Source organism: Thamnophis sirtalis, unplaced genomic scaffold, assembly GCF_051295495.1.
Source record: "Thamnophis sirtalis isolate CommonGarterSnake01/CBP01778 unplaced genomic scaffold, rThaSir2_p1.2 scaffold_14, whole genome shotgun sequence".
NCBI classification, from domain to species: domain Eukaryota; kingdom Metazoa; phylum Chordata; class Lepidosauria; order Squamata; family Natricidae; genus Thamnophis; species Thamnophis sirtalis.
Genome location: NW_028261394.1, coordinates 4,273,882 through 4,386,167, shown reverse-complemented (window position 1 = coordinate 4,386,167; position 112,286 = coordinate 4,273,882). Strand labels below are relative to the sequence as shown.

Genomic DNA, 112,286 nt, shown 5'->3' with positions numbered 1-112,286 from the left:
CCAGTAGTGGGATTCAGCCGGTTCGCACCTATTCGGGAGAACCGGTTGTTAACTTTCTAAGCAGTTCGGAGAACCGGTTGTTGAAAATCTCATTTGGTGTTTTTTTTTCCACTTTGCAGGGATAATTCTGTAAGGAAGGCAGGAAGGAAACATTCTGGTGTTGTTTCTAGCCTAATCTTTATTGCTCTCCTTACAGAAACTGTCTCTCCAATTAACCTTCATTACACTGTAACAGCTAAGATGAAGCGCCCATCGACCTGAGTGACATTGACTTGGCCACGCCCACCCGGTCACATGACCACCGAGCCAAGCCTACCCAGTTCGTCATTAGGGCAGAGAACCGGTTGTTAAATTATTTGAATCCCATCACTGCTATAAACCGAGATGACGAAATGAGAATGACTCAGGAGGGTTACTGCCACTTTAAGAAGCCGTCTATATAAGGGAGGCCTTATGAGGGCAGTTTCTCTCTCCGTGTGTGCTTCTGTGTTATAGTTGAAGATAGATGGATTGCCTGGTTTTGCCTAGTATGTGTATGTATATATCTATGCCTTGTAGATAAACCACTGTTTGAAAAACCTCCGTCTACTGCATTTTGCTCCTGGGTTGTCTCCAGTGGTGGGTTGCTGCGGGTATAGACATACCGGTAGTGGCCAGAAGCAGCTGAGGGGTATACCGGTACGGTGGCTCATTTGGCCCACCCTCTATAGGCTGTTTTTATGCCAAAAGGCACACTGCTCACGCACGAACAGTGTGCGATTCCTCCGCGCGCCCCAACAAGCAGCTGGATGTCGCAGGGACGGTGAATTGCACATGCGTGCACTGTGCACATCCCGCGCATGCACAGCGCACGTCAGACTTGTGCATGGACAGACCGTGATCAGCGTACCGGTAGAGATGGTAAGAGCAACCCACCACTGGTTGTCTCAAAATAGTAGCCACTCAGTGCGCACTGTCAGAATGTTGAGTAGAACTTGACTTTGAGTAGAACTTGACTTTCACCCCCATTTCTTGGGGTTGGGAAAGCTGGTGGCCCTCCAAATATTCCTCAACCCCACTTCCTTGGCTATCAAGGACCACGGTGAGTGATATTGGAGATACTTTGTCTCTCTTGGTTTCATTCATTGCAACCTGTGGTGGGTTGTAGGCGGTAGGCCCCGGTACGGGTGTACCGGGGCCTGCTGGGAGCACCGAGTATCCTTCCGGTACGATGCTCCGGAGGGCTCGGCTGCCTGCCTGCCCTCCTTACTTGTATTTGAGCTCTTCGGCGCTTCCGTGCATGGAGCGTACGGCGCCTGCAGCCGAGGAGCTGGAGAGTCGAGGAAGCGTCGCAGGAGGTAAGGTTGCATACACATGCTGTGCGCATTGATATGGTGGACGCCGGAATTCCGTTGCACTGTATTGGTTGTACCAGGATCTGGAACCCACCACTGATTGCAACCCACCTGGAGATCCGTTGTGATTAAACAGAGCTGGACAAAATGATTGAGGAGATCTCTGCTGTCCAAGGAACAATTTTATGGGCCACCAGCTGGACCACGAATGGTCCTACAAGGCAAACCCTCTTTTTTCTCCTTTGTGGACATCCAGCCAAAGAGAAATCCCTCCTCAGTTGAACGGAACTATTTCCCAGGGCCAGGAGAGGTTGAGTTGGATGAAGGCTGGACAATTCCTCAGCTGGTTGACCTTGAGTAGTCTTTCTTGCTTCTCCTTCTTCCCCCTCCTCCTTGCCTGAAGCTTCCTCCCAAAGGGAAAAGAGAGAGAGAGCAAACAAACCATGTTCTGGATGCCTTCCATGTTTTCCGTCCTATCTCAGTTCCCAGGCTGATAGCGCAGCGAAGAAGGTCAAGGGAAGGGAATGAAATTCCACCGAAAATTCATCTCCAGTCAGTGGATTCAATCCAATCCCTTCCCACCCCCCACCCCCAAAAGTAGAAAGCCAGCATGACATGTAATGTATGTAATGGATGAGAATTTTTTTAAATGTTTTTTATGTTTAAAAATAAAAAAAAATTGCAAAAGAAAAAAGAAAGCCAGCATGTCAGGAAGAAGAAAGCTTGAGCAATCCTGAGCTATAGCAATAGCAGTTAGACTTATATACCGCTTCCTAGGGCTTTCAGCCCTCTCTAAGCGGTTTACAGAGTCAGCATATTGCCCCCAACAACAATCCAGGTCCTCATTTCACCCACCTCGGAAGGATGGAAGGCTAAGTCAACCTTGAGCCGGTGAGATTTGAACAGCTGAACTGCAGATAACAGTCAGCTGAAGTGGCCTGCAGTAGCAGTTAGCAATAGCAGTTAGACATATACCGCTTCATAGAGCTTTCAGCCCTCTCTAAGCGGTTTACAGAGTCAGCATATCGCCCCCAACAACAATCCGCATCCTCATTTTACCCACTTGGAAGGATGGAAGGCTGAGTCAACCTTGAGCCGGTGAGATTTGAACCGCTGAACTGCAGATAACAGTCAGCTGAAGTGGCCTGCAGTACTGCACCCTAACCACTGCGCCACCTCGGCTCTCAATATAGATATTCTCTTCTATTGGAATGTCATTTCATTGGATTCTTCCCCCCCGATTTGGTACTCCCCACTCAATAATTTCCCATTCTCCCAAGCCATTACAAAGAGATTTCCAGTTCAATCTTTCTCTTTGAGTTCCAATTTTAAAAAAGGATGCTATAATGAACCCCATTAAATGGGCTTTGATAAGGAATTGCTCCCTTCCTCTTTTGAAGGAGTGAGTGAGTGAGAGTGAGGGAGGGAGGGAGGAAGGAAGGACAGAAGGAAAGGGAGGGAGGAATAAAAGAGAAAGAAAGGGAGGGAGGACAGAATGATAGAGGGGCGAGAGGAATAAGAGAGAGGGGGGAGGGAGAGAGGGAGGGAGGAAAGTAGGTAGGTAGGTAAGTTAGTCAACACTGGAGCTTTTAAAGAAGACAACAGACAGTCCAAAATGGCCCAGGGTCTTCTGCTTGAGCAGGGGGCTGGACTGGAGGACCTTGAAGGTCCCTTCCAACACCGTTAATCAGAAGGGAGGGATGTGGAGTGGATGGAGGAAGGGAGGAAGAAAGGAAAGAAGATAGGGAGGGAGGGAGGAGAGAGGAAGGTAGATGGGATGGAGGAAGGGAGGAAGAATGATACGGAATTGTTCCCTTCCTCTTTTGAAGGACTGACTGACTGAGGAAGAAGGAAGGAAGGAAGGAAGGAAGGAAGGAAGGAAGGAAGGAAGGAAGGAAGGAAGGAAGGAAGGAAGGAAGGAAGGAAGGAAGGAAGGAAGGGAAGGACGGAGGACAGAGAGGTGGATGGATAAGAGAGAGAAGAGAGAGGGAGGGAGTTTCTGAGTTGAGCTGGACTGATCCAGAAAGCCAGTGCTTTCCGAAATCTCCACATAGGGGTCGTGTCTTTTCTCTTTCTCAGGATCTAAGGAATCCCTCTTCTCCTTGACCATCACAGCCAGTGAGGAAGCCATGACGGTTCTGGAGGAAGTCATCATGTACACCTTTCAGCAGTGCGTTTACTACATCTCCAAGGTACATCAATCCAAACCTGGCTCCCGGGAGCAAGGAGAAATGGGGATTTTTTTCACCAAATCCTCCTTCCCAGCTAAATCGTTAGCTAAAACAGGAAGGGGGAGGAGATACCAAGTCCATGTTGAGACTACCTTTCTCCCTAAAGTGTCGAACCAGATGCTCATTTTGCACCTGGTTCGCCGAACCGGTGCTTACAAGGACTGGACTGGCTGGCCTCGCCCCTCCCTCCCCTCCAGGAGTCTCCACACAGCCCGTTCATCATGCCGGGTTAAGTGCAGGCCCTCACAGAGGGTCTGGGAGGGCGAAAAGATGGGCCTCCAAGAAGTTCCAGAAACGGGGGCCATTTGAGGAGCCCTGATTTAGTGCAATATAAAAAAATGCAATTAATTTTCCCGCGGACCACCAAAATTTCCCCCCCGGACTGCCAACGAACCCCCCCAGTTGCTGCCTTGGAGAACAGGGCTGTTGGGAAAAGGGACATTGTATACCCGAAGGAAAGAAGGGAGGGAAGGGAGACTAAGGCCTTGGCAAAAGGAGGAACATCTGGGCCGCTTTCCAAGCTGGGGGAGGCTCCCGTCTCCCCACCCACCCGCCATGCTGGGAGTCAATCCCTGAAATGGTTCGAGTTCCTTCTTGGTGGTGGTGGGGAAACGTCACCCTGTCCTTCAGACAGCTGTTTCCTTTCTTCCCCCCTTGCACACAGCCTCTTCTGTTTGGGGTTTTCTTCCTCCCCCCCCTTCTTCCGAGGGAGGCCGGAGATTCCGTCCTTCTGCTGATGGGGGGGGAGGGGGGGCAGGGAGAGAGAGGGCAGCGCAGAGTTGCGAGCACATTCTGACACGCTCTGGAAGGGCCTCCGACCAACATTTTTTGCCGCATAGCAGGAATGCAAAGCGAGAGACGGGACGGGGGGAAAGGGCCCTCTCCGAGGAATTTGCAATCCAGATGTTAGCCGGGAGTTGGTCAGTTTGAAGAGAGCAGGGGAGAGGAGCCAACTGCTCCATTAAACAACAACAACAACAAGGCTTAAATGTGTTTTTCCTCCGTGCAGAAACAAATAAGATCAGGAGACGTGTGTCTGTGTGTGTGTGTGTGTATGTGTGTGTGGCTGTGTGTGTCTGTGTGTGGCTTAGAGCAAGACCCAGATGGGAAAACTCAGCTGCTGCCCACCTGGAACTCAGGAAGGGTGTCTCCTCAGGGTCCACCTTGGCATATACCTGAATAGAGCTGGAAAGGGACCTTGGAGGTCTTCTAGTCCAGCCCCCTGCTCAAGCAGGGGACCCTATAACCATTTCAGACAAGTGGCTGTCCAGTCTCTTCTTAAAAAAACCTCCGTTGATGGAGCACCCACAACTTCTGGAGACAAGCTGATTAATTGTCCTCACCCTTAGGAAGTTTCTCCTTAGTTCTAAGTTGCTTCTCTCCTTGATCAGTTTCCCCCCATTGCTTCTTGTCCTGCCCTCAGGTGCCTTGGAGAATAGCTTGACTCCCTCTTCTTTGGGGCAGCCCCTCAAATACTGGAAGACTGCTACCATGTTACCCCTGGTCCTTCTTTTCATTAAACTAGTCATGCCCAGTTCCTGCAATCTTTCTTCATATGTTTTAGTCTCCCCATCCAGTTCAACGCCTCCTGTTTCTCGTTCTTCTTCTTCTTCTTCTTCTTCTTCTTCTTCTTCTTCTTCTTCTTCTTCTTCTTCTTCTTCTTCTTCTTCTTCTTCTTCTTCTTCTTCTTCCTCCTCCTCCTCCTCCTCCTCCTCCTCCTCTCCTCCTCCTTCTCCTTCTTCTCTCTGTCCTTCTTTCACAGTCTCTCTATGTGGCTCTGCCCCCGTTGTTGGAGTGCAACCCCTTCCAAAGTGAAGGCCGCGACGGTTGGCTCTCCTCGCCCCCGTTGCCCGAGGAAATCCACAAAGTGGTGTCGATTTACCAAGCCGCCCTAGATCTTCTCCATCAGTACGACGTCCACCCTGAAGTCGCCTCCCAGATGTTCGCCTACCTCTTCTTCTTCTCCAACACCCTCCTCTTCAACCAGCTCATGGAAAAAGGTGAGCGGCTTTCCCCCAAGGCGGGGACAGTTGGTTTATCCTGGCGTGGGGGACTCACTAAACCATGGGGCGCTGCCTGTCTCCCCTGCAATGAAAGATCTCTTTTCCCTCCTGCAAAGATGGAAGGACTCTAGAAATACGTCAGCCAGATGTGGATGATCCACTCCTGTCCTTGCTCTCTCGTGTCCAGGTTCCTCTCTGGGCTGTTTCCACTGGTCAAAAGGGGTCAGGATAAGGGCCGCCGTGCGTCTCCTTCTGGAGTGGGCCCAGAGCGTGGGCCTGGGGCCTCTAGCAGACCAGTTCTTCGCCAAACTCTGCAGCGTGGCCAGCCTGTTAGCCATGCCCAATTCTCAGCTGCTGCAGGTGAGTCTACAGGAGGCACCGGGGTGAGTTTTGCATGGCGGATTTGGAAGGCCCGGATCAGCTCACGACCGAGAAGCTGCTGAAGATAGTGGAGGTTTACAGAGTCAGCATATCGCCCCCACAGTCTGGGTCCTCATTTCACCCACCTCGGAAGGATGGAAGGCTGAGTCAACCCTGAGCCGGTGAGATTAGAACTGCTGAAGCCGAGGTGGCGCAGTGGTTAAATGCAGCACTGCAGGCTACTGCTAGATCAGCAGTTCAGCGGTTCAAATCTCACCGGCTCAGGGTTGACTCAGCCTTCCATCCTTTCGAGGTGGGTAAAATGAGGACCCGGATTGTTGTTGGGGCCGATATGCTGACTCTCTGTAAACCGCTTAGAGAGGGCTGAAAGGCCTATGAAGCGGTATATAAGTCTACTGCTATTGCTATTGAACTGCTGATAACAGTCAGCTGAAGTGGCCTGCAGTGCTGCACCCTAACCACTGCGCCAAAAAAAAAATCTTTCTACTGGGAATAATCAAAGGGAAATATATACAAAGAAAATTAAGTACATATTAACACATATCTGCTAACTACAGCTAGAATAGCATTTGCCCAATGCTGGAAACAAAATAATATCCCCTCGGATGAATTAGTGATAAAAAAACTGGATTGTGCAGAGATGGACAAATTAACACTGAAATTAAAAGATAAGAGTCAGAATATTATGAAATTTGGAACTATTGGTGCACATGGCTGCAAAACAGGAATAAAATTAATTAAGCCAAAGAAACAATATATATATAAATATATATAGAACTGTGTATAAAGGTGTGTAAATATAGAAGCGAAATATTATATACATGTACAGGTATGACATAACAATGTTGATGTAGTGACTGTAAGGTGTTGTAGAAAGGGGAAAAATAATTTTAAAAAATCTGCAAAAAAAGAAGAAGAAATAAATAGAGTTTTATTTATTTTAAAAAGAGAGCATACTTGAGTCTTCCTTTCTTCGCTCAGATGTCCTGGCCCGTCTTGAGAAGCGAGTTCCCTGCCTTGAACCCGGCGCAGCTCAGTCACATCTTGACCCAATACCAGACGTCTTCTTCTGCCATGGGGTGTGTCCCTGCTTGGCAGCCTGGCAACGGCGATGCTCTGGCAGCTGTGAGGACAGGTGAGGCTTCCGATGTTCTGCGTCTGGCCTGGGAAAAAAAACCCCACAGAAACTGGAACAAAGGTGTTTTTTTTCAAGCGGCCACCAGATTTCCTGTTTCTTGCATTTGTATTTTGTATGCGTTAGTTTGTGAAATGTGTACAAGATAGCAGGTGTAAATATAAACGACGTGAACGCAGGACATGGGTACGAATAAAGGGGGACCGTAGGACAGCGGTGTTGAGTTGGCCACGCCCACCCAGTCACGTGACCACCAAGCCACGCCTACCCAGCGGGTCATTAGGGCAGAGATCCGGTGGTTAAATCATTTAACCACCGCCTTCAGAAAAGCTGTAAAAACCTGGCTGTTCTGGCAAGCCTGGGGCTGTTGACCTCATTGTTGAGGTCCAGCCCCGGTTAGAATTTTATTTATTTATTTATTTATTAAATCGATTTATAGGCCGCCCAATCCCGGAGGACTCCGGGCGGTTTACATCGAAATGCATGTAGTTTTGTGATTTTATCTTTTTTTATTTTTTTTTATTTCTCTTTTTCTTCTTTTCTACATAGATAGTTTTATTTTCCATTTTCTTACAGTCACATATATACTGTGCAGAACCGGGGCCATATAACATTAAACAATAAACACAGCCATTCCTCTTGTCAATAATACCCCCCAAAATAAAAACCCAATGTACTTCTTCGACCCTCCATATACCCTTTCTTTCGCCCCCCTCCAACTTTCCATCTTCCCTCCATCATTCCCCTCTACCCTACTTCCCCTCCCCCTCTACCACACCTCTTTTTCTTCTTTTGTAAGCCGCCCGGAGTCCTTCGGGATTGGGCAGCATATAAATTTTAATAATAAACAAATAAATAATAAATAAATAAATTTGAATCCCACTACTGGTTTTACCCCGCGTAATCCAGGAAGAATGTGGATCCAAGCACAGATTGAAACTAAATGGTTGGATATGGGGGGGTGGGGTGGGGTCTCCCTTGCAGATGACATTCTGGAATCTTTTGATAACCATCCCCCCATCATGCTGCCCACCGGTGGGTTCAAGGTGGACCTGGAGACCGATCATCTCGATGACAACGTCTACCGGCATCTTCTGTACATCCGCCATTTCCTGTGGAGCCTACGCAGCAAAAGCCCGCACTCCAGCGACTCTCTGGAAGCAGAGACCCCAAAGGTATCCCCCCCCCCAATCCCACCCTTTAAAAACGGGATGCATTCCAAAAATCCTGGCTTGGTTTGTCTGCAGAGTTCACCACAGTGCGGGTCAGTTTTATATCCGAGTGTGGTTTCCTTTTGAGTTAAGCTGGGTTGAAGGATAATGTGGGACGTGTCCTAACGTGGGATGGAAAACATCACGTTATCTTTTCAAAGGGGAAGAATATTTTTTTGGGGTGGTGGTGGAATGTGGATCTGGATTCCCAGGAGGGAAAGGCTGTATGTTCTGACCCAGGCTTCCTCAAAAAGCAAGAAGCAGAGTCTTGGTCCAAGCGAAACCCCTTTTATTTACACGACTGTGAATTCCTTTCCTTCACAGTCAGCAAGGCTTTAGCAAACAGTCTTTCCGAGGAATATTTATCCACACGAACCTTATCTCGCTCGGAGAACTGCCAGATAACTAGTTTTTAAATGCAGGGCAAGGCAACACTTGGCACAGAGTCTCTTATAGTCAGAAACAGAACTTTCCACTCTTGAAACGACCAAAGGAATGAATTGTTTCCTGCGAAAGCCCCCTCCACATTCGCTCCTCTTTTGTTTCCTACGGGAGGGGCCAATCTCCTCCAAGGTGTGGCTTTACTCCCAAGTCAACTCTGCTTTCTTAGTTGTTCTTGTCTTTAGGCAGCTCTGCGCATTCACACACTAGGAACAGGCTCCAGCTGCTCCTCTGCCTCACTGCTGTCTAGCTCCCTCTCTGCCTCCGACGCAGAGCCCTTGTCTGAGCTTTCCTCAGCCCCCAGGACTGCCCCCTGTTCCTCCCCAACCTCCTCACTGTCCGACTCTGCGGGCCACAACACTGTATTCCAGAGGGATAAGAGACAGTGGAGTTTAGATAGTTTGGTTGGGAGGAAGAGAGTTAAGGCGGCTCCTCTTTAGAGGTTCTCATCACCTTTATTGATGCAAATGCTTGCTTCACTCTGGCAAGATTCTGTCTATAGGTGAGGAACAATAAAGGGAACTGCTTGGAAGAGCCTCAACGTGTCGTTCTTGGTTTCTGGAACCTGATATTTTTCTTTGCTTTCTTACTTTCTTCTTAAAGACTGAAACGGTCAGCTGCCAAGCGACACCCCCAGCGGAGTCTGAGACAATAGTTGGGTCGGTTGAGAGCGCCTTTGACTGGACAAATGCCAGGAGGACGATGAACGGTGAGAAGCCGAAGAGGGAGGAGAACGTCTCCCAGGTGACTGGTACCAACATGTCCACCTCAAATTATGGGACTTGTGAGACGCAGCTACCCAACACTCTCCAACAGCAGCAACTTGAGAGACCGAAGGGGAAGAATGGGACCAAGCCAGTCACGGTGTCTGCGGACTCCTCCTGTTTGTTGACTCCGCCTAACACACCTCTGATCTTTGACTCCATCGGCCTGGAATTGTCCCCAGAAGCTACACCTGGGAAGGACATCCCAGAGTCTCGGAGAAACGGACTCAACGGCGCCAAAACCCCAACCCAGGAAGGTACGAAGGAGGATTGTTAATCAGGGTTGGAAGGCGAACGGTTTGACCTTCCAGATGAGGAAACGGTTGAAAGGAAACCAATAACGGAGAACATTTGGTTGAAATGAAGGGTCCTTGGTGCTCTCTGAGCTTGGTTGTTTTCTTGCAGATGTTTCAACTAGGTATCATCATCAGTGTTAGAAGGGAGGTGGGTTTGTGGAGAGGAGGAGGAGGACTGTGGAGTCCTTGGTGCTCTCTGAGCTTGTTTTCTTGCAATAGCCATAGCAGTTAGACTTATATACTGCTTCATAGGGCTTTCAGCCCTCTCTAAGCGGTTTACAGAGTCAGATATTGCCCCCAACAACAATCCGGGTCCTCATTTTACCCACCTCGGAAGGATGGAAGGCTGAGTCAACCCTGAGCCGGTGAGATTTGAACAGCTGAACTGCAGAACTGCAGTCAGCTGAAGTTGCCTGCTGTGCTGCATTTAACCACTGCGCCACCTTGGCTCTATGCAGATGTTTCATGACCCAACTAGGTAACATCATCAGTGCTGGAAGGGAGTAGGGTTTGCAGAGAGGAGGAGGAGGAGGACGACGACGACGACCGTGGGGTCCTTGGTGCTCTCTGAGCTTGGTTGTCTTCTTGCAGATGTTTCAACTAGGTATCATCACCAGTGTTAGAAGGGAGTGGGGTTTGTGGAGAGGAGGAGGAGGACTGTGGAGTCCTTGGTGCTCTCTGAGCTTGTTTTCTTGCAGATGTTTCATGACCCAACTAGGTAACATCATCAGTGCTGGAAGGGAGTGGGATTTGCAGAAAGGAGGAGGACTGGGGTCCTTGCTGCTCTCTGAGCGTCATTGTTTTCTTGCAGACGTTTCATTACCCAACTAGGTAACATCATCAGTGCTGGAACAGAGTAGGGTTTGCAGAGAGGAGGAGGAGGAGGAGGAGGAGGAGGAGGAGGACTGTGGGGTCCTTGGTGCTCTCTGATCTTGGTTGTTTACTTGCAGATGTTTCATGACCCAACCAGGTAACCTCATCAGAGGTTAGATAATGGATCACCTGCAAGAAAACAACCAGCATTTTTAACGCTTTTCCAGCAATGTGGCAAGATTGTGATGCTTTGGGGGAGCAAGCAAATATGGTTTAATTTAGGCATGCTTTCTTTCTGGCATTATTACAGGGGTGATAATTGCCTGCTGCTGGCTTTTATAAAAATTGCTGGGCTGATGTTTCTTTAGCGCTTTGGGCCACTTTAAGCGGGGGTTGGGGGTTGGGGGAGGCGTTGTACTCTGTATCCCACTGTGCTAATTGCGCCTGAAGCAGCCGGATCCATCATGGTAGGACAAAAGTGGGGGGACTAGAAACGTTAAAAAAGAAATGCTAAGAATTGAACGCGACTCTCTCCAACCCTCCGGGGGCGTTGGAGCAAAATCCCAACATTCCCAGCGATGATTATGCAGGTTGGAAAACCCAGCGAGATCCAGCTTGGGGAGGAATGGTTGACGGAAGGAGAAGGCAGTGACGAACAGCGTGCGATGTTGAAAAAAGTACAATCGGGTTGTGTGTGATTTTTTCCCCCCCTCTCCTTGGCCTCAGGATCGTCTCCCGCGCCCTACGACTTTCCCACTCCGGCTTCTTCGAATCGCAGCTCGGCCACCGACGATTTTTGCTACGTCTTCGTGGTGGAGCTGGAAAAGGGGCCCATCGGTTTGGGGATGGGACTGATTGATGGTTTGGTGAGTAGGTCTTCTGGGGCAGGGGTCCCCAACCTTTCGGACCTCGGGGGCTACTAAACTCATTGTTTTAAATCCCGCGTATCCATTGCACGTATCTGTCCCAGGGGCCATAGTTTGAGGACCCCCTGATTCAGTGCAATATAAAAAAATTGCAAATAATTTTTCTCCAGACCGCCAAAATTTTCTTGCGGACCACTAGTGATCCACGGACCACCAGTAGGTGACCACTGTTCTGGGAGATGTGGTATGAAGCCTCTTTCGTAATCAAGACGGCAAAGAGTAGCTTTCAGGAGTTGAGTTGAGTTTGAGTTTATTGGTCTTGTATGCCGCCCACTCCCGAAGGACTCCGGGCGGCTTACAATAAACAAGGGAAGGGGATAAATAAACAAAACAACACTTTAAAATACACAACATTCACAGTTACCGTGGGGCTGGATATTTCACAAGCCCCCCGGCCTGCTGGAGCCAAGGTTGATATGCTCCTGTTTTGACCCCCTCCTCCGTCCAGTAACAAAAGCCAAGACAAGCTTAATTAGAATGTCCTTTAATAACAAGACCAGAATCTCAGTGGCTGAAAGCCAAGCAAACAAACAGATAAGGACTTTGGCAGCAAGTCCGACAAACCTTGGCAGCAATCCAGCCTGCCAAGTTAGTTACGTTGACTAAACCAGGGTTTGGATGACTGAGAATCTCCATAGACATCTGGATTGAGGAAGGACTCCAAAAACATCTGTTTTAGGAAACAAGGATGGTGTGAAGTTTCCAAAAGATGCCCTGATTAAATCATGAGCCTCGAGACAAAAGTTCAAAAGAAATCCAGTCATTTATTAGGAGCAACATTTTGTCATTTTTTGTTGCGGAGCCGAAACTGATTTCCGTTTAATGGCGTCTGAACTTTATCCCTGTTTTCTCCCCTCCCCTCAGTCTGTGTCATAAATCACATCCACCACCGAGGTGCTGCAGCAGGCTGTGAACTTTCTCGCCTCACACGCCTGTTGTAGAAATCTGATATCCGAAGGTATGCATGGAATTCTCCCTCCCCTCAGCGTCAACTTGATAAGGGGCACAGAAACACTTTACAAGTTGACAGCTGGATCTGGAACTTTTCAACAATGAACTCCTGAGGTTTCTCTCTCTCTCTTCGCTACTCTGCTTGTGGTTCACCTACTATACCAGGATTCACCCATCTTCTTCTTGCTCTTCTTCTTCTTGCCTTGTAGCATACCCCTTTAAGTTCTCCCGGGATCTACATTCGGACTTTGATCCAAGACAGTCCAGCGGCAACCGATGGCAGACTCTCGATTGGGGACCGCATCCTTGCCGTCAACGGCACGAGCCTCGTTGGCTCTCATTACCAGAGGTATGGGCAAAGTCAGGCCAATGGGTTTTATAGTACAAAGGAGCCCATTGGCGACAATGACTTCTCTGAGGCGGCTTTCGACGGAGAATTCTGGGAATTGTAGTTGGGACATCTTTGGAGGCCATCCAATTTAGAATTTTAGAATTTTGAATTTATTTGTTATTTATAGGCCACCCTTTTCCCTGAGGGGACTCAGGGCGGCTTACAGTTCATGGGAAGGGGGGTGCAAGATAAAACACAAGACAGTGCGTAAATAAAAAATAAAACAATAAAACACAACTTTCATTCAGCATTCGGGTGGGGCGGATTAGAATCTTATCCCAAGGCCTGACGGGATAGCCAGTTCTTAAGGGCTGTGCGAAAGGTCTGGACGGTGGTGAGGGTGCGAATCTCCACGGGGAGATCGTTTCAAAGGGTCGGAGCTGCTACTGAGAAGGCTCTCCTCCGCGTAGTCGCCAGTCGGCACTGACTGGCGGATGGAACTCGGAGGAGGCCTAATCTGTGCGATCTGATCGGTCAAAAGGAGGTAATCGGCAGGAGGCGGTCTCTCAAGTACTCAGATCCACTACCATGGAGAGATTTATGGATGGTAAGTAGCACCTTGAAGCGCACCTGGAGATCAACAGGTAGCCAGCGCAGCTCGCGGAGGATAGGTGCTATGTGGGCGAACCGCGGTGCGCCCACAATCACTCGCGCGGCCGCATTCTGGACTAGCTGAAGTCGCCGGATGCTCTTCAAGGGCAGCGCGCTATCCCAGGTCCGCCCTTGCTACAGGATGTTGGTTTTAACTTCCTTTCCCTCCAGTAGAACTATTGAACGCCTTACAAATCTCAGATTTGGGGGTGTGATTTCTTATTTCCTGGGCTAAACGTGAAGAAAATCAAAATCTGTATATGGAAGATCCACACACAGCATAATTCAATTTTCATAATGCACCTTACAGATAGAGTATCTTCCTATTTCAGGCAGAACTTGCAGATTTCTGGAGCATTTATTTGGTGCGATTCCATCCTACATTCAGATAACAGAATGGCAGAGTTGGAAGGGACCTTGGAGGTCTTCTAGTCCAACCCCTACCCCCTGCTCAAGCAGGAAACCCTATGCCATTTCAGACAAATGGTTGTCCAATCTCTTCTTAAAAACCTCCAGTGTTGGAGCGTTCACAGGTACCGGTCACGAATGTTGAAAGAGTAGTGGGAGAAGATCAATCAATCAAGATCAAGGGAGGTACCAAGACCAGTCTATAAAGGCTTAGTAAGACCACACCTAGAAATACTGCATCCAGTTTTGGTCACCCCACTATAAAAAGGATGTGGAGACTCTAGAAGGAGTGCAGAGAAGAGCAACCAGGATGATTAGGGGACTGGAGGCTAAAACATAACGATGAACGGTTGCAGGAACTGGGCATGGCTAGTATAATGAAAAGAAGGACTCGGGATGACATGATAGCAGTGTCCCAATATCTCAGAGGTTGCCACAAAGAAGAGGGAGTCAAGCTATTCTCCAAAACACCTGAGGGCAGGAGAAGGAATAATGGATGGAAACTGAACAAGGAGAGATTCAACCTAGAAATAAGGACAATTTTTCTGACAATGAGAACAATCAATCCATGGAGCAAAAGTTACCTCTGGAAGTTGTGGGAGCTTCATCCCAGGAGGCTTTCAAGAAGAGACTAGACTGCCAGAAGTGGTGTAGGGTCTCCTAATTGGGTGGAGGGTTGTACTAGATAACCTACAAGGTCCTTTCCAACTCTGTTATCCTGTAAATTAATTAAGTAGTTCATGGTTTATAACCTTTTAAGCTGTTTTTCCTTTCTTTCTTTCAGCGCTGTAGACCTCATTCGATCTGGCGGGAAGAAGCTGCGTTTCCTGGTGGCCAAGTCTGATCTGGAAGTTGCCAAGAAGATCAGCTATAGTTCTTCACCTTCCCCATAAAAGCTGGTCCAATTACCTTCTGCAATTCACCTACCGTTGAAGGTGCTCCAAGGGTAGCAAAGTAAGCTTGGTTGGATCCATCAGCAGATGACACCCCTGGGACGTTCCGAAGGCTGCCTGGAGTTGCAATGGGTCAATTTGTGTGTCTGTTTGGGGAGGGGGAGACACAGTGCCATGCTACTCTTTTGAGACCCAGAGGTTTTCCACCAAGTGCCCCAAGATTGACCACAAAGCATTTTCCAAGAGGACATGTCAAATTGACCTTCTAGCAGCTCAAAAGTACTGGGATTTGGGGCAAATTATGTCCATCTCTACTTTGCTTTACAGTAGGGAATTCCATCTGGGCCACACAATCCCTTCCAATACTCCAAAAGTTGCAAGGCTCCCAAGCTGGTTATTTGGGACCTTCTCCTCCTTAAGGACTTCACCGGTTGCAGGTATCTTGGCTTGCCCCCTGGGCCAACTGGCTTTTGCTGCAATGACGATGGGTCAAGTGAATGGACTCGAAGGGTAGAGTATTGAGTTCCATCCTGCTCTGACTCGGTGGGCCCTGAAGCTTTCAACTCTGCTTTTGGCCCTCACGGTTCTTTCTATTCAGCTCAGGATGGTGTGGAACCAGCTGCCTGCTCTGGGGTGTGGAAAGTCAAAATTAGGGCATTTGTAACGAGGTTTTGGGAAATGATACTTGCATGCCAGGAACCAAAGATGGATGCTTTATATATAAAAAAAAACACCCTCCAGTTAAGTCGGAAGGGAAGGTTGCTATGCACGCAAGGGAAAATGGGCTATTTAAACAAAAATAGAATGGGCCGTTCTCTCTTGCAAATATTTTTATTTATTTGCATACGGGATTCCTGTCTTTAGATCGTCCGTGAGACAAACCGAAAGCAATAACAGGTTGCAGCTCTCAAAAGCAACATGCCGGGAACTCTGGGTTGGGATCAGGGAGTCTGATGAATCCCCTTTCCTGCTGATCTTTCTTCGCTTAGCCCAGAGGTGGCAAACCTTTTTGGCACTTACATGGAAACATCATGCACGCATGTGTGTATGTGCTCGTCGGGGCCGCGCTCTGGAAAAGCCAAGCTTCCCGATTCTAGCACACATGCGCACCTGACAATCAGCTAACTGGCACGCATGCTCGGGCTGGTTTTTGGCACCGCCATGTGCACAAAGGGATCACACTCCAGAAAAGCCAAACTTCCAGGTTCTGGAATGCACGCACACTCGACAACCAGCTAGCCAGCATGGGTTTCGGCACCGCTGTGCGCGCAAAAGATGGCTGATCACCGTGCGGGCATGCGTGCCAGAAACCCAGAAGACAAATAGGCAAGGCTGTGGGTGCCGGGCGACATGGCTTCGTGTGCCACTTTGGGCACAGGTTCCATAGATTTGCCGAGGTGGTGCAGTGGGTAGAGTGCAGTACTGCAGGCCACTTCAGCTGACTGTTATCTGCAGTTCAGCGGTTCAAATCTCACTGGCTCAGGGTTGACTCAGCCTTCCATCCTTCCGAGGTGGGTGAAATGAGGACCCGGATTGTGGGGGACTCTGTAAACCGCTTAGAGAGGCCTGAAAGGCCTATGAAGCGGTATATAAGTCTAATTGCTATTGCTATCATGGGCTTAGCCTATCTCATGGGGTTTTCCAGTAAGGCTGCCATATCTGACGATGCGCATTGCTACGCAGAGTCCTTTGAGATGGGCGGAAGAAAAAAAGGAAGGAAAGGAAGGCAAAAGAAAGAGATAGAAAGAAAGAAAGATAGCAAGAACACTTAGAGTTATATACCGCTTCAAGGTGCTTTTGCCGCCCTCTCTAAGCGGTTTACAGAGTCAGCCTCTTGCCCCCAACAATCTGGGTCCCCATTTTACTCACCTCGGAAGGATGGGAGGCTGAGTCAATCTGGAAACAGATCGAACTCCTGGCAGTGGGCAGAGGTAGCCTGCAATGCTGCATTCTAAGCACTGGTAGGGGGAAAGAAGGAAGGAATGTGGACAGGTAGGCAGGCAATAGCACTAAGACTTATATATACCGCTTCATAGTGCTTTTACTGCCCCCTCTAAGTGGTTTACAGAGTCAGCCTCTTGCCCCCAACAATCTGGGTCCTCATTTAACCAACCTCAAAAGGACGTAAGGCTGAGTCAACCGTGAGCCAATGAGGACCGAACTGTTGGCAGTGAGCAGAGTCAGCCTGCACTACTGCAATCTAATCCCTGTGCCACCACAGCTCTACGTGGTAAGATAGAAAATTTGGGCTGCAGTAATCAAGATCACCACTAGAGAGCAGCAGATACACACACAGAGAAACACACACAAATAGACTAAATCTCTGCTGCCCTCTAGTGGCTGTCCAGAGATGCAACGTGTAGGAAAATAATCTGTACAGCACCAGAAGGCTGCCTTCTAAATGACCAGCTTTGATGAGGCCATTCTGTTTGGGGGCTTCTCAGCTAGAACTCACTTTATGAGTTTTCGCCAGCGCCTGAAAGGCCAACGGCCAGCGCCTGGCGGGTGATGACATTCACCTATGACTAGACCCAAATTCAAATATTTTCCTCTCAGGAGCCTCAGATGGTTCGAATTGCTGAGGACCAACAACAGCCAAGAGCATTGCTCAGCTCTTCCGACCATCGGTGGCTGCCAAGACCAACAGCTGGCCAGCTGCCCCTTTGGCGAGGCCGTGCTGCCCCCTGCTGGCCGGCCGAGTCCCTCCGCAATCCGAAAGGGAGGCCGGGCTGAGCTTCCAACCCAGACAAAAAGAGAGACAGGATTCGTGGCCAGTGGCGACCCTGCGGAAAAATAATTCCTGAAATAAAGTGGAATTTAATTGCTTAGATACCTACTATTTTCTGGGCTGTTCGCCAAGGACTGCAGGGAAGTAGAAAATTAAGATTGTGGCATTGAAAAGGTCAGCATTCCCCAGCCGTGATGCTTGCTTTCAGATGCTGGTTTGAAGGTGCCAAATTTTTCAAGGTGTGGCGGGGGGAATCAATGCTACCTGGGGGCTTGGTGATCCATCTCAAGCAGCTGGGGAGGATAGGTTGGGGAACGCTGGAAGAATATAAAGTGTGATATGATAGGCAGGAAGTGGAGGAAACCAGAGTTGGCTGAGAGATGTTTCTCAAGACATTGAATCCATCAGCTCTGCTAGCTTCTAGTCTATTCTCTTTTCTTCTCTTATTGTATTCTATTTCTACTCTATCTTTGTTATATTCTAAACTCCTATTCATTCCATTGTTCTGTTCTGTTCTAAACTCCTATTCTATTCTTCATTCCATTGTTCTGTTCTATTCTAATTCTACTCGACTCTAAACTCCTATTTTATTCTTCATTTCATTGTTCTGTTCTATTCTAATTCTATTCGATTCTAAACTCCTATTTTATTCTTCATTCCATTGTTCTGTTCTATTCTAATTCTATTCTATACTCCTATTTTATTCTTCATTTCATTGTTGTTCTATTCTAATTCTATTTGATTCTAAACTCCTATTCTATTCTTCATTTCATTGTTCTGTTCTATTCTAATTCTATTCTAAAGTCCTATTTTATTCTTCATTTCATTGTTGTTCTATTCTAATTCTATTCGATACTCCTATTTATTTCATTGCTCTGTTCTATTCTAATTCTATTCTAAAGTCCTATTTTATTCTTCATTTCATTGTTGTTCTATTCTAATTCTATTCGATTCTAAACTCCTATTCTATTTATTCCATTGTTCTGTTCTAATTCTATTCTAAACTCCTATTCTATTCATTCCATTGTTCTATTCTAATTCTATTCTACTCCTATTTTATTCTTCATTCCATTGTTCTGTTCTATTCTAATTCTATTCTATTCTAAACTGCTATTCTTCATTCCATTGTTCTGTTCTATTCGAATTCTATTCTAAACTCCTATTCATTCCATTGTTCTATTCTAATTCTATTCTATTCTAAACTATTTTATTCTTCATTCCATTGTTCTGTTCTATTCTAAACTCCTATTTTATTCTTCATTCCATTGTTCTGTTCTATTCTAATTCTATTCGATTCTAAACTCCTATTTTATTCTTCATTCCATTGTTCTGTTCTATTCTAATTCGATTCGATTCTAAACTCCTATTCTATTCTTCATTCCATTGTTCTGTTCTATTCTAATTCTATTCTAAACTTCTATTCTATTCTTCATTCCATTGTTCTGTTCTATTCTAATTCTATTCTATTCTAAACTCCTATTCTCTTCTTCATTCCATTGTTCTTTTCTGTTCTATTTAGGATCTCCAAACTTGGCGACTTGGGAGACTTCAACTCCCAGAATTCCTGGCTGGCTGAGGAATTCTGGGAGTTGAAGTCCACAAGTCTCCAAGGTGGGAGACCCTTGCCACAAACCATTTAATGGCTCTGTCCAGGCAAACTCCACCACCAATTCCTGAAAGTTGAGGTGTGGAAATGGAGGTTGTCACTCCTTTTTCCAGAGAATGTGAAATCTCTGACTTGGAAGAATGAAGGAAGAAACCCACCTTCTCGTTTCGTATTTCTTAATCAGCTCTGCGTTTTGAGGGTGGGTGGGGAAATGTATATATAATTCTAATATGGCAAAGGACTATTTAGGAGGGGAGGATTCAAACCTGCTCCCTTCTGTGCCGAAGGATGAGATGAAGTAAAATAAGAACAAAATGGATTCTTGTGTTTTGAGTCTCTGCTTCAAAACTTGTGTAAGTGTTGTGGGCCGCCAGCGGAGCTGGGGGCAGATTCAAAGTGAGGAGGTTGGAGAGGAACCTGGGCCAGTCCTGGAGTCTGGGAAAAGCTCTGAGGAGGGCTCTGTGTCGGAGGCAGAGAGGGGGCCAGGGCCGTATGCCAGTTATCAGCTGCCTTCAGAGTCAGACATCAGTGGGGCAGAGGAACAGCTGGAGCCTGTTCCCAGTGTGCACATGCCCAGAGTTGCCAGATGAAGGGAACAGCTAAAGAACGAGGATTGACAGATGGACAGTGAATGGCCCCTCCCAGAGGAGATAAAAGAGGAGCAAAAGGGTGAGTGGAGTTTGCAGGAGACAAATTAGTTTGCTTAATTGGTTCGTTACTCCTTGCCAAGTTTTGCAGAGATCGGCCTGGCAGCTCTCCAAGCCAGAGAAGGTCTGTGACCATAAATCCTCCCTCGAAAGACTGGAGGTGAATGAGCAGAATTCACAGTCAATTAATAAAAGGGGTTTTTGTCGGGACAAGGAGTTTTCTTCCTGCTCTCGGGAAGTCTCAGTTGGAACAATGATGAAGAAGCTGGAGTCACCATTCCATGAAAGACTCTGACCTTTGCTGAACTCAAGTAGAACTGGAGAAGACGACGTAGACCATGAATGTTTTTAATAAACCGAGATGTGAGACGTTCTCATGAACATTTGCCATCAACGGCAAAGACACCCCGGGGTGCTGGGAAACGGTGAAGAAGGACCTCAAGAAGCCCTCAGAAATGGAGAAGGCGCCAGGGAAGTTCTAACCCATCACCAGGAAGCGACCTCAGGTTGGCCCAGAGGGCTCCTTCATCCAGGAACGGAGCCGGTTCCTCCTTCCAAAAGTTGGCTGGTCATCTTCATGGCCAGCAACAGAGGGAGGTGGGTCTCCTGGTGACTTAAGTCCTCGGAGGACGGCCTTAGCACGAACTGAGCCACGCTGGGCATTTTCAGTAAGTTCATCAGCTCCGTGGCCCGGGTGAGGATGGCCTCTGCTTCTTCGTCGCAGTAGACGGCGGAAACGGCCGGGCTCTGGATGAATATCTTCATCTTCGAGAGAAACAGACAAACTCTGCAAAATAAAATAATAAATAATAAAATAATAATAAACTTGCAAGCAGCAGCAAGGTTTGATAGAACCAATACAGGCACCGTATTTTTCGGACTATAAGGCGCACCATGATTTTGAAGAAGCAAATTTAAAAAAAAAGTTTTTGCACTTTGCAGACCTCCCAAAAATAGCCCATTTTTTTTGCGAAAACAAAGTCTGTTTTTTAAAAGGCACGAATAGCCTTTAGGAGGCTTGTAGAGTGCTCCTGGGGGATGGGGGCCCAAAAACGAGCAAAAAACGGGCTGTCTTTTGTGAAAATGGGCCGTCTTTTGTGAAAATGGGCCATCTTTTGTGAAAACGGGCCCATTTTTGTTAAAAAAAGGACATGCGTAGCCTTTAGGAGGCTTATAGAGTGCTCCTGGGGGCTGGGGGTGTGTGTGCAGAATTGAGCAAAAAACAGCCCATTTTTCACTCATTTCTGCCCTCCCCAGCCCCCAGGAGCACTCTGAAAGCTTCCTACAGGCTCTGCAGGGCCATTTTGGTGAAGGAGGGGAGGGGTTTCGGGAGGCCAAAAATGCTGTATTCAGTGTATAAGACGCTCCCAGATTTTCAGCCTCTTTTGAGGGAAAAAGGTGCGTCTTATACTCTGAAAAATACAGTAAATTTTAAAAAAAGTTCTTGCACTCTGCATGCCTCCCAAACCCTCTGCACAGCTCGTTTTTTTGCAAAAGAATAGAATAGAATAGAATAGAATAGAATAGAATAGAATTTTATTATTTGTATGCCGCCCTTCTCCGGGAGGACTCAGCGCGGGGAACAATTCAAGGGGGAAAAAAGGGGAACATAAAAAACAAAATACAAATAATAAAAGTAAACAACAGTCGCACAACCATACATGTCGAGAGGGGAGGGAACTCATCACCCCCAGGCCTGTCGGCAAAGCCAGGTTTTGACGGCTTTTCGGAAGGCCTGGAGAGAGGTGAGGGTCCAAATCCCTGCGGGGAGTTCATTCCAGAGGGCTGGAGCTGCCACAGAGAAAAAGAAAAAAAAGGCGGGGGGGGGGAAGGGTTTGCATAGGCTTTGGGAGGCTTTGTAGAGTGCTCCTGGGGGCTAAGAGTGATGGGGGGGAAGGGCAATTCGAACCTGGGGATGAGATCCTGGCTGCGAGATGCTAGCTTGGTCAACGCGGTCATGAGGACGGCGATGACGCGAGGCGAGGACTTGGGGATGCTGGCCGAAGGTCGCAGCTGGGTGATCTCGAAGAGCATGGCTTCCAGGACGTCGAAGAAAGTGTTGATCTGCTCCGCCGTGCAACGTTTATCATGCGTCACCGATGCGTATTCGCCAATGGCCCAGACCTAGAAGAAGATACGAACAACAAAAGACACATCCCCTTTCACACTTGAAGGGCAACTACGGGGTCGGCCTTAACTTACAACAGTCCGTTTCCTGATCATCCCGACGTGACAACGGCCCTGGGAAACAGTGAGTTATGACCCCTTTTCACACTTAAAACCCTCGTGGCCTCCACATGTTCTCGTGAGCAAAATTCAGACCCTTGGCAATGGATTCCTGTTTACGACGGTCGCAATGTCCTGGGGTCATGTGGTTCCCCCTTTTGCGAATCTTGAGTCCACGGGAAAGCCACTTTGCAACCCTGTTCCTAACTTAACAACTGCAGTGATTCGCTTAACAACCAGGGGGGAAGAAAGGTCATAAAACAGAGCAAATCTCACTTAGCATGCCTTGCTTAGCAACGTAAATGTTGGGTGGGGGGGTCTATTGTGGTCGTAAGTCAAGGACTGCCTGTACTCATCAGGTTCACCAGCTTTGGCTGAATTGCAACTGTTCCATTGGACCATCTCAGTAGGATATCCGTTGAAAATCATCTTTAGTGCCACATCTCCTAGTGGCACAACCGACAAGAGAGGAACATGTAGTCTAGCCAGGTCCGGGGTGGGGGGGGGGAATCACTGAATTCAAGAATGATTTTAGGTTTCGTGATGGAAAAGGGGCAGGGGATGATTGGTGTGTGTGTGTGTGTGATGATCTAGGCTTCCCCATAAAGCAGGAGGCAGATTCCTGGTCCTGACAAAACCCCTTTTATGAAACGAATGTGAATTCCTCTCGTTCACATCCAGCAAAGCCCTGGCAAACAGTCTTTCAAAGGAGTATTTATGACCACAGACCTTATCTAGCTTGGAAAGCTGCCATATAAATAGTTTCCAAATTCGGTGCTGTGCAAGGGAAGACTGGGCACAGAGTCTCTGGGATTCAGGGACAGATCTTCACACTCCTGAAACGAATCTAACAAATAAATTGTTTCCTGCAAAAGCCCCCTCCCCTTTCGCTCCTCTTATTTCCTCTGGGAGGGGCCATTCGTCGTCCACCTGTGGCCTTACTCCCAAGTTGACCCCTGTTCTTTAGCTCTTCCCTTTGTCTGGCAACTCTGCCCATGGGCACACTGGGAACAGGCTCCAGCTGTTCTTCTGCCCCAGTGATGTCTGCCTCTGAAAGCAGCTGATAACTGTCAGATGGCCCTGGCCCCCTGTCTGCCTCTGACGCAGAGTCCTCCTCAGAGCCTTCCCCAGACTCCAGGACTGGCCCAGGTTCCTCCCCAACCTCCTCACTGTCCGAATCTCCTGCCAGATGGGCCACAACGAGGAAGGAGGGGGGGGAAAGGCAGTCTCTGGGACATGCAGGCCTCTCCTTACCACGTGAATGAAGAGGTCCTCCTTGGTCTGAATGTTGGACACTGTCCCCGAAAACTCCAGAAGCGGCTTGGACAGATCCACCACCAAGGATGGGTGCTGCTTGCACAAGACTTGCAGCTGGGAACTCATCACTCTGCCGGGGGGGAGAGAAGAGTCTGAGAAAGTGAGGACGCTCCCCAAAGAAGAGGCAGGGAGGTGACCCCAAACCAAGGTTCTAGCCGAGGACCGGAATCAACCCCCGTTTCTGAAAGAGGTTCACAGCAGAAGTCACTCTGGGCTGATCCATCTCGAGCCCCCTGTTAAGTCTATTCCCGTTAGGAGGCTAGAGTTCTGCAGCAGAAGTTAGTAACGAATAAGTTGCTGAATAGTCACTCACAGCCAGTGACGTGCGGTGAGGTTTATGGCTGGTGAGGCAGTCCTTTCCCCCCCGACATCCCAATGTCTAAAGCGCTTTCTTTCTTTCGCCCGAGGTCAGGCTGGGCTAGTTGCTGCCAGAGTCTCCAATGGATGACTCTGCTTAACTGTTTAAAAAAGCCTCTAAAAAATAACGCCCTCTACAGGAGGAGGCGAGAGAACCACGTGCCTTATCTACATAAGGAATTTTTCGGCTTTTAACCCTTGCTGAACTCTGCTCGAGTGATCATAAAGTCAGACTAGATGAGGCACGTCATTCTCCCGCCTCCTCCTGTAGAGGGCGCTTTTTAGAGGCTTTTTTAAACAGTTCAGCACTAAGCAGAGTCATCCACGGTGACTCTGGCAGCAACTAGCTCAGCCTTTTTCCTTTTTCCTTTTCCTTTTCTTTTCATGATGACAGTGGTGAGGCTCTGCCTCCCCTGTCACAGCCACCGAAAGTAAAACAAAGAATAGCTTTATTGGGTCACAAAAATAGGATAAATCAGGGGTAGTCAACCTTTTTATACATACCGCCCACTTTTGGATCTCTGTTAGTAGTAAAATTTTCCAACCACCCACCGGTTCCACAGTAATGGTGATTTTATGAAAGCCTAATGAAAATGTTTTTAAATAATGCTATGAAAATTGTTTTTAAAGTCAATTAAATTTTTTTTAAAAAGGAAAGTGCTTCAGTATCGGACAAAACCCCTACCGCCCACCATGAAAACTGGAACGCCCGCTAGTGGGCCGTAGGGACCAGGTTGACTACCACTGGGATAAAATAAGTCTCCAAACAGACTATAAGAAATCTTGAAGTATATACACAGTTCTATTTACAATACGTTGAAGTTACAGTTGCTCAACTCACAATTCACCATCGAGGTTCATTTCGAAGTTCATTTTATTTATATGCCGCCCTACTCCCAGCGGGACTCAGGGTGGCGCACAAACCCAAAGGAGGGGAAGGGAAACACAAAAACTACAACAAAAAGTACAGGGCATTTAAAACAACCAACAGCCACACAATTCGAGAGGGGAAGGGAACTCATCGTTCCCAGGCCTGTCGACACAGCCAGGTTTTAACAGCTTTTCGGAAGGCCTGGAGAGAGGTGAGGGTCCGAATCTCTGCGGGGAGCTCGTTCCATGTAGACAGGTTAACGATTCACCCACAAAAGGGCGATCAATAAAAGCGCGCCCAACTAAACCGCGATAACAAAACTGCAAGTTCTAAACCGCGCCGACGAATGAGCGCTGAAGCGCGCCGACAACAGCGCACTGACAGAAGCGCGCTCTAAACCTAATCCTAACCCTAACCTTAAATCGCGCTTCTGTCGGCGCGCTGTTGTCGGCGCGTTGATGACGTCGTGGTTTTGTCACTGCGGTTTTGTCGGCGCGCTTTCATCGTGCGCGCATTTGTCGGGTCACGCGGGTTAACTACTATACAGACTAGCCACCATCCAATACACGGTCTTCTCTCCAAATACTAAGCTCATACAGTAACAAGTCGGTAACTATCAGGAACAACAATTCTGTAGAAGCTGTTGAATCAGTAACACTCAGGAAACGTCAGGAGCATCAAGGACAACTCCGTAATAGTTCCTTCCTCCTTGTTTTTTTTTTTTGTTTTGTTTTATTGGACATTTATAGGCCGCCCTTTTCCCTGAGGGGACTCAGGGCGGCTTACAATCAAAAAGGAAAGGGAGTGTAGGACAATACAAAAGAAATGTGAACAAAAGTAAATTAAACAGTAAAACTCAACATTCACTCAACATTCGGGAGGGGCGAGAGTAAAGTCTTATCCCCAGGCCTGACGGGCGAGCCAGTTCTTGAGGGCTGTGCGGAAGGCCTGGACGGTGGTGAGGGTACGAATCTCCACGGGGAGATTGTTCCATAGTGTCGGAGCCGCAACAGAGAAGGCTCTCCTCCGAGGAGTCGCCAGTCGGCACTGACTGGCGGATGGAATACGGAGGAGGCCAACTCTATGCGATCTGATGGGACGCAGGGAGGTAATTGGCAGAAGGCGGTCTCTCAAATAGCCAGATCCACTCCTTTTATGGCTGCTTAAAGCAATGGCATCCAATTACCCCTCTCTTGCATTTAAAGGAACAGATACATTTGTGACAATCATGGCTTACGCTTATACATATACATTGCCAAGCCAAGACTAGGGTTACATCCCTGTTCTGACCCCCAACCTCGTCCATTCAGAAATGAAAGCCAAACAGAACGTTCAAAGGAATGTTTTTTATCAGTCCCAGCTCTTGCTGGCTGTGAGCCCAAAATAAACACAGATAAATGCTCTGGCAAAAGTCCTCACTCATAAACTACTACAAAATAGGATTATATAAATCAAATCACTTATCCAAGTGCTTTTTCTCGATGGTTACACACAAACGGAGAACTTGACTAGAACAGAAACGGAACGTTGGCTTCTGCAACCAGGGCGTGGCACCATCAGTCTCTTTTATCCTCAGGAGTAGATCCTAACGAGCCACAGCTGCTCGTTATCATCTCCTGTGAGTCCTCAATTGTTCCTTATGTCGGTCAGCCCTTCTCCTGCGTGCATCCCGAAACAACTTGAGACCGCCTGCTGCCAATTACCTCCCAAAGACCCATTAGATCACACAGGGTTGGCCTCCTCCGGGTTCTGTCTACCAGCCAATGCCATCTGGCTACTACCCGGGGGAGGGCCTTCTCTGTGGCAGCGCCGGCCCTTTGGAATGAACTCCCCGCCGAGATTCGGACCCTCACCTCTCTCTAGGCCTTCCGAAAAGCCGTTAAAACCTGGCTATGTCGGCAGGCCTGGGGTTGATGAGTTCCCTTCCCCTCTCGATTGTGTGTCTGTTGGTTATTTTAAATGCTTGTATTTGTAGTTCTTTGTTTCCCTTCCCCTCTTGGGTTTGTGAGCCGCCCTGAGTCCCGCTAGGAATAGGGCGGCATATAAATAAAACGAAACCTGAAACTCACAGGAGGTTTCTGTGTCAGCCTCTCTCACTACTCCAAGGCTCAGTCATTACCTGGGGACCGACTAGTCTCTCTGAGCCCTGTTCGGAGTCAGAACCCTGTCCAGGGCCCTCCGCCACCTCCAGGCCTGACTCATAGGGCGCCTCGCTGTCAGAGTCTGATAGCAGCTCCAAAGGCTCCGGCTGAGCCACAACACATCCCTAACACACACACACACACCCGATTTAGGAAACCCTCTACCCACCTGAACACCTCGGCCTTGAACCTGGGGATCTCGTACAGGTGATCACTCCTCTCCAGAGCTGCCAAGGTCAGCTTCTTGGCAAGAGTTTCATCTGCAAACTGGAGAAGTTTATTTTGTTTCACTTTATCTGTTTTGTCAAACATGTACAAGATAGCAGGTATAAATATAAACATGGACAAAGGAAATGAGTACAGATAAATGGGGGCGGTAGGCACGCCTGGTGCGCTTATGCACGCCCCCTTTACGGACCTCTGAGGAATGGGGTGAGATCAGGAACGGCGGGAGGAGTGTGCATGAAGCTGAGCTGGGTTGACAGTTTGTGTGTCCACAGAGAGGGGGTTGTGTGCCACCTCGGGCATGCATGCCGTAAGTTTGCCAACACAGGACTAGGGAGTGACATGATAGCAGTGATCCGAGGGGCAGCCACAAAGAAGAGGCAGCCAAGCTATTCTCCAAAGCACCTGAAGGCAGGACAAGAAGCAATGGATGGAGATTAACCAAGCTGGAAATAAGGAGACATTTCCTGACAATTAATCGGCGGAACAACTTGCCTCCAGAAGTTGAGAATGCTCCTGTTGTGGCCCAGCAGGAGCCGTTGGAGCTGCCACCAGACTCCGACAGAGAGGGGCCCTATGAGTCGGCTCTGGAGGATGTGGAGGACCCTGGACAGGGTTCCGACTCCGAGCAGGGCGCAGAGAGGCTGGTTGGCCACCAGGAGGCGCCTGAGCCTTGGACCAGTGGGGAGGAGACAAGGGAGAGTGATCCTGACATCAGCAGTGAGTTGTTCCTGGATGCCCAGCACCGGAGAGCTAATAGGTGTCAGGAACAGTTGCGCAGTTACAGGAGGTAATTGCACTCAGTTGGTGGTCATTAGGCTCCTCTCCAGACTATAAAAGGACTGCTTGTGCACATTCCCCTCTTGCAGAAGTCAATGCAGGAACGAATGTTGGAGAACATTTTTGTGAGCTTGGCAGGCTGGACTGCTGCCAAGGACCTGTCTGTCTGTTAATAAATTGCGTAAAGTATCTTTGGCTCAGAGTGTGCTTTGGTGTGCAACGAGGGGGGTCAGAACAGCTCCATCCCTGGAGGTTTTTAAGAAGAGACTGGACATCCATTTGTCCGAAATGGTAGAGAGGCTCCTGCTTGAGCAGGGGGTTGGAATAGCAGACCTCCCCCTCCCAAGGTCCCTTCCAACATGGTTATGTTGCATTTTTTTAAAACAAATGTGAATGCCTTGGCTGAAGAGCTGCCTCAACACATCCCAGCGATAACCTTTTTGGCACGTGGGGCGATGGGAACCTTACCTTGGACACCAACCTGAAGAAGAGCTGCAGCAAGGCTGGGACACTCTTGGCACATTGGACAACCCGAGGGTGACTGGCCAGGGACCCCAAAAGCTGCCGGAGAGGAGTCAGCCTGCGGACAATCAAACAACACAAGCCGCAATTCAGCACACAAGGCTGGGTAAACTGGCCACAGGGGGGGAGGGAGGAGGAAGCTTAATCTGGACAATTTACCTGCTAGGGTCACCTGGAATGGACTCAACCCTCAGGAGATAATGGAAGAGGCCCCTATATTGAGGGTGGCGGAGGGCTTCCAGGCAGGTAGCAGGCTTTGAAGCTGCATCTAGGGTGGACCTCTCGGACAGGGGGGTCAAGACAGACCTAGGGAGAAGCCATAGGAAGAACGGTTGCAGGAACTGGGTAGGTCTAGTTTAATGAAAAGAAGGACTAGGGGAGACATGATAGCAGTCTTCCAATATCTCAGGGGTTGCCCCAAAGAAGAGGGAGTCAAGCTATTCTCCAAAGCACCAGAGGGCAGGAGAAAGAAGCAATGGGTGGAAACTAATCAAGGAGAGAAGCAACTTAGAAATGAGAAATTTCCGGATAGTGAGAACAATTGATCAGTGGAACAACTTGCCTTCAGAAGTTGTGAATGCTCCAACACTGGTAGTTTTTAAGAGGAGGTTGGATAACCCTTTGTCTGAAATGGTGTAGGGTTTCCTGCCTAAGCAGGGGGTTGGACTAGAAGACCTCCAAGGTCCCTTCCAACTCTTTTATTCTATTCTATCCTATCCTAAACTCTTATTCTATTCTAAACTCTTATTCTATTCTAAACTCTTATTCTATTCTAAACTCTTATTCTATTCTAAACTCTTATTCTATTCTAAACTCTTATTCTATTCTAAACTCTTATTCTATTCTATTTTATTCTAAACTCTTATTCTATTCTAAACTCTTATTCTATTCTAAACTCTTATTCTATTCTAAACTCTTATTCTATTCTATTCTATTCTAAACTTATTCTATTCTAAACTCTTATTCTATTCTAAACTCTTATTCTATTCTAAACTCTTATTCTATTCTAAACTCTTATTCTATTCTATTCTATTCTAAACTTATTCTATTCTAAACTCTTATTCTATTCTAAACTCTTATTCTATTCTAAACTCTTATTCTATTCTAAACTCTTATTCTATTCTAAACTCTTATTCTATTCTAAACTCTTATTCTATTCTAAACTCTCATTCTATTCTATTCTATTCTATTCTATTACCTGTTGGTATTGTATATTTATTCCTCTATTCTTATGCATATAAAGAAGTTAATGAATCCAGCTGCATCCGTTATCTGTTTCTGCTTCTGGATTTGAATTTATGCAAAAAACTCTTGACACGATTCCTTCATCCTTTCTGGGCATCTTGGTCTGCCCCTTCTCCTAAAAAGCTTTGCCCCCTACCCAATACATCAGGACCTAGACCTAAATGATGAGAAACCTCTTTGGACTTTTTCCACCACAAGAACCGGAACTTGTCTTTTTACAAGTTGATCGGCAACATTCAAAGTACCTGAGCTGGGTGTCCAGTGCAGCGGTCAAACATGGAAGGTCGAGCAGCAAGTGGAACATCTCCAAGGCATTCTCTGGACTGAGCAGGGCTGGCAAAAGATCTGTGTAGTCGATGGTCAGGGCTGGGCTATTCCAAGCTAGGAACTGCAAAGGGAAGGGAAATGAAGAGCCATGAACGGGATCCATTTCTGGTAAGATCTCAAGAGATCTAGGTTCTGAGAAAAAAAGCAGAGTGGATCCAGAGAAAGAAATTCCCAAAAGGACATCCTCTGCCCCCCTCACCCCCACGTTGTTTATAGCTGTATTGCTTCCTGAGGGCAGGACAAGAAGCAACAGATGGAAACTAATCAAGGAGAGAAGCAATTTAGAACTAAGGAGAAATTTCCTGACAATGAGAACAATAAATCAGTGGAACAACTTGCCTGCAGGAGTTGTAAATGCGCCAACACTGGATGTTTTTAAGATGTTGGACAACTCTTTGTCTGAAGTGATGTAGGGTTTCCTGCCTAAGCAGGGGGTTGGACTAGAAGACCTCCAAGGTCCCTTCCAACTCTGTGATTCTATTCTAGCTTCTGCTTCTCCTTGAGTTTGCAAGCTTTTTAAAAACTCAGTTAAGGCACTTAAAACCAATTTCGTTGTATTTAAGTACAATGACAATAAAGGTTATACTTATATTTAAAAGCTCGGCTAATGTTTGAGTGCGTTTCCCGGGACAAAATCACAGTAAGCCATGCTGCCATGTTTTGGCAACTTTTCGGGGGTTCTTGCAGAAATCTGGAAGTTATGGGAACTTAGATGGTGGCAAAGGCATCCCCAGGACACGTGTGTGTGTGTGTGTGTGTGTGTGTGTGTGTGTGTGTGTGTGTGTGTGAAAATTGGCAAATGCCTCCTGCAGCCATTCCTATATCAGGAGGTGGAATTCAGCAGGTTCTGACCAGTTCTGGAGAACCGGTAGCGGAGATTTTGAGTAGTTCGCAGAACTGGTAAATACCAACTCTGGCTGGCCACGCCCGCATCTATTCTCTGCCTCCCGAGTCCCAGCTGATCCGGAGGGAATGGGGATTTTGCAGTATCCTTCCCCTGGAGTGAGGAGGGAATGGGGATTTTTGCAATATCCTTCCCTTGGAGTGGAGAGGGAATGGGGATTTTGCAGTATCCTTCCCCTGGAGTGGGGAGGGAATGGGGATTTTGCAGTATCCTTCCCCTGGAGTGGGGAGGGAATGGGGATTTTGCAGTATCCTTCCCCTGGAGTGAGGAGGGAATGGGGATTTTGCAGTATCCTTCCCTTGGAGTGGGGAGTGAAGGGATTTTGCAGTATCCTTCCCCAGGAGTGGGGAGGGAATGGGGATTTTACGGTATCCTTCCCCAGCCACACCCACCAAGCCACGCCCACAGAACCGGTAGCGGGGAAAAAAATTGAATCCCACCACTGTCCTATAGGGAAGCGAAAAGTTCGGAAGAACGAAGGAGCCCGGGGTCTGCTACCTTGAAGAGATTTGGGGTGCTCTGTCGGAAGATGCCAAGGTTCTCGGTAAAGAATCCAACATTCTGCCGGCAGAACTGGAGAAATTCGTAAGCCAGCATGAGGTTGTGGAAAAGCTGGGCAGGGACTTTGGTGAAGAGATGGTGGTAAACGGCTTCAGAGTCCACAGCTGCCGTCTCACCTGGTTGACGGAGAAATGGTTTAAACACCTACGCGGTTCGAGGCTGAATTGCAAAGAAGAGCAACTAAGACGATTAAAGGCCTGGAGCCAAAAAATATATATATATGAAGAATGGCTGCAGGGATTTGATTATGCCCTGTATAATGAAAAGAAGGACTAGGGGAGACAGGATAGCAGTCTTCCAATATCTCAGGGGCTGCCCCAAAGAAGAGGGAGTCAAGCTATTCTCCAAAGCACCTGAGGGCAGGACAAGAAGCAATGGGTGGAAACTAATCAAGGAGAGAAGCAACTTAGAAATGAGAAATTTCCAGATAGTGAGAACAATTGATCAATGGAACAACTTGCCTCCAGAGTTGTGAACGCTCCATCGCTGGACGTTTTTAAAAGGAGATTGGATAACCCTTTGTCTGAAGTGGTGTAGGGTTTCCTGCCTAAGCAGGAGGTTGGACTAGAAGACCTCCAAGGTCCCTTCCAACTCTGTTATTCTATTCTATTCTATTCCATTCTATTCTAAACTCTTATTCTATTCTATTCTAAACTCTTATTCTATTCTATTCTAAATTCATTCTATTCTATTCTATTCTAAACTCTTATTCTATTCTATTCTAAACCCTTATTCTATTCTATTCTAAACTCTTATTCTATTCTATTCTAAATTCATTCTATTCCCTCCTGCGCCACCAAGGCTCTTTAAGAAGACACTGACAGCCATTTGTCGGAAATATTATAGGAGCTTCTGGTTTGAGCAGGGGGTTGGACTAGAAGACCTCCAAGGTCCCTCCCAACTCGATCCTGATTGAAATTGAACCCACAAGCACCTGCCAAAGCTGATTGCCAGGCGGGGGTGACCTGAAAGTCACCCCCTCTCTTCTTCTTCGCAGCACACGCCCCTCCCCTCCCCTGGAAAAGTATTAAATCGCACGTGGAATTTTTAAACCCCCGTTATAAGAACTGAACCATTACAAAAAAAAAAAAAGAGAGAGAAAGAGGTCAAATATTTTTGCGAGAAAATATTTTAAGAAGGAAGTCCCCTGACCGCAAACATCCCACCTTCCTGACTCACTGTGATTTAGGAAAAACTGGGCGATGGGAATCAGCAGGCGGGCACCGGAAGGATCCCCGCTGATGCGTCCGTGGAGGTTTTTCAGGCAGGAGAGGGAGCGGTAAACGTAAGAAGAGTCTTGCTGGCAGATGATGTCCATAATGGTGATCGCTTCGACGAGACACTGGAGGGGAAAAGAGCTCGAAAGTCCCTGCTTTGTCCAGTTCTTGGCTCCTGCTAAAACCAGAGTTCCATTCCTTTGCGATACTTACAGCTTTCTGTAGCTCCCCATCTGTTTTCTTCAGAGCCCCTGAGGGACAAAATAAATGAACTGTGTTCAGACTCCTAGCTGGAATGGGGGGGAGGGGGGTGTTGTGGCCTGTCGGCCGCTAGGCCCTCCATATGGGGAGGGGGCGTGGGAGTCAGGGTCAGCATCAAGGCAACCTGAGAGCTCCGAGGCGGAAGGAGGAATGGAGCTGGAAGAGAGAGAGGGGGAGCCTGGGCTGTCCGTCAGCCCTCGGGTGGAGAGTGAACAGCCCCCAGGTCTGGAGGTGGCTGGGGCCACTGCCAGATGCACAGAAGGCAGAGAAGAGGAGAGCAGTGGAAATCTATGGGCTGGTCCTTGGGAAGGAAGAGGCACCGCTGTTAGCGAAGCCCCCACACCCTTTTTCTGGGGATAAAAGGCAGGGGGCGGAGATGAATAGGTGTGCAGAAGACAGAGGGGAGAGGAGAGCAGTGGAAATCTATGGGCTGGTCCTTGGGACGGAAGAACCACCGCTGCTAGCAAAGCCCCACCCTAGCTCTGGGGATAAAGGCAGGGGGGGGGGGGCAAGAGGAATAGGAGTGGCAGAAAATCAGCTGGCTGGTGGGAGGTGCACACCCATGCGAGGTGGAACTGAGCTGGGTGATGGCTTGCGTGCCCCACAGAGAGGCCTGTGGCACACATGCCACAGGTTCACCATCACGGGCCTGGGACAAGGGCTACACTCACGGCGATTGCTCTGCTCCAGAAGCCGCTGGCAGTACTCAAAAGCCTTTTCTCTCAAGCGTTCCCTTGGAGAAAGGAGGCGACTTGAGGTGGATGTGACAGAGACCATCGACACGAGAGAGCCATCCACCTCCGACTTGTCGTCTGTAAGGAAAGAGACGAGTGTCAACCCTGAAGCTGACCTGACCGAAGCCATCTTGGGAGCTTCAGTGTTGCCACACTGGAGAAGAGGGACAGGGAGAGGGGAGGGGGAGGATTTGCGATAGTTGGGACTTTGTAGCCAAAACAAAATACTTTTCTCTTGGGAACCAAGGACATGAGGCGAGGTGGCGCAGTGGTCAGAGTGCGGTACTGCAGGCTACTTCAGCTGACTGCTAGCTGCAGTTCGGCAGATCAAATCTCACCAAGTCAAGGTGGACTCAACCTCCCATCCTTCCGAGGTGGGTAAAATGAGGAGCCAGACTGTTGGGGGCAAAAGGCTGACTCCGTAAACCGCTTAGAGAGGGCTGTAAAAGCACTGTGAAGTGATATGTAAGTTGTGACATGCCTTGGGAATTGCAAATACATTTTTGGCTACTTTAATATCATTTAGATGTGTTTGGTAAGTAACTACGCAAATATCATCACTTTTTAACCTTTTGTTTCATGTCCAGTCTCTTCTTAAAAACCTCCAGTGTTTTTAAGATAAGCCAGAGGGATTTTGTCTTTCAATTCCCAGAAATTTTGCCAGACAGCCAGCCTTTCAATAGGAAGGCCCATCATTTCTTGTAACCCAAGAGCCCAAAAATGCTTCCATGGATTTGGAAATTCCAATTTCTCTTCCACACAAAGAAAAAAAAAAACTCACCTGAATTTGGATTGCTTGTTGTGTCACTCCTGTAACACAAGAGCCACTTCCTCAGCATGGAAAAAGCCTGCATGTTGAGCCATTGGTCCTCTGTGTAATTCTGGCCCACCGACAGCACGGTGAAAAAGTCGGTGGCCACTGTGCCATCCACCTCGGTGATGGGGCCAGGCTGGGAGAAAAGACAAAAGGCAGAATAAATGGTAAGAATTGGGGGGAGGGGGACGGAAAAGTAACTCCAGATTTACCCGTGAGGGGTCCCGATGATTTATCAAAGGGGCAGTGGTGGGTTTCAAAAATTGTTCGAACCTACTCTGTGGGGTGTGTGGCCTCCTTTGTGGGAGTGGCTTGCCGCCCATGTGACCGGATATGAAGATGCCGACTCGTCCACCACCCTAACTTGGCAACTTTAACTCTGATGGACTTCAACTCCCAGCATTCCTAAGCCAGCCATGCCGGATCCTGCAATCCTGGGAGTTGAAGTCCACAGGCCATAAAGCGTGGGGCCGAATACCTGTTTTCCTCTTGGATTGAAAAAGCCACCTGATGCCGGGGTGGCTCCTTGCTGAAGGCTGGCGTACCTCAGCCAATCCACCATCCTTTTGCTGATCAGGTTGATCTGGTCTAGAGATGCAAAAGAAAGACTCAAGTAAAAAGACTGCAGGTGGTATTTGCAACACTAATGTGTTGGGTTGTTGTTGTTTTTTTTTTGAATCAGATACCGTATTTTTCAGACCGGTGTATAAGACGCACCAAGATTTTGAAGAGGTAAGTAAGTAAAAAACGTTTTTGCCCTCTCCGGCCCACAGGAGCACTCTGCAGGTTTCAGCAGGGCTGGGGGAAGGCAAAAATGCCCCCGTTTTTTGCAGAAAATGGCCCGTTTTTCACAAAAGCGGAGGCGTTTTTGCCTTCCCCCAGCCCTGCTGAAGCCTGCAGAGTGCTCCTGGAGGCTGGGGGAAGGAAGAAATGGCTTCATTTTTGCCCCAAACAGCCCATTTTCTGCAAAAATAGGACGCAGGGGAGCTTTGGGAGGCCAAAAAGGGCTGTATTCGGTATATAAGATGCAGCAACATTTCCACGCTTTTTTAGGAGGAGGGGGAATGTGCGTCTTATACTCCGAAAAATACGGTAATTCTTAGCCCAAGCATCCCAGTCAATAGCAGTTAGATTTATATACCGCTTCATAGGGCTTTCAGCCCTCTCTAAGCGGTTTTACAGAGTCAGCATATCGCCCCCAACAGTCTGGGTCCTCATTTCACCCACCTCGGAAGGATGGAAGGCTGAGTCAACCTTGAGCCGGTGAGATTTGAACCGCTGAACTGCAGATAGCAGCCATTCAACAAAAAACCGACTGAAGGGGGGTTAAGAAGTTGCCTGACAATTGCAGAGTTCAAATATTCACCTTCGTTCAGGCTCAGCGGCGCAGAACCGATGACTTTCGACAGGATGGGGAGGAGAGGACGTGCGCTCTGATCTTCCGGCAGTCTGCCTTCCAGAATTTTCACCACCTGCTGCCCCATTTCTTCAACCGTCGTCCTTTGATCGCCCTTTGGATAAAGCAAGGATTCGAGATTCGATAGTAGACTTGAGTGGGGTCAATCCAGAAAGCTACCTGAATTCTGGAGAGGTATCTTAGGGGTTCGCGTGCCAATGAAGAACCCCAATGCAAAAAAAGAGAGGCTCTGTTAGGGTTTTGTGTGTGTGTGTGGATTTCCAGAATTTGAAAAATATCCATTTTCACCACACGGGGGAGCTTAAAGAAAGCATTAAAAACATTCATTCTGCATCTGTGTGTATCCTGTCTAACATTGGGGGGGGGGGGGGGACAGAAGTCAAATGCAAAACAATTGCCAAAACAGCTTTTTTTTTTTTTTTTTAAAGGACATAGCCATTTTACTATGCAATATTATTATTAGCTATTACTCTATTGCATACGATAGGAGTGAAAGCTATGAAGAGTTAGTGGACAACTGGAGCAGTTGATTGATTATGTACTGTTTAACTGTTTATTTCATTTGTATGCCGCCCTTTTCCCCCGAGGGGGACTCAGGGCGGCTCACAACTCAAAACAAGGGAAGGGGGGATACAAACAATTTAACAAAGGGCACAAAACAATACATAATTTAAAACACACGACAGTCATACCATTCGAGACGGGGGCAACAGCTCTTTAGCCCCAGGCCTGTCGGAACAGCCAGGTTTTAAGGGCTTTGCGGAAGGCCTGGAGGGTGGTGAGGGTTCGAATATCCACGGGGAGTTCGTTCCAGAGGTCGGAGCAGCCACAGAGAAGGCTCTCCTCCGGGTAGTCGCCAGTCGGCACTGGCCGGCGGATGGAATTCGGAGGAGGCCTAATCTGTGGGATCTAATCGGTCTAGTGCAGGCGGTCTCTCAAGTACCCAGGTCCAATACCATGAAGGGCTTTATAAGTGACGACTAGCGCCTTGAAGCGTATCCGGAGACCAACAGGCAGCCAGTGCAGCTCGCGGAGGATAGGTGTTACGTGGGTGAACCGAGGTGCACCCACAATCGCTCGCGCGGCTGCATTCTGGACAAGCTGAAGTCGCCGAATGCTCTTCAAGGGCAGCCCCATGTAGAGTACCATCAAGTTGGTTTTTTTTTTAATCCTAGCAACCAGATAGAATCAATTGAAAAAATAAAGTAAATTAGAAAATAATAATAACAACAGACAGACCATCATTTGGAACACAGCATGCCAGGTATTACAGTTGTTGAAAACTGAAGCGTGCAATTTATTATTGCAGTACCAGGAGATGCCAGAATCGAAGAAAAAGAACTGGAAAAAATAATGAAATATCGCGACCTGGCCATCCCAGCATTGCAGCAATAATACCAGCAAAACTGCAAAAAACTGCATTACTCGGAACATTTTAAAAAGGTACTTGGTTGATACCTAGGATGCTGGCAGCAACCTGTATCAACCATTAGCACCAGTCAGTGGTATTTGTGATGCATTTTTGAATGTTCAGTTGGCCGAGTTCCATGTTTAATGAATAAAGTAAATATTAATAATAATAATACGCCTTGCTTACTTGGGATTGTACGATGGAGAAAGCTAAACTCAACAGCCTGGTGTCCCGGAACTTATCCCAAGGCAGAGATAAATGATTGCAAAATGACACTTCTCTCAATATGGCACAGCAAAGTATCTGGATTTGCTTAGGAGACTTTGGAAGGAATAGGGTGGTTTGCAGAAGCTGAACAAGTTTGTCCTCCAATCTACAAGAAAAGTCATGGAAAGGAACAAAAATAAGTTTCCTGCCCGGAAACACAAAGATATTGGACAAAAATTTGGAAATGGGTGCAAGAAATTACAGGAGAACAGATAAAATACAAAACCGAAATCTTTCTACTGGGAATAATCAAAGGGAAATATACAAAGAAAATTAAGTACATATTAAGTACTACAGCTAGAATAGCATTTGCCCAATGCTGGAAACAAAATAATACCCCCTCGGACGAATTAGTGATAAAAAAACTTTGGATTGTGCAGAGATGGACAAATTAACACTGAGATTAAAAGATAAAGAAGAGTCGGAATATTATGAAATTTGGAATAATTGGTACAAAGGGCTGCAAAACAAGAATAAAATTAATTAAGCCCAAAAACAATATATATAAATATATATGGAACTGTGTATAAAAGTGTGTAAATATAGAAGCAAAATATTATATACATGTACAGGTATGATGACATAACAATGTTGATGAAATCAAGGTGTTGTAGAAGGGAAAAAATAATTAAAAAATCTAATAATAATAATAATAATTATTATTATTATTACAAGTGATGCAAACAGTTGAAGAAGAAAAAAATGCACTGGCTGATTATTTAAAAGAAAGTGAAGAACATCTATTAATCGAAGTAAAGAACAAAAATCTACTGAAGGCCCAACAGATGAAACAAGAATACAGAAAAGATGTGATAAAATCAAGAATGGAGAGTTGGCAGAACAAATCACTGCATGGCCAATTTCTGGAAAAAATAATAAATACCAGGACTTAAAAATCGTAATTCAACGATTATGGCACAAACCAGCAGTGGTAATTCCAGTGGTAATCGGCACACTGGGTGCTATTCCAAAAGCACTGGAATTACATTTAAAACAGTTAAAAATTGACAAAATCACCATCAGTCAAATGCAAAAAGCCGCACTGCTTGGATCTGCACGCATATTACGAAAATACGTTACGACGTCCTAGGCCCCTGGGTGGGGCCCGACTAGTAACCAATGCCAAATCCGGCGAAACAACTGGCCGCTGTGATACAATTGTATAATAATAATAATAATAAACTAGTAGTTTAAAGTAATAGAAATGCCTGAACAATGTACCATCTTCCAGAATAAAAGGTGTATCTGAATGTAACTACAATGGCAGTCCCTTCATTGTATTTTCTGGATTCGCCCCCTTTGTTTTCAGCCACAAATTCCTGATTTCAGATTCTTGCCTTAATTCATTTTTTTTTTAAAAAGAATGTTGGATAGATATTGAAAAAAAGGCTACTTTCTTACCCACCCATCCCCCCCAAAAAAAGACTCAATCAGCAAATCTGAACAGAAAAATAAATCCCACCAAGTTCAGTACATGTTATATGCAGTGCTGCTTCTCACTCACTTCTGACTGTATTTGGTGGTTGAGACAATAAGAAATAGTCTTCGTAAGCAATCCACCGTTTCATTTCCAAAGTCTTGATTTTGAAGGAAGCCTGAGATCCGAGAAGTGAATTTCTTAAATTCATCCTCCTGGATCTCTCTAACAGGAAAGAGGAATCGACAAGTTAAGAAATGCCGTATTTGATGCAATTTGAAGCCAATTTTGGTCAAACAAGCAATTATTATTGGTAGTCCCTCAACTTGCAAGCATGATGTACCTTTCTCCTAGGAAGGGAAAAGCCTAATTATTTCTGAAAATCTTGCCAAGAAAACTGCAAGGACTTGTCCAGGCAGTTGCAGGCAATCAATGTTGACTCAAAAGTGCCCGTGCGCACACATTCCCCTAGCACAAATATTATAACTATAGAAACCAGGAAGTGATACCAGCAACCGGGCACCAGCACAGGAAGCCGAACAGAAAAACACAACGAGATAGGAACACTATAATGGGAATTATTTCAAAACGGCTGTTCTCCCTCACTGGAGGATGCAATGGATAATCTCCAGGGCAGCCCCCAATGACTGCCAGCATCGAAAGGCCATCCTGCAACCTTTTAGTTAATTTATTAATAAATAATTTGCTTATTAGTTTCTTTACTTTTAATTAGTTTCTTTATTTATGAGATTTGTTTTCTGCCCATCTTGTTGCAATGAGGCTAAGGCCCATCGCCTTCCAGAATAGTGGTCTCCAGAGGGACGTTTCCCCAGCTTGAAATTCTGGGTTTGCACAGCAATTTTTTTTTCATATTAAACCATCCTATTTGCCCCACAAAATAGGGCATTTTCCTGCTGGCAGAAGCTGCCTGGCCAGCTTGCCATGTGAGGGCTGCGTCCCCACTGACCGTGCTGGGAAGACAGTCACCCCTGTCCTAACTTGGAGGCTGACCATGGCTGGCTGTTGCCTGGCTTAGCTACCTGGGCAAACTCTCTCTCCTTCTCTTCTAACATTGATGTTACGTAGTTGCAAGAAAATAGGCAAGCTCAGAGAGCAGCAAGGATCCCATAATCCTCCTAACTCCCCCACTACTCCCTTCTAGCGCTGATGATGTTCCCTAGCAGGGTCATGAAACCTCTGCAAGAAAACAACCCAGTTCAGAGAGCACCAAAACCCCACAGTCCTCCCCTCCTCCCAAACCCCACTTCCTTCTAACACTGATGATGCTATCTAGCTGGGTCATGAAACGTTTGCAAGGAAACAAACAAGGCCAGAAAGCACCCAAGACCCCACAGTCCTTCTCCTCTTCATCTTCTCCCTGCAACTCCACTCCCTTCAAGCACTGATGATGTCACCTAGTTGGGTCATGAAATGTCTAAAAGAAAAACAACCACGTTCAGAAAGCACCAAGGACCCATAGTTCTCCTCCTTCTCTCTTCCTCCTCTCCCTCCTTTTCTCCAGAGACCCTTCTAGAACTGATGATAGCAATAGCAATAGCAGTTAGACTTATATACCGCTTCATAGGGCTTTCAGCCCTCTCTAAGCGGTTTTACAGAGTCAGCATATTGCCCCCACAATCTGGGTCCTCATTTCACCCACCTCGGAAGGATGGAAGGCTGAGTCAACCTTGAGCCGGTGAGATTTGAACCGCCGAACTGCAACTAGCAGTCGGCTGCAGTACTGCACTCTAACCACTGCGCCACCTCGGCTCTTCATGATGTCACCTAGCTGGGTCATGAAACGCCTGCAAGAAAACCACAAAGCTCAGAGAGCACCAAGGACCCAACAGTCCTTCTCCTCCTCTCCTCCTCCTTCTAGCACTGATGATGTCACCTAGCTGGGTCATGAAACGTTTAAAAGAAAAACAACCACGTTCAGAAAGCACCAAGGACCCATAGTTCTCCTCCTTCTCTCTTCCTTTTCTCCAGAGACCCTTCTAGAACTGATGATGTCACCTAGCTGGGTCATGAGACGTCTGCAAGAAAACCACAAAGCTCAGAGAGCACCAAGGACCCCACAGTCCTTCTCCTCCTCTCCTCCTCCTCTCCAGAGACCCTTCTAGAACTGATGATGTCACCTAGCTGGGTCGTGAAACGTCTAAAAGAAAAACCACGTTCAGAAAGCACCAAGGACCCATAGTTCTCCTCCTTCTCTCTTCCTCCTCCTCCTCTTCTCCAGTGACCCTTCTAGAACTGATGATGTCACCTAGCTGGGTCGTGAAACGTCTCCAAGAAAGCCACCCAGCTCAGAGGGGAACCCTGGATTCCCCCACCCCACCCTTGAGCAAAGAGGCTGAGCCTTTGGGGCAGAAGCTGATGGGGAACCCCCCCCCGTCCTCCAGGAGAATCAAAGCTCAGCCAGCCAGGGCGACCTGCACAAGCCAGGATGAATCTAGGATTGGCCAGGTGCCAGCAAGCAAGATGGGGAAAGCGGCTTTAGGCAAAACCTTCCTCCTTTCTCTCCCTCTCTCCCGTCCTATTACCTGGCCTGCCGCAGCAAGCTTTCCGTCCCCGCCGAGTACATCCCGCCCTTCTCTCCCGCCCCCCCAGAGCCGGGTTTACTCGGGAGGAGGAAGAAAGACCCGACCAAACACTTCTCCACACCCCCCCCCCCAAAAAACCCCAAAACAACACCCAATTTTTAAAAGGCCGGGCAAAAGGCGGCTCTGCGCACGCGCGCGGGTCCTGCCCTAAAACCCGCCCGGGTTGAGCGCGAGGCGCCCGCTCGCGACGTTCCGGGTGAGGTTTTGGCCGTTGCTTTGCCAAAGGGTGTGGGGTGGGGGGGGAGGAGTAAGGGGAGAAGAGATAAAAGGGTGGGGGGGAGAGAAAAAAGCGGCGGGGTGGGGTGGGGGTGAGTGGAAAAGGGCCTGGAAGAAGCTGATCAAGATGCAATTTTAAGAGGAAGGGGGAGAAAAGTGGGTGGAGCAGGCAAGGAGCAAGAAGAGGCAGAGCTAAATGGAGGGTCCTTTGAACCAAAGACAAATTCCTTGTGTGTCCAATCACACTTGGCTAATAAAGAATTCTATTCTGTTCTATATCCATTATATATTCCGTTCCATCCCATCTTATCCTATCCCATTCCTATTCCTCTATTTTGTTCTATTCTATTCCATTATATTCTATGTTCCATTCCATTCCTATCTCATCCCATTCCTATTCCTCTGTTCTATTCCATTCCTATTCCTCTATTCTATTCTATTCTATATTCCATTCAATTTCTATCCTATCCCATCCCCATTCCTCTGTTCTATTCTATTCTAGTCATATTCCTCTATTCTATTCTATTCTATTCTATATTCCATTCAATTCTAGAATGGAATATAGAACTCCTCTGTTCTATTCCATTCCATTCCTATTCCTCCTATTCTATTCCTATTCCTCTGTTTTATTCTATTCTGTTCTATTCCATTCCATCCCATCCCATCCTATCCCATTCCTATTCCTCTATTTTATTCTATTCTATTCCATTACATTCTATGTTCCATTCCTATCCTATCCCATCCCTATTCCTCTGTTCTGTTCCATTCTATTCCTATTCCTCTATTCTATTCTATTCTATTCTATTCTACTCTATTCTATACTATATTCCATTCAATTTCTATCCTATCCCATCCCATCCCTATTCCTCTGTTCTATTCTATTCTATTCCCATTCCCATTCCTCTATTCTATTCTATATTATATTCAATTTCTATCCTATCCCATCCCATCCCTATTCCTCTGTTCTATTCCATTTCATTCCTATTCCTCCTATTCTATTCCTATTCCTCTGTTTTATTCTATTCTGTTCCGTTCCATTCCATTCCATTCTATGAATGCTTCCCATACTGGCAGCTTTGAGAAGTGGATCAGTCAGGTGGGTGTTTTGGGAATTCTAGTCCTGATCCATTTAAAGACCATCAGATGGAGAGAGAGGCTGAGACATCCTTTGCCAGGGTTCCTCAACCTCAGCCATTTTAAGATGGGTGGATTCAACTCGATCAAATCACATTTCTAATACAGTCAGACCACCAGGAGGAGAAGGGATAGAGTTAATTTAAAAAAACACCATAGAAAATATAAATAAAAGCACCTTGCGATTATAAACACCATTGTGGTTTCACCTAGTGGCAGTTTCACTTAAAATACTAACTTGCCCATCTCAATTTTCGTTGCTGGATGAGGATCAAATGGGAAAGAACAAAGCTTTCCTCCACCCAATGGATAAATAGCTCCTTGCAATTTTCAGATCAAAATTAATCACCGTACAAAGGAGTGCAAACTATATTTACAGGATTCACTCACTGCTACATGACCTGCCATTATTTTATGCTATTTTATCCATCTGAATGAGCCCAGCTACATGTTTGAAATCTAAAGTTTAACAATAATGTACAATCATTAACTGGTATAGGATTTCCTGCCTGAGACTAGAAGACCTCCGAGGTCCCTTCCAACCGTGTTATTCTATTATTCTACTCTGCACCTAGCTAAAATAATGAGTATTAAAATTTAACTTCCAACTCTTTTGCTCTCTGTAGGTGATGCTTGTTGCCTCTTCTGTAGGTGCCTGCTTACGGTAAATTGCTTTTTAAAAGCTTGACAATGGCTTTAGCCTAGCCCTGTTCAGATAATGTGATTTTTCTTTCTCATCCAGCCAGTCGTTTTAATTAACCTTCTGAATGCAGCAAGCCTCAAACAGAACCGCTTCTTCTGGGGCGACGCAGAGTTCATTCGGCAGATGGGTGGCTCGTAATCCAAATGACATCCCAGCTTTATTGCCTCTCTACGCTACATTTAAAATGAGTGTAACCCGTGGTCCTGAAAACAATAGAAAAACTCATTGCTTTTGGACACGAACTGAGACTTTAGTTTTCCACCGATTTGGTCTTAATTTTTTGTATTTCTTCCTTTTATTATTATCTTTAAACAATTCTGCTCTCAATTTGAACATCGTACAAAAGTCAACCAAGTCACAACCTTAGTTCCTGAGCTATCTTGAGGTGGGGTTAGTGTTACTGCAGTCATATTGCATCTAACATTAGATATAAATAATGCTTTGTTGTTAGTTGCGAAGTCATGTCCGACTCATCGCGACCCCCATGAACAACGTTCCTCCAGGCCTTCCTGTCCTCTACCATCCTCTGGAGTCCATTGAATCTCACACCAACTGCTTTGGTGACTCCATCCAGCCACCTCCTTCTCTGCCGTCCCCTTCTTCTTTTGCCCTCCATCATTCCCAGTATGAGGCTCTTCTCCAGGGAGTCCTTCCTTCTCATTAGGTGGCCAAAGTCTTTTGAGTTTCCTCTTCAGGATCTGGCCTTCTAAAGAGCAGTCAGGGTTGATCTCCTCTAGGACTGACCGGTTGGATGGCCTTGCAGTCCTTCTTCTGCCCTCCATCCTTCCCAGCATGAGGCTCTTCTCCAGGGAGTCCTTCTTCCTTCTCATCAGGTGGCCAAAGTCTTTGAGTTTCCTCTTCAGGATCTGGCCTTCTAAAGAACAGCCAGGGTTACCTCCTCTAGGACTGACCATTTGGATGGCCTTGCAGTCCAAGGGACTCAATGCAGGGGATTTCTCCAGCACCAGAGTTCAAATGCCTCCATTCTTTGGCGCTCAGCCTTCCTTATGCTCCATCTTCCACAGCCATCCATTCCAAGTAGGAAAACCATAGCTTTGACTAGACACACTTTTGTTGGCTGGGCAATGTCTCTGCTTTTTAATATGCTGTCTAGATTTGCCATAGCTTTCCTTCCCAGGAGCAAGCGTCTTTTAATTTCTTGGGCATGGCTTTGTGGGCATGGCTTGGCATTGTGGGCATGGCAGGGGAAGGATATTGCAAAATCCCCATTCCCTTCCCACTCCGTTAACCTGCTTCCCAGCTCCATTCTCCTCTTCAGGGCCATAAAAGAAGATCAGCTGGGAGGCAACAGGGGCAGAGCCAGCCTATTTGCCAATTCTCCAAACTACTCAAAATTTCCGCTACCGGTTCTCCAGAACCTGTCAGAACTGGCTGAATAACGCCTCTGTTGCATGTCCCAGGGCAGTGGTGGGATTCAGCCGGTTCGCACCTATTCGGGAGAACCGGTTGTTAACTTTCTAAAGCAGTCTGGAGAACCAGTTGTTGGAAGAAATCTCCTTTTGATTTTTCCCCACTTTAGAGGGCTAATCCTGTAAGGAAGGCAGGAAGGAAACATTCTGGTGTTTCTAGCCTAATCTTTATTTCCCTGCTTACAGAAACTCCCTCTCCGGTTAACCCTTATTACATTGTAACAGCCAACGCGAAGCGCCCATCGATGTGAGTGACATTGAATTGGCCACACCCACCCAGTCACATGACCATTGTGCCCCACCTACCCAGCTGGTCATTAGGGCAGAGAACCGGTTGTTAAATTATTTGAATCCCACCACTGTCCCAGGGTGACCCCCCTTCTGCAACCTTCTGACAAACAAAGTCAACGGGGAACTGTGGATTCCCTGAATAACCGTGTTGCTAACTTAACTCCTGCAGAGATTCTCTTAACAACGGTGGCAAGAAAGGACGGAAAATAGGGCCAAAGTCACTTAGCAACAGAAATTCTGGGCTCAACGGTGGTCGTAAGTCGAGGACGAACTGTAAATGAACTGCTGAATTCAGTTCAAGGAGAGGCTCTCTCCAAACCAGATGGATTCTATCAGCTCTGCCTCTCCTTTCTCTTTCTGGATGTTGAAATTGCGGGAACCTTGACATTGGCTTAACCTTTGTGAATGACCAAGGATGAAAAATCACCAGAAGTATTTTTGCATTGTACATCTGGCATTAAACAACAACAACAACAAAAGCTGGAAAAATGGATCCTTTAAAAAAAAATATTCTAATACTTCTTACCAAGAGATATATTGGGCTATTCCCCTGCCCCTCAATGAATATTTTGCTCTTGTCTCTTTCCAATCCTTCTTCCAGGAATTTATATGGCAGTATAAATGCAAAGCATGCTTTCTGGAGATTGGTCTGCTTTGGCAGTGACTTGACACGGCGTACAATTTATTACTGGTTTTTTCTCCTCATCACGCAGAAATTCCTCCCAGTACAGTACATCAAGAGTGCAGGAAGAGGGGTTGTCTAAAAACCTAGTCTCCTTCTTTCTTTTAAAAACCTATTTCAAAATGATTTGAGACCTTTCTATTTATTCAAAAGAACCGTGTTCCGACAACGTAGTAGATGGGATTGCATAAATATTGTCTCTCTCTGAGATAGCTGCTGCAAATTGACTCGGCGAGGATCAACTTAACTGTTAGTCAAAGACTGGTGGCATCTAACTTTAATTATTATTCACCAATTTTGCTGAAAATGGGCAGGTTGAAGGATCTGACTACCCTAAAGAGCTCGCCTTTCCGCTAACGGCATCCGCCTTTAAATAATTATTTCCTATTTGTTTCCCAAGTTGGCAATTCTGTTCTTATGTTTTTAAATTGCTTTTTCCCTTATCAAGATGATAGCTCTCTTCCTTGAATTTTACCACAACCACTGTGATGTTGAGATCAGGATTGGCTTTATATATCTTCCTGTAATTAGAATAGAATAGGCCTGAATAGAATAAAATATAGGATTAATTTGATTGTTAATTTTAATTTAATTTTTAAATTTTTATTGTAAATATAAATTGGTGGGGGTTTTTTTTGGATACTTTATTTAATGTCTCTTTTAATTTTTGTAATATGTGTTTTCTTTTATGTTGTACGTCGCCTAGAGTCCTTGGGAGAAGGGCGGCATATAAATCCAATAAACCTAAACCTAGTTCTAACCATGGTTAGCCAAACAAATGGCAATCTATGGGATTCACACAATATAGTTGGCACAAATCAGAAATGCAGAAATTGGCTTCCTAAAATTGTCTCTGCCTCCCAGGTCTTGGGGACACCACTGCTTATTCCCAGTTAAGAAGAGATTGGACAACCATTTGTCTGAAAATGTATAGGGTTTCCTGCCTGAGCAGGGGGTTGGACTAGAAGGCCTTCAAGGTCCCTTCCAACTCGTCATTCTAAATGCTAAAGGCAATTGTTAACCGCAATTACACTAACTTTAATTGGAGTTAATTTAGTTACATTTCAAGGTCAATAAGATCAAATTTGGCTTTTTGTCTGGATGCCCTCCTGTATCTTGGAACGCAGATACCCCAGCAGAACATTTTAAAAAAAGGACAAATATAATGTGCCATACAAAAATAAGAGCACATTGACCTGCCTACAATTCAAGAATGGACTTTGAAGGTTATAAACTTAGCCGAAATGGCAAAAATTTCAGCATATCTTAAAGAACATTCAAACGAGAGATATAAACGAGACTGGAAAAAATGGATTGACTAAGGGACTAAGAAACTCCAGATGGCTTATGCTTAAAATCAGTAATAACTTAAACTGTTAAAAAAATTGGGTAACAGTAAGAAGCTGAGTTCAATGTAGAGATATATTAGACTGTGATTGTCAAAAAGTTATACCATGTATGGGCTCTGGGAAGTCGGGGGGAGGGAAGGGAGGTGGGGATCTAGGGGGAGGGGGGAGGGGGGGAAATATAATATGGGTTAAATTCTAAAGCATGATTGCACTTGTATACTGTGGCTTTTTAATGTTAGTGTCAAAACAGAACAAACCGAATATATTGGAAGGTAATAGAAGTATACCGAAGGGAGGAGCGGAGTGAAAGAAGAAGGAGGGTGGAGAGGGTGAGAGAGAGGAGGAGGAGAAGGAAGGGAGGGAATGGACTAAGAGAGGGAGTGATAGGGTTAGGGTTAGATAGAGGGGGAGGGGAAGTAGGTGTAGAGGGGTATGAGAGAAGGAAGAATGAAAGTTGGAGGGGGTTGAAAGAGAGTGTATGGTGGGTTAAGGCGGTATATTAGGTTTGTATTGTAGGGGGCATTTTCTATAAAAGTGGGGGCTGTGTTTATTACCCAATGTTATATGCCTCGGTTATGCACAGTAAACATGTGATTGTATAGAATGAAATGGAAATAAAAAAGACTTGTGGATAAAAAAAATAAGAGCACATTGGTTTTGTAAACTATGCTGACATTCACATGCTCGACTAAAGTCAAGCAAATTATCCAAACACTTTGTGCAATATCCCAATTCAGTCACTAATTTAACCACCCAGCCAGTGGAACAATTAATAAAAACTCCCATAATGAAACTAGCTACCACCCATCAAATGTCACCCATTTTTCCATGCCTGCTGCTTCATTTTTACCTGCGCGAAAATCTTTTGCAATTAACGATATAGGTAGTCCTCAGCTTGTAACAATTCATTTAGTGACCATTCAAATTTACGACCGCACTGAAAAAAAACATGACTTTTGACCGTTTTTCACACTTGCGTAAGTGCGCGGGTGATCAAAATTCAGACGCTGGGCAAGTGACTCACATTTATGACGGTTGCGGTGTCCTGGGAGTCACGTGATCCCCTTTTGCGACAAGCCAGATTCACTTAACAATTGCAGTACTAAATGTCCCCACTAGTGTTGACTGACAATTTCCCATCCCTCTGGAAACAGGCAATTGATCACAAGCTGGGCTCTTATGGGTTCTCACCATTATTCTTAATGTCCCTAGGATTTGAGCAAGCAAAGCAAGTAGTAATTAATAGAATGGGGGACATGGAGTTCCAAGAAGAACTAAATAGGTTGCCTCTCCACAGTAGGGACAGACTCAAACAGGGTGTGTGGGAATCGGCAAGATATCTAAATGACCTGATCTTCCCAAAACAAAGAATAGCTTTCTTCAGAGCCAGATTTAACATTCTTCCTTCAGCACACCTCCAGGGCAGGTATAAGAGAACACCTATAGCAGAACGGGTTTGTATATGTGGTAAAGGAGAAGTGGAAGATAATTCACATGTTCTATTACCCTGTGAGCTATACAGAGCTTGTAGGTCTGCACATATTCTCCCCTTATTAGAGATTGCCAGGGAGGGCAAACCATTTTTATCTAGGCTTCCTCCTCCAGGACACTAACCCGGTTACCACGTATGCAGTGGCAAAGTTCTGTGCTGCTGCAATGTCCATAAGAAAAAAAATTGGCTACAGAAGTTTAGTACCATCTTGTACCAATTATCTGGACATACTTCTAACAATCTCTGGACCATTATGTTATTATCCACTTTTAATGTCAATACTTTTTAATTATATCTTAATGTTAGTATTTTTTTAATATAGTGTAAAAACTAATGTGTATTGCTGGTCTTTGACCGTAATAAAGATTTTTCTTACTTACTGCAGTACTAAACAACTGCATTGGTTAACAACGGTGGCAAGGTCGGTCGTAAAATGGGGCAAAGAAGCGCAACTGAACAACGGTCTCACTTAACAAGGAATTTGGTGCCCCACTGTGGTCGTTAAGAAGGACTACGTGTTACTCGTCTACAACTTCTATCATAGAGATCGCAATGCTTCGTTTTCAGCTCGGAAGGGCAAATTAAATCCAACCCAACTTGGGCTCTCGCTTGCGATAAACTGAAAAGTTTGTTTTGCCAACTCGATGCAAATTCAGGTCAGCAAGCTGTCAGTTTTCTGCCCTGACGTTATTAAAACATTTGTGTTTTTGATATGGAAATCAAGAACGGGGTGGTGGGGGGGAATGCTTGTACAAGCAGTCTTTCGGTTTCTGGGTCAATCCTTTTGCTACACTTTTTAAAACGACAGCAATCCAGCTCCGTTGCACAAACACATTATTCTTTTGAGCATCGACATTGACATTTGGGTTGAAACTGACTGTGTCATTAATTCAACAACTCGGGCCTGGGGCATTTGGCAATTAAAAATGAAAACTGGGTTATCACCTGCACGGCAGGAGTCCGCAAACATATTAAGCTGTGATAAACGACCTGTAAATTAGAATGTTAAAAATGCAAGCAGGGAGTGGGGGAAAAAGAAGCCAGAAAATTTACCCTTTCTTTGATTGATGGGCAGGTGGAACAAGGAACACAGCATATACTAAGGTACAAAAGAACTTTCGACATTTGGAGGAAAAGAAATATTTACTCTCTGAAAACAGCTCCCTTGTATGCAAGAGACTCCTTTCCAAATACCTGTTTTAAAATGGATAAAAGAAGAGGCGAGGTGGTGCGGTGGTTAGAGTGCAGTACTGCAGGCTACTTCAGCTGACTGCTAGCTGCAGTTTGGCAGTTCAAGTCTCACCGGCTCAAGGTTAACTCAGCTTTTCATCCTTCCAAGGTGGGTAAAATGAGGACCCAGATTGTTGGGGGCAAGAAGTTGACTCTGAAAACCACTTAGAGAGGGCTGTAGAGCACTGTGAAGTGGTGTATGTCTAAATGCTAGGAAGGAAGGAAGGAAGGAAGGAAGGAAGGAAGGAAGGAAGGAAGGAAGGAAGGAAGGAAGGGCCACGGGGGTGCAGTGGTTGGAATGCAGTACTGCAGGTACTGCTGAATACCTGCAATTTGGCAGTTCCAATCTCACCAGGCTCAAGGCTGACTCCATCCTTCCAAGGTGGGTAAAATGAGGACCCAGATTGTTGGGGGCAAGAGGCTGACTCTGTAAATCACTTAGAGAGGGCTGAAGGGGCTAATTGGGAAGGGAGGAAGGAAGGAAGGAAGGAAGGAAGGAAGGAAGGAAGGAAGGGCCACGAGGGCGCACTGGTTAGAACGTAGTACTGCAGGCTGCTTCTGCTGACTGCAATTTGGCAGTTTGAATCTCACCAGGCTCCAGGTTGGCTCAGCCTTCCGTCCTTCCAAGGTGTGTAAAACGAGGACCCAGATTGTTGGGTGAAAGAGGCTGACTCTGTAAACCGCTTAGAGAGGGCTGTAAAAGCACTATGAAGCGATATATAAGTCTAAGTGCTATTTCCAAATGTTCTCGGTTCTGAAGTTGATCCCAAAGATTTGACTGTTTGAAGAAAGCCAAAATGGCATACACACACACACACACACACACTTACTTACTTCTTGCCCAGCTTCAAAAGCCAAAGTAAGTAAACAGATATTAGCAAAATAAGATCTTGTAGTGACATGAAATCAGTTCACGGGGGCTTTTGAAAACAAGTATAACCCAGCACAATTTGATTCCTTGGTGCCGAAAAGCTTCGCCATCACTGGTGTAAGGTCCCCTACTTGGGCGGGGGGTAGGACTAGATGACCTACAAGGTCCCTTCCAACTCTTGTTAAATCTGTTAATGCTAACCTTTGGGGGGTGGGAATCACAGGAGGCGCAGAGAAAAGGAAATTTGGAGGGGCAAACCGTTTCAGGTTTATGATGATTTTGCAAAGGGAAAATGCAAGGCAACTTACGGGGGAGTTTAAGTGCTTAAAGAAAATTGCAGAAAAGGCATTTGGGGCAATTAAATCTTTTCCCGCTATTTCTTTTCTTCCGTGACTTTCATCAGGGGTGCATTTTTTACTCTCAAAGGGCTGCTGAAGTCAGAAGAAAGAAGGAAGCCTGCATTCTTTAAATATTTGCAGCTCTTCTGATTTAATTTTCTCTCACTGGAGCCCCCTGAACTCGTGTTCCGTTTCACCTGTGAAGTGGATCCCGTTCCATTTCACTGTCCATTTTGCATCCGTCCTTACCTGGGGACGGTCCCAACCCTGCCATAACGGAGATCTCTGCCAGGATTACCACCTTGCAAAACTTACCAGGAGGAGAATGGATTTTTCTCTCTCGTTCATCTCTCTCGCACACAAAACCCTGCGCTTTGAAGTGAGACGAAGGGATTGCGGGACCCGACGCGTTGATGGTTATTGATTTATTATGGGTATTTATTTTTTATTCCGCCTTTCCTCCAAGCTCAAGGTGGCATACATAACTCCCCTCACCCCTTCCCCTTTGTCCTCACAACAACCCTGCGAGGTAGGCTAGGCTGAAACAAAACAACGGCTGGTCCAAGGTTTATCCAGGGGAGTTTCATGCTTTTCCAACCTGGTCTCGGGTTAGACGAAAGTCCAACGCTCGGACCGTAACACAACAGGAGCGCTCCGGGGAAGTGTCTTTTAAAGGTTAAAAATGTTTTAAAAATTCTATTCCTTCTCTTGTCAAAAATTCAGCAGGAATGAAATCAATGTGGTTGCTTTAAAAGCCTGCAGAAGTGACGGTTCTTAAAGAGAGCCACAAACTTCGGACCTTCTTACCACAATTGGCTGTTTTTCATTCAACAGACAAGGATTGAAATAAGCTTTTCTTCTCTTTCTCCAAAAAAAAGGCACCTGTGTGGGGCCAAGTGCTGTGTAGGTCAGCCATTCCAACGAGGTAGGCTGTGACTATGATTTCCCAGAATCCCCCCCTCCTCCAAATCTGTCCAGTAGGCTAAGAATTCTGGGAAGTAGAGGCTTCGGATGCATTTCGAAGCCATCTAACTGGGATAAGCTAATTTTACTGTGCTCTGGCATCGTGGTTTTGGAGAGGGCTGTGTGACTCCCCCTTGTCAGAAGGTGAATCGGACTGCATGTAGGCCATACAAAGGAAATATAAACACGTATCTGCCGTTTTAGGTGGCAGTTACCGAAGTGTGATATTGCTTTGCGAGTAATTTTTCTTTCTTTTTTTTCTTTTTTTTCAAATCGTTTTTTGTAAAGTTGGGAGTTCCGAGAAACAAAATTGATGCACTTCTCTTCCTCGGAGAGTGGGAAAATAATAATAATAATAATAATAGCAATAACCTGTTTTTTGAGGTCAGATGTTCCCACCTGAAGTTCGTGCCCTCTCTCCTGCATTTTTTTTTTTTAAGGTACGCTCGCACATAAAACTACCATGCGTAAAAGGGAAAAAAAAAAAAAAACACAAGGAAGGGATGAAAATGAAGGAAGGCGAGGAGGGGATAGAGAAATTATCCCAAACAATCAAAACGGTCTGCGTCTCTCTGTTGTTGTTTTTTTAAAAATCTCAAAAGAAAGAAAGAAAAAAAAAAAGGAAAATCTCTGAAGTGAAAAAACAGGAGGAAATTCATTCCTTTGGGTCCAAAAAGATGGGGAAAAAAATCTTTTTTTTTTTCCCAATTCATTTGGCACCTCGACAATCTTGACAAACGCTGGCCCGTCTTTCCAAATGTTCAAAAGGAGATTTTTTTTTTAAAAAAAGAACAACAACAAAAAAAAAACCCCACTGAAATGATCCAGGTGTTAATAGCTGCAGAATGAAAAGATTTCTGCGAAGGGGGAAAAAATAATAATAAAAAAGAGATTTTTTTCTCCTCCCACGGTGCGTCGGGTGATTTTCCAATCTTCCCGCCGGCATCATTCTCCAGCGGATTGTCCCGAGGGGGCTGTGGAGGTGATGACGCCAGTTTGCAAGGCCGTGACCACTCTCGAGTCTTCGATTCGAGGTCGTTTGATATCGGGTTCTCTCAAAACCTCTTCGGGATCTTTCACCACGCCTTCTCTTGTCTGGCTGATGACCACGGGGGTGGAGGAACTAGCTTGAGCTGCAAGTACTTGCAAGGGGTTGGAGAGAGCTGGAGTTGGAGGAAAAAACAAGGGAGGGAGGGAGAGAGAGAGAAAGGACTTTAGAAAAAACTCACAGTGTCTATTTTGATGAAACGTAAAGATTTCCCCTGCCCAGTCGTGTTTGACTCGTGTGTGTGTGTGTGTGGCCTACTGCCAATTACCTCCACTAGACCGATACGATCGCATCGATTAGGCCTCCTCCGAATTCCATCTACTAGCCAGTGCAAACTGGCAACTACCCGGAGGAGAGCCTTCTCGGTGGCTGCTCCGACCCTCTGGAACGAACTCCCCATGGAGATTCGGACCCTCACCACCCTCCAATCCTTCCGCGCCGCTTTGAAGATCTGGCTGTCCCGGCTGGCCTGGGGTTAAGACTCCAACCCCACCCGAATTGTGTGACTGTTGTGCTCTCTTTTAATATGTTGTATTGTTTCCATATTGGAATACTGTTTGTCTTTCCCCCCCTCCCTTTTTGAATTGTGAGCTGCCCTGAGTCCCCCCAGGGAAAAGGGTGGCATACAAATAAAGGAAATGAATGAATGAATGAATGTGTGTGTGTGTGTGTGTGTGTGAGAGAGAGAGAGATCTCCGTTTCTTGGCCGAGGAAGCCAGCATTGTCCGAAAACATTTCTGCGGCCACGTGGCCAGGATGTTTGTACACTGAGGCACATGGAACACTGCTACCGTCTCATTGAAGTGGTACCTATTAACCTACTTGCATTTGCATACCAGCCCTGGAATACTGCAACCAACGGCACAATGTTTACAATATTGCAGGCTGACTCTGCCCACTGGCAGGAGTTCGATCCTGTGTTCTGGCCCGGCAGCGGCCAGCAAAGCTGGGGGCAGATTCGGACAGTGAGGAGATTGGGGAGGAACTTGGGCCTGTCCCGGAGTCTGGGGAAGGCTCTGATGAGGGCGCCGTGTCGGAGGCAGAGAGGGGGCCAGAGCCATATGCCTTCAGAGTCAGAGATCAGTGAGGCAGAAGAACATCTGGAACCTGTTCCCAGTGTGAGTTGCGAGACGAAAGGAACAGCTAAAGAACAAGGGTCGACTTGGGAGTAAGGCCACAGGTGGATGATGAATGGCCCCTCCCAGAGGAGATAAAAGAAGAGCGAATCATTTTTTGGGTGCTGAACCAGCAGTAATGCTGGCGGTAACCCACCCCTGGTCTGTTTGTGGTGTCATGTGATTGCTGTGACCCCTGACCCCCCCCTCCAAATTTATTTTATTTTACGAGGCAGAGCAAGCTGGCTTTGGAGAAAGATTCTAAAGTCATGCAAACCCTGGGAGGATGGAGGAGAGATACTTTAGATACTTTTCCCGTGTAAGACCCGAATACAACAAGACCAGCATACCTACCCCTGTGAAAATCTACGAAAACAAATATATATATAAAGATATATGTTTGTACTGTGTCACAACCCCTGGTATGCCCAAATATGGGAGGAAGCAGACTGCTTCCTTTCTCTGTCTATCGGCTCATCACAAAAGACCATCACGACAGAAAGCCATTATTTATCAGCACAAATGCAACACAAATGTAACAAAGGCAACAGTAAAAATAATGGCTTTCTGTCGTGATGGTCTCTTGTGAGGAGCCAACAGACAGAGAAAGGAAGCAGTATGCTTCCTCCCATATTTGGGCATATCAGGGGTTGTGACACAGTACAGACCTATTTCCCTGGCCTAGCTGATAAAGGAAGAGATCCTGTGGCTCAGTGGCTAATATAACTGCCTGATATGTAATACAGCCCAGGTTCTAATCCTAGTAAGGGTATGGCTAACTGATGAGAGCTAAATAGCTTGAAATAGATCTATACTAGTCTCCCTTTATTTATTTATCAGCACAAATGCAACACAGATATATGTGCAATTGCTATTGCTATTGCTATTGCTATATATACCGTAGGTCCCACTGCTTAAGCTGTTCGTGGGAATGGCATGCTTTCCGTTTTGGGTCACTGTGCGGACAGGTAACTGATGCTGTCCGAGGGCCATGGGGGTGGCCGGCTGCAGGATGGTGACTGTCTGTCCGGGGATGCCCTGACCCATTTGACTGGCCACCGTCTGGATGACACGACTGGCGGTCGGTATGGCAGCAAAGGCGATGGTGGGCTTCTCGTCCAACCCTACAGTGAGAGGAGAGAGATTTCGTTTATTTATTTATTTGTATCCCGCCGTTATTATTTTGACAAATAACACAAGGCAGCAAACATATACAACACACTTTTCTTCTCCCATTTCCCACCACAACAACCACCCTGTGAGGTAGGTTGGGTTGAGAGAGAGGGACTGGATCAAAGTCATCGAGCTGGCTTTCATGGCTAAGGCGGGACTGGAACTCACTGTCGCCTGGTGATTGGCCAAAAGTCACCCAATTGGCTTTCGTGACTAAGGCGAGACTAGAACTCACTGTAACCTGGTGATTGGCCCGAAAGTCACCCAATTGGCATTTGTGGCTAAGGCAAGACTAGAACTCACTGTCGCCTGGTGATTGGCCAAAAGTCACCCAATTGGCTTTCATAACTAAGACGAGACTAGAACTCACCATCACCTGGTGATTGGCCCAAGGCTACCCAGTTGGCTTTCGTGGCTAAGGCGAGACTAGAACTCACTATCGCCTGGTGATTGGCCCAAAGTCACCCAGCTGCCTTTCCATGCCTAAGATAGGACTATAACTCACTATCTCCTGGTGATTGGCTCAAAGTCACCCAACTGCTTTTCATGCCTAAGATAGCACTAGAACTCACTGTCGCCTGGTGATTGGCCGAAAGTCACCCAGCTCGCTTTCATGACTAAGGAAAGACTAGAACTCACTGTCACCTGGTGATTGGCCCAAGGCCACCCAGTTGGCTTTCGTGGCTAAGGCGAGACTAGAACTCACTGTCACCTGGTGATTGGTCCAAGGCCACCCAGTTGGCTTTCGTGGCTAAAGCGAGACTAGAACTCACCGTCGCCTGGTGATTGGCCCAAAGTCACCCAATTGGCTTTCATGACTAAGGAAAGACTAGAACTCACTGTCGCCTGGTGATTGGCCCAAGGCCACCCAGTTGGCTTTCGTGGCTAAGGCGAGACTAGAACTCACCTTCGCCTGGTGATTGGCCCAAAGTCACCCAATTGGCTTTCATGACTAAGGAAAGACTAGAACTCACTGTCACCTGGTGATTGGCCCAAGGCCACCCAGTTGGCTTTCGTGGCTAAGGCGAGACTAGAACTCACCTTCGCCTGGTGATTGGCCCAAAGTCACCCAATTGGCTTTCATGACTAAGGCGAGACTAGAACTCACTGTCGCCTGGTGATTGGCCCAAGGCCACCCATTTGCCTTTCATGACTAAGGTGGGACTAGAACTCACCGTCACCTGGTGATTGGCCCAAAGCCACCCAGTTGGCTTTGGTGGCTAAGGCGAGACTAGATCTTTGCCATTCTGGGGACACGATGCTACCCCGAGGCTCACCAGCCAAGTCCAGGACAGCCCCTGTTGCGTCGTGGGTGCTCCCAGCTGGCCCCTGGTTGGTCAAGATGTAGCCATTGGCTGAGCTGGCCGAAGTCGTCACAACTCGGACCATTGTAACAGTGGGGGCTTGCTGGACCACGTGGACTGCGTGGCCTGAAGGCTGCTGAGAGGTCATGATGGAGGCGGGCAGGTAAGCGACTGGTTTGGCCACCAGCGCAGAAGGCCTGGGAGGGACAGCCATGATCACCGGCTGGGCACTTACGGGGGATCCTGAAAAAGAGACAGAGGGGAAGGAAGGGAGGGAGGAAGAAAGGGAGAGGAAGAGGGAAAAGGTGGGAGGGAAAGGTGGGAGGGAGGGAAAAAGGAAGGGAGGGAGGAAGAAAGAGTAGGAGGGAGGAAGAAAGCGAGAGGAAGAGGGAAAAGGAAGGGAAGGAGGGAGGAAGAAAGGGAGAGGAAGAGGGAAAAGGAAGGAAGGAAAGGTGGGAGGGAAGGAGGAAGGGAAGGAGAGAGAAGGGAAGGGAAGGAGGGAGGAAGAAAGGGAGAGGAAGAGGGAAAAGTAAGGAAGTAAAGGAGGGAGGGCAAAAGGAAGGAAGGAAAGGTGGAAGGGGAAAGGAAGGGAAGAAGAGAGGAAGAAAGGGATGGAGGGAGGAAGAAAGGGAGAGGAAGAAGGAAAAGGAAGGAAAGGAGGGAGAAAGGAAGGGAAGGAGGGAGAAAGAAACAGAGAGGAAGAGGGAAAAGGAAGGAAAGGAGGGAGGGAGGGAGGAAGGGAAGGAGGGAGGAAGAAAGGGAGGGAGGGAAGAAGAAAGGGAGAGGAAGTGGGAAAAGGAAGGAAGGGGAGGAGGGAGGAGGAAGGATCAAAGGGATGGAACAAGGAAGGAGAAGAGGAAGAGGGAGGGAGGGAAGAAAAGACTTATTACTGGCTAGAACGGGAGATTCGAATCCAGCATTCCCAAATAAAGTCAAACACATTTCAAGAACAACTCTCCACTAAAAACCAAGGACCGGTTTCTCCAAACTTGACAATTCTCAACCTTCTCCATGTACAAAAGCTGGGCCCCTCCCTTGCTCATGACGCTCTTCATGAGACACCCCTAACGTTTGTTTACTATCTTGAGCCCACATCCAGGAGTCTAACAGGGTGGCAGAAACGTCTGGATAGAGCCCACCGCTCCACCAGAGGCTGTCACAGCTGCCACTTTACGCTCGCGTGTGCGTTTCGCTACCCTGCGGTGACAGTCTGGGGAAAGTGGTCAGGAGAAGAATGCTTGGGGGAAAGCAAAAGTAACTACTGCATCTTCCGGAGATGCTGCTTCAAGGTCACCCAACTGGGAGAAGAAGGCAGCTGGATACCAACCTACGGTTCTGAAAATATCTTCCTTGGTCATTGGTCAATGCTGTGTGTGTGTGTGTGTATGTGTGTGTTCTATGATGTAAGGCAGTTAAGGGAGGAAAAAATGGAATAACTTTCGGCGTGTGACTCTCAGTTCCGGCTACGCATTGTTGCAACACACTTCACTTTGAATAAAACTACGCTTTTCTCAACAAACACAGCCAAGGACCGTTTCTACTTAGAGGTTTAAGCGCTAGCTTAAGGGGCACCTTCCTTACCAGGAGCACTTTGTGAATATCGATACTCGGGGACAGAAGCAAGCTTAGAACCAAAGTCGTGGTCGTGAGGAATCGGGGAGCCTTCTCTCGACACACACTCGGGAGTCTGCAGGCCGGGGTGAGTAGGGGAAGCAGGGGCGCTCCTGGAAGAGAACAGAGGAGAGTAGAAACCAAAGCTCTTTGCAAAGTCAGTGTACTTATTGAACAGATAAGTCCTTGACTCACAACGATTGATTTAGTGAGTCAATTCAGCTCAATTGTGATCGTGAGCCGAGCATTGCCTATATTCATCCCCATCTCTTTATTTTACTAAATTGGGCTGTTTTTGTTCTTAGTTGCAAAGTTGTGTCTGACCCATGGATAACGTTCCTCCAGGCCTTCCTATCCTTTACCATCTTCTGGAGTCCATTGAAGCTCATGCTGGCTGCTTCGGGGACTCCATCCAGCCACCTCATTCTCTGTTGTCCCCTTCTTCTTCTGCCCTTCATTGTTCCCAGCATGAGACTCTTCTCCAGGGAGTCCTTCCTTCTCATTAGGTGGCCAAAGTCTTTGAGTTTCCTCTTCAGGATCTGGCCTTCTAAAGAGCAGCCAGGGTGGATCTCCTCTAGGACTGACCGGTTGGATGGCCTTGCAGTCCTTCTTCTTTTGCCCTCCCTCCTTCCCAGCATGAGGCTCTTCTCCAGGGAGTCCTTCTTCCTTCTCATCAGGTGACCAAAGTCTTTGATTTTCCTCTTCAGGATCTGGCCTTCTAAAGAGCAGCCAGCGTGGATCTCCTCTAGGACTGACCGGTTGGATGGCCTTGCAGTCCAAGGGACTCAATGCAGGAGTCTTCTTCTCCAGCACTATCGTCCAAAGGCCTCCATTCTTTGGCGCTCGGCCTTCCTTACGGTTCAACTTTCACAGCCATCCATTGCAACTGGGAAAACTAAACTGGGTAGCTAGTCCTTAACAACCCATCTTACAACTTACTGACCTCACTTTCTCAACTGAGCAAAACGTAGCAAGCTCCCCTTCCCTCCAATATCGGAGAGGTTTCTTCCAAATTTGGCTCCGGACCGAAAATTGGAACTAATGATTGCTTCTATTGTTTGGTCTAAGTTTTTTTATTTTAAACTTTTTTTTTAATCTTTTATTTTTTTTTTAAAAAAAATCATCCTCTTGGCCAATTTTTCTATAGTTAGGTAGTGGTGAGAATCATTTTTGGCTGTTACGTTGGACTTACCGGGAAGAAAGAGGTCCAAACGGCGTACGGAAGCAGGACACCCCTCTTTGCCTCCGTTTTCGGAACGCCTGCTCCACTAGCTTGCCTTCCGAAGGAGGGTCTATCCGCCAAAAAGAGCCCTTTCCCGGCTCTTCCTGAGAACGGGGGACTTTAATAAAGTATCGGTTCAAGGACAGGTTGTGCCGGATGGAATTCTGCGGGAGGAAAAAATGGGTTAGCCCAAGATTTCGCTGTGGTGGCGCAGTGGCCAGAGTGCAGTACTGCAGGCTACTTCTGCTGCCTGCCGGCTGCCGGTAACTTAGCCGTTCAAATCTCCCCAGGCTCAAGGTTGAAAACTTACCTGCCAACCTTTATCAGCTGTCCTGTAATACGGATAATGCTTCGTAATGTGAGCATAGATGCCACTTAGTGTTAGTTGCTTGTCCTGAGCTGACGAGATAGCTTGAACAATGAGCTGGGCGTAGGAATACGGTGGCTTCGACTCATCCTGTGGACCAGAAAGACGCCAAGGGAGACTTTTAGCAGCTTCGCAGGACATTAATAGTTTAGGCCCGAGGTGATGGTCAACTTGGGCATAGAAGTAGAGGGCAGGTTGAGATAGCAGAAGACAGCTGGTCCTCCCCCTTTCCTTCCCTCATTTTTTCTACAGATCCTACTGAGGAACAACAAGAAGATGGCCAGATCCCACCTACCCAAGCTTTCTCCAGATGGCCACCTCTCTGCCTTGGTCATCCATACCCCTTACCCTCCCGACCACCGAGCCACTTTTTGCACAATTGATAGGGGAAAGGGTCTCCCCACCTTTGGGCTGTCTCCGCCGGAGGCCTCCGTCTGCTGTTCCAAAGTAGCTTTCGCTGCGTATTCGGCAGCCAGTTGGAGGTCAGAGGTAACGTTGTGGGTAAAGCGATAACCTGAGGAACCAGCACCTCGAGGACTAGCCGGGCAGGAATTAGGGACACTGTGGGGAGGAAAAGAAGAGAGTTGTTATGCTTGTTAACTCTGCTAATCATCATCCCATAATCCTTTGCGGGGCAGAGTCTGAATGGAGCTAGCAGAGGGTTTACTGGCCGGATGCTCGCCCTGTTGCCAATGTGGAGTTTTGTTCAGCCGATATATTCTCATGGTGCCCAGTGAGAGAAATATCTCCCTCTACCTTCTCCTGTTACGCAAGAGACAGGAAGGCCTCAGCTTTCTTACAAAATTTGGTCATCCAGGAGATTTGTGATTGTAATTTTATTTGCTCTAGTAGACATTACTTGGGCAATCTATCAGCTAAATAAATGAATCAAATCCAAAAAAACCAATGCCTTTATTTTATTATATTTATGTAGCCGTACATCTCGCAAACCTGTGATTTTGGGTAGAAAAGGCCAACAGCTAAAAACCCCTTAAGAAGCTACGAGCAATCAAAAATAAATAAAACAAGCCATCAACCGTGCAGCCCTCAACCCCAATGAGAGAAGTAGGATCTCTTTTGGAGCCCACAAAAAAGCAGATTGAGAGCAACTTTTAAGAGCTTCGCCGAAAAATCGCTAACCGACTTTTTCTGCCCTCAAAGAGGTCCAAAGCAAGATTAAAACCGCAAGCTAGGTTGGCAAACTGCAGATAAGGAACTTGTGGTTCTCCAGAAGTTTACCCAACTCGATTATTTCTAGCGAGGTCTTCTGTTTTTATACTGAATTACCGTCACATGATTTCGTGAGGCTGAACAACAAATCCAACCTGAAAGAGAAACTGAAGATGAACCTGCTAAAAGCGGAGGCCTTTGTAATGATTTGACCTCAGGTCCACTTCCTTCAAAGCTAGTATAAGAAGCCTGCGAAGAGCCCCCTTCTTTGATTTCCTTCCCATTTTATGAGAGAATTTCTAAGAAAGATCCCGTGAAGTGTTAATACCACTTTATAAGGCCTTGGTAAAGCCACACTTGGAATCCTGCATTCAGTTTTGGTTGCCACGATGTAGAAAAGATGGGGAGACTGTAGAAAGATGGAAGAGAAGAGCAACAAAGAGGATTAGGGGACTGGAGGCTAAAACATACGAAGAACAGTTGCAGGAACTGGGGATGTCTAGTTTAATGAAAAGAAGGACTAGGGGAGACATGATAGCAGTCTTCCGATATCTCAGGGGCTGCCCCAAAGAAGAGGGAGTCAAGCTATTCTCCAAAGCACCTGAGGGCAGGACAAGAAACAATGGGTGGTATATAAGTCTAACTGCTATTGCTATTGCTATGAAGAAGATGCACAAAAGTTTTTGTAACCAACCGACACACTGTATGTAACTAGAAGATTGTTTTATGTTGGTTCGTGTTTTGTTTGTGTAAAAAAAATTACTTTTATTTTAAAAAAAAGGTTGTGTAGCTTTGGGGGCACCAGAAAAGCTGCATCTTGCCTTTTACCAGTACACTGGAGGCTCATTTCCAAAGAGTTGGCAGAGGTTAACAGAAGCCACGCACAATTTCGCTTGGGGTTGATGTTTAACTCGCCGCCGACGGTAAACAGACGATCCTACCTTGCAAAGGTGGATTTTGTGTTTTCACAATAAACATTACAACTCAATGGCCCCTTCTGAGAACACACTGAGGGAATCGCATCTTTTAATTTTTTAAAAATAAAAATAACTTCAATAGCAACGTTTACAGAGGAGGAAAAAAAACCCCTGCCATCGTGAGAAAAAGGAAGAAAAAATATTGTCGGGGATTAAAGTAAACGTTAAAATAAACATACACCTGATGTTAAAAGCTAAATCCCATTCAGAAGACCGTTTCTCATTCAAACAATCATCCTAAAATCAACCGATTTAAGTAATTCACCCTGTTTGACTCAAGTCTCCCCATGTTTATCTTCCCTGCATTTTTCAACCTTGCTTTATACCACAATGTCAATTTTTCCATGTGACTTTTGGATCCAAATGTAACTGCTTACTTATTAAAAGCCAAATATATCTATTAGCTGCCAAGATTTGGTTTCTAGGATGACCTCAGTACGGTCTTCCTTGTTTGTGTCCTAAACTATGGCTTCCTTCATATCCCAGTTTGTTGAACAAACTACCACGTTTTCACACGTGGTAGTGTGATAAATAAATCCCTTGTGGCCCATAATAAATTGCGATCTGTGGATTTTCAAAACGTTTAACTCTCACCGTTGCATAATGACCCTTACAAATTTGTAGCGGAGTTTAGATCTGTTGATGATTAAATTATCTTTATTGTTCTCCAGAAGTTAATGATTCAACCAAGACTGGGGCGTTACAGGACAATGTTTAACCAGGTCAACTGAGTAGATTCTTTTCAGATAGGTCAAAAACAGTTTGTTGGTTCACAACAGATCTCCAACTGAGTGGCTTCACCTATTCACATTATCCCATTGCTTCTTAAGTTTTGGCTTTACATGCTACTGTTTGCGGCCTTGGATGTTGTGTGAACCCAACAAGATAGCAATGGCAATAGCAATAGCAGTTAGACTTATATACCGCTTCATAGGGCTTTCAGCCCTCTCTAAGCGGTTTACAGAGTCAGCATATCGCCCCCACAGTCTGGGTCCTCATTTCACCCACCTCGGAAGGATGGAAGGCTGAGTCAACCCTGAGCCGGTGAGATTTGAACCGCCGAACTGCAGATAACAGTCAGCTGAAGTGGCCTGCAGTACTGCACCCTAACCACTGCGCCACCTCGGATGGAGGCAAACCAATCAGCCAATGCTTAGCATACAGGTGTCCAACCGTAGCAACTTCTAAGACTTGTTGTGGATGTTCACCTTTGTAACCAAGGGATGTCCAAACTTGGCAACTTTAAAAACTTGTGGACACGCTGGAGGATTCTGGGAGTTGAAGTCTACAAGTCTTAAAGTTGCCAAGGTTGGACATCCCTGAGTTACAAAGATGAAAGATCACGTGAAAATACCACTTTATAAGGCCTTGGTGAGGCCACACTTGGAATACCGCATCCAGTTTTGGTCGCCACGATGTAAAAAAAAGATGTGGGGACTCTGGAAAGAGTGCAGAGAAGAGCAAGAAAGATGATTAGGGGAACTGGAGGCTAAAACACGTGAAGGACGGTTGCTGGAATTGGGTGTGTCTAGTTTAATGAAAAGGAGGACTAGGGGAGACATGATAGCAGTCTTCCAATATATGAGGTGTTGCCCCAAAGAAGAGGGAGTCAAACTATTCTCCAAAGCACCAGAAGGCAGGACAAGAAGCAATGGGTGGAAACTAACCAAGGAGAGAAGCAACTCAGAACTGAGGAGGGATTTCCTGACAGTGAGAACAATGAATCAGTGGAACGACTTGCCTCCAGAAGTTGTGAATGCTCCAACACTGGAGGTTTTTAAGAAGATGTTGGATAACCGTTTGTCTGAAGTGGTGTAGGGTTTCCTGCCTAAGCAGGGGGTTGGACTAGAAGACCTCCAAGGTCCCCTCCAACTCTCGATATTCAAAAAAAAAACACCACAAGTCAAGTCACAGCCTTTGCATTTTGTGTATTTCAATTTCTTGCTGATCAAAAGGGTATTGCCAGGGATAAGGGCCACAAGAGGGCACTCACAGCTGCCAGCCTAGATGAAAACACAACACTGCCAAAGATCAACACAGGAAAACAGAAGAATAAGCAATGGCTGCTTAAGCTCCTGGCTCTTTCAGGAAAACATGTTGTAGGAGGATTAAAAAAAAACAAGCAATCTTGGTCAAGTTTAGCAGTTAGCAATAGCAGTTAGACTTATATACCGCTTCATAGGGCTTTCAGCCCTCTCTAAGCGGTTTACAGAGTCAGCATATTGCCCCCAACAACAATCCGGGTCCTCATTTCACCCACCTCGGAAGGATGGAAGGCTGAGTCGACCCTGAGCCGGTGAGATTTGAACAGCCGAACTGCCGAACTAGCAGTCAGCTGAAGTAGCCTGCAGTACAGCACTCTAACCACTGCGCCACCTCGGCTCCTCAATTTTTGATAGGCACGCAGCCAAGGGGAACGAAGGCTGCACCTATGTGCCTATATGTCTGTCTGTGTGTGTTATTATTATTATTTTTGAAAGGGACACGTTGTGCAAAGAACAGGCTTGGTAAGTTTGGTGCACTGCCTTTCATTAGAGCTTCAAAAAGGTTGCCCCAGAACCTCGAAATGTGCGGAGGAGATACAGACTGCCACACCCGGATGGAGTTTCCCTGGAGAGACTGTCTGAAGCCTTCCACGTTGCAGCCGAGCGAGGAACTCCTCAGGATGGCGTCTACGACGCATTGTGGCTACCTTGCCGTCGACGCAACACACCCACCCTGCTGTTCGCAGAGCGGCGACAGCCGCTACCAAGATTTTATGCAGAGCGGAGTCTTCTTCACGGGCGTAGTAACGCAGTGTTTTTGCCGTGGCACGACAAAACCGCGCTCGACTAAAGCGCGCCCGATTAAACTGCGTCGCTGACGTCATCAACAGGGTGACAACAGCGAGCGCGGAGAAAGAAGGGCGCTTTAAATAGCGCTTTGAAAGCAAGCCGATTCAAGTTAAGGTAAGGGTTAGGTTTAGGGTTAGGTTAAGGGTTAGGTTAAGGGTTAGGGTTAGGTTTAGGTTTAGGGTTAAGATTAGGGTTAGGATTAGGTTAAGGGTTAGGGTTAGGTTAAGGGTTAGGTTTAGGGTTAGGTTAAGGGTTAGGGTTAGGTTTAGGGTTAAGATTAGGGTTAGGATTAGGTTAAGGGTTAGGGTTAGGTTAAGGGTTAGGTTTAGGGTTAGGTTTAGGATTAGGTTTAGGGGGGTTAGGTTTAGGGGTTAATTTTAGGTTTAGCGTTTACAGCGTGCTTTTTTCTCCGTGCTGTTGTCACGCTGATATGACGTCAGCTACGCAGTTTTGTCGAGCGCCCTTTAGTCGAACGCGGTTTTGTGGTGGAACCGTTTTTTCAACCGTGGCGACTTTTAAGCCGGGTGGACTACAACTCCTAAGATTCCCCCAGCCAGTTAAATTTTTCCTGGGAATGCCCGGACAACGCTTTTTGTATAGAACTGGGATGGCGAACCTATGGCATATGTGCCACAGGGGGCAGGAGGAGCCCTCTCTGCACGCACGCGAGCTATCGCACAGCTCAGCTGCACCCTGCATGCGCGCCTCCTGCCAGCCAGCTGATTTTGGGATCTCTGCCACACATGCGTGGGAAGGGTGCCAGGGAGGGTGGTACGGCGTGCCCCGCCGTGCCCTGTTTTTGGTCCCGGGATTGCCCTTAATCGTTCCCAGCATGAGGCTCTTCTCCAGTGAGAAGAGATTCCTTCTCATCAGGTGGCCAAAGCATTTGAGTTTCCTCTTCAGGATCTGGCCTTCTAAAGAGCAGTCAGGGTTGACCCCCATGAACAACGTTCTTCCAGGCCTTCCTGTCCTCTACCATCCTCTGGAGTCCATTGAAGCTCACGCCAACTCAGTGACTCCGTCCAGCCACCTCCTTCTCTGCCATCCCCTTCTTCTTTTGCCCTCCATCGTTCCCAGCATGAGGCTCTTCTCCAGGGAGTCCTTCCTTCTCATTAGGTGGCCAAAGTCTTTGAGTTTCCTCCTCAGGATCTGGCCTTCTAAAGAGCAGCCAGGGTGGATCTCCTCTAGGACTGACCGGTTGGATGGCCTTGCATTCCTTCTTCTTTTGCCCTCCATCGTTCCCAGCATGAGGTTCTTCTCCAGGGAGTCCTTCTTCCTTCTCATTAGGTGACCAAAGTCTTTGAGTTTCCTCTTCAGGATCTGGCCTTCTAAAGTCGGGGTTGATCTCCTCTAGGACTGACCGGTTGGATGGCCTTGCAGTCCAAGCGACTCAATGCAGGAGTCTTCTTCTCCAGCACCAGAGTTCAAAGGCCTCCATTCTTTGGTGCTCAGCCTTCCTTATGGTCCAACATTCACAGCCACCCATTGCGACTGGGAAAACCACAGCCTTGACTATACGCATTTTGATTGGCAGGGAGATGTCTCTGCTTTTTAGGATGCTGTCTAGATTTGCCCTTATTTCCTCCCCAGGAGCAATTATCTTTTAATTTCCTGGCTGCAGTCCCCATCTGCCATGATCTTGAAGCCCAGGGAAATAAAATCTGTCACAAACAACCATGGTTAAAAACGGTCATAAACCCATATCCGGTCTCCTTTAAGGAAGAGGTAAATTATCCTAAAGTCAGGCAGGAAAGAGGCGAGAAAAACCACTTGCTCATCTCTTACTACCTGGCCAGGAACGAAGTAGATTTATCCCTTCTCCCCCCGCCCCCCCCGGAGGCATTTCTCAAACAGCATCACGAGACCTTCTGGGAAGGAAAAGCAACATGGTCGTTGGTGCTCCACCAAAGGAGTTACCTCACCACCTTGTCAGATGGTCTTCCTGCAAGACAGGACTTGTGAAACCCAAGGCTGCTTGCCAGCTGTTTAGGTAGATTTCCACAGCTGGCAGAAAGCAGTTGGTGCTTCCTCTGTGCCTGGTTTTGTTTTCCTGGATTTTCAATTTTGTACCTTGATTTGATGAGGGACGCGGTGGCTCAGTGGCTAAGACGCTGAGCTTGTCCGTCAGAAAGGTCGGCAGTTCGAAGCCCTAGCGCTGCGTAACGGAGCGAGCTCCCGTGACTTGTCCCAGCTTCTGCCAAACTAGCGGTTCGAAAGCAGGTAAAAAATGCAAGTAGAAAAATAGGATCCACCTTTGGTGGGAAGGGAACAGCGTTCCGTGCGCCTTCGGTGTTGAGTCCTGCCGGCCACATGACCACAGAGACGTCTTCGGACAGCGCTGGCTCTTGGGCTTTGAAACGGAGATGAGCACCGCCCCCTAGAGTCGGGAACGACTAGCACATATGTGCGAGGGGAGCCTTTAATTTTACCGTGATTTTATTGGTCGGATAAAGGTGGGGGTGAGAGAAAGAGAGCTTTGGGAGATGCTGAACTGAGGCAATAGGACTACTGTTTTGAATTAATGGATCCTCAAAAGGTGGTGGGAGATAGAGGAACGCAGGCTCACCTAAGCCAAGATGTGACAACTTTAAGAAACCTTGTAGGTTCAAGGTGGATTGAAGTCTGGATGAATGCACCCATCCATAACTCATAGGAGTTACAGAAATGATTTACCAATGTTGGGTTGGAGATGGTTCCTCAATGTCCTGGTTTGACCAAGAGCCTTAGATTCCTGGAAAGACCTGCCATCCAAGTATTTACTGGACTGGACCTCATTTCACATCAGAGATCAAGTCTGCCTTAGGCTTGTCATCTGCTCCCTTTATTCATTGGACTAAAAAAAGTCCTGAATTTTCAATCAGGGCTTCCCAGCCTTAGCAACTTGATTTGTGGACTTCAACCCCAAAATTCCCCAGTCAACACAGGTGGACTTCAACCTTCGCCCAATGAGGGAGATGGCTGGTTTCTAGATAGATAAGATTAAGGCCTCCAGAGTTCCCCAGTCAGCATGTTTGGACTTCAACTCCCAGAATTCCTCAGCAACCTGCTGGCTGGGGAATTCTGGGAGGTGAGGTCCACACCTCTGCAAGCCATCAGGGGTGATAAGATATCCACATTCACGATGGATATTTGTGTGGTGAGAAACGGGGCTATGTTTTTATAGGTAAAGGTTCCCCTTGCACATATTTGCTAGTCGTTCCTGACTCTAGGGGGCGGTGTTCATCTCCGTTTCAAAGCCGAAGGGCCAGCGCTGTCTGAAGATGTTTCCGGGGTCAGGTAGCCAGCATGAATCAACACCGAAGATGCATGGAACGCTGTTCCCTTCCCACCAAAGGTGGTTCCTATTTTTCTATTTGCATTCTTACATGCTTTCGAACTGCTAGGTTGGCAGAAGCTGGGACTAGTCACGGGAGCTCACTCCGTTACGTGGTGCTAGGGATTCGAACCGCCAAACTGACGACCTTTCTGATCGACAAGCCCAGCGTCTTGTCCACTGAGCTACCATGTTTTTATTTTTATAATTTGTTCTATTTATGAGTGTCGATTGCCTCGACAAATTGGTAGATCGCGTTGAGAGATTGATCATTTCTGTTTATTTGAAAAAAATAATGGCATGGCTTTGTACTTGCTGACTGTGGCTTCTCAGCTATTTAGAGACACATGCCACATAAAAGGACTTGTAAGGCATGCTTCAGAAAGTGTTTTCTTTAGTTTCAGCAACAGAAAGATCAGAGTTTTTCTAGCAAGGAGAGGAACATCCGAACGAGTAATTTCCATCTGTCCAAGCAAACTTTTTCAGATTCAGAAACCTAAGAATTAAATCTCAGAAGCAGGAATTAGGATGGAGCGTATTACGCCCAATAGTCAAACTTTCATATCATTAATCTTATTTTTTTTTCCTCCTGACTATTCCAGGTTTTTGTTTTCCCCTCTCTAAAAATATGAACAGCTGAAGGCCAGATGATATAACTCTATTTTATGATCGTAAGGATGGCTGGCTTTTGCTGTCTGGTTAAACTACATGTTTACATTTAATAAATATACCAAACGGGGTAATTTTACGAGCATGCTAAGGAGTTTACATAAAGCACTTTATGTTTTACAAACAGCAAAATCGACACAGATCAGCTGCAAAAAATATATATCATGATTATTACTGATTCCCATTTTTTTACGGGAATTTTCCCCCTCCCCTGAGAAAACTCCCATATTTTTGATGTTGATACAGTTACGTAAGAATCAGAACTTGGGGGGGGGGGGATTACAAAACTGAAAATTGTGCACTCCAGCAGTCTAATTAGGAGTTGAAAGAGAGAATAAATTATTACTTTTTTTTGTGGGGGGGGGGGGGACTACCACTAAGAAATCTCTTACTGAGTTGCTAAGCTGTTCAAAATCAGATCGTGAGAGCACAAAGATGAAGCATGAAAGAATCTCTTTAAAAACAGTCACGTTTAGGTACGAGAAGACAAGTCCTTCGATGCCTTACAATCCAAACTGAATTTAACTCTACAGCGGAAACATCATTTTTGGGACATTTTCACTTACAAACAAAAGTTCATTACAAGGACAACATATACTGTGTGTCTGTGTATGTGTATATATGTGTATCTCTCTCTCTCTCTCTCTCTCTCTCTCTCCTACCTCCCCCCTCTCTTTATCTAACTATATTATCTAATCTACATCTAATCTACATCTATCTATCATCTATCCATCCATCCTTCCATCCATATCTATCTATCTATCTATCTATCTATCTATCTATCTATCTATCTATCTATCTATCTATCTATCTATCTATCATCTATCTATCTATCTATCTATCTATCTATCTATCTATCTATCCATTTCTAATCTACCCCCTCTCTTTATCTAACTATATTTAATCTACATCTAATCTACATCTATCTATCTATCATCTATCATCTATCTATCTATCTATCTATCTATCTATCTATCTATCTATCTATCTATCTATCTATCTATCTATCTATCATCTACCTCCCCTCTCTTTATCTAACTATAATATCTAATCTACATCGATCTATCTATTTATCCATCTATCTAATCTACTTTACCTCACCCCTCTCTTTCTGTCTATAATATCTAATCTCCATCCATCCATCCATCCATCCATCCACCCACCCACCCATCTATCTCATCTAACGTACCTCCCCTCCTCTCTATTTATAAAATCTTATCTTATCTTATCTTATCTTATCTTATCTTATCTATCTATCTATCTATCTATCTATCTATCTATCTATCTATCTATCTATCTATCTATCTATCTATCTATCTTGTATCATATCTAATCTACATCTATCTATCTATCCATCTATCTAATCTACTTTACCTCCCCCTCTCTTTATCTGTCTATAATATCTAATCTTCATCCATCCACCCATCTATCTCATCTAACTTACCTCCCCTCCTCTCTATTTATAAAATCTTATCTTATCTATCTATCTATCTATCTATCTATCTATCTATCTATCTATCATCTATCTATCTATCTATCTATCTATCTATCTATCTATCTATCTATCTATCATATCTATCTATCTATATCTAATCTATATCTATCTATCTATCATATCTAATCTATATCTATATCTATATCTATCTATCTATCTATCTATCTATCTATCTATCTATCTATCTATCTATCTATCTATCTATCATTTCTAACTTGTTCAGCTTTCCTTTCAGCATGCAATTGTCACCCTTTTTTGCAAATCACTTTTATCTCAAACTGTTTCTAACTAAACTGTTTTTCTTCTATTATTATTATTATTATTATTATTATTATTATTATTATTATTATTATTATTATTATTATTATTATTATTATTATTATTATTATTTAAAAACAAAACTGTGGTTAAAAACACCAAACATTTAAAACCTGCAGCTTTAAATGGTCTGAAACCTATCCTTTCCCTTTCGGGTTTGCTCACAAGGGTAAAAGTAGCTTCCGGATAAAACAGGAAAAAAAAAATCCACCAACTTGCATTTCAAGTTTTTTTTAAAAAAACAAACCTCGAAGGCTTTATTAACACCCTGCCTCTGAAGCCCTACACCCCAACTTTCCTGCTTTATATTTTCTGTAAAATCTTGGCTCGTTAACCTTTTTATTTTTTTTCTATTTTGGCAGTTTGCAGACAAAGCATGATCTCACTGCAGGATGTTTCTCCTGGCATTTTACACCCAGCCAAGAGCTGCTTCCCTTCCCTCTGTCTTCTGCTAAGAAGTAAACACAACACAAAATACCCGCACACAAACTTTGCTTTCTTTTTTATATATATGTATGTGTTCCTGTTTTTTTGACAAATCCAAATTCAAAACAAAGCTAACTTGCTGAAGGACTGGAGGAAAATCTAATTATTATCTCCTAGCCTTTAACGTAGAGAAACAGCAATTTAAGATTTAAGCAAAGGGTTTAAAGGAGGGGGGGGGGAACCCCAGAGGGGTGGGAGGGAGAAGAGGAAGAAAATGGAAGAAAGAGAGAGGGCAAAACACCCTTTTAAAAGCAACAGCCTCTTTTTTCGCGTCGGGAGAGCTGAAACTGCTGGAGTTGGCAGGTTTATTTTAAACAGGGCATAATTCTAACTAAAAAAAAAAACCCTTCACCACCACCATACTTTCGATTTTAAAAGAGTAGAATGTCAGACTTAACTACTTAGATTTATTTCTAAATTTAGAGTATGGGTAAGGTAAAAGGTTCCCCTCGCACATATGTGCTACGCGTTCCCGACTCTAGGGGGCAGTGCTCATCTCCGTTTCAAAGCCCAAGAGCCAGCGCTGTCCGAAAACGTCTCCGTGGTCATGTGCCCGGCAGGACTAAACGCCGAAGGCGCACGGAACGCTGTTCCCTTCCCACCAAAGGTGGTTCCTATTTTTCTACTTGCATTTTTTACGTACTTTCGAACAGAAAGCAGAAGCTGGGACAAGGAACGGGAGCTCACTCCGTTATGCGGCTCTAGGGATTCGAACCGCCGAACTGCCGACCTTTCTGATCAACAAGCTCAGCATCTTAGCCACTGAGCCATCTCATCCCTTATAGATTTACAGATATATTGTAGTTATTAAAACAGACTTTGGAGGTCATCTAGTCCAACCCCCTGCTCACGCAGACCTGTACTAGGGATTCGAACCACCGAACTGCCGACCTTTCTGATCGACAAGCTCAGCATCTTAGCCACTGAGCCATCTCATCCCGTATAGATTTACAGATATATTGTAGTTATTAAAACAGACTTTGGAGGTCATCTAGTCCAACCCCCTGCTCACGCAGACCTGTACTAGGGATTCGAACCACCCGAACTGCCGACCTTTCTGATCGACAAGCTCAGTGTCTTAGCCACAGAGCCACCTGGTCAGGTAAATGTATTATATTTTGCAGCAGTTTACACAGTAATATTGTCCCGATTTCTACTTTCTACCTCTTGTTTCTAACCCCTTATAATTCTCATATTATTATTATTTTTTAAAATGTATCCATCGCTCATCTCCATTAGATAAAATTGATGTTCTTCAGACCCCAATTTGGCTTAGAAATTTCCCTGGAACAACAAAAAAAAAACCCTCAAAAAAGAGAATTGCAAAACTTTTACGTCGTGGTGCAGATTTGGCTTTATCGAAGGGAACTTAATTTAAACTGTGTTTCCTTAGAAACCAGGATAGGGAGGAAAGTCTTTGGGAAAACGAAGACAAAGAGAAGGAAAAAGTTCCCAGCCATTTTCAAAAAGAAAGTTAACCCAACGAGGAGGAAACACAGAGAAGCAGAGCAGGGATGAGCTAGCTAGGTTTATTTTGACCATATTCCTATCGTATTTTGGTTAACGCGGACGCTTTGCTTAAGCCAAACAAACGGGGAGTAATAATAATAATAATCGTAATGATAACAGTTGGGAAGCGTGTGCCAACGGGGAGGGAAAAAAGAGCGTGGCGCAGTCTCTGGTTTCCAAAAAGGAAAGGATCTTTGCTGGAAAACTTTCCCCGGACCAATCAGGAAGACGCGGGGAGAGGGCACACCAAATTAGGTAAGCAACGGGTGCCAAAAGGGGTGGGATGGGATGGGGAGGGGAGGGGAGGGGGTGGTGGAAGGCAGGGAAGGAGAGGAGAAGCTGATCTCATGAGAACGGCTTCCCAGCACCACCAGGAGGGGGAGGAATCCGGAGAGAAAACTTCACTTTTATTCCTTTTCGGTTTTTTCCGCCTTCTGGCCAGGATGGTTTGGCATTCCTCGAGACAAGCCTTTGCAAAAAGAGATGGGCCTGGGATCGTGGCAAGCTCTTGGACCAAGGGTGTGTGTGGGTGTCTCCCACCCACCCCCCAGTTTTGCTGTTGTTGTTGTTAAGTCACGAAGTCGAATCAACCCACATCGCGACCCCATGGACAACGTCCCTCCAGGCCTTCCTGTCCGCAACCATCCTCTGGAGTCCATTTAAGCTCACAGATGCCTCTCTCCTCTTCTCTCCCCTCAGGCTTGCCCCACTCCCCCCCTTCTCGCCCTTTCAGGTGGGGAGGGGAAGTAGAATGTCTAACTCCTTAGCATCAGAGCATTTTTTTCAGTTGGGGAGGGGAAGTAGAATGTCTAACTCCTTAGCATCAGAGCAGTTTTTCAGCTGGGGAGGGGGAGTAGAATGTCTAAACTCCCAGCCCGCAGGCTGGATGAGTCACATGCTGGCCATGGCCATGCTCATGCTCAAGTGGCAGTTGGAACAGAGTTCTTTTCAGGTGGGGAGGGGGAGTAGAATGTCTAACTCCTTAGCATCAGAGCGTTTTTTCAACTGGGGAGGGGGAGTAGAATGTCTAACTCCTTAGCATCAGCGCTAAATCCCAACTCAGTGCAGCCAAGGAATTAAAAGGGAAAGGAAAGAAGAAGAGGAGGAGGAGGAGGAGGAGGGGGGAGGAGGAGGAGGAGGAAGGAGTAAGTTTTAGTTTAATTTAGTTTGTAAGTTTAATTTTATTTAGGTTTAGGTTTAGGTTTTATTGACATTTGTAGGCCGCCCTTTTCCCTGAGGGGACTCAGGGCGGCTCACAGAAAACCAAGGGAGGGGGAATACAACATTAAGACGACAACATATAATAAAATCAACACCATACATTCAATATTCGGGCGGGGTAACGGTCCTTATCCCCAGGCCTGACGGGCGAGCCAGTTCTTCAAGGCTATGCGGAAGGCTTGGACGGTGGAGAGGGTACGAATCTCCACGGGGAGCTCGTTCCAAAGGGTCGGGGCGACTGCTGAAAAGGCCCTCCTCCTTGTAGTTGCCAGCCGACACTGGCTGGCCGATGGAATGCGGAGGAGGCCCAGTCTATGCGATCTTATAGGTCGTAGGGAGGTAATCGGCAGAAGGCGGTCTCTCAAGTATCCAGATCCACTGCCATGTAGGGCTTTATGGGTGAGTAAAAGCACCTTGAAGCGCATCCGGAGATCGACAGGTAGCCAGCGCAGCTCGCGGAGGATAGGTGTTATGCGGGTGAATCGGGGTGCACCCGCGATCACTCGCGCGGCCGCGTTCTGCACTAACTGAAGTCGCCGGATGCTCCTCAAGGGCAGCCCCATGTAGAGCACATTGCAGTATTCCAGCCTAGAGATCACAAGGGCCCGAGTGACTGTTGTGAGTGCCTCCCGGTTCAGGTAGGGTCGCAACTGGCGCACCAGGCGTACCTGGGCGAATGCCCCCCTGGTCACAGCCGCTAAATGGTGGTCGAATGACAGCTGTGGATCCAGGAGGACTCCCAGATTGCGAACCCTCTCTGAGGGGTGTAAAATTTGACCCCCCAGCCTGAGTGTTGGAATGTTGGCCAAATCTTTGGGAGGGAAACACAACAGCCACTCGGTCTTTTCTGGGTTGAGCACAAGCTTGTTAATCCTCATCCAGTCCATAACGGCCTCAAGACCCCGGCCCATCACGTCAACCGCTTCATTGATTTGGCACGGGGCGGACAGATACAATTGAGTATCGTCCGCATATTGATGGTATCTAATCCCGTGCCTGCGGATGATCTCTCCCAGCGGTTTCATATTTATAGGCCGCCCAATCCCGAAGGACTCCAAAGAAGAAGAAGAAGAAGAAGAAGAAGAAGAAGAAGAAGAAGAGGAAGAGGAGGAGGAGGAGGAAGGAGGAGGAACGAAGGAATCAGGGAAGGAGAAAAAAACAGAGGGACTCTTGTGCACCCTTGTTTAGAAAGATTTCAGTTTTGTTACCAGCTCAGCGGAAGTGGAAAAGTGTTGAGTGACTTATAGAACGAGGGCAATGTCCAAACTTAAACTCCTCCTTCTTTGTGAGTAAGGGCAGAATGGGGGGGGAGGGGGAGAGGAAAGAAAAAGATAAATGAGAGGAAGGATTAAGAAGGAAAGAAGTGGAGGGGTAGAGAAGAAGGAAGTAAGGGTTAAGAGGGAAGGAAGTGGAGGGAAAGGAATGAAGGGAAGGAGGCAGAAGGGTAGAGAGGGAAGGAAGAAAGGAAAAAAGAGAGGAAGGGAATGCAGGAAGGAAGGAGATGGAGGGGTAGAGAGGAAGGGAGGGAGGAGAGAGAGGAGGAAGGAAGGAGAGAGAGGAGGAAGGAAGGAAAAAAGAGGGGAAGGGAGGGGAGGAAGGAAGGAAGGGAAGGAGACGGAGGGGTAGAGAGGGAGGAAGGGAGGGAGGAGAGAGAGAAGGAAGGAAGGGAAAAAGAGAGGAAGGGAATGGAGGAAGGAAGGGAAAGAGATGGAGGGATAGAGAGGGAGGAAGGGAGGGAGGAAAGAGAGAAGGAAGGAAGGAAGAAGAGGGGAAAGGAATGGAGGAAGGAAGGGAAGGAGACGGAGGGGTAGAGAGGGAGAAAGGGAGGGAGGAGAGAGAGAAGGAAGGAAGGAAAAAAGAGGAGAAAGGAAGGGAGGAAGGAAGGGAGGAAGGAGAGGGAGAAAAGGAAAAAAAGGAAAAAAGGGGAAAGGCAGGGAAGGGTAGGCAGTCAAGAAGGAAGGAAGGAAGGAAGGAAGGAAGGAAGGAAGGAAGGAAGGAAGGAAGGAAGGAAGGAAGGATGGAAGGGGAAATCTTGTATTGAGACTCAGTATGAGACCATAAGAGAATTGGGGGCTGCTCTGACCCACCTCCACCTAAACCCTCTTTTGTTCAAAAGGATGCTCAGAGACAAACTCAAGGCAACGATCAAAAGACCCCTCCCCTCCTTTTCATCGCTACTCAAAACAGCAGCAATGATAGAGGGTTAGCAGTGACCTATTTTGCCCACCCCTTTTCCTCCTTACTGTGTCCCAACTGGACCAAAAAGGATGGATGGATGCTATCAGTTCAGGTGAGGCCACCTGCTTGAGTGACCCAGGTAAGAAAAGTCTCAAAACCGTTAACTCCAGCCCATCTAACAGAGCACCAAGTGGAGCACAGCCAATGCAGTCAGATGTGGTCCCCTCTCAGCCTCTAGAGCAGGGGTCTCCATCCTTGGCAACTTTAAGACTTGTGGACTCCCAGAATTCCTGGCTGAGGGATTCTGGGAGTTGAAGTCCACAAGTTTTAAAGTAGCCTAGGTTGGAGACCCTGACTGAGGAATTCTGGGAGTTGAAGTCCACCAGGCTTCAAGTCACCAACGTTGGAGATCCTGACTGAGGAATTCTGGGAGTTGAAGTCCACCAGGCTTCAAGTCACCAACGTTGGAGATCCTGACTGAGGAATTCTGGGAGTTGAAGTCCACCAAGCTTCAAGTCACCAACGTTGGAGATCCTGACTGAGGAATTCTGGGAGTTGAAGTCCACCAGGCTTCAAGTCACCAACGTTGGAGACCCTGACTGAGGAATTCTGGGAGTTGAAGTCCACCAAGCTTCAAGTCACCAACGTTGGAGATCCTGACTGAGGAATTCTGGGAGTTGAAGTCCACCAAGCTTCAAGTCACCAACGTTGGAGATCCTGACTGAGGAATTCTGGGAGTTGAAGTCCACCAAGCTTCAAGTCACCAACGTTGGAGACCCTGACTGAGGAATTCTGGGAGTTGAAGTCCACCAGGCTTCAAGTCACCAACGTTGGAGACCCTGACTGAGGAATTCTGGGAGTTGAAGTCCACCAGGCTTCAAGTCACCAACGTTGGAGACCCTGACTGAGGAATGCTGGGAGTTGAAGTCCACCAGGCTTCAAGTCACCAACGTTGGAGACCCTGACTGAGGAATTCTGGGAGTGGAAGTCCACCAGGCTTCAAGTCACCAACGTTGGAGACCCTGACTGAGGAATTCTGGGTGTTGAAGTCCACCAGGCTTCAAGTCACCAACGTTGGAGACCCTGACTGAGGAATGCTGGGAGTTGAAGTCCACCAGGTTTCAAGTCACCAACGTTGGAGACCTGCACTCTAGCAGGTCTCCAGCATCTCAAATTCAGAGGAGACTTCATACTTCCCTGGATCCTTGGGTCTCTGCGGTGGAGATCTCGGGTCTCCCTCCCTCCACCAGCTTGGGAAAAGGACTTGTGTTTCCCATCAAGACCAGCAAGCTGAAGCTTGCCTGTGTCAACACTGGCTCTAGGGTGTGCCGAGCAAAAGGCATCACCGTTTGGGGCACGTGATTTTGGCTTCCTGAAGAAAGTGAAGTCACTGCAGAAATTAAAAAGGCACTTGTTGCCTCCCCTCTCCCAGCTTCAGCGCCGTAGTTCTACCCAGGGTTTCCAACAAAAGCGTGGCAGCGGGTGAACTCACGGCTTTATAATTTCTGTTCCACGTGAGCTTTGACCCAAGTTGTCCACCATCATTATTGTCCTTGTTTTACAGCATGCCTTTTATGATTTTTATAAATCACTCAAGGCGGCAACATACTTGATACTCCTTCCTCCTCCTATTTCCCCACCACCACAATAACTACTAGTAGAAATTTGTTTCTGGAACTCTGCACTTCGATACGGGCCGAAGGATAATCAATCAATATCCTGTTTCCCCTCCCAAAAAATAAGACCTCCCTGGATAAGAAGCTCAATCGGGCTTTTGAGGGCATGCGCTAAAATAAACCCTCCCCCCAATAAGCCCTCCCTGAAAATAAGCCCTCCCTGAAAGTTGGGAACTTTAAGACTTGTGGACTTCAACTCCCAGAATTCTGGGAGTTGAAGTCCACAAGTCTTAAAAGTTCCCAACTTTGTACACCCCTGGTGTAAACGCATGCGCAGCCGGTCCCCGCCATTCCTCTGGCTACTTGCTGCGCACACAATGCCAAGCGAGGAGGCGAGGCTGGAGGGGGGGAAAGGGAGGGGGGAACACACCCCATTCACCCCACACGATCTCACCTAATGGCCGCTCCCACAATCCTAGCTACCGCTCAAATGGCTGCCACAAAAAACAGCGCCAGACCCAGCAATGCGCAACACAGCAGCCGCCATGAGGTGACGACGCTCGCCATCTCCTGCGCCTCAAAAATAATAAGACCTGCCCGAAAATAAGGCCAAGCCCTTATTTCGGGGTGATCAAAAGGAAATAAGACCCTGTCTTATTATTTTCGGGAAAACACGGTAAATCTACAGGTGTATTTTGATAAGCTTCCTGTATAAGGAGGTAAGAAACAGGTCTGCATTCCAAACGAAGGACGCATTGGGATCCCCATATCAAAACAACTTACCTTATGTGCGGCCAGAATCTGGAAAATAACACTGAACCCAGCACAGACCTTAAACAAAATGGTTCAGTTGAGATCGTTGTAGGTGGGACTGATTGGGGTAGATTCCAGGGGTGATACCAGAATATAATTTTTATCATATTTTATCTACATCTTAAATTATTGTATTCTATTCCAATTTCATTTTGGGCTCTTTTATTTTATTCCAATTTCTTTTTAAATCGTATTTTATTTAAGGTCCTTGGTGGCGCAGTGGTTAGGGTGCAATACTGCAGGCTACTTCTGCTGACTGCCAGCTGCCTGCAGTTTGGCAGTTCGAATCTCACCAGGCTCAAGGTTGACTCAGCCTTCCGTCCTTCCGAGGGGAGTAAAATGAGGACCCAGATTGTTGGGGGGCAAGAGGCTGAATCTGTAAACCACTTAGAGAGGGCTGTAAAACACTGTGAAGTGGTATGTAAGTCTAAGTGCTAATTGGGAAGGAAAGGAAGGAAGGAAGGAAGGGAAGGGAAGGGAAGGAAGGAAGGAAGGAAGGAAGGGCCATGGTGGTGCAGTGGTCAGAGTGCAGTACTGCAGGCTACTTTTGCTGACTGCCAGCTAACTGCAGTTTGGCAGTTTGAGTCTCACCAGGCTCAAGGTTGTTTCAGCCTTCCATCCTTCCGAGGTGGGTAAAATGACGACCCAAATTGTTGGGGGGCAAGAGGCTGACTCTGTAAACCGCTTAGAGAGGGCTGGAAAGCGGTATATAAGTCTTAAGTGCTATTGCTATTCCTATTTCCTTTTAAACTGTATTTTACTCCAATTTCATTTTAAATGGTATTTTATTCCAATCCCATGTTAAATTGCTTTTATCAAATGTTAATAATAATAATTTGTTTCTGAAACTCCGCACTTTGATATGGCTAATCAATCAATCAATGTAATGTAATGTATGACTACCCGTATATCCTTGAAAGCATATGCATGTGAGAATCAAGAAATATAGCCTATCGATCTATTAGATTCAATAAGTCTTTTGGATAATAGGAGGCCCCAGAAGAAAGAGATATGAACCAAAGTTTTCAGCTAAGATGATTTCAAAATTGACCAGAAATATTTGTAATCCTGCTGAACCGTTGCTAACTGTGAAATATGTGTTTCTAAAATATGCACTTGTATGGAGTAGTTTAAAACAAGAAGAATGAAACTGAGGAATTGAAAGTAATGTTACACAAGTGTTCACGGATAGTGACAGTGAACTTGTGAACCACGTATGTGGTTAGAAGAACAGGAGAAAGGATAGAGTTCAAGATCGGCTCGGAGCTCTTCGATTTATCACAGCCCTTGTAGGACTTGCTATATCTCATTGTCCCTCTGCATTAATATGTTGTTGCAGTGCATTTTTGCTATTATATCTATTCATTTCTAGTGTTCCAAATTATTAGAAACAAAAAAAAACCCTCTGATCTTAAAGGAAGAAGTTTTCCTTGTGTTGTTGCTTTTGTTTCCTATTGGAATTTTCCTTTCACAGCATGAAAGACAAATTCCTTGTGCGTCCAATCACACTTGGCCAAAAAAGAATTCTATTCCATTCCATTCCTATTCTATTCTATTCTCTATTTTCCTTTCTGTTCTGTTCATTCCCTACTCTACTCTTTTCTATTCATTTTGTTATTCTCTTCTCTTCTGAATTCTATTCTATTCTTTCTATTCTCTATTTTCCTTTCTGTTCAGTTCATTCCCTACCCTACCCTTTTCTATTCATTTTGTTATTCTCTTCTCTTCTGAATTCTATTCTATTCTATTCTCTATTTTCCTTTCTGTTCTGTTCATTCCCTACCCTACCCTTTTCTATTCATTTTGTTATTCTCTTCTCTTCTGAATTCTATTCTATTCTATTCCATTCTTTCTATTCTCTATTTTCCTTTCTGTTCTGTTCATTCCCTACCCTACTCTACTCTTTTCTATTCATTTTGTTATTCTCGTCTCTTCTGAATTCTCTTCTCTTCTATTCTACTCTATTCTTTCTATTCTCTATTTTCCTTTCTGTTCTGTTCATTCCCTACCCTACTCTACTCTTTTCTATTCATTTTGTTATTCTCGTCTCTTCTGAATTCTCTTCTCTTCTATTCTACTCTATTCTTTCTATTCTCTATTTTCCTTTCTGTTCTGTTCATTCCCTACCCTACTCTACTCTTTTCTATTCATTTTGTTATTCTCTTCTGAATTCTCTTCTCTTCTCTTCTTTCTATTCTCTATTTTCCTTTCTGTTCTGTTCATTCCCTACCCTACTCTACTCTTTTCTATTCATTTTGTTACTCTATTCTCTTCTGAATTCTACTCTATTCTATTCTATTCCTATTCTATTCTTTCTATTCTCTATTTTCCTTTCTGTTCTGTTCATTCCCTACCTATCCTACTTCTTTTCTATTCATTTTGTTATTCTCTTCTCTTCTGAATTCTATTCTATTCTAAAGGGCAGAAATGGGAATTCTGGGGAAAAGTGGTGTTCACTGACATCTCGCCGGGCAGGGGATGATGGGTTACCTGATGGTGCCAGTGGGAGAAGGCAGGGGGCTGACCAGGTTCTGCAGATCCGGCTCCGGAATGTGGATCTTAAGCGGCGAGATCTGTGGGTAGAGAGGCCGTAGCGGAGGAGATGCCGCGTCCTCTCTTGCCTCCTCTCGATGGTAGAGGGACGTAAATTGGATTTTGATGACCGTGCTGGGAAACCGGATAACACACCTGTGCGGGAGGGGGGGGGAGAAAGGAAGAAAAACGGACACAACTGAGTGTGAGAAAATGTAAAGCCGAGTTTAAACATCGGGCACGGATCTTAAAAGAATGCAGGTCTAGATGCCCTCCTGGCTCCCAAAACCGCAACCTGAAACTTGACACATCCATCAATGGGAGTTTTAACTAGCCACTATTATAGGCAGTCCTCGTTTTATGGCGGAGGCCCCAATTTCCATTGCTAAGCGATACGGTTCTTAAATTAGTCCCGTTTTACTTTCTTACCACAGTGGTTAAGTGAATCCCTACAGTTGGGGGGGGGGGGAAGGAAGGAGGGAAGGAAGGAGAGAAGAAAGGAGGGAAGGAAGGAGGGAATGTAGGAGAGAAGGAAGGGGGGAAGGAAGGAGGAAAGGAAGGCGGAAAGGAAGGAGAGAAGGAGAAAAGAAAGGAGGGAAGGAAGTAGGGAAGGAGAGAAGGAGGGAAGGGGAAGGAGGGAGGGAAGGAAGGGGAGTAGGAGAGAAGAAACGAGGGAAGGAAAGAGGGAGGGAGGGAAGAAGAAGTAGGACCGTTGTAAGATAAGATGGATCTATGGGATGATAAAAAAGCAATCTTCAAGTATATTGTCAACTGTAGGGGAAAATTGTTATAAATACATATTATTAATAACAGTTATAAGATCATATAATTGTGAATGTATATATGAAATTGATAAAATAAAATAAAATAATATATATATATATATATATATATATATATATATATATATATATATATATATATATATATATATATATATATATATATATGTTTTTATTTTTGCTGATAAATAAATAAAGGAAGACTAGTATAGATCTATTTCAAGCTATTTAGCTCTCATCAGCTAGCCATATCCTTACTGGGAATCGAATATGGCTAGCTGATGAGAGCTAAATAGCTTGAAATAGATCTATACTAGTCTTCCTTTATTTATTTATCAGCAAAAATAAAAACACAAATATAACAAAGGCAACAGTAAAAATATTGGGTTTCTGTCTGGATGGACTCTTGTGACGAGCCTAATGACAGAGAGTGGAAGTGTGACCTTCCTCCCACACTTGGGCATACCAGGGGTTGTGACTTTAAGTATATATATATATATATATATACATATATATAATCCCTACAGTTGTTAACCCGCTCAGGCCGTCTTTAAGTGAATCCACCTTCCCTGCTGAACTTTGCTTGTCAGAAGTTTGCAAAAGGGGAAATCACGCGACACCCCCCACCCCCACCCCGGGACCATCGTAAATACGACTCCGCTTTCCAATGTTGATCGCATGGCACGGTCGTGAGTGTTTGGGAAAAAAAAACGGGTCACTCTTTTCAGGGCTGTCCTTATCTTTGAATGGCCACTAAACAGAGCCTTGTAAATCAAGGACTACCTGTACTGCAATTCTTTCCGGGAATCCCTTGAGTAAAAACTCGGTTTATTGCTCCCGGAGATGCATGTAAACCCCAAACAAGGAAGCAAAAGAAAAACAGTAGTATTAAAAAAAAAAAAGTCACCACCCGAGGAGCAGGAAGTATAAAAAAGCTGCAATGTTTTTCTTTACTTAAGGGAGCCACTGTGTGTATGCATATATATATATATATATATATAAAACCTGAAAGGAATCTGGAAAAAATATATATGGTGCCTCTATATTTCTTTTCCTTTTTTCTGTTTTTACAGCTATGCTTTCAAACAGCTCCCTGGGCTTTGGGGGGGGGCCTCTAAGCAAGCCCCCGTAAAGAGGACGCCTTCCATAAATCACTGCAAAAAACTGTAAATTCTCCCGACATCTTAACATGACTGTTGCCTGGAAATATGTGCGTTGCAAGCTTTTGTTTACACGTAGGGATTTCCGTGGCAGTTAAAGCAATGTTCGCTCTTCCTATAAGCTATCAGCCGGGTTAGTAAGCTGGGGGGGGGAGGGGGGGCTTGAAAAAGGGCGTATACACCGCCCCCCCCCCCCCCCAGGCCAAGATTCTGGGCCTTCCATCATAAAACTCTGGCAGTTTTTACAGTTCAATTATTGAATGTAAATGGTATTTGTTCCCCTCCCATTAAAGGCAGGTAGGAAGGTAGATACTCACCTGCATTTTTGTCCATCTATTCAAACCGAGGGATCCTTGATGCTCTCTTGGTTGTTTTCTTGCAGGCGTTTCATGACCCAAATTAGATAACGTGGATAACAGTGCACTGATGATGTTACTTAGTTGGGTCATGAAATGTCTGTAAGAAAACAATGAAGCTCAGAGAGCACCAAGGACCTCTTATTGTCAACCCTGAGCTATAAACTTCCTTTCCATCCTTCCTTCCTTCCTTCCCTTCCTTCCTTCCCATCCATCCATCCTTCCTTCAATCCATCCTTCCTTCCTTCCTATCCTTCTTTCCTTCCTTCCCATCCTTCCTTCCTTCAATCCATCCTTCCTTCCTATCCTTCTTTCCTTCTTTTCCATCCTTCCCCTTCCTTCAATCCATCCATCCATCCATCCTTCCTTCCTTCAATCCATCCATCCTTCCTTCCTACAATCCATCCTTCCTTCCTTCCATCCATCCATCCATCCATCCTTCAATGCATCCTTCCTTCCTTCCTTCCTTCAATCCATCCTTCCTTCCTATCCTTCTTTCCTTCCTTTCCATCCTTCCCCTTCCTTCAATCCATCCATCCATCCTTCCTTCCTTCAATCAATCCATCCTTCCTTCCTACAATCCATCCTTCCATCCATCCATCCATCCATCCATCCATCCATCCTTCAATGCATCCTTCCTTCCTTCCTTCAATCCATTCATTCTTCCTTCCTTCCTTCAATCAATCCATCCATCCACCCATCCTTCCTTCCTTCAATCCATCCATCCATCCATCCATCCTTCATTCCTTCCTTCCTTCAATCCTTCCTTCAATCCTTCAATCCTTCCTTCCTTCCTTCCTTCCTTCCTTCCTTCCTTCCTTCCTTCCTTCCTTCCTTCCTTCCTTCTTGGCCTGATTCAACCGTTTAAAAAAAAGATTTTTCCCCCCAAAGTTTATTTTTTTAAAAACCAAAATGAATCACACACGGAGGATATTTTCCTTCCCCACAAACAACCGCAGGAAGCTTTCTAACCAGGCATTAATATCATCGCATCTGATCGTACCTCCCTTAGAATAAATGAGAACTATTTGCAGCCTTGATAATGGCAGAAGACATCTGGACACATTTAATAGCTCCGAGGAAGATTCGTCTCATCGAGCGCAGGAAGAAGGGGGGGGGGGGGGAGAAACGACAACAAAACGAAACGCAATTGCTGTTTATTTTTCGCATTCCGGGTCGCAACGTTCTGGCCAATTTGGGGAGAAAGAAAAAAGACATTTGTTCCTGGCCTCAAACAAAAAACGCTAAAAGCTTTTTGAGCTGGAAGAAATGATCCCAAATGCTGAAGTCCCTTCCAGCTTTTAAAACCGCAATTTGTAGCTGGACAATCATGTTAGCAAACAGCCGGTTGGTGAGTGTGCTCAGTTTTAAGATCCGTCTGGTGCCAACCAGGATGGGAAATACTGAAACAGCTTAAGGCACGATATGGCTTCTCTCTCTTTCCTGGTGTTTTGACCGAGGCTTCCCGAGAGCCTGAAGCAAACTCCTGGTCCCGACAAAAAAACTCTTTTATTAATTTGCTGTGAATTCTGCTCCTTCACATCCAGCAAAGTCTTTCAAGGGAGGATTTACGGTCACAGACCTCATCTGGCTTGGAGAGCTGCCAGGATGATATTTGCAAATCTTGGCAAGGAATCTCGGAGAGTCACGAACCAATGAAGCAAACTAATGGTCTCCTGCAAACTCCACTCCCCTTTCGCTCCTCTTTTATCTCCTCTGGGAGGGGCCATTCACCGTCCACCTGTGGCCTTACTCCCAAGTCGCCCCCTGTTCTTTAGCTGCTCCCTTTGTCTGGCAACTCTGCGCATGCGCACACTGGGAACAGGCTCCAGCTGTTCTTCTGCCTCACTGATGTCTGACTCTGAAGGCAGCTGATAGCTGGCATATGGCTCTGGCCCCCTCTCTGCCTCCGACACAGAGCCCTCCTGAGAGCCTTGCAGATGTTTCATGACCCAACTAGGTAACAACATCAGTGGTAGAAGAGAAAGGGGTTCGTGGGATGGAAGGGAAAGGAAGGGAAGAGAAGAAATACTGAGGGGTCCTTGCAGATGTTTCATGACCCAACTAGGTAACAACATCAGTGGTAGAAGAGAAAGGGGTTCGTGGGGTGGAAGAGGAGGACGAGGACTGTTGAATCCTTGGTTGCTTCCTTGAAGACGTTTCATGACCCAACTAGGTAACATCATCAGTCAAGCCAAGTCGGATTCACTCAACAACCCTGCGACTAACTTAGGAACTGCACTGATTCACTCAACAACTGTGCCAAGGAAGGCGGTACAACGGGGGAAAACTCACTTCACCCCTGTCTCTCTTAGCGACAGAGGTTTTGGGCGTAAGACAAGGACTACCTGTAACTTGATTACACACCGCATTCTCCGATCGTGAAGTAGAGGAAAAAGAAGCTTTAAAAAGCCAAAACCGAGGTTGGGAAAAGCTGCCAGTTTCACATTTGGCTATGGAAATATATCCCTCCACTGCCCCATTTCCACCCCACCACCGCGCCAATTATTTTCTTTTTTGTTAGCAGCCTTGGACTCTGGGAAAAAGAAATATTTAATAACTCCCCCCTTTTTCCTGAAATAGAGCCTGCACAGACAACCCGTTCCAATTCCACCCCATTGTTTAACCGAACAAGTCATAACAAGGCTGCTCCCCAAGTGAAAATCAGCGGGGAGAAATTCAAGACGTTGTTTTAAAAAGGAAAATGAAAAAAAAAAAGATGGTGCTTTCCAAAAAAAAAAAAAATGGGAGAGAAAAACACATCCTTTTGTTTTTTTTTCCTACAACTTCAGCTGCAAAATATTACTTCCCTTTCTCCCTTCTTAGAGGAGGCCGAGATGGATAAGCTACGATTCGTGGTTCTGGGTGGCTGAGTCTCGCAGGTTAACAACAGAATAAGAGAGTTGGAAGGGACCTTGGAGGCCTTCTAGTCCAACCCCCTGCTCCAGCGATGGTGCAGTATACACCATCACTATATACCAGTGATGGTGAACGATTCGTAAAAGAACATTCCTGTTTAACCATGGCATTTCAATGCGTGACCAATGGTGGTCACACATTGAGGATGACAAGGAGAAAGTTCAAATAATGTTTTTTCTGCATTCCGTCAAGAGTTTCCCAACTCCTTTCCTCGTGCGTAACCTGTTTGTCCTCTTAAGGAATGTAAAGATTGTGCATTGCCTGTTCCCACTGGGGAAATAGTGTGGGCTTTTTTAAATCTATGATTTTATGTTTTTTTTTCTTTAACAATGAGTGCTTAGTGAACAGAACATTGTCTAGATCAAGTTACTATATACAGAATGTTAATAACAACAACATTAATAATACTGTTTAGGTATACAAGGAGCTGAGGTGGCGCAGTGGTTAAATGCAGCACTGCAGGCTACTTCAGCTGACTGCAGTTCTGCAGTTCGGCTGTTCAAATCTCACCGGCTCAAGGTTGACTCAGCCTTCCATCCTTTCCGAGGTGGGTAAAATGAGGACCCGGATTGTTGTTGGGGGCGATATGCTGACTCTGTAAACCGCTTAGAGAGGGCTGAAAGCCCTATGAAGCGGTATATAAGTCTAACTGCTATTGCTATACACGATAGCAATTTTTCAACTTCTAAAACTTACACACACATTGTAGTTATATTATATTTTGTAGCTGTGTGCATGGTAGTATTTCCCTAATTTCTAATTTCTATCTCTCTCTTTTTTTTTTTAAACCCTAATACAAGAATTCCCATATTAAGGAGGAGTGGTAGAGGGGGAGGGGAAGTAGGGTAGAGGGGAATGATGGAGGGAGGATGGAAAGTTGGAGGGAGGGGCGAAAGAAAGGGTGTATGGAGGGTCGAAGAGGTACATTGGGTTTTTATTTTTTGGGGGTACTGCTGATAAGAGGAATGGCTGTGTTTATTGTTTAATGTTATATGGCCCCGGTTACGCACAGTATGTATGTGACTGTACGAAAATGAAAATGGAAAATAAAAACACATTTACACATGATGAAAAAAAAAAAAGAATTCCCATATTAAGTCGTATTCCGTATCATATTAAGTTGTATTCTGTATCTACCCATCATCTCTTACCCTTTACTTTTTAAGCATACGTAGTGGTAGTATTTCAACTTCTAAAGGTAAAGGTTCCCCTCGCACGTATGTGCTAGTCGTTCCCGACTCTAGGGGGTGGTGTTCATCTCCATTTCGAAGCCGAAGAGCCAGCGCTGTCCGAAGACGTCTCCGTGGTCATGTGGCCGGCATGACTCAACGCTGAAGGCGCATGGAACTCTGTTCCCTTCCCACCAAAGGTGGTTCCTATTTTTCCACTTGCATTTTTTACGTGCTTTCAAACAAATTACAAGGTCCGTGCTTTGAGACAAATAATGGGAGCTCACTCAGTTACGCAATGCTAGGGATTCGAACCGGCTGAACTGCCGACCTTTCTGATCAACAAGCTCAGCGTCTTAGCCATTAAGCCACCATGTCCCCTTGTGACAGTATACATCGTAACATTTTCCCAGTTTCTAGTTTCTAGCTCTGTTTTCTAATCTTTAGTAAGATAAATCCCATATTAAGAGGTATTCTGTATCTATCCATCATCTCTTCTTGCCCAACTTATTGACTTTTTGATCAATCTCCCATGCTCCTCCCTTGGGACCTTGTATCTTACATACTACAAACTTGCCACGATTAATGCCCGCCAGTGGTGGGTTTCAAATTTTTTTTGAACCTACTCTGTGGGTGTGGCCTGCAGGCCATGTGACCTGGTGGGTGTGGCTCGCAGGCCATGTGTTCTCTCTCTCTCTCTCTTTCCTTCCTTTTGTCTCTCTATCCCTTTTTCCTTTTTTTCTTTCATCTCTCTCACTTTTTCTTTCTTTTTTTCTTTTTTTCTTTATTTCTTTCTTCCTTTCTTTCTCTTTCTCTCTCTGTGTGAGTCTGTGTGTGTGTGTGTGTGTCAGTGGTGGGTTTCAAAAAAATTTGGAACCTCTTCTGTAGGTGTGGCCTGCTTTCCGGGTCCACTGGTGGAACCTCTTCTAACCGATTCGGTAGATTTGACGAACCGGTTCTACCGAACTGGTGCGAACTGGTAGGAACCCACCTCTGATGCCCGCTCAATAAAACAAAGGGATAGGAAGAGGGAGAAAAAAAGACACCTTCTTCAGAACTTCCCTGGTGACATCAAAATCCCCCCCAAAGGATTGACACTCAAGATCGATTTGAATAACCAGCACAAACCCGTTTCCACCCCCAGATACCCAAAATAAATCCGACGAACCACGCAGCCGAACCGTTGACTGGCCGGTTCCTGAGATGTCCTCAGCAACATACTACAAGATCAAACAATGTTGACGCCTCTTCAGGAATATCTGCTTGCTAAGCTCTGATTGTGCCCTCGGGGTGCAACTTTTGCCAAATTTGCTCAACAGCATCCTGTTATAGGACGAAATCTCCAAGCCAGATTTCAAAGAGGGTATTTTTTGGGGGGAGGGGGAGAAACGAGGATGGGGCACCTCAACTCCACCTTCTTCACCGAACTTCATGCGGTTTAGGTTTATTAAACTTGTATGCCGCCCTATTCCCAGTGGGACTCAGGGCGGCTAACAAACCAAGGGGAAGGGAACAATACAAGAACAAACAAGACGAGAAACAAATGACAAAGAACAGATTTAAAAACTCACAACAGTCGCAACAATTCGAGTGGGGCTGGGAACTCATCAGCCCCAGGCCTGCCGGAACAGCCAGGTCTTGGCTGCTTTGCGGAAAGCCTGAAGGGTGGTGAGGGTCCGAATCTCCACGGGGAGGTTGTTCCAGAGGGAGAAGATTGTCCTGTTATGGGACAACCACATGCCAGATTTCAAAGGTTTTTGGGGGGGCGGAAACGAGGATGGTGCACCACAACTCCACCTTCTTCATCAAACTTCATACAGTTGAGAAGATTGTCCTGTTATGGGACACCCTCCCTGCTAGATTTCAAAGAAGGTTTTTCTGGGGGAGAAAACAGGGATGGTGCACCTCAACTTCACCTTCTTCATCAAACTTCATACAGTTGAGAAGATTGTCCTGTTATGGGAGAACCTCCCTGCTAGATTTCAAAGAAGGTTTTTTTGGGGGCGGAAACGAGGATGGTGCACCTCAACTCCACCTTCCTGACCGAACTTGGTGTGGTTGAGAAGATTTGTCCCCTATTCAATGGTCACGGTTCCCCAGCAGCCAACGACAGCGAAGAACGTGTCAATCTGACAACATTAAAGGTGGGAATATTTGCATTCCACCTGAATGATTCAATGAAGATCATCACAGCCTTTTCAAAGAGGTCCCTCTGTTGCGATTTGGCAGCAGCTGGGTGTCCTTTCCCTCGATGGCAACTCAAGGAAACCAAAAGGGAACAGTTGCGTAGTTGTGTCTGGTTTCAAAATATAGCTTGCATCACATTTCATTCAGAATAGAAACCGAGAGCAAGCATTACCCCTTACTAGCACTGATGGTGTTACCTAGTTTGAGTAATGAAACGTCTGCAAGAAAACCATGAAGCTCAGAGATCACCAAGGATCCTTCAATCTTCCTTCCTTCCTTCCTTCCTTCCTTCCTTCCTTCCTTCCTTCCTTCCACCCCCTCCCATTCAACCTATTTTTTCCTTCCTTCCTTCTCTCCCTCCCTCCCATCCATTCAACCTATTTTCTCCTTCCTTCCTTCCCATCTTCCCATCCATTCAACCTATTTTCTCCTTCCTTCCTTCCCTCTCTCCCTCTCATCCACTCAACTTATTTTTTTCTTTCCTTCCTTCCTTCCTTCCTTCCTTCCTTTCTCCCTCCCATCCATTCAACCTATTTTCTCCTTCCTTCCTTCCCATCCTCCCATCCATTCAACCTATTTTTCTCCTTCCTTCCTTCCCTCCCTCTTCCCCTCCCTCCCATCCATTCAACCTATTTTCTCCTTCCTTCCCTCCCTCTTTCCCTCCCTCCCATCCATTCAACCTATTTTCTCCTTCCTTCCTTCCCTCCCTTCCCATCCAATTCAACCTATTTTCTCCTTCCTTCCTTCCCATCCATTCAACCTATTTTCTCCTTCCTTCCTTCCCATCCTCCTATCCATTCAACCTATTTTCTCCTTCCTTCCTTCCTTCCTTCCTTCCTTCCTTCCTTCCTTCCTTCCTTCCTTCCTTCCTTCCTTCCTTCCTTTCCTTCCTTCCTTTCCTTCCTTCTTTCCTCATTCTCCTTTAATAGTGTCCACACAGAGTTTCCCAGCTTTTTCTAACTCACCTTGCCCAGATGAAGTAACCTACTTGGGTAATGAAATGTCGGCCAGCCAATCATCAAGTTCAGGAAGCGTCATAAACTTTTCTAAGACTATACAGGTAGTCCTCACCCTACAAACATTCACCATTCAAAGTCTCAAGGACACTGAAAATGACTTATGACCTTTTTTCACACTTAACGACCGTTGTAGCATCCCCGTGGTCAACTTGGCAACAGACTCATATTTATGACGTTCAAAGCGTCCTGCGGTTGCGTGATCCCCTTTGGCAACCTTCTGACAAGCAAAAAAATCAACGGGGAAGCCCGATTCACTTAACGACCGTGTTGCTAATTTAACGACTACAGCGATTAACTTCTCAACAAGGAAGTTGAGAAGGAAGGAAGGAAGGTCGCAAAACGGGGCGAAGCTCACAAAGCTCATTTAACCAACTGCCTCGCTTAGCCACGGACACGTTGGGCTGCCTTGTGGTCATAAGTCGAGGACTTCCTGAACCTGCTGCTTGGCAAGCCTGAGAAGGGCGTTCAACGGCGCTTCGAGTTTGGCCGCTGCCTTCCGTGCTCTCCTTTCAACCTTCCTGTGTCAATAAATCTCAACTCGGCTGTTTGAACAATGATTAATAATAAACAGAGTTAAACAAGAGAGGAGAAAAGGGATGAATCAGGAGTCAAGATGGCCCGGATGGGATCCACCAGCTCAATTTCAGCCCCCTTTGCTAGCAGGTACTCCCCGACTTACAACACTTCGCTTCGTGACCAAAGTTTCAACGTCACCGGGGGGGGGGGGGAGTGAAAAGGTTTTTCGCACTTACGACAGCATCCACTGGGGGTCATGTGATCAAAACCGCTTGGCCGCTGGATCGCATTTATGACCGTTGCCAGGGTCATGTTGATCAGCTTAGAGAGCCACTGAGAAAAGTGACTTAGGAACGGGGTTTTTTCCCCCCCACACTTATGACCGATGCAGCATCTCCGTGGTCAAGTGATCAAAATTCTTGGCAACCGGCTCATCTTTATGACGCTTGAAGTGTCCCGGAGTTACGGGATTCCCCCTGGCAACTTGGCCTGGACCAGCAGACTGAGCTTGTGAATGGGAGATTTTTCTAACATTAATTTGCATCCGAGTAACTCTCCCCCTCCCTCCCTCCCTCCCTCCCTCCCTCCCTCCCTCCCTCCCTATCTATCTATCTATCTATCTATCTATCTATCTATCTATCTATCTATCATCTATCTATCATCTATCAATCTATCAATCAATCTATCTATCTATCTATCTATCTATCTATCTATCTATCTATCTATCTATCATCTATCTATCTATAGCAGTTAGACTTATATACCGCTTTATAGGGTTTTCAGCCCTCTCTAAGCGGTTTACAGAGTCAGCATATATCGCCCCCACAGTCTGGGTCCTCATTTCACCCACCTCGGAAGGATGGAAGGCTGAGTCAACCTTGAGCCAGTGAGATTTGAAGCACTGAACTGCAGATAACAGTCAGCTGAAGTGGCCTGCAGTGCTGCATTTAACCACTGCGCCACCTCGGCTCCTATATCTATATCTATATCTATATCTATCTATCTATCTATCTATCTATCTATCTATCTATCTATCTATCTACCTACCTACCTACCTACCTACCTACCTACCTACCTACCTACCTTTAATCCTCTCTTCCTCTCTATCTTATCTGTCTCTGCCTGCCTGCCTGCCTCTACATCTATATCTTATCCTCTCTTTTCTCTTCCTCTCTCTTTTATCTCTTTCCATCTCTGCATCTATATAACCCTCTCTCTTCTTCTCTATCTTCTCTATCCATCTATCTTCTCTATCCATCTATCTATCCATCCATCCATCCATCCATCCATCCATCCATCCATCCATCCATCCATCCATCTATCTCTATATTTAATCCTCTCTCTTCCTCTCTATCTGTCTGTTTGACTGCCTGCCTGTCTCTACATCTATATCGAATCCCCTCTTCTCTCTTCCTCTCTATTTTATCTCTCTTTCCATCTCTCCATCTATATAATCCTCTCTCTTCCTCTCTTCTTCTCTATCTTTCTGTCTATTATCTATCTATCTATCTATCATTTAATCCGCTCTCTTCCTCTCTTCCTCTCTTCTTCTCTATCTTTCTGTCTATTACCTATCTATTATCTATCTATCTATCTATCTATCTATCTATCTATCTAATCCTCTCTTCCTCTCTTCGTCTATTCTCTCTCTCTCTCTCTCTCTCTCTCTCTCTCTCTCTAATCTACCTATATCTATCTATAGCACCCATCCATCCTCTGTATCTAATCCTCTCTCTTCCTCTCTATTCTATCTCTCTCTCTATCTATCTCTACAGAACCCATCCATTCACCCATCCATCTCTATATCTAATCTCTCCCTCTCTCTCTCTATTCTTTAAATGTGATTTTTTTTGTGGGGGGCGGGGGAGAGACTTCTGAGGAAGAGCAGCTGGCTCCTTGGGAGAAAACTTTGCAGTGATAAATGGCCCATTAAGAAGAAAGTTGATGGGGTAGCGAGTGTAATTTACATAACAATTAAACCAGCCTGGTGTATCCAGCAAAGATGCTAACACAATGACTCTTCCCGGGAGATTTTGCCATTAAGATACTTTATGAACTGGGTTCTTGGGATGGGATTTGGGGGGGGGGGCACCGTTGCATTTTCTTCCTCTGAAAGTGTGAAAAGCGTCTGAAGACTGGAGGAGAGAATGACACGGGGGAAATTCTTCTTCTTTTGCGCTGACATACCCAAGCAGGCCATTATGTCCAAAAATATTAAGACATTTTTATTTTAAATCCTGCGGGAGCAGAAGAGACAACATGAAGGGGGCGGAAAGGTTGTGGGTCTGGGGCAGTCGCTAAGTAAGCAACCGTCGTAAATCAAGGACTACCTGTACACCAAAATGAACTGTGCCAGTCAATGGAAGGGAGATCCGAGTTGCGCAGTGATCCTCAATTTACAACATTTGCTTAGCAGCTGCTGAAAGTTACGGCGGCACTGAAACTAGCGACCGACGATCCTTTCTAGCACTTACGCAGTATCTGAGGATAGAATAGAATAGAATAACAGAGTTGGAAGGGACCTTGGAGGTCTTCTAGTCCAACCCCCTGCTTAGTTAGGAAACCCTACACCACTTCAGACAAATGGCTATCTAACATCTTAAAACTCCCAGTGTTGGAGCATTTATAACTTCTGGAGGCAAGTTCTTCCACTGGTTAATTGTTCTCACTGTCAGGAAATTTCTCCTCAGTTCTAAGTTGCTTCTCTCCTTGATTAGTTTCCTCCCATTGCTTCTTGTTCTACACTCAGGTGCCCTGGAGAATAGCTTGACTCCCTCTTCTTTGGGGCAACCCCTGAGATATTGGAAGACTGCTATCATGTCTCCGCTAGTCCTTCTTTTCATTAAACTAGACATGCCCAGTTCCTGCAACCGTTCTTCATATCTTTTAGCCTCCAATCCCCTAATCATCTTCGTTGCTCTTCTCTGCACTCTTTCTAGAATCTCAACATATTTTTTTGTATCGTGGGGACCAAAAGTGGATGCTGTATTCCAAGTGTGGCCTTACCAAGGCCTTATAAAGTAGCATTAACACTTAGCAATAGCAATAGCAGTTAGACTTATATACCGCTTCATAGGGCTTTCAGCCCTCTCTAAGCGGTTTACAGAGTCAGCATATTGCCCCCAATAACAATCCGGGTCCTCATTTCACCCACCTCGGAAGGATGGAAGGCTGAGTCAACCCTGAGCCGGTGAGATTAGAACAGCCGAACTGCAGAACTGCAGTCAGCTGAAGTAGCCTGCAGTGCTGCATTTAACCACTGCGCCACCTCGGTTCTACTTCACGTGGTCGTGATTCTATCCCAAAGTTGGAAGGCATTTGGTTTCGTGGAAAAGAGGGGAAAAAAATAGAATAGAGTAATAGAGTCGGAAGCAGTGGTGGGTTTCAAAAGTTTTTGGAACCTCTTCTGTAGGTGTGGCCTGCTTTCCGGGTCCACTGGTGGAACCTCTTCTAACCGGTTCGGTAGATTTGACGAACCGGTTGTACCGAATTGGTGCGAACCGGAAAGGAACCCATCTCTTCTCGGAAGGGACCTTGGAGGTCTTCAGCCCCCTGCTCAGGCAGGAAACCCCATACCATTTCAGACTAAAGGATTGTCCAGTCGCTTCTTAAAACCTGGAAAATATTCCTTCGTCCGAATTCCTGCAGGATTTCCACTTATCCCACTCGCTCTCCATTTGGCGGAGAGCGAGGAGGCTTAAAGGCCTGTGCTCCGTGGTGGAATCCACACTTAACAAAGCCCTTAACAATCCCCCCCCAAATCTTTTTTCAGAAAAAAAGAAAAAGAGAAAAATTTTCATTTGCACAGCTGATGCCTAAACGAAAGTGCTTTTTTTTTTTTGGCATCCGCTCTCTCCTTTTGCCACGCTTGACAAATTTTAATAAACATTTCCGTTTAAAAAACGATGGAGAGAGCCTTCCCCCCCCCCCTGGCTACATTGGCTCGCTGTTTATAGAAAACAGGACACCGGAGTCCCGTCCCCCCCCCCCCCCCCGTGAAAGGGGAGGAAGAGATTTGAAGGCTGCAAACTCCAAAACCACCTTTCACCTCGGGGGTATCTTTCTGTCTGGGAAATGGGTCTATGTTTGTTTGTTTTTAAATTCATAAACATTGTGAATACAGTGTATTGTCAGGCACATCATTTATAAAAAAGCAAAGAACGAACAAAAAGAAATATGAACACATATATGTGTTATAGAGCCAAGGTGGCGCAGTGGTTAAATGCAGCACTGCAGGCTACTGCTAGATCAGCAGGTCAGCGGTTCAAATCTCACCGGCTCAGGGTTGACTCAGCCTTCCATCCTTCCGAGGTGGGTAAAATGAGGACCCAGATTGTTGGGGGCAATATGCTGACTCTCTATAAACCGCTTAGAGAGGCCTGAAAGGCCTATGAAGCGGTATATAAGTCTACTGCTATTGCTATTGCTATTATGATTATATTATTCATTATATTATTAGTAGTAACATCATTATATTAATCAATGGAACAAATTGCCTCCAGAAGTTGTGAATGTTCCAACACTGGAAGTTTTTAAGATGTTGGATATCCATTTGTCTGAAGTGGTGAAGGGTTTCCTGCCTAAGCAAGGGGTTGGACTAGAAGATCTCCAAGGTCCCTTCCAACTCTTCTCTTCTCTGTCTAGTGTGATGGAAAGAAGGACCAGGGGTGACATGATAGCAGTGTTCCAATATCTCAGGGGTTGCCGCAAAGGACTCAAGCTATTCTCCAAGGCATCTGAGGGCAGGACAAGAAGCAATGGGTGGAAACTAATCAAGGAGAGAAGCAACTTAGAAGTAAGGAGAAATTTCCTGACAGTGAGAACAATGAATCAATGGAACAGAAGTTGCCTCCAGAAGTTGTGAATGCTCCAACACTGGAAGTTTTTAAAATAAGATTGGACACACATTTGTCTGAAGTGGTATAGGGTCTCCTGCCTGAGCAGGGGGATGGACTAGAAGACCCCCAAGATCACTTGCAACTCTTGTTATTCTAACTATGGTTTGTGAAAGAAAGCATAACACGCTTAATCAAAAACCACAACACTCTTTAATGTGATTTGTAAACAAAACCACTGTAGTTTGGTACATCGTTTTGAGTAGAACTGCTTAACATGAGGTTGATAAGAGAACTTTTGAGATACCAAGCTTAAAAATGAAGCCAGCAGGTTTAAAACAATGTGTAATAATGGTTTCTTTCTGTGTGAATCTAGCTATGATGCTTTGGAAGTGCAGGCTTAGGCGCAATGAGGAAGTCATGCTCTATTCAAGTAATTGTGGTTTAAAAAAAAGACACCGAGGTTATCAGATTTTGGATCTTAACTTATTGTGGAGCCTGCTTGCTCGTACCTACTATTTTTAATGCGAAAGACTTTCGGTTCCATTGAATGCAATTTCCCCCACTCAAATGAAGCATAGAAACAAAACAGAATTAAAAGCCACAACACCCCTCATAGAGATGGTTTATCTCCTTGCTTTGAGCATCTCTACCTAGAGACGGTCCTCTCGCCAAGCATCAAAGTTGCTCGTATGACACTGAGCCGCAATTTTTGTAAAATTCATAACACCGATTAGAGAGGAGCATGGAAATTGGGACCAAGGTTATTATCTATGGGACTGGCGCTTGCCACGCACATCCACCCGACCCACTAGAGCGGGGAGGCAAGGAACGTTGTGGGTCCCGTCCCCTAAGGACAGCGATCAGCAACTCGTGGCTCTGGAGGCGCATGTGGCTCCTTCATCCCTCTGCTGCGGCTCCCTGTCACTCAAAATATGCGTCACAACCGCCAATGTGAGACCCCCCCTCTGGCATGTGATTTATTGAGCTTTTTGACTACACCATGGATAAATCCAAGAAAAATTTCAGATGAAAACAGAACGTGTAATTCAACTACATATGCTAGTTCTGTGGCTGCTCAGGAAATAGTCAGGCATGGGAAAGGTTTTCATGGCTCCCGGTGTTTTTTCTGTGGGTAATGCGTCCAGGTGGCTCTTTGAGTGTTTAAGGTTGCCGAGCCCTGCCTAAGGAGATACATCTGATGGGACCTAGAAGAAGGACCTCCTCCATGGTGGCTCCCTCCCTTTGGAACATCATCCCATCATTTTTGGCATCCGCTCTCTCCTTTTGCCACGCTTGACAAATTTTAATAAACATTTCCGTTTAAAAACGATGGAGAGAGCCTTCCCCCCCCCCCCCGGCTACATTGGCTCGCTGTTTATAGAAAACAGGACACCGGAGTTCCCCCCCCCCCCCCCGTGAAAGGGGAGGAAGAGATTTGAAGGCTGCAAACTCCAAAACCACCTTTCACCTCGGGCGTATCTTTCTGTCTGGAAAATGGGTCCATGTTTGTCTTTTTAAAATTCATAAACATTGTGAATACAGTGTATTGTCAGGGCCTATCATTTACAAAAGAGCAAAGAACGAACAAAAAGAAATATGAACACATATATGTGTTATGATTGTATTATTCATTATATTATTAGTAGTAACATCATTATATTAATCAATGGAACAAATTGCCTCCAGAAGTTGTGAATGTTCCAACACATCCACCCGACCCACTAGAGCGGGGAGGCAAGGAACGTTGTGGGTCCCGTCCCCTAAGGACAGCGATCAGCAAATTAGACTGCCCCCCCCCTTTGACAATCTTCCGGAAGCCCCCGAAGACATGATTTGGCCAGCGAGCCTCAGAGGGGGGAGGGAGAACCCAAAGTGTGAAGAAATGCCTTGTTTAATTGTGTGCTATCACCGTGGTGGGTGAGTTATTATTTATTATCGCTTTTTATTTTTTATATTAAAGTGGCCAAGACGCTGAGCTGGCCGATCAGAAAGGTCGGCAGTTTGGCGGTTCGAATCCCTAGAGCTGCGTAACGGAGTGAGCTCCCGTGACTTGTCCCAGCTTCTGCCAACCTAGCAGTTGGAAAGCAGGTAAAAAATGCAAGTAGAAAAATAGGCGCCACCTTTGGTGGGACGGGAACAGCGTTCCGTGCTCCTTCGGTGTTGAGTCATGCCGGCCACCTGACCACGGAGACGTCTTCGGACAGCGCTGGCTCTTCGGCTTTGAAACGGAGATGAACACCGCCCCCTAGAGTTGGGAACGACTGAAACATATGTGCGAGGGGAACCTTTACCTTTTGCATGTTGTGTTTTTACTGTTTGTAAGCCGACGGAGTCGCTGTGAGCGAGTAGGTGGCTGTATCAATACTCCACATAAACAAAAGAAAACGAGTTTTTCAAGACACCGTAACATCACTCTGTACCCCCCTCCTTTCGGACCTGACCTCGGTCTGCTGCAAATGTCTGCGGCTTCCAACCCACAAAAGCTTGCTGTTAAGATTTGTGTGTGTGTGTGTGTGTTGTTAAGCAAGAAATCACCCGTCTTCATCTTGATTTGCTGCACAAAAAATGCCCGTGGCCTCCATCTCAAGACGGCTCGCTTTTCAGACCTCTGTGGTCAAAATCTTGCAGCGAGCAAACTTAATATAAACTTCGGGGGGTCAAACATCACAGCAGCTCGACGTTGTGCGAAACGAACAACCTGCGGAGGACTCTCGCCCTCTCTGCACACTCCGCCTGAGGAAACGAGCCCGTTTCCATGTCTGAACGGTTCTCGGGGAGGGGTGGGGGGATAAGAATTTCAGATTAACGAAGAAGATTCGAGACACCAATTTCTGTGTCTTCCTCTTGCCGTTTCTTCTCTTCTTTCCTGTTCTCGAGGAAACCACTCACCGTAAGAGTTGCTTTCGCTACAGGGCTTTGGACCAATTTCTCACTTTGTTATTTTGTGTGTGTGTGCGTGTGTTTGCTCTGCACATTTACAAAAACGTACAGAACACACACACACACACACACAGGGACGACAACACAGCTGTGAAACCCGAATCCTATCCACCGAGATTTATGTTGCTGTGAAATCGAAACCCAGCAGTGCTGTTTAAGGCGTATTTCCCGACACGCACAGCAGAAGGAGAGAATATAGAAACGCCACCAGCTCCTTCACTCCAGAGATATTTTTTCTCTCAGCGGAAGGATAACAACTCAATCAGAGAGAGAGAGAGAGAGAGAGAGGGAGAGAGAAAAAAGAAGACTTAAAGTGCATTTCCTTTAAAAAAAACAAAACACAACAACAACCGACAACATGGAAAGCCCAAGCTAATAATTAAGCTCTTGTACCAGGATGATTAAATGTCTCCTTAGAGCGCATTTCTGGAGCTGATCTACCCTTTGATATCTGCTCTCTGCAGGCGTGGAGATAATTGGCGAGATTTCTTCAACAACAAAGCAGGGACTTTTAAATATTTTCAAATACAGGTCGTTCTTGACTTAAAATTGGAAACTGGGATTCCCCTTGCTAAGCAAGGCCGTTCGGTTCAGCCAGCCAGCCGTGACTGATTTTTTTTGTGGCCTTTTTTTAGTGAGGTGGTTAAGCGAATCGCCGGTTGTTAAGCGAATCAGAGGGTCGTTAAGCAAATCTGGTTTCCTCCCTTGTTGTTGGCAGCCAGCTGGGGAGATCCCAAACGGCCATCAGGCGACCAAGGATGCGGCAACATTTGAATCGCGTGACCGGGGGCGGGGGGGGGGGGGATGCTGTGATGGTTGTAAGTGTGAGGACTGATTGTCCTTTTTTTTTTCAAGGCAGTTGTTAAGTTTGAACAGTCCGTAAATGAATGGGTTGCAAATCATGGAGTATCTCTCTTAATTTTTCCAAAAGTGTTTATTTGTAATAATAATGATAGTAATAATAATAAAAATAATGGTTAACAACAGGTACATTAAAGAAAGAAACAGAGTCACTAATCCTGGCTGCGCAAGAACAAGCTATCCGCACAAATGCCATTAAGGCCAAAATCGAAAAATCCTCTGATGATGCCAAATGCAGACTTTGCAAAGAAGCTGATGAAACTGTTGATCACATACTCAGCTGCTGTAAAAAAATCGCGCAAACTGATTATAAACTGCGGCACAATTCAGTAGCACAAATGATCCATTGGAATTTGTGCAAAAATTATAATATTAAAACAGCAACAAACTGGTGGGAACATCAGCCTGAAAAACTCACCAAAAATCAGATGGTCAAGATCTTGTGGGATTTCCGTATACAAACGGACAAAATACTGGCGCATAATACACCAGACATCACACTGGTTGAGAAAAATAAGGTCACAATCATAGACATCGCAATACCAGGGGATAGCAGGGTCGCCGAGAAGGAACAGGAAAAAATCGCAAAATTCCAGGACTTAAAAATCGAAATTCAACGACTATGGCACAAACCACCAGTGGTAATTCCAGTGGTAATTGGCACACTGGGTGCTATTCCAAAAGCACTGGAATTACATTTAAAACAGTTAAAAATTGACAAAATCACCATCAGTCAAATGCAAAAAGCCGCACTGCTTGGATCTGCACGCATATTACGAAAATACGTTACGACGTCCTAGGCCCCTAGATCTAATTGCAAACCCTAATTTAAAGGTAAAGGTTCCCCTTGCACATGAGTGCCAATCGTTCCTGACTCTAGGGGGCGGTTCTCATCTCCGTTTCAAAGCCAAAGAGCCAGCGCTGTCCGAAGACGTCTCCTTGGTCATGTGGCCGGCATGACTCAACGCCGAAGGCGCACGGCACGCAGTTCCCTTCCCACCAAAGGTGGCTCCTATTTTTCTACTTGCATTTTTTAAGCTGCTTTCAAACTGCTAGGTTGGCAGAAGCTGGGACAAGTCACGGGAGCTCACTCTGTTACACAGCGCTAGGGATTCGAACCGCCGAACTTTCTGATCGACAAGCTCAGCGTCTTAGCCAGTGAGCCACCGCTTATTTGAGCCCTGGTAAATACAGGTATGCCTCAACTTACAACAGATCATTTACATCACAGTGTCACTGGGGAAAAAAACATCCTACAACCCGATTTTCACAGTTACGACCTCTGTAGCATCCCCGTGACCAAAATTCAGAGGCTTGGCAACTGGCATGGACTTAGGACGGTTGCAATGTATCCCGGGGTCACGCGTGATCCTCTTTGGTGACCTTCCAACAAACAAAGTCAATGGGGAAGCCAGATTCACTTAACGGCCGAGTTACTGACTTCAACTGCAGGGATTCACTTAAGAACCGTGGCTAGAAAAATCGTAAAATGGGCCAAAACTCTCCCTTAACAAATGTCTCACTTAACAACAGAAAGTGTGGGCCCAATTGTTGGCCGTAAGTCAAGGACTACCTATACAGTATGTATTTTGCCTTTGAGAAGGAAACCTTGTTTTCAATTCTTTTACCCTTGCTGGCAGTGTCTATTTATAAAACTTCTCTCCATATTCGGTCCCCGGCGGTAGAAACACTAACACAAAACGGACAAATATTTCAGCTGCTTTCTTTCTTTCTTTCTTTCTTTCTTTCTTTCTTTCTTTCTTTCTTTCTTTCTTTCTTTCTTTCTTTCTTTCTTTCTTTCTTTTTCTCTTTCTTTCTTCCTTCCTTCCTTCTTTCTTTCTTTCTCTCTCTCTCTCTCTCTCTCCTTTTCTTTCTCTCTCTCTCTCTCTCTCTCTCTCTTCTCTGCCAAAAATCCCCTGTAAAACGTCTGCGGAATGGCATTTTAAACACAGGCATATGCAGGAAAATATACCATGGAACTATAATAGGCATGTGGAATTTCCTTTCCTGCAGGGGTTTCCCCTCCCCCAGGAATTTGTGACCAGAAAAAATATACACACACACACATCATATATATGTGTAGGAAGGGTTTTGCAAGCAAAATAAATAAATAAATAACAATCCAGAAGTAATCACATCCATGTGCTCGGCCAGATCTAAACAATTTAAAAAGTTTTGCCTTGAAAGGAAAACGTGCCACAGGTTTTTGAAGGCCTGGCTGCGAGCAAGCACTGAACACACAAGGGGAACCGGATCTGTTTACCTGCGAGAAAACACAGGGCAAATTCCATTTAAGGGGAGGGGGGGGGAAGAAAAAAAAAAGAAAGAAAGAAAGAAAGAAGAAGGGATAGGAAACATTGCATCATCGGCTTTACAAAACTGGAAAGGGAGGAGTCTGGGTTTTATTTACCCTGAACATAAACAGCCGCCGAGAAAGCCAATTCCCCCACACCCTCCCTTCGGCAGAAATTATCCACAGCCGACAAATCAGGAAATCAAATAAAAGCTTAGCATTGCTTTTTTAAAACATTTTTTAAATGTTTGCCAGTGAAAATAAAAGGCGTTGCTTTTTAAAATTCCCTTGCAACTTAAAAATAAGACAAAAGGCATTGCTTTTTAAAATTTCTTTGCAACTTAAAATAAAAGGCATTGCTTTTTTTTAAAAAAAAATTCCTTGCCAATTAAAATGAAAGGGATAAGTTTTTTAAAAATTTTCTTTGCAACTTATAATAAGGCAAAAGGCACTGCTTTTTTTAAAAAAAAATCTTTGCAACTTAAAATAAGATAGAAGGCACTGCTTTTAAAAAAAAATTCTTTGCCAATTAAAATGAAAGGGATAAGTTTTTTAAATTTTTTCTTGGCATATTAAAATAATAAAAAAGGCAGGGCTTCCCAAACTTTTCCCCTTCGTGACGGAAACTTATCAAAAAGCCCCTTACACTTTTCGTGTCCCTGTTGTGATGGATGATGGGTTTCAGGAGAGGAGGAAAAAATAACACTTTTTTCCCAATATTGCATAATTTATCCAGGTGTGGAAAACACAGTTACAAGCATTTGGAAGGGGAACGCTGTTGCTTGGGAACTTTTAAAAAACCAATCAATTATGCAAAGACAAGTTGGCGTTCCCAGCCTCTTAATTTGGCACCCGTTGCAACTTTAGCAGAGAGAGAGAGAGGGGGGAAGTTAATTGAGGGGGCACGGACGCCAAAGCAGGAAGGGGGAAAAAAAGTCAGCCATGTTTTATACAAGGAGAAATTAATTGCGCTGATAAGAGTCCCAGATTATTATTATTATTATTTTTGCTGGAACAAAAAACATTTCCAAGCTCAGATTGCCTTGGGGGGGGGAGCAGGGGGGAAGCAAGGAGACAGGGACGGGACACCAAATACTTAAACGCAAGAAAACATCTTGCATGTGTTATGCAACTTTCTTTATTTAAAAAAATAAAATAAAAACAGAGCAGAAATTCATTTGGAAGCTGGTGGCAGAAAGCCAATCAGACTGTAGGTTTCACGTCTGAAAAAGTGCCATTTTTTTCTTTTTTTTGGCCTATTCTTTTCCCATGTTTATTTGTTTTTACCATAAATGTATTTTTTTTTCCACAAGTGTGTTATGTTTTGTGTATTACTTTGTTGCTTGTATGTACACGGAGACCTTCTGTACCGGAAACAAATTCCTCGTGTGTCCCAGTCACGCCTAGCCAATAAAAAAAATATTCCATTTTATCTATTTACCAATTTTCTACACTGTGTGAATTTAACTCACCTTCCGCCTGTTCCCTCCACCTTTATTTAAATATTTTATTTTATATGCTTAACCAATTTCTATATATATATATATATTTCTATATTTTAACACATCTGCCTAAGAGGCAATAGAGCACAGGTTCGATTCCCAATATGGGTATAGCTAGCTGATGAGAGCTAAATAACTTGAAATAGATCTATACTAGTCTCCCTTTATTTATTTATCAGCATAAAATATTATATATATTTTATATATATATATATTTGTGTTTTTATTTGTGCATATAACAAAAGGCAACAGTAAAAATATTGGGTTTCTGTCGTGATGGACTCTTGTGACGAGCCGATTGACAGATGTTGGAAGCAGTTAGCTTCCTCCCATAATTGGGGCTTACCAGGGGTTGTGACACTAATATATATATATATATATATATATATATATATATATATATATATATATATATATACACATACATATACATACATACATACATACATACATACATACATACATACATACATACATAATATCACACTTCAATGCCTATTCTTTCCATGCTTATTTTTTTACCATAAATGTATTTTTTTTACAAGTGTGTTTGTTTCTATTTATTACTTTGTTGCTTGTCTGCACACTGGGAGCTTCGGCACCAGAGACAATATTCCTTGTGTGTCCAAACACAGCTAGCCAATAAAGAATATTCTATTCTATTCTTTTTTAATCTATTTATCAAATTATTTACATTTCCCACTGCAGTCGGGCGCATCTAAATAATCTTCTGCCTATTCTGTCCATATTTATTTTTATTTTATACATTTAGCAAATGTTCGTACTGCTCATCACACTTCTACGTATCTGGGCCCTCTTTTCCCCTGTTCTTTCCGTGTTTATTTTGGTTATTTATTTGGCAAATTTCTCCATTTCTCCATCTGCCCCACCACACTGCTGTCTAGGCCATCTTCTGCTGACTCTTTCCGTGTTTGTTTTTATTTTATTTAGCAGATTTTTTATATTGCCTATCAGACTGGAGCATAGCACAGTCTGGGCGATGTAACAATAAATCCGAGTTGCAAAAATGATGCAAACTGCAAGGAGGAATGAATTTACCTTACAAACCAAAGGGGAAGGTTTCATCCGCTGCTCCAGACAACTCCAAGGTAAGGCTAAAATGTGGACCCATTATTGGGAAGACGCAGCCGGCCCAAACCCCTGTTTCATTGCTACTTTGCAAAAATAGCAATCATCCCTTGGAAAATTATGTTAGGAGGCAGAGAGTTTAGAAGACCCTTGGGGATCACTTCTTCCTTTCTCCGTTTCCAAAGCACATGTTTGTGACACACATAAACACATGCACACCCTCTCCAGGTTTCCCTGAAACAGAGTTTGAAACCACATTGAGCCACCGTGGCACACAACATGGAGGCTACAACTACCCCCATTTCCTCGAAAATAAGACCTCTCCAGATAATAAGTCCAATCGGGCTTTTGAACGCATGCGCTAAATTAAGCCCTCCCCCCAAAATATTGAAACACAGCAGCAGCCATGAAGCAACCATGCTCACCGCCTCCTGCCCCTCAAAAATAGTAAGACCTCCCCGAAAATAAGGCCCTGTCTTATTTACGGGGAAACACGGTATCAGTAACTTTTAATGATACCCAAAAGGAAGTCAACAGGCTGGGCTTCCACATTTCCCCAAACCATAGTTTGTTTAAGGCTTAGTCTGTCAACTCACCCCTCACTGGATAGCGTACCCATCCGTGCTGAGCCATAAACCATGGTTTGCCAATGACCAAGCCAAGGAGGGCTCAATTTTCTGCAGGCACTCATGGGAATGGAGGTGTTTATCTCTGTTAGTACCTTAAGGAGCAAATACTGCATCCGTTACACGGTTGATTCACCCTGAATTGGTCAAGATTTCCCACCCCCCAAAATGTCACTTTTATCTGCCCAAAATGCACGTATGGGATCCAGCTGTTTGCTCCTCATCAGGCTGGGACAACATTCTTTTTCCCCATTCCTACAAACCAAAATCCCTCAAGGAGTTTCCAAACATGGATTGTTTTAGCAGAAAACTCTCTGTTTTTTAAAAAAATTATATTTAACTAGCTGGGTACCTGTGCTTCGCGACGAAACCATGTGATCGGGCTATGCAGGAGAAATTGGCTCAGTGCTGGTCGGTGATTGAAACACATAAGGGAATATCGTTCCTTCCGCCTTGAGTCTGGAAGCAGTTCCACAGGTGGAAGGCGTAGGCATTTTGGTGAGGTACCAACATTTAGTACCGTAAGACGTCTGCCAGTTTGAACTGAGGTAACGGAATGTGAGGCAACTGGCAGTTGGAACAGAGTTCTTTTCAGGTGGGGAGGGGGAGTAGAATGTCTAACTCCTTAGCATCAGAGCATGTTAATATAAGGCAACTGGCAGTTGGAACAGAGTTCTGTTCAGGTGGGGAGGGGGAGTAGAGCTGCTTAGCATCAGAGCATGTTAATTACTGTGTAAGAAATTCTAATGATCTGATGGTCATTTTGAAAAATCCTTTCTTAGCAAGTACCCAGAAGCCAAGAGGAACATAACGTGCCAAATTTCAAGTTTGTAGGTTTTACGGTTCTGGAGATTTCGTGATGATACGTGAGCGGCATTTCGCTTTTATGTATACAGATTACCATCGAAGAGGCTGCTGTTTGGACCACAGAAGCACAAGCGGTCGTCTTTATCGTTGTACAAGATCTCCTACCCGTCCATTTTTCCTCTCTTTCAATCAGAAAAAAAACTCAAAGTAAATAAAACGCTTGCTTACAAACCTGGGCCACTTTTTTACACAATTATTCCCCATCCTGAGATCCCTGGATGGCTTTTGTCAACAAAAAACCCCTTCCCTTTCTCACCCCATTGGTGTTTTAATTTACCAGGCAGAAGAAGTTGTGTTCACACACCTTGTTCTGATTCAGGCAGCTTCGTTCCTCTTGGTTTGTTGCCCAAACCGCACCAGGTTGGGTTCATGCAACAGGCAAAAGTATTCCCCCCCACCCCCGGACAGGAAAGCATTGGGAGAATTTCCCCCTTATCTTCATCACCTCATCTTCGTCATTCCTCATCACCTGCCCTTTTCAGGAATGCTCTTTGTGCTTTTTAAAAAGTCCCTTTTTTACCCCATTTCCATAGCCTAAGGACAAGGACTGGGTTCTTTTTTTCTTTCTTTCTTTCTTTCTTTCTTTCTTTCTTTCTTTTTCTTTCTCTCTCTCTTTCCTTCCTCCTTTCTTTTTCTTTCTTTCTTTCTCTCTCTGTGTGTGTCTCGTTCCTTGTTTTTTCTTTCTCTTTCTCTCTCTTTCCCCCCCTCTCTCTTTCTCTCTCTCTCCTTCCTTCTTGTTTTCTTTCTTTCTTTTTCTTTCTTTCTCTCTTTCCTTCCTTCTTTCTCTCTTTCCTTCCTTCTTTCTTTCTCTCTCTGTCTCGCTCTTTCCTTCCTCCCTTCTTTCTTTCTCTCTCTCTCTGTGTCTCTCTTTCCTTGTTTTTTCTTTCTTTCTTTCTCTTTCTCTCTTTCCCCCCTCTCTCTTTTCTCTCCCTCTCCCTCCCTCTCTCTTTCCTTCATTTTCTTTTTCTTTCTCTCTTTCCTTCCTTCTTTCTCTCTCTTTCTTTCCTTCTTTCTTTCTCTTTCTGACACTCTCTTTCCTTCCTTCCTTTCTTTCTTTCTCTCTCTCTCTTTCTGTCTCTCTTTCCTTCCTTGTTTTTTCTTTCTCTTTCTCTCTCTCTCTTTCCCTCTCTCTCTCTCTCTCTCTTTTCCTCTCCCTCTTCCTTCCTCTCTCTTTCTCTCCCTCTCTCTGTTTGCATTTATCTCTACGCCAGAGTTTCCGAACTCTGGCAGCTTTTAAGAGGGGCGAACTTCAACTCCCAGAATTCCCCAGCCGACGCATGAGAGGACGGAAGAGCAGAGCCAAATGTTTGAAATCCATTTTCTGCCCTAACGAAGGGCCCCTTCTTTTATTATCCGAAGGATTCCACTTCCAGGCCCAAACTTTCCAGAATAACAACTCCAATTTTACACATTGTTTTGATGGGCTTTCTGTTTCCTTTAGAAGGAACATCAACATTCACGCTAAAAGCAAACTGTTAGGGCAATAAAATGCCTGCAAGAAAACAAGCAAGATCAGAGAGCACCAAGGACCTCTCATTTTAACCCCGAGTTGCAAATATCCTCCTTTATTAGCATTCTGTTTCCCCCCCTCCCTTTCTTAAAATTGAAAATATATTTTTCCCCCTCGCTTGCTTGGAATTCCTCCTGGACTGCTAAAGTTGAGGCATCTCGTTCTTACAATCGTCACTTTAAATACTTCCCCTCCTTCGTTTATTAGTTCCCCTATTACACGGTCATAATTAGCTAGCTCTCGGGACCACCCACTCCAAATCTCTTTGAAATTCCGGTTGGTCTACTTCGAAATACCCAAATGCTTTTCATTGAGATTCAGATTTAGCAGACTAAAAACAGCTCATTCCCGAAACCAAGTTACCTTTTGCTTTAAGAACAGAGGGAGTGTCCAACCTTGGGAACTTTAAAACCTGTGGACTTCAACCCCCAGAATTCTCCAGCCAGCCATTGTTGGCTGACTGGGGAATTCTGGGAGTTGAAGTCCACAGGTCTTAACATCGCCAAGATTGCACACCTCTTGTTTAGAAAACAAATATTGTCTCATCCTTCTGGCTTTCAAAGGTGCTTTAATCAAAGAACGTGCAATTTTAAGACTAGTGGACTTCAACTCCCAGAATTCCCCAGCCAGCAATTCTGGGAGTTGGAGATCCACAAGTCTTACAAGTTGCCAAGATTGGACGCTCCTTGTCTAGAAAATAAACCTGGTTTAGCGTGAAGCACTTTCGAAACCATTTTAGAAACATGAACAGCAGCAAAAAAATATCCAAGATTGCTCCACAAGGAAAGTTTTGCACGAGGCGATCGAAATATCAACAAAGGATTCTTTTCCGACATGTGCCGTTGTGTTTCGTTGTGTTTTCTTGTCCTTTGTCTAATCTCCCTGGGAGGACCGTAGTTGCGAAGGTACTGGATTAAAAGCAGGGGGGAAAAAAACCCTTAACACCCCCCCCCCCCTCTCTCAGCCCTAACAAAACGCTGATCCGGAAAACCGAGGCAAACCACTTCCGACAACTTTGCCAAGAAAACTTATACGGAGCGGGGGCCCAAAAGACTTTTAACAACAGAACAAGCAAAACGCCACACGCTTTGCGTTATTTTTTTCACAACCAGGGTGGGCCTGCCTGGGATGGCGAAACCACAGAAGAGAGAAAGGGAAACAAGACAACTTGGATTCTGTATTATAACCTGACTTTAAAGCACTCACAATTCACACATTCTTGTAGAGCCTGGTTAGCATTCAGCTATCAAGGATTCCCCCCACCCCCTATCCCCCATTGTGGAAACACCACTGGTTGCCTTCACACCTCTCACAAAAGCGGAATTGTGGGTTTGTTTACTTTTTGGCTGGGCTGGCTGTTTATTCATTAAGCTGCTTAGCTCCCTGCCCAGTTTCCAGGTTCACCCCCAATCTGGGACATTTTTCCGCACTGCTACTTTCAGATGGTCAAGAGGGACTCGTGTCTTTTGCCTAAGGCCCCCAAAAGCAGGATTTTCACCTGGAGGGAGGTGGATTTGTCTGGACTCCCCAACTTCCTCCTCTTTTTCTAAATGGGCCTGAGATTGTGGGGTGCAGGAAGAAGAAAATGTGGGGTGCTGGGCTCATCTGGATGGCCTTCCCAGCTTTTGATTTACCCTGATAATTAATTAAGCAATGACTGGTAGGAGGAATGACCCAAGAAAAGGCAGAGTTCCCATGATGATGATGATGGAGAGTTTGGGGGGGGGGGGTTTCTTCAGCCCTTCAAAGCTCCCCCATTCCTCAAAAATGCATCCTAATTTCTCCCCTTTTTCTAAGCTGGTTCCTAGGCCAGGAAACCTTGGGGGGGGGGGGGCACCCACCCCACAGAAAAAGCCAGAGCAGATTCCTTCTGACAACCTGCCACTGAATGGAGCTTGTTAGGTGAATCTATCCTCCAGGCCCTTCCACGGTTCAAGTCTTTGCATTCCCCCACTTTTTTTGGGGGGGGAGGGCACACAGCTCCCTCTGTGTCCTTAAGCAGGGGTGGGTGGGGGGCAGTGGATTGTATGAAACCGCAGTCCCCAAATCCCAGCATTTTACAGAAGTCTCTTGAGTGAAGAATAACTTTCGGGGTGGGGTGGGGGGAAACTCAAAACACTGCCACCACCGTCTCCCCCCTGCAAGGTAGGCCTGTCTTTCCTGGCCAAACACCTCCCCACCCCCAAGTGAACCGTGGTCCCCTTCCTTGAGAGGGGGCAACCTCTTTTCAGAGGCTCTCCCCCAAAGGACCTTTTCCTGGATGGCAGATTCTCCTCTTTTCCAGCTAGTCTTGCAAATACCCTTTCCCACGACCTTGGCCCATCCACCCCTTTGCAAACTCTGACACGCGTTTGGGAAGGGGGGGGGCTCCCCTCGTTCTCCCCTCCGAAACCACGACTGTCCCGTGCGCGCAAAAGAGCGCTTGTCAACAAACCCTCCGGCTCCTGCCCCGACACGTGTCGGCCCCTCTCCCTCCCCCAGGAGCTGGGGTTCCCCTCCCTCCCCTTGGAACCGCCCACCCCCCGCGCCTCCTCCTCCTCCTCCTGTCCCCCCTCCCCACTCTGTGCTCCTAGCTGAATCTCCAACCCGGCCCGTGGCGGGCGCCACCCTGACCATCATCCCCAATCAGCTCTCTCCCCCCCCCGGCCCTTGGGCACTTACTGCGGGGGCAGCTGGAGGGGCGTCCCTCCCCGCCGCTGGAAGGCCCCGTCAACGAAGACGCCGTTCTTGCCGAGGCAACGGAGGAAGAAGTGCGGGGCGCGGAAGGCCAGCTCCAGGTGCCGGCGGGAGATGAAGCTGGAGTGGCCCATGTGCACGTCCACCGCGCCCTGCGAGGAGTTGCGCCCGATGCTCACCGCCGCCTGGCGCATCAGGAACTCGAAGTCGCGGCCCTGCAGCCGGGCCAGCGGCGCCCCGCCGGAGGTGGCGGACGAGGAAGGAGCCGCGGGGACCAGCGGCAGCAGCAGCGGCGGAGGCAGCGGCTGGGGCGCGGCGGGGCTGCAGGGCGCCGAGCGCAGCGCCACCAAGGCTCCTCCGGCCCCGCCGCCGCCGCCGCCGCGCCCGTCCTCGCCGACTTCAGCCATGTTCCCCGCCAGCCAGCGTGCGAGCCAGCCAGCCGACTCCCCCGCCGGCCTCCGGGGCGGAGCCGCGGCCGTGCGGGGAGCCGCCCCGCTGCCGTTGTAGCCGCCGCCGCCGCTGCTGATGCGCCCTGCTTTGGAGAGGCTGGCGGGGGGGGGGCGTTGCGTTGCGCACGGGCTGGCGGGGAGGGGGCGGCTTGGGGGCGGGGGCCGATGGGGGGGTCGGCTAGAGGAGGGGTCGGCCCAGCTGGCACGCGCCTCCGCGGACCCCTCCCCCGCGCGTGGAGGAGCGGGCTGGTGCTTGGAAAGGGCTGGAGCTTGGAGAGGGGTGGCGCTTGGAGAGGGGTGGTCCCGGTTGGGTGCGGGGAGGGGAGGAGGGTTGGGCAGGGGGTAGGTGGATGGGTGTGTTTGCGGGTCGTGTGTGCGTGCGTGTGACCCGGGAGGAGGGTGCAGCGGGTGGGGGTGGTTAGGATGGGGGGGGGGAGGGAAGGGACCGCGTGGCCGGGCAAAACAAACACGATGGGGCTGGGCAGGGCTGCCCCCCCGCCCGACGCCCCTCCGGAGGGAAGCGGTCACTCGTGTAGGGGTGAGTGGGGCGTTTTTCCTTTTCCACGATGGGCACAAGTGGGAGGGGTCCTCTGGAGCTTTCTCGGGGGGTGCGGGATGTGCTGCAAGGGTTGGGGGTGGCGTTGCCTGAGGTTGCTGGGCTGGGGACCATGGGGATCGTGGTCCGCCTGGCTTGGAGGGGAGGGGGGTAATCCTGGCCCCCACGAGGGTTTGTGCCCTGCCCGCGGTCTCGTGGAGGGGAGAGGGGAAGAGAGGGAACAGAAACTGAATTGGGTGGCGCAAAGGGAGGTTGGCACGGATGTAGCGATGGGCGGAGGCGAGCCGACGTCAGCCCGGGGAGGGCCCGGTCGTGTCAGCCGCTTGGGAGGGCGGAAAGGCCGTTATGCAACCTTCTGGCAAAGGAGAGGGAAGCTTGCCTTTCGGAGTCACGCTTGGGCTGCATGCACACGACCTTGGTCCCTCTTGACTCGGGTGCACGCCTTCTGCCTTGCAAAATTCTGCCTATGCACCTTAGGTCGTGTGAATGCAACCCGCTTAGCGTGCTAACCCGAGTTGGCCGCACTTTCCTCGTGCCAACGGCTTTCTTTCCATCCGTCCTTGGCCCCGCCAGCCAAGGCGCACCAGGACCGGCCGAGTTGGCATCGGGGAAGCGGGCAATTCCAAAAGAGTGCGCAAAGCGGACGGGAACGCAAGTGTCAGCTGGCCTTTGACAATTGGGGTGGGAGGGGGGGGCTCCCATGCCTAGTGGGCGTGAGAGACAGTCGTGTAAGCCACGTGGCATCGGAGAGACCTTTCGGTTGGCCCCGGTGGCGCCCCCTCCCCCTTCACACGCCCCCTTTAATGTGGAGTCAACTTGGCCGCTCTAAGAATTCTGGGAGTTGAAGTCCAGACATTCTGAAAAATGTCCAACTTTTGAAAAAAACACTGATTTAGGGGGATAGCAATAGCAGTTAGACTTATATACCGCTTCA

The 112,286-nt window shown here is 46.1% G+C and overlaps 3 protein-coding genes across 3 annotated transcripts in view; 1 reads left to right on the top strand and 2 right to left on the bottom strand.

Annotated features, from left to right (window-relative positions):
* The window catches only part of RADIL (Rap associating with DIL domain), a gene marked incomplete in the record, with an annotated part of 46,411 nt that extends 30,115 nt beyond the window's left edge, over positions 1-16,296 (top strand). Inside the window, 9 exon segments of the mRNA XM_087728724.1 lie at positions 3,414-3,526; positions 5,328-5,565; positions 5,756-5,928; positions 6,931-7,084; positions 8,069-8,259; positions 9,340-9,757; positions 11,336-11,475; positions 12,696-12,835; positions 14,661-16,296. Of these exon segments, the coding sequence (XP_087584850.1) occupies positions 3,414-3,526; positions 5,328-5,565; positions 5,756-5,928; positions 6,931-7,084; positions 8,069-8,259; positions 9,340-9,757; positions 11,336-11,475; positions 12,696-12,835; positions 14,661-14,769 (1,676 nt within the window).
* Positions 16,297-19,407: 3,111 nt separating this feature from the next.
* AP5Z1 (adaptor related protein complex 5 subunit zeta 1) lies at positions 19,408-41,354 on the bottom strand. The gene is made up of 17 exons (XM_087728631.1): positions 41,308-41,354; positions 38,852-38,989; positions 37,267-37,453; positions 35,619-35,763; positions 34,731-34,840; positions 34,220-34,388; positions 33,376-33,516; positions 32,657-32,694; positions 32,406-32,568; positions 31,164-31,342; positions 29,680-29,822; positions 28,349-28,495; positions 28,136-28,247; positions 26,832-26,929; positions 23,231-23,363; positions 21,660-21,874; positions 19,408-20,537 (listed from the first exon to the last, which is right to left on the bottom strand). The coding sequence occupies exons 1-17, from the start codon at positions 41,346-41,348 to the stop codon at positions 20,276-20,278; spliced, it is 2,421 nt and encodes an 806-aa protein (XP_087584757.1). The 5' UTR covers positions 41,349-41,354; the 3' UTR covers positions 19,408-20,275.
* A 10,159-nt stretch (positions 41,355-51,513) lies between these two features.
* FOXK1 (forkhead box K1) lies at positions 51,514-110,870 on the bottom strand. Its single transcript, XM_087728966.1, has 9 exons — positions 110,333-110,870; positions 80,996-81,193; positions 60,311-60,467; positions 59,850-59,996; positions 59,510-59,703; positions 58,288-58,430; positions 56,578-56,949; positions 55,129-55,353; positions 51,514-53,229 (listed from the first exon to the last, which is right to left on the bottom strand). Exons 1-9 carry the CDS (start codon positions 110,752-110,754, stop codon positions 53,012-53,014), a joined length of 2,076 nt encoding a protein of 691 aa, XP_087585092.1. The 5' UTR covers positions 110,755-110,870; the 3' UTR covers positions 51,514-53,011.
* Between the last annotated feature and the right edge of the window lie 1,416 nt (positions 110,871-112,286).

Coding starts and splice junctions, on each gene's coding strand:
- AP5Z1 (XM_087728631.1), bottom strand. CDS start 41,348: ATGTACTCGGCGGGGACGGAAAGCTTGCTGCGGCAGGCCAG. Junction 38,990..41,307: donor AGCTTGCTGCGGCAGGCCAG/GTAATAGGACGG, acceptor CTTTCCTGTTAG/AGAGATCCAGGAGGATGAAT. Junction 34,841..35,618: donor GCCGCTGAGCCTGAACGAAG/GTGAATATTTGA, acceptor TTGCATCTCTAG/ACCAGATCAACCTGATCAGC.
- FOXK1 (XM_087728966.1), bottom strand. CDS start 110,754: ATGGCTGAAGTCGGCGAGGACGGGCGCGGCGGCGGCGGCGGCGGGGCC. Junction 81,194..110,332: donor CCCCTCCAGCTGCCCCCGCA/GTAAGTGCCCAA, acceptor CCTCCCGCACAG/GTGTGTTATCCGGTTTCCCA. Junction 58,431..59,509: donor TTTGGACCTCTTTCTTCCCG/GTAAGTCCAACG, acceptor GTTCTCTTCCAG/GAGCGCCCCTGCTTCCCCTA.